General features: G+C 37.1%; 2 protein-coding genes across 5 annotated transcripts; one reads left to right on the forward strand and one right to left on the reverse strand.

Moving 5' to 3' along the window:
* Positions 1-22,636: 22,636 nt before the first annotated feature.
* On the forward strand, positions 22,637-49,101 carry PITRM1 (pitrilysin metallopeptidase 1). Its single transcript, XM_072330223.1, has 27 exons — positions 22,637-22,806; positions 23,662-23,764; positions 24,536-24,642; positions 26,993-27,144; positions 27,505-27,619; positions 27,751-27,847; positions 28,133-28,293; positions 29,948-30,074; positions 30,803-30,891; positions 31,374-31,502; positions 33,181-33,294; positions 33,734-33,830; positions 35,558-35,692; positions 37,519-37,657; positions 38,956-39,072; positions 40,096-40,228; positions 40,839-40,959; positions 41,761-41,837; positions 42,255-42,420; positions 42,541-42,641; positions 43,297-43,417; positions 44,189-44,260; positions 45,011-45,123; positions 45,649-45,774; positions 46,934-47,079; positions 47,639-47,741; positions 48,294-49,101. The coding sequence occupies exons 1-27, from the start codon at positions 22,760-22,762 to the stop codon at positions 48,385-48,387; spliced, it is 3,102 nt and encodes a 1,033-aa protein (XP_072186324.1). The 5' UTR covers positions 22,637-22,759; the 3' UTR covers positions 48,388-49,101.
* On the reverse strand, positions 49,094-89,504 carry PFKP (phosphofructokinase, platelet). Of its 4 annotated transcripts, XM_072330227.1 has the most exons (24): positions 89,372-89,504; positions 88,964-89,177; positions 81,064-81,137; positions 75,865-75,942; positions 75,031-75,220; positions 72,352-72,517; positions 71,598-71,642; positions 71,380-71,488; positions 70,984-71,079; positions 69,269-69,361; positions 68,709-68,834; positions 68,088-68,152; positions 67,478-67,547; positions 64,814-64,960; positions 64,166-64,236; positions 63,627-63,714; positions 62,516-62,668; positions 56,786-56,938; positions 53,510-53,674; positions 52,449-52,510; positions 51,828-51,939; positions 50,874-50,973; positions 50,179-50,284; positions 49,479-49,632 (listed from the first exon to the last, which is right to left on the reverse strand). In XM_072330227.1, the coding sequence occupies exons 2-24, from the start codon at positions 89,046-89,048 to the stop codon at positions 49,479-49,481; spliced, it is 2,508 nt and encodes an 835-aa protein (XP_072186328.1). In that variant the 5' UTR covers positions 89,049-89,177; positions 89,372-89,504. The 4 variants fall into 4 exon arrangements, with proteins under 4 accessions (XP_072186327.1, XP_072186325.1, XP_072186326.1 ...); XM_072330226.1 differs by lacking the exon at positions 62,516-62,668 and having other exon boundaries at positions 49,094-49,632; XM_072330224.1 differs by lacking the exon at positions 56,786-56,938 and having other exon boundaries at positions 49,094-49,632.
* Positions 89,505-144,179: the final 54,675 nt, after the last annotated feature.

Below are 144,179 nucleotides of genomic sequence, written 5' to 3' on the forward strand. Positions count from 1 at the left end.
CAAGAGTTTTTCATTATTGGTTGTTTTGTCATGTTTTTATAGATTGCTTTCTGTCACAGATCTGTCACTCTGTGTCTTACACAAAATACTGGCTTATTTCTGGTGCTGAACGGATAATGAAGTCATCCATTACAGTTTCTGGCCCACTCTGTCATGGAGTTACTCAGTTTATTTAGCAGAAAAGTGGCTCATGGACACAGATATCACACTATTGCAGCACTTCCAGTTGGAGATTCAGTCACAATTGTCTGTATTTTTGACAAGAAAGCGCTCAAGTCTCATTCTTGTTAATGTCTCTGAATGATGCCCGCCCATAGGCTACATGTTGTCTACTTAAGCAAAAAATGACACAACCATTCCAATACACAGGGTTTTTTCTTTTTTCTTTTTCCTAATCTTGTAGCTCACAGTTAAATCTGAAAATAATTCTGTCTGGCAAAAAAAGTCTCCACAGTCTTACAACTGGATCATACATTGCTGGTTTTTAACTGGTTACAAGAATTAAAATAGCTCACAAATTCAAAGTGCTTCAGCACAGAAATTACGTATATCCCTGTAGCAGACAAAGTAAATTCATTTAGAATTACAATTTATGTTCAGAATAAAACAAAATAGACAGACCAAAAACCACTGTCCGTATGAGCTTAGCTTTCCAAGGCAAAAAGCATGAGCTTTAAGTTAAATTTGGTTAATAAGCTTTTCTGGACACAGATAATTTTCTGCATCAGGTTGTTAATGAAAAAATGGTAAATGAAACGTTTTTTTCCTCCTACAAGTACAAATGTATCATGATAATTTCAGACCAGCAAGTAATAAAACTATATTGTGAGAAATACTTTACTAAGAAAATCTTCTATGAAATGTTATATAAAAATAACAGATTGTTCTGCATTTGATTTCTCCAAATGATCTCATTTAAATGTAAATTTTAACTAAGTTATGCTTCCCTTGGTGGTATTACTGTTTAAACTAATTGCTGGCTGTTAGAACTCAAAATCATGTGTGTATGCAGCTGTGAATAATGAATTTCTATCATCTTGCTAAAAAGCTCAGGTTTTTCTCTCTTGATATCTCTTTGTCTTCATAACATCTATCAGAACTTGTTTTTACACAAAATGAAGATTATAAAAAGTGACCTTCAAAAATAACCTAAGAACAGATTTTGGAAGAGATTAGGTGGACCTCTTCTGAGGCAAAATCTTGTAAAATTTGATTCAAGAATCACAACAAAATCATTCATTTCTTTTAGCACAAAATGACCCTTTACCAACCTTTATTGCTTTGCTTTTAATTTGTACCTGTTTTTGTTCTCTCCCACTTATTTTCTGTCCTTCTATCAGAGATAATCAAATTACTTTAGGCATCGCTCACAATATGTATGGGGAGAGGAATTACAAATCAGTGACATTGCCACACTGTATATCTCATACCTATGATTTTTTTTTTATTTTTTTTATTTTTTCTTTCACAGTTTCCTTCAGTTTCCAGCTGGGAAAACCACAGTGCATACCTACAGCTCCACTCACATCTTCAGGTTTGTTTCTTTCTCTCAGATACAGCCATTTGTGAAGACCAAGATTTGCCCCAGACAAAAGCACATGTAAGCCCACTGCCTTTTGTGGCTTGGCAACCATGGAAAGTTGGACAAGCACAGCTGCATTCAGCATCAGATCTAGACTCGCTTGCTCACTGCATAACAGCAGTACCAGGGAAATGGTGAATGCACGTGGTGCAAAATGTTTCCACCAGGAAGTCTGACTAGAACAAAAAGAGATGGATCTAAACATTTTGGAGAATTTCTGGTGTTGTCTACTTTTTCTTTCATACCACAGGGATTTCTTTACAAAGGAGAACTGTATCTAAGAGGATTGCTCCAAAAGTAAAGCATCCTATTTTATGATGGTGGCCCATTACATCTAAGATGAATATTGGTGGTATGGAAGTAGAGACTGAACCTTCCTGAATATATTCCATTATATTTTTGTCGTCACATGATAGATGGCAGCAGAGAGGCACCCTGACAAAAATGACATCTGACATGTGAGTGCAAATGATGCAAAGATTGGAACTGAATTTTCTACTGAAAAATAGACTTCTTGACTGAGAATTTGCTCTATCAACTAGTGTTATTGTGCTCTTTGTATCTTTTGTAGTTTCCATAGATATAAATAGGAGGCATTACTTTTGGAGTGATCTATGTATTACCAGGAAGTAGATTCAACTGCATGGGGAATGTTTTCATAGTAAGTTTAGCCCCACTCTTAGAATCCCTGGTGTAAGCCTTCATCCCACATTTGTCCTTCTGCTGTTCAGGCTGACCTTGAAAGCTCTGCCAAACATCTGGGTATGAGATCAGCTCCCTACATTCTGCCTTCTAGTCGTTTCCTTTATAACATGTATCTGAAACCTACCTTGATCTCCCACTGCTTTGACCTTAGAAAATCTGCCAGCAGTCTTCCTGGCTCTGGTAATTGGTCCTTCTGTTTATAATAGTAAATACAACAGGATAGAGAGACTATTGGTCAATCATTAATTTCTAGAACAATTTTAATGTTGCAGTGGAGAAAGAATAAAAGGATTACAAACAAATTATGTGATGCTGGAATGAGATATGATAAAGAAAGTGAGTGGCAGTGATATAATCTCTTTTGAATTCACAATTTCACAACATGGATGACCTTGGAGATTTTTTACTCTGCATTCCTATAATATGTTTGCAAAATTAAGAAAAAGATTCTTAGTAGAAAATAAATAAATAAATAAAATTAAAAGCTGGTTTACGTGTTTTAAAGTACAGAAAAATAAGCCTTCAACTTTTTCTCTCACCAAGTCTGGTAGAAAAAGCTTGAAATCTGGCTACCTCTGAGAAGCATAAGATATTGCAAAAACCTCATCACGTGAAAAACCAGACGAATGAACTGGAACCCAGTGTACAGTTTACATGCATTTTTTAAAAGCCAGACTACTTAAAAACACAGCTTTCCTTTACAAATCTGCTGCCAGCAAAGTTGAAATATTTCACTCTGTCCAGATTCCATTTTTCTGCCAAGGCTACGAAATGAATTAATTCATTCCTCCTGTGCCACTTTACCTTAAGTTTCAAAATATTCATTTAGATTAAAATACAAGCTGATGACGATAAGTTTAGCTCAGAGGTGGAAGCTTTAATGATATAGGAAACTCATAACTGGGCAGAATCTTTCAACTTGGATTACCAGTTTAAACCCAATGAAATGGTAAACTCTTGTGGATTGGTTATGAAATTCATTGACACCCTGTGCCTCATTCCTTGAACAGCAAACCACTTTGTAACTGGCACTTACTGGCAGACGTGCTGGCAATCTTAGGAGAACAAGTTAAGATTTAAGAGGCTTGGAAACTGAATCTCTTCCAAGTTTAGAAGAGCACAGAAGGTCCCATGGCGGCTGTGATGACGGGCTCAACTCCCACACTGGAGTCACTGGCAGCCCTTCCACTTTCCACATGGGCTTGGGTTCACCAGTGAAAGCTGAACTTCAGCTACCTTCGGCAGCTGCTCTGGGGCTATTAACAGCAGAAAAGTAATTTTGTTTTTAGCTGGCTGTAGGTGTGTTTAAGACACCTTAACATAGTGTTAGAAAAATGCTATGTGCATGGACCCTCCCTCAAATTGTATAACTTCTATGGGAGCCAGACATAACACACTGATAACTACCCAAATTCCACTTCAGTAGTTACCAGGTAAAGACATAGCTCCAGCAAACTTAAAGTACGATTCCCTTTTTTTTATAGAAGTCCATGTTTCTGTATATTTTAATTTAAATAAAGGGTAATATTCTGCAGAAAAATTTGGAAAGCGTAAATTTCTGAAAGTTAATAGTGAAACATGAACTATAATTATTGCCATCTCTGAAGTTATATTTATTAAAAGAGTAAGTGTATGCTCAAAATAGATGAGAACACTCCAATAGTGCTACATTTCTCCCTGTCTTGTAGTCTTCTGAAACAAATGGAAATGACATTGAAAATATATCAGAAATATGTAATAAGAGCATGAAAATGGAACAGGAAACATAAAACTATGGTTCTGACCAAGGCATTATATTTTCCACATTGCATAATGTCATTGCAGTCCTTTAAATCAGGGTTAAGGCGGCTTACACTGAAATTCTGTTAATTTAAAAGATACCTACAGACTTGAGTGACTCAGAATAGACCTAAAAGAGATTTTACTTTTATTTGTTCTTGTTCTTTCAAAGTGAAATTGCAGATTTCTGATTAAAAACAAAAACAAAAACCTTTCTCTGTCAAAAGTGTTTGTCACTTCACATCGTCTCCATTGAATCTCATTTATCAAGAAAGTCAGTTATTGTTACATTACCAAATTAGAAAAAGGATGAAGAAAATCTGTTGAATGGCACTAAGCAGGACCTGCAGCAGGGCAACTGTAAACCTCAGTCCTCCTTTTGGAGAGTTGCTTGAACACCCTCAATAAATTCTCTCTGAATATCTTCTGTGTGTTTTTGTGTATCACCCATTTAGCTGTGGAACATTAATTAAATTGAACCAATATGGACATATCATTTTGTATCATTGAAGGCAGTTTTCTTCAATTAGTATAGTAAGATGAAAATAACGTGTCTTAGTAAGGGTCACTTGTGTCATTTCCCTGTACACAGAGGTTTTTCCAACCAATTGTTTTCAATCAGCTTAGAAAGCACGATGAACAAAGCTGCTGGAGTGTAGCAGTCTTACTTCCAACATTATTCATTTCATACATGACATATTTTCAAACATGGTTTCTGAGATCCAGACCACATGAAAGGATCTCTTTTGACTCTTTCAAAAAGTTTGCGGTCGATCTGTTGCTTACAGTCAGCACGGAAAGACTTATTTAGTGACTGCATGTTTTAGTGTGTTTTTTTGTGTTTTTTTTTTCCTTTTCCGTCTTGTGAGTGAAGATGAAAGAAGAACCTAATTACTGTAGGATTAAACTTCTTTATATAAAGGAAGTTTTGCTGTGACTTTGAACATTAATATTGCCAGAAAACACAGAGACAATAATTTTCATTTACCATACAGGTTCACATGATGCAATGTGTTGAAATAAAGAATGTAAAACTATAATTATATACATACGGCTTGTCAGAAAGTAAAAGGAATGTCATAATAGCTGCTAATTAATTTTTACAGCATGAGCAAAGTTGGTTAGGTAGTTTGAATCAAGAGAACGTAAAACGTTATACCCAATCTGCACTGTTAAAAATAGACATAAGGTGCTTTTCCCTAGATGAAGCTGTATCTGAACATTTATGTATTAGTAACGAAGGTCTTTTGACATTCAAGAGAAAGCATTTTTTATTTTTTTTCTTAAAAATGAGAAAGAGCACAAGTTAAAGGGAAGAAAACAAAAAACAAACATCTCACTTGTTAAAAATCCCAGAAATTGTAAAAATGTAAGCTTTACATGAATATTTTCAGCTTAATGAAAAGCTAGCAATAAAACAAACAAACAAACAAAAATCTGTTGGATTTTATTGGCACTTTCAAATTTCCTTTTTATCTGAGTAGCTGGAAATAAATTGAGCTTCTCATGCAATGTCAGTAGAAAATTCTAACTTATGTGGTTGTGCAGTCACAACTCACAGGCTTACTTACCATAGTGGAAAATGAGGATATGCACCCCAGGACAAGTAGCTATGTAACTCCATAGTTTCCATTGGGTGAAAGTTCTCATGTAGATAAGCCCTAATTACTAACCAAGAGCCTGAATGAGTTTTTTGTCCATAGTGAGGAACCCCCAGTTTCTCCGGAAATATTACACAGACACTGCAGGAATGTTAGCCAAAAACAAACATATAAAAATGTCCCTTGAAAAAGGAATTCAATCAAAATCCATATGTGCTATAGTCTGCTTGCTTTTTGAGGAATCTCTGTCAAAAGATATTGCCCAGTGCTTCAGAGAAAAATATCGATTTTTATTTTACAATGATATTCCTATTAAAATCCAGACTGTCATTAAAAATGTTTTTCCTTCCAGTGAATCTTCCATTTCCAGAAAATTTTTGCAGTTGATTTTTTTTTTTACAAGTTCCCGAATTCTTTTCAGATTTTTGATCCTCCCTGCCTTCACATGAAAGTGATCACTCATTAGGATTGCAGTCATTTCACATTACAAGCAAACTGATTTTCTTGGCATAAGAACGTGCAGAATTGAGCACAGCTTTGCCCTGTACCAGAATAGTCATGACGTAAAGCACAGTACATGCATCAACATATGTGCCCATAATTTATAGATATGCTTACACTGCAGTTCACAGGCCTTTGAGCCAAACCTTCTTGCTGTTTACTACCTGGCTCTCCAGTAGGTGTGCAAGAAGCAAGATTTAGCAACTGAGGTGACATGTTTTTCATTTTTAATAATTGTAGGATGGCTTGTGTATCAACATTCCCTTCCAAGTTACGTCCTTCCCAAATAAGAGACTTGCAAAGAACAAATAAATATCACCTAAGTAAGCATTTGTTTTGCAACGACCACAAGCAAGGTCACAGAGAATTTGAAAGAAGCCACTTTTATAAGCTTACGTAAACACAGTGACCACGCTTATCTGAGCAAATCAAGCCCAAACTGCTTTTGTCTAGAATTTTTGAATGTGAATTACCCACGGAAAGCTGCTCTGGCTTTGATTCTTCATTTGGTTTACCTGCAATTTCTTGCAAGCACTTAGATGCAAATAAGCACCATTTCATTTCAAGATCAAAGATTTATTGGATGTCAGATTTCATCTCTGACAATCAGAACACTATATGCATAAGCCTAATGCTGTATGTTCTTACATTCAGATTCTCATGTTCATTGTGTTAAACAGAAAGTAGGTCATTGCCACATAGTAAGTGAATGAGCATAACAGTATAAGAAATCCATAATTCTCTCTTGAGGGTTCAACAAGGAAAGTAGGGAAAGAGATTGGATTAATTTTCCTGAAACAGTATGGATGGTCATTATTCTTTATGTGGATCAATATGAATTGAGTCTGGGCTATTCTAAAACGTACTGTTACTTTCCAGAAGGCAATGAGCTATTCTGGTGGTGTGCTCAAACATTTGTCAGATTACCCATTATACCTCACATCTCCATAAAAATTCTCAGTGCTCAGATATGCTACTGAAATAGTCTTGTGTAATTCTGGCTGGAGGTGAGATGATATAGTTGGATCTATTTGGAGTGATATTTTAATGATCAACCATACTTTAAAGCAAAACAAAACAAAAAGATACTGAGGGCAATTTGGTCATAATTGTCTCTAGATACTCTGACTATTTTAAAAATTAATTTACCATCTAATCTGAGAAAGAACATCAGAATAGGACAAGATTAGACCTTGAGATATTAACCTTACTATTATTAGCAAGGGTTTTTGTTCCTTCTCTAATTATGCAGCTTGCCTTCTTAGCAATAGAATCCCTGCATACACCCAAGATGTATGAAATCTCAACTTCCTATTGGGAATAGGTGCATAGATGCCATGGTGCTGTGTGTGTCTATTGATCCAATCCTGTAAAGGTCTGAACAACTCCTGGAAGTGTCAGGTTTTGTGTCTAGTTCTGTTGTTTGTTTTTTTTTTTTAAGGACTAGGAATTTGCTGGCTTAAATTTTTACTGGAATAAGAAGAAAGACTATAGTGGATCTATGATAATTTAAACCAGCCCTCACTTCCACGATTTCAGAAGTTCAGGCTTTCAGCACCACATTATAGGTAGGAGCCATGAAGAATAATAGTTAAAAATCCCCTCACAGCCTTTATCATAAGGGCTATGTGCTCAGAATGCACACTGAAGAAAGAGTTTAAACTGCATAATGTATGCTGTGCAAATGTCCTTCCTCCTTTTGACACTGACGCCAATTGTCTCAATCCACTGCAAAATGTTCCCTGCTTATAGTTAACTTCTTCTTTATCTTCAATGAATTAGCAGATTCTAATAGACAGTAGGTGCAATGTACAGTTATTTGGACAAAAGCAGTGTGCTTATAGGCATTGCCAATAAATGGTGTTAGAGAATAAAACAAAGACATCCGGGAGCAAAGGAGAAGGACTGTAAGGAAGACATAGAGGGCATTGAAAAGTCACCGTTTTGAAGGGAATGTTCAAGGAGATTATTGCAATAACCTTTATATGAAGGTAAAGCATTAGACCTTTACTGCAGCATTTAAAGGAGGAGTGAAACATTTTAAGGTGTTTTATTTTTTTAATTCAAAAGATGAAAAACAAAATGTGTAAAAAAACAGCTATTTTCAGTGCTAGCTGTAAAACCTATTTTCTCATGATGTTTAGAGACACTGCTGCTCAGTAGATGTCAGTCAAAATGAGTGAAAAGAGTCGTAACAGTGACTAAAAATCCTTTCTTCTCTCATTTGTTCAGATTTCAGCCTCTTTTCTCTTGAGATGTTATAATTCCATTGTATCTCCAGCTACCACAGAGTCTTTCAGGATGGACAACCAATGAATGCACATAAAAGAACAAATGACTAAATGAATGAAAGAAAAAAAATGATGTGTTTTTTTTTTTTTCTTTTTCCAAGATCACTATTAAATGATATCTCTCTTCCTGAGAAAATAAATACAATGACTTAAATTAAAGCAATGTTGACATTGTGACATGAAAACGCAAGGCCATTATTCATTTATTATACCCTGCTGAGTCACAGAATTCAGAGAAACATGCACTATTTCACAGAATATTTCCTAGGGCCCTTAATCCAGCCAATATGCACTTTAAACGGGGAAGTCACTCTGTGGACCCCAATGGAAAAAACTGACACACTTAAACTCAAGCAGCTGCATAAAGCTACATCCTCTGTGGGATGAAAACCCAGACACATGGCAGCCAATATGAACACAGAAATGAATCGGAATTTCTGTATATTAGCTATGAAGGAATAAATATTAAGTTTACTTCTCCTGGAAATAGCAGTTAAATTTCCCCCTTGTGGGTATCGCTGCACAAGAGGAATACAAGTAGATTAAAACAATATATCAAATTTGCTAACACAAGCCCTTTAAATCATAGAAATTCCAGTAATAATGCTGCCTAAAGCTGATGTTACACGCTTCCTCGGGATAATTGCATTAAATCATAAGTGAGTGCAAACATACAACACCTCTATGAATCAGGTTGGTTAGTTAAGTGACTGAATGTGGATTTGGGATTGGGATTTTCAAATAAAGCTAAAGGAATGAGACCACCCCTCTGCCACACTCTCTTCAAGCCTAAGTGACTAAATGATTTAAATCTTATTGTCCTTTACTTTGACCTACTAAAAATCCTAGCCTTGTGCTGAAAGCCTTGTCCCACTGAAGTCCATTACAAACCAAACAGCTCAGTGTATCTCAGCAATGCCAGGATTTTATCTGGGCCACCATACTTTCCCCAGAACAAAATGAGCATCCTCTAGATGAGGAGCTTGTTTTTGCTCCCACTAATGATTTTATTTAGAGCTAGATTGAGCTATAGAAGATTAGTTCGACTTCAATCCAATTTAAGGTGAGCAATCTTTAAGGGGGTGATTACATGGTGACAATAAAGCCTGAACAAAATAGCCTCAATGAAAAACACAAAATTCTGCAGGAGCTTTTATTAAGTTTCCCATGTGCAGAAGGGAGCATTGCTGATCTGTGCTGCCACCTTGTGTCCATTAGCCTTCTGTCTGCCTCAAGACTGCAGCTACAAGCTGCACTTACAACATCAGCTCCTTTTCCCTTTCTTTAGCATTGAACTTCTCTCACAGTAAGCATCCCATAATAATTTCCATTCAGAATATATATTACAGCAGGATGTGTTTGACATCAGTATGGTTCCAAGCATATGGTTTAATGGTTTAACAAATGGTTTAATGGTTTAACAAAAAGAAAAAAAAAAAAAAAAAAAAAAGCTTTCATTGTGCTAAACTGATATTTCCTTACCACTATGGCAGGCATCATTGCATGCTAACTGTCAAATAGGTTAGGCCCTGATTTAATTGGAAAACTGCAATTGAAAACGATGGATAATGCTTTCATTATGTTTATTTTGAGGCATTGCTTAATCATACTTATAGTTCACAATGGGGAAATATTTTAATTGAATTTCTCTGCGCCAGGCTGGGGACAAAGACTGTCCTTTCATTTTCATGCGAAGTCCTTCAGGCAAGAAGATTCCAATCTTTAATCATGGTGTTTAAGCACAACAACTAAAAAACACATTGTTTACATACATGTATAAATTTTACTGTAAATTATAATTTCAAATTCTTTACATATGTGCAAGGACATGGGAAAACTTAACCAGCTGTTGCCTCACAAGACAACCAAGAATTCCCTCTGCTGTGCCTTCTCCCTTGCCAGATAGGAAGACTTAAATGAAAGTTTGATTTTTGCACTGGGCAATATTCACTGACTAGTGACCAGTCCATAATTTGCTTGCATCTGAAGCTGAGAGCTCTCTGATCACTCCACATTTGTCATGCCCTTCAAACCTGCAGTAGCCAAAACAGGAAGCTTTGCAGAACCGCTGCAGTGCTGCTTTGGACTCTTCAGGTTGTTTGTTCAAAGCTCAGCCATTTTTCTTCTGAATTGCCTTTTCTCCAGACTGCAAAACAGGACATTTCTCATGGGTCCTCTCTGCTTTAGAGAATACTCAACAAGATATCTCTATTTGTATTATGTGTCACAAAACTAAGTTAACAGTTTTTTAACTCACACATAAAACCAAACACACAGAACAGATGAGACTTAATATTGTTAGCCAATTGTTAATTAATGAATACTGTCTTTGATCACTATTATTATTTTTTCCAGTGTTCTTTAGTGCCAAGAAAGGACAGCACTCAGAGAACTGGTATTCCAAGTAATGCTCAGGTCACTCAGTGCTGAATGCCATTTAAGGATATACAAGATTCCCATCTCTTCATAGACTTTTCATCACCATCGTTCAGTTTTTCACAGATGACTATTTGTGTCACTAATTGCAGGCATATTTGCACCAGCCAGTGGAACTACTCACAGAACCAGATGCATATTAAATGCATCAGCACCACATTGCATCTAGCCGTAAGGATTGATTTTATTATATTAAGAGAATCAGACATTTTCTGCAACTCAGACGAGTGTCTCTGAAGGTAATGCACTTCATTGGCAAGCTATGCCAAAACATCTGAAGCTGGTAGAGGAATTTGGATCATAGCACTGTCTTACACCATACAAACACAGCCTTATCTGCAGTATGCTGTGAAAAGGTAGGTATTGTGCAAGGAAAAAGACTATTCCTTTTTGTTCCTATCTGAAGGTAACTGCAGCCTGATTTTTCTGAGCTGTTAGAATTTTTATGGCAGTTTATAACACAGTTCCCTTTAGCTCCATTTACAAACCCACCATATTTTGCTTTAAGTTTCACATAAAGTGATCTCTCAAGTTCTGTCACGTGATTTTTGTTTGTCACGTGAGTTTTGTGGAAAGACAAGCAAGACAAATACTTGATGACGCACTGAAACAGGTTGCCCAAAGAGGCTGTGGATGCCCCATCCCTGGAGACATTAAAGGCCAGGCTGGATGTGGCTATGGGCAGCCTGGTCTGGTGGTTGGAGACCGTGCCCATGGCGGGGGGTTGAAACTCAATGATCTTTGAGGTTTTTTTCAACCCAGGCCATTCTATGATTCTATGAAATGTCAGGGGGAAATCTTCCACTGAGAAGTGAAATGCTGGCATAGGCTTCTCAGAGAAGCTGTGGATGCCACATGCCTGGAGGTGTTCAAGGTCAGATTGGATGCAGCCCTGTGAATGATCGAGTGACTGATTTAGTGGTTATTAACTCTGCCCATGGCAGGGAGTTGAAATTAAAATGATCTTCAAAGTCCTTCCCAACTCAAGCAATTCTATGATTCTATGAATTCTCTGTCTTAACCTAGGTCCTTTAAAAAGCAAATTTTAAACTGCACAGGCAGTAACTGCATTCAGTTTTCAGGGAAGACGGTAAATAGTGAAGGAGGTATTTTATCAGTTTGCAGCAGTGAAAAATTTTCTCTTTAGAATGTAATCCTACCTACCTAATGAGATATAAGTGCACAGATTGTCTTCCTGCCAACTGTGTCAACAGAAGGCTCCTTTCAGCCAGCAGCACAATCAGTAAGGCAATGTGAGAGGTAAAGGGAAGGAAGCAAAAACCAGCAGTGTGACCAACACAAAAGCAAGGGTTAAGCTGAGGCTTTGGCGTAAGACAGGGCGATAAAATTGGTTTTAAAGGAGACAAGGGTAGAAGCTGTGCCGTAAGACAGGACAAAATCCTGCTTCTATGAGGTTTTATGATAAAACAGGGAGCACTCGCCCTCTGGAGGATTAGTGACCAACAACCTCTTTTAGACTCGCAAATCCTTTGTTGCAGATGGAGAATGGTGCAGAAATGCTTCACGTTGCTGACATCGCTTCTCTGCCCTCTGTGCTCCCTGGCTCCAGTCCTGCTGTGCTCCTGTGACTGTGGCGAAGGCAGAGAGGAGGTGACTCATCAGCAGGAGCCTTCCCAGCAGTTGTCATGGAAAATGATTCAGACATTTCTGAAGCTATAAACTCAAATGGAGATCTTCCTGGAACAAATGGGAGCAGTTGGTTGAATAACAACTCTGCCGGTCTACAATCCCATTTAAAGATGATATTATCACCCTTTCCCGTGGCCTTGCCTCAGTTTACCGTCTTGCTCTCCTGCCCCTTCCCAGCACAAGCAAAGCCCTGCCAGGCAATGCTGCCCACAGTGCAGAATGGGTGCAGCAGAGTGCCAAATGGAGAGGCCCTTCTTTATCTGGTACCCAACCAGGGCTTGCTTTGCTGATAGAAATATGACTTCAGTGTCATTCCTGCAGGTGGCAGAAGTCTTCAGCTGCCTTCTGTTGCATTCTATAATTTGCCTTCTGCCTTCTTCACAGTCTCAGAAAGCTTGAAAAATGGGAGATTATGACCCTCTTGCTAATTCAACATCTAACAGCAAGCAGACTTAAAATTCTCCACTGCCAATATCGGTTTCCTAAAAGCCGTGAAGAAAGCAAAATTTGCCATCTGAAAAACAGCCAGATTTCCCAGTAATATCCCTGTATGTGCTGTGTATAATAAAACTTCAGTCTACTCATGTAGGACAAAGCATGTTTTTTTCTGATAGCTCCAGTCAATAATCCAAATTAGTATTCCCAAGATCCTGAAGCAAGGCTAAAGTGATCATTTAAGGGAAAGCGCTTAAAAATGCATGGCATGTAATGGCACTTTGGAACAAGTCACTATTTATACTTTTGTAATAAATGCAAACTCAACCAGGGTTTCTGAAGGCCTAAATTTTAAGGCTCAGTTGAATTCTAATTGCTTACTAACAACATTATGTAATTCTCTTATTAATCTTCTTTCGAAACAAGCTTACCCACGAGATACATTCCAAAGGCTGTATGTGGGGAACACTGATATTTTTGAAAATGGAAACATATTGGATTTTCTAGCTGGAATTAACCTCTTCCATACTGAAGAACATGTTCAGTAGAGTTAGAAAAAGTGACTGCCTCACTCTGCAAATAAATGCAGCCTTGTGATTTCATTGCATCACCTCCCTCTGAAAGTACTGAAAAAGCTTTTAGGGCAACATTAGAAGAGCAGGAGGCACATCTAAAATAGGATATGTTACTTGTATTTTTGATGTTTTATTTTTTTATAATGCATGTATGATATATATACATACATACATACATCATCTGTTTTTCAGGTGGTTTTTTGTTTGTTTGTTTGTTTTAGTTTGGTTTTTTTACATAGGTTTTTTAGTGTTTTTATTTCATAAGTTATTCTTAGTTCAAAATGAGCAAAAGTAGCCTGTAGAGAATTTACTGGTCCTGTGAAAGATCTGCCCTGAATTAGTTTTCTTGCACCCAGGAAAAAAATAACTTGGAAAAAATAAATAAATAAATATGAAATCTGTAAAAGAAGAGGAGATAACTGAGATTTTATTATTATTATTACTATTATTATTAGATTGTATCTATTTGCTCAGGAAATCCATTTATGCAAAACAGATACTTGTGAAAATTAGCTTTTTTGAAATTAATAATGAAGGATTAAGATAAAGATATCTTTGAATTTCAAATAAATTTGTACCAGCATTTGTATCTGTAAAAAGTTTTCCAATTCTACGAGGACTTTGGAGGAAGTTTCATTCATACATGTCAGGGAGGAATTCATCATATAGGCATTACATGATTATGACAAAAAATGTTTTGCTTTTTTCCTGAGTCCTGTTGATCACTTAATGGAAATCCATTAACTTATCTGTAAAATATACCAACTTGTTGTGAAACTGCATAACCGAGACATATTACCAAAGTAGCGATTATAATGACGCAGAAATCACCATTAACCTTAGCAAGACTGGGGTTTCTTTTCATAAGTCGGTGGCAGAGTTAAAAGATTCCTGGAGTCATGGCATGCAGCCTTCAGTTTTAATAACTACTGAAGCCATCAAAAATAATAACTTGATTCTCTTTCATATTATTGGTGCAGGCAGTCTTCCAACATTGAGCTTCTGTACAGGTTGACTTCAATTATTAAGCAGTAAAAGGTGGCAGGTCTTTATCAGAAACAGAGATGAAAGAGAATACTTTGCTTTACTACAAGATGGGAAAGACATATTGCTGAACATAATAAACTGTATACTATGTGGAATACATCATAATGGGCTCTTTATTTGGCTTACATGTGGAAGATGAAACAAATATGTTCATACATTCCAGAGACATCTTTTCAGAACTTCAAACTACCTCATTTCATTCACTTTGGATAATATTTTACATCTGACAAAGAATAAGATCATTCAGCAGATTAGGTCACACAGCCTATTTGAAGCCTTTATGGATTATTCAAAGGAGATAGACTTACATGCCCTGAAAAAAGTAAAGTAAAATAAAACATGCATGATAAAAACCCTGGCTCAGTTCTACAGTAAATCTGTAAGTAAATCTGCCAGTAACACACAGCAGAAAGCCACTGCTGCAGAAATGAAAGCTATTCGTGCTCTTGATGGAATGCAAGGACTGCAAAAGCTGCAGCGGTCTTTAAGCAGGGCTGCTTCTTTGCCTTTCTGTGAGCACGGTGTTGGTAGCAGTATTTGTGTACCACCCTTTCCAGATGGCTATCTGTGCAGCTACAGTTAAGGACAGAGCACCATAAACATCAAAAGCTATGGGGCAATACTTCCCTTTGCTTCATGAAATTCTACTCACTTCAGAGCAATTGAGTATACCATATGTAAGTCAGAAAACATTTTTTTGACCCATGAGACTTAAAAGATTAACTGAAAACAAGCTGACTGAGCAAATGAAAAAATATGCATTACCTTCAACATTTCCGAAGCGTTTCGACTCTGAACCTTCAGAATGGTGACACACACTGTAAAGTTTTGCTTCAATAGTACAAAATGATAGTACAAAATACGGATATTTAGTAAGTCTTAATTTGTGTCTCACGTCTAGAATGTGATTGTAAGTGTTGGCCAACTGCAGCACGATGCAGACACTGACAGTGGAAGATACAGATGGTTTCTGCTTAGCACTTGTTTATAATAATGAAGTGCAAGTCAAGATGCATTTTGTGTTGTATTTTAAACTGCTGTGTAAGGCTGGTCAAAAATCTAAAAAATCAAGTACTGCTTAAGATATAACACCGCTTTCCTTGTCTCATAAAAACAGACAGGGAACTGGAGAATGTTTTGATTATTTTAACTTTATATAATTTGTACATTTGTTTTTATCTAGGTTTTCTAAGACAGTTAGACTTGCAGCTCATGCTTTTCCTGTCTGTCACCAAGTTCCCTTCTCCTCCAACAAATGACTACTTGCAATGGAATCTGGTGAAAGCAGAAGTCTCGGGGACATTAAATTCCATGTTTTGTTAAAAGAGACAGATGAGCAGCAGAACAACTTAAGTGCTCAGATGAGGGAAGAGCAGGAAGAACTCATCCATTTTATACTCAGTTTTCTGAGCAATCTGTTCATGCATCATTCCAATTCAATGGCAGCATATGATTTTACACTGCTGTCATGGGCAATGGAAAATCATTGAAGAGATGAGATGCTCCTGAGAGCACTGAAATATGGGGATAGATAATGGGGAATTGGTTTACTTCTCAGTACAGGATGCAGCTAGCAAGAAATATCTGTTTATATCTGTTGCTCACAGAACAACTTGTCTAAACACCTACCTCTTTGCATAACAAAATTCTGATAGCTAAAGCAGACGGGGATACAGATATGGCATTTTTATCATCGCTGCTATTTAAGCCTGCCAGAATACACCCGGCTGAGTATAGTAAGTGTTCAAACCAGCATTCAAATAAGAGAAGTTGAAGGTTAGCAAAGAGTTGCTTCTCTGGCATTTGGAGTACAGACCCAAACTACAACATTTGAGTGATATTATGGAGACAGTTTGCTCAAAGATCTCATCCAAAAGGCAACCAGACAAACTGAAAATGGTGAGGCTGTCATCATCTTACACAATTCCTCAGCTTACTCATGGCGTTTTGTACCTTCAGACTTGTTCAAGGCCCTTCTTGCACAGACAGTGGTATGCAGTACACTTTCATACTATAAAATCACTTACCCAATACAGCTCTCTCCCTGCCTCAGGTAATTTAATCTAAAAGTCCTCCCCCACAGCTATGCCTTAGGGACTCAGAGGGATCAGAAGAGACCAAGGGACAAGTGTGAACCTTAACTCTTAAGAACCTTTTTTGGCTTTGTAATTAGAGGATGCTTTTTATCATACTGATACCCTGCTAACCCAACACTAGTTGTTGGTTTTTTTTATTATTTATTTTTAAAAATTGAAAGTTTAAATGTGAAGAGCTGAAGAATGATTTTTCAACTGCTTTGAACAAAATCAGATGTGGAACAGGTCCCATCTCTTTGGAAAGCATTTTACTTTCCTAAAGCAAAATACACACTCTTTCCCCCCCCACCCCCGAATATCCACATTACTTTGGTTTTACAGGATCTAACACACAGTTCTGCAAACACGGGCAGATAGTTGCCTTAAATTAAACTCTGCATAAATTCCCTAACTTCTTTATGTAGGAGAGTACTTTGTCCTGTATGTGTGCTATATGTACATCTGCACATATTAAGGTCTTAATAAAGGCTCTCTGTCAGCAGGGTGACAGGATCAGGACTGAGTACTTTGTAAGAGCTATGTGAGAGAGCAGATCTGCACAGCACTCATCTCAATTCTGGCTTGTCTGACTCTGGTGCAACAAAGAAGTTAAGAAATGAAATAAAGCCCAACTAGGGGTAAAAGAAAATTCACAAAATGAAGCCTTGCCACAGTAAGTATCAAAAAATGGAGCAGATGGCAGAGTTTTCTGTTTGTTTAACCTTTTCTTGATGTTATTGATTACAGTTTTTTAATGGGTCTAAGAAGACACTAGTGGAATTTATAAGTAGGGAGGCTTTTGTCTTTCTTCTGTTGGCAAAGATGCACTGATGCAATTCACAGTTACCTATGTTGTTATTTTTCCACAGTAAATGGCATTGTTAATAGAGAAAGTGGATTTATTCTAAACCATAAAGAGATGAATTAAAAGACTGATGAAACTATAAAACTCATGTAGCTGCATATTTCTGTGTATTACTAGCAACCAGAAAAAGGAAGATCTTCCCAAACAGAATCTCCCTTAGAAAGTTGTCTTGTACGTCATAAATTTTTAAGCCAAACTCAATGGCTTAAGATATTGCTACTTTGCTAATTCATTATTTCTCTTTGTTATCTCCGAGGTACATAAACTGTCAGCTGTATCGTTAACAAGTGCCTCTCACAAAGCTTAGAAATAGTACGAAACTGCAATTTGGAAGCAGCACAGGACAGGAAGTGCATGAAGTTCTTCTTAACCCCTGCGATGTGGCAGTTTTGACTAGTTTTCAACTCCTATATTTGTTATTTTCCATACCAAAGTTTTTCAGTTAATGATAATCCTTCATAATATCTTTTATCCTACCCCTATTTCTGCTGCTATTCTAGCTTCCCTTACTGGTGGATATACACAGCGTTACAGAAACATTGTGTTTCCACCTTGACACAACCACTACTTTCCCTCTGTCTTTCACTCCTGTGCCTGAATTCTTTACCATCACGCTATTTGTTAGCAGGGGAAACAATTCAAATATCTATATCCTCTAATAAAGGTGAAAGAAAAGATGCAAATGAGTGTATTGAAATCAATAGAAGTATAAACAGTTAAGCAAGGTTTTTCTCTTGACTGTCACCAGGTTTTTTCACTTGGTTAAGATGATCCTACCTATGATAAGGCATTTTAGCAAGGCACAAGATTTTCCTCTTTTTCTTTCTTTCATACAATTGGTTGGAAATCAATCTTGTCCCAAGCATTGAAGCAACAGGAGGTTTCCTCTACTTTAATAGTACAATACAAGAAGAGTACAAAGAAGAGCCATCAACCTTCCATATCAATCCTTCATAGAGTTCCATAGCCCACTGTAGAGCATATTTCCACCTCAAGAATGTCTTTGAGAAAAAGCATCTAAAAATCATTGTAATGAACATTACTGTACAGTTGGATGAGTAGCACAATTAGGATGGTACTTTACAGGTATTATAGTTGGAAAGGTTACCATGGTGAAATAGAAACAATCAAGAAGAAACGCTCACCTGTATCCAGCAATCTAGGCTCACAGCAGAAAACTCCAAAAAAAGGAAGGATCTCCAGAAAGAGATTCCTCCCTATTCATAGTCAGCCCTTAAATGGAGTCTAGAAGAACTGCCTTTACATGTGCTCCCACAGCTGACCCAGTCCTTGCTTCAGGTGTTCAATTCAGGTGGTTCAGGCTGTGACTCAACAGTTCCCACTGAGTTAGATGTGGTTTTCATTTCATTTTCTCCTATAAAGTTGTTGTGGTGAATATCTACTTCTCTTTCATGCTACAGTATTACACATTTAATAATCTTCTATATGGTTCTGAAAGGCTTCCCACTAACAAGCTGAAAACCTTTGGGTACCCTTAAGTCTTAGCTTCAGGCTAAAGAGGCATTTGGGAAGGTAGGAAAGAAGTGAAAAAAGCAACAGCAGCACGAACATCAAATTCTGTCTCATTTTGTCACTCACTTGTAGTCTTGTCCAGAAGGAAATACAGAGTAAATTAGGAGGCACGCTGAGGCCTGACAAACCTCTCTCCAAACAGCTTTGTGAAATTCTCCAACATGTCACAGAATATTGGCTAACATGTGTGGTAAAAGCTTAATTAATTAATTAACTGTGGAGAATACCTTCAAAAGTAGAAACATGATTAATTTTGGAAAACAAATGGATACACAAGCAAAGGGTGCAGTGATGTCCAAGATAAAGCTGAAGCTACGTTCATGCTCACATCCTCTTAAAGACCTAAACTCATCAGATCCTTTATCAAGAATAAGATGGGTGGTGCACAGAGGGAACCAGGGCTTCTGAGATGCAGTTTATTCTTTTCAGTTTACAGAGTGCCATGCAATTGCCAGGAATTCTTTTCACAGAGCCTTTATTCATTGCCTCCAGAATAGGTCTGACAAGCAGACAGACTCCTCGATATTCTTACTTCTGACAAAGCATAATTTCTGACATACCAACAATATCCTTTTTATATTTCTATTTTTCAGTAGACCTTGAGCTTAGGGTTTTTTTTTACTTTAACTTTTTCTAAACTTTATAAGGAGTTTTATGTTGCTAAAGACAACAGGCAGTAGATGATTACATAGAAAATCACCAGTCTCTTACCTGGGAGGGTAAAGCATTGTCCTCATTTTGGCTTGGAAAAAGATAATTTTCTTCATAGTAGCTGATGAGGTGCTGTTTTTATTTTTTTTTACTTACGGTGAAAATAATGTGGATAATGCACCAATGTTTTAGTTGATGCTAAATAACTTTGTCAAGGACTGTTCAGCTTCTCATGTTCCTCTCCCAACAAGAAGGTTGAGGGTGCATGTGAAGCTGTGAAAGGACAAAATAAGGGCAGCCAACCCGAAATGGTGAAAGGGATATCCCATACCATTGTATGTCAAGCTCTACAATAAAACTGAGGGGAGTTGGCCTGGAGGGTTGCCATTGCTGGGCATGAAGAAACTGGGCTGAATATCACTTGTTTTTTATTATTCTTTCTCTCTTTCTTTCTTTATCCTTCTCTTTCTCACTCATTCTCCTTTCTGAAATCTTTCCTTTTCTTTTTCTACTTTACTTCCTTTCACACAGAGAAAATCATTTGTATTGACTTCAGCCCTGGGAGAACTCTGGAAGAAACCTGCAGATGCAGTATATGCTCTGCAGAAGCAGTAATTCTGAGATCAAAGCATGGCATAAGAGCATTTCATAAAATGCAATTATGCAGTTGCATCAAGCGTCATCTTTCAAGGTTTAAACTTGGTAAAAATGGGGCATATTGTCCATAATAGTAAGAAAAGACACACATAAGCAGAAGGGACCAAAATCTGCTTCAAAAAAACAAAGAATGAAATTTCTTAATTAAACACAGATTAGTGTTTTCATTCCTGAGCAGTTTTAGTTGAGTATTTTGAAATAAAGAGCTAAGCTAGTACAGGCATGGGAATCTTTAACTTAAGTATTTAATTTAGGAGTGCCATCCCTCTATTCAAACAAGAATGAAATTGTCACCTCATTTCCACCAATTAGAAAGCTCTTTGATGTAATTGCAGTTAGTCTGAATTTGCCACTAAATAACAGCAAAATCTGCTCATGGTAATTCAAACCATTTTAAGTGATTTGTCAAGATGAATCAAAAATTATCAATTTGTAGCTGTTACGCTGTTACACAGCTGTGAGATTTTTCCAAATTAGGAATTCTTAAGATAAAAAAGTCATGCTTATGAAATTAAATATGTACATATACATGTGTACCTGTACACTCACAAATAACATAATGTCCTGTTCATATAGGACAATGCAGCAGCAATCTTACACAGCAAGAATATGAAAAGACAAAAAGCATCTGTTTCTGTTCAGTGACCCAGACAAATAAGCTCTGATGTATGAAATACAGATAATACCAGAAAAAAAGAAAAACATCTTAAAGTTTTCTAGGGGGCAGCATAAAAGACCTCAATTTTGTGATTAAATTAAAAGTTAGGAGTGATATTTGATAGATTTTGAAATTCTGCCCAATCATATTCACTTGGTCTGTGAAAGGTTGCTTGTCAAACGCTATGTCAGTGATTCAAAAACAGCCAGTAAATCATCCTTCCAATATAAACATCAACTAAAAATAAATAAATGTCTGCAATAAAATGCCAACTTGATGCTGCATTAAGATGAATGCTATAAACCGTGAAGCAAACTCAATATTGATGACAAGAAATCTGTAAAAAGAGACAGTAGCTCATGGTCAAATTAGGAAACTTAGTAAGACTAAGGAACAAAACAGTAAACAGAAAAAAAAATGAACAACAGTCTTTTAAAATCAAAACTGTTGCACGTTATATTCATTCAGACTGTAAGAAAATAAACTATAAGTGCATGAAAATATTTTAAAATATTTGTGAAAATTGTGTTATGCAGTGTATACTCACTTTGTGTGAATCCTAGAAGTGACTTTTTCCATGTTTTTATTCTATTGAGAACATATTTCATTATATGCATATGTCATTGCTTGCTTCTAGCTTGAAAAACTGTGGAAGTTCACATCAGTACTGTTTTTTCATGGTGTTAACCCCGAGGAGGATGCTTTACACACAGGGTGGTGACGCAATGGAACAGGTTGCCCAAGGTTGTGGATGCCCCATCCCTGGAGGCATTCAAGGCCAGGCTGGATGTGGCTCTGGGCAGCCTGGTCTGTTCGTTAGTGACCCTACACATAGCAGGAGGTTGAAACTCGATGATCATTGTGGTCCTTTTCAACCCAGGCCATTCAAAAATGATCTCTAAGATCACCTAGTCCAACCATCCGCCTACCACCAGTACTGCCCACATAGAATCACAGAATCATTAAATTTGGAAAAGATCAGTAAAATCATCTAGACCTCTAAGATCATCTGATAGAATGGTAGGAAGTAAATCAAGTACAAAGAAAATAGCTGATAAACAAACAACATTCATTAGCACAGAACTCCTAAGCTTCACACATTACTTGATCTTTTAACTGGGCTTTAAAATGAATGAGAAAGAAAAGTAATTAAGACAGATGGCAGGCTGTATAGGTTAACACACAACATTCACACTTGAACTAGAGCAAGTTATTTCCCTTGTTATTTAATCTAAAATTTAATGAAATGGTAAAATTACGTGAAAAACACAAACGAGTAAAACAGGAGGGTGGTGGACAGCGTGCTTCAAGGCAGAGTAACCAAAAGCAGGGCAGAGAACAGAGATGCTGATTTGCTCAATGAAAGGAATTTTATTCATTTTCCTAGGCTTGGCCTTAGAACGCACATTCTCTGTACTGGCGGGTGTAACACTGTGCCGAGGCCCATAACAGGACGTTGGCTGGGGGGCTTCTATGAGCTTCTTATCTACAGCTGACCGCCCCACCACACAGCGCCGCAGGTACCAGATAACCACCACATAACCACCCTGCCGCCTACGCCGCCCTCAGGCGCGCAACGGGGCACAGTGCGGGGCGAGCCAACATGGCAGGCGGGGCTTTCCGCTGCCGCCAATGCAGGTGGAGCTTCGGCGCCTGCGCTGCTGTTGTACGGCCCGGCTCGTCCGCTCTGTTGCTGGCCTGCTGCCGGGTGGTGAGCCATGTGGAGCCGCTACCGGACGGCTGCAGGGCTGCTGAGCCGCGGGCGGTAAGGACGGGGATGAAGCAAGGGAGCGGGTGGGGGGCCCTCCATCATTTCCTCCCCGTCCCCGGGCACTGTCTGCCCGGTTATCAGCCTCTCTGCGGTAGGCGGCCCGACTTTCCCTGCCCCGCGGGCCCCACGACTTCTGTGCCCGGAGAAAAGCTCAGTCCAGGGGCGGGGAATGGCGTGTTGCTCCCCTGGCGTGGATAGAAGGCCCCGTGCTGGCTGCCCCCCAGCACCGGGACTGCAGCAGGGTTTTTTCCTCAGCTGCACCTCTGTTCCCTTCCCTAGTGCCAGCTGGAGGGAACGTGCTTTGCTCCCTTGAGTGCTGTGTTCTGTTTTGGGCTCTTCACTACAAGAAAGACATTGAAGCCTGCATGAAGGGCAACAAAACTTGTGAGGGGTCTGAAGCATAAGTCTTACGAGGAGCGGCTCAGGGAGCTGGGATTGTTTAGCCTGGCGAAGAGGAGGCTCAGAGGAGACCTCATTGCACTTTACAACTTCCTGAAGGGAGGTTGTGATGAGGAGGGGCTTGGCCTCTTCTTCCAGGACTCGAGGAAATGGCCACATGTTGTATCAGATAAGGTTTAGACTGGACATAAGAAGGAACTTTTTTTCTCAGAGAGTGGTCAGGCACTGGAATGACTGCTCAGGGAGGTGGTGGAGTCACCATCCCTGGCAGTGTTCAGGAGGAGTCTGGATAGGGAGCTAGGAGATATGGTTTAGGGGTTTTCTGTAAGTATGGTAAAGGGAGGACAATTGGATTAGATGATCCTGTTGGTCCTTTCTAACCTTGTGGTTCTATGATTCTATGTTGTGGTCTTGAGATGCTCTTTGCCTGAGTGAGATGTGCTGTTTCAGGTCTCTGAATCAGAAGTCATGGAGGTGGAAGAGCATTCCTGCCAACGAACGGGCTCTGCTGTATAGGGTTGGAGAACAAATCCATGGTTTCACAGTAACTCAGGTAGGCATTGCCTCTATCTTGTGTTGCTGGTGCAGATAAAATTTTCCTTGATGGGAGAAATGTCAAAATGAGGCCACTATGCAGATGTTTGCGTAGATGCCACAAGTGGACTGTTAAAAATCATGCGATATTTGCTCGTGTTTATCCTTCTGTGTCTAAATTCTGTAGGTATCATTAGCACATGTTCCTGGGGGGATTTACTGTTCCAGAGTAAATGCTGCACCATGGCAGTATGTGTGTGTTACAGACATTGAGCATTTGGTGTGGCCTGCTGAAAGTTCAGACAGTTGATTGTCTAAACCTCACTGTGTGCTGGTTTATAGGAGACATTTAAGTAATATTTTATCCCCAGAATTATTTTTATTGCTTTATTGAAAACTCCCAATAGGAATAATATGGGAATTTCTTCTTTACTCCTAAGGAAAGATGTTTAAGTAGGAAATGAGGGTATTCTGCAGTCATTAGTAGTAACAGAACCAGTAGCAGAATCGAGTTCTTTTAGTTGTCTTCTGCTGTCCTGACCACTGATATGTGAACATGTGCCTTCTCTTTAAATTTTTGAACATGAGTTCCTAATAGTTACACCAGATGAGTATAGTTCTCTGACTGTAATGTTGTGTATTTTTTAAAATTTATTTTCTATCTAAATACATACAGGACTTTCATAAAATGTAGAAACAAAGGATCAGTGTATAGTGTTGTTATGTCATCCCTAATTTATTTGATCTCTTGGTAGTCAGTTTGTAATACAGGCGTTTTGTTCCAATACAGGTTACAGCTGTTCCTGAGCTGTTCTTGACTGCAGTGAAGCTTAATCATGACAGTACAGGAGCCAGATATTTACACGTTGCTCGAGAGGATTCCAATAATCTCTTCAGGTAAAGTATGTGGACACATCACATCCAACATCAACCTGTGTCTTATACATTGTAATTCAGCTTCATAACTAGATTTTTCTGTGATAGCAAAGACAAGAGTACTTCCTCTGTGGATCTTTCTTAAAATAATTCAGGTCGTAACAGTTGTTATGATGTCTGTTGTTCAGCATGCTGCTTGAAACAGTATCAGCACTTAGCTCAATGAAGTTCCTCAGATATTTGGCTGGACATTAAAAATTTCCAAAGACAGAGATTCTGCAGGTTCTCAGGGCAACTTTTTCCTGGTATTTAACTGTTTATATGTGCATTACTTTTTTTCTTTAATACCATGTTAGAACCTTCCTTATATTATTTATTGGTGTTTCTCCTTCCATCATGGATACCTATGTAAATAACCTGTTTCCATTGTAACCTGCTTGTAGTTATTGGAAGACAGCTATTGGGCAAGTTTCCCTTGTCTCTTGGTGCAGTTAACCTTTTATAGAAGGCCACTAGATTAGTCAGGCACAGTTGGCCATTGGTGGAACCGTGTTTGCTCTCTATAATCACCTCCTTGTCTTCCTTATGCTTCCACATAACTTCCAGGAGGATGTGTTCTCTGATCTTACCAAACACTGAGGTGAGACTGACTGATTGATAGTTCTTGATTTGATCCTTATTACTAGCTTTAAAAATGGCTGCGATATTTCCTTTTCTCAAATCACTCTGGATTTTGCTTGACTGCTGTTATTTTCCGGTATGATGGAGAGTGGCTTAAATACATCTGCCAGTTTCTCTCAGGGTGCTGGGATGTAGTTCATGTCCCATGGTGTCATGGATGCTGAGGTCTCAAACCTGATCTTCTATTATGATGGAAGGAACTTCATTCTCCAAGATGCTGCCCTGAGGTTCAGAGGCACAGTAGATGTGGAAAGAGTGCAAACTGAAGGGAAAAGACTGAACACCACTCCTTGCCTTCTCTACTTTGGTTGTCCCGAGTTCTGTCTCTTCTTCTAGAGAGAAGGGTGTACTTTCTTTAGTCTTCCTGTTCCAACCAATGTATTTGTATTATTTCTTCTCTGTCATTTCCAAATTCATATCCAACTGTGCCTTAGCTTTCCTTATCTCACCTGTTCGTTCTTGGGCAGTATTACTGCATTCTATCCAGGAATGTATGTCTCTGCTTCTATTATTTGTGTGTTTCTGTCTTAAAATTCAGTATTACCCAGAGGTCCGTACACAGCCATGCTGATCTCCTGCCTGATTACCTACATATGGGAATTGAGAGGTCTTGTGCTAGAAGAAAAAATTCCTTAATAAGCAGCTAGTTCTTTTCTACTCCTTTACCCCTGAGAATGGTTTCCCAAGGGGTCCCATTCATTAATTTCTTAAACAACTGAAAATACACTTAAGTTTCAAGGTCATGATTTTACTCTTCTGCCTCATATCCTTCAAGACTGTGAACTCTGATAGGCCTGATCACTATAGCTCAGGCTGTCACCAGTACTGACCCCTCCAATTAGTTAGTTCATCTGTGTTCGTCCATTAATGCTGCTCCTGCCATTAAGCTTTCTATCACCTGGGTTAAGAAGTCATCCTCAACACACTCCATGAGTCTCTTGGACCAGTAGCTTTCTGTGCTATTTTTCCAGGAGATGCCATGGTATTTGATGTCCCCTTAGAATGATCAGAGCCTGCAAATGTGACATTGCCTATTCTTGAAGTAGACTTCATCAGCATCTTCCCCATGATCAGGCAACCTGTAGTAGGCACTCATCACAATGTTTACTATGTTGATTTGGCCTCTGATTTTCATTTATAAGCTCTTAATCTGATTTTCATTGCAATTTTTCAGTGACATCTCTTCACATTCCATTTATTATTATTATTTTTAAAAGAGGACAACCCTGACTCCTCTCCTTTTCTGCCTGTTTGCCTGTCCCTTCTGGCTAGTTTATGACCATCAATTACAAGCACTTCAGTCATAACTGATCTCACCACATTTTAGTAATAGTGATTTTTATCTTAGTTTTCCAACTGTGCGATGGCTTTGAAATCCTTATGTGCCTCTGGACCTGAAACTAGACTTCCTAGTAAACTGAATTGTGGTTACTAGACATAAAACCTTTTTTTTTTTTTTTTTTTTACCATAACCTTCCACAGATTTTTTTTTCAGTGTTTTGACAAAAAAATGTGTATATTTTTCAACTAACTAACTGAACAGTAGAGGAAAAAGATCATATTTCCAAGTAGGATATAAATTTAACTGTTGATATTGGCAACTGTTACTGTTTTGACAACTGCTTTAGTTACATTGATTGACTTCTCATAGCTGATAAATGCATTCTTCTCTTTACTGTCTGTCTTTTAGTTTACAATTCCGAACCACACCAATGGACAGCACTGGGGTCCCACATATCCTTGAGCACACAGTGTTATGTGGTTCTCAACAATATCCTTGCAGAGATCCATTCTTTAAAATGTTAAACAGATCGTTGTCCACTTTCATGAACGCATTCACAGGTGAGCCTGAAGTAAATAAATTTTTGCTTAAAATCTATATTGTATCTTTTTTTTTCTCATTGAGAAGCCGTTATTATTAAGTGTGAATGAGGGACTGAAAACTATCAAGGTAGGGTGACAAAAATAGACCTTGTTTGTTTGGCAGTTACAAAGGCCCAGTAGAGCTAAGTCTTTATGCACACAGTAAGGCAATTGTCTATATGCTTACATATTTGATAAATAATTGCAGTCTTAATATATTAGTCAATTAGTAAGTTTCTTTACCAATTATTTATATTGGTGAGTGATTCAGTATAATTGAGAGCAAAATGCACTTCAGGCTTCCTAAAATTCTTATCTTTTATGTCTGTTTGTATGCAGCTAGTGATTACACACTCTATCCGTTTTCAACACAAAATCCCAAGGATTTCCAGAATCTTTTGTCAGTGTATTTGGATGCAGCTTTCTTTCCATGTTTGCGACAACTAGATTTCTGGTAAGCTTGAGATGAAAATCAAACTTCAAATAAAAATATATATATATTAATTTAAAAACAAAAATACAAAATCAAACAGATAATCTCTTCAGTTTCCTAGCCATGTTTCCTGTTATTAATTTTTTTTTCAGGCAAGAAGGTTGGAGGTTGGAACACGAGAACCCAACTGATCCTCAGACACCTCTAATTTTCAAAGGAGTTGTTTTTAATGAAATGAAAGGGGCATTTGTAAGTTTTGTGGATTACTTTTTTTCTTTTTTCTTCAGTAAAGTCAGCAAACTGTGAAACTTTTATCCAGAGGTTGGACTGTTGAACATTTGCATGTAAAAGGATTTTGTTGTAAAACTTCTAAGTTGACACAATAACATAGTTATTTTTATCAAAGTACATAGGACTGTAGAACAAATGCTTACGTGAGCAGTTCTTATGTAAGTTAGAACTCTGGTCTTACTATAGACCACTTTTTATATTTGAAATGTGCTTTACTAAAATGTGGTATTTTTTTCTCTTAAGACAGATAATGAGAGGGTGTTTGCCCAGCACCTGCAGAATAAACTCCTTCCTGATCATACTTATGGTGTAGTATCCGGTGGACATCCATTAAATATTCCTGATCTTACATGGGAGCAGCTTAAACAGTTCCATGCCTCTCATTATCATCCCAGCAATTCCAGGTATCTGAAATTTGTGTCTTAGTATGTTATATAGTGAGTTAGCATTGTGGTTTTATGAGGGGAAATCAGCTGTACAATGTTTCTATACTTCATGGTCAGCAGCTTAGATAACCTGTATTCTCCAGCAGCTAGCATAGCATCATAAAATCTCAAGGTTGGAAAGAACCTACAAGACCATCGAATTCATCCATCCTTCCATCACCATTACTACCCATTAAGCTACTAAACCATATATCATAGCACCAAAAATGAATTTTCTTCAGGGAAAGAATTGAAGGGTGAATTGGAGACAGTGGCTTCTAAACGAGGGGCAGCTGATGTACACATTGTAGGCTATGTGTGTGTAAGGAGGATTGATACAAAGATGGTAACAGATATTCAAAAGGTTATTTATGAGGAAAAACTCACCGATATGGATGCCTTCACTGGGAAGTGCTGAGGCAGTCTCCAAGAGATGCTGCCTTAGTGGTGGTCAGCCCTTAAATGAGGTCTAGAGGAGGTGGAGTCAAGCTGCACCCCTTCTGGGAGCACAGCTAAATTAGTCTCACCTGTGCTCCCACAGCTGACCTGACACTTGCCTCAGAGGTTCGGGTTATGATTACCAATTTCCCATACAGTGTGCCAGCTTGATTTTGATGGTTTGTATGGAGTTTTATTTACAGATGATTCTCCATTAACTTATATGTGTTGGGAGGAAATGAACGTTGTGTAAGTACTTGGCAGTAATGCATAATTACAGTACAAGTAGCACAGATGAATTGGTATGGAAACCCATAGACTTAAGTCAATGCAGATGAGAAGATAAAAAAGAAGTTGTGAGTGTATGACTGTTCCTTTGCGGTTGAATCACATGTTATTGTATTTTGTTCTAAATATTTGTTATCCATTTGAGTTGGACACTGATTCTGTTGGTATTGCTGAGGTCATTAAGCTAAACATCTTCTTGAACATATGAGGATATTCTTCTGTACTAATTCTGTGGTCAATCCAATTCATTTATGGAACATCAGCTTGTGGCATGACTTTAAATTTACCATCTTTTGATTTTTATTTATTTATTTATTTATTTTTCATCATTCCAAGCATTGCTTGTACCTGAGTTTAGATTTTAATTGAGGGATAACAGTTACCTGATACATATACCATGTCCATATTTAATACAACAGAAGTTAGTAGTGTTTCTTGTAGGTATGGGGGTGTACTTTGATAGACTGACCTGCAGAACTCAGCTGTGCTTCACAGTTCAGTTGAGAAATGTGTAATCGTATTTTACATATTATGAATGAGGATGGTAAAAAATGTGTCTTCCAAAATATTAGAGCGCTGGAGTTATGGTTCCAATTGCTATTATTTTCTTCTTATAATATTGCATAATAGTGCAGCTAACTGAGTTCAAGTTCTTGTGGGCTCTAAAGCATAACACAGAGACTCAGAAGTGCTGTGGAATTTAACAGTGAAGTTTTGGGTTTTTATATATGTGGCAAACTCTGGTACGTCTTAAACTTTACCAGTCGTGTTCCTTGTAGATGTAACAGAATCACTGGAAAACACATGGAATTCATAATGGAAGAAAAACAAACAAAAAACCCAACTGTTACTATGATTTTCCTGTAACAATCTGATTCTTAATTCTAAACTTGTGTTTGAAATGCAGATTCTTCACTTACGGAAATTTTCCACTGGAACAACATCTGAAACAAATTCATGAGGAAGCCCTGGTAAAATTTGAAAGAATTGAATCAAAGACTGACATCCCAAAACAGAAACTCTGGGAAAAGCCTGTAAGCATTGAGATAAAAATGTGTCCATATCTCTGTATGTATAAAATTTAAGAACTGCACATCCAATAGTGGAATTGCAGAAAATTGAGTATAACATGGTAACATTTTAGCCCAGTCTGCTGATGTTATTGTTTATAAGTGTACCTGCATTAAGTGAGCTAAAATTTTTGTTGTTGTTATTAAAGGGGTTAAAAAAGAATGTTTACTTCAGAGTTTCAGCGATGTAATTATTCCATATCTTTGTTCATTTTCATTATTTTCAGTTTTCATGTGCCCTCAGCACTGGAGCATTTATTACTGTAAAGCCTCTAGAACTAGGGATAAGTGTTTTAATACTTCATGTCAGGAGATGCTTCGTTAATGTTACTTAAACTTTGAAAGGTTGGTGTCAAAATAGTCTTTTCCATTTATTTAAAATCTTTTCCTCCCTAGTTTATCTGGAAGCTTAAATTTTAGTTTGAAACCATGATTAGAATGTTATTTATGGACAGATTTTTCTTGATCCTCTTTATTTCTCCACTTGTAAAAAGTGGAGTTACTGCTCTTATCTTTTCAAGGTATAATGGGTAAATATTGTGTGTCTGTATACATGCTCATGAGTGAATATCTGCAAAATTATTTTAGGTTTTTGTGAGGAGAATGTGAAGTCATAAATAATCACATTTAATTTGTAATTCTACTCTGAGTTTAGTCTCCCTTAAATGTACTTTTTTTTTTATACTTTACAGCAAGAGCACCATATAACATGTGGCTTAGATTCATTTGCTACTGATCCTTCCAAGCAGACAACTGTCAGTGTCAGTTACTTGTTGACAGAGTAAGTCTTATTCAAATGAATTTCTTAATCAACCATGTACGGGAGAACTGGACAAATCCTTCTTTAACAAAGGAAAGTTTAGTTTGCTGAGAGTTTTTCTTGCCTTTTCTTTAGCAGGCAAAGTTAAGGAAAATCAGCCATTCTCTTACAGATCTATTCAGTGGGTTAGGTTTTGGGAAAACTGGCTTTTTTAATTTCAGTTGCCTTCCATTTACAAGTTTTTTTGTCTAACCCAGTTACTAACTTCTGTCCTCGTGTACTAACTGAATGTGTAGAGCTTCTGGAATTGTTGGCTGTAATGAGTAAAAAACACAAAGCTCTTTATTTCTTAAGTTTGGTGTGGTGTTCATAAGTCATGGGTATTCTTCCCTTGCCTCTCTTACATGGTTTTGTAAAAGTAATTCTTCTGAAATGAAATCAGAGCTGTTTGGTGTTATATATTCATACTTTGATGGTTTTTAATAGCTGATTATCCTTTTCAGCATTACAGATGTTTTTGAAAATTTCACGCTAAGCCTCTTGTCTTCACTATTGGTTGATGGACCAAATTCTCCATTTTACAAGGCCTTAATTGAGTCTGGTGTTGGTACAGATTTTTCTCCTGATGTTGGGTAAGTCGTGCGATTTAATTTTCATCAATAAAACAATAATAAAAAAAGATTTAAAACAACACTGAGTTTGAAAAAGGGATCTCTCATACAACAGATACTACATCAGAAGAATAAAGCATTGTCAGGTGTAATTTTTGGCTTATCGATATCTTGTTAGAAGCTATGTGAGTTTTTTAAAAGCGGTATTATTTCATATTTATCAGCAAGAAAAATGTGAACATAATAACGTGGTATGCCTTCATTACTCTAATTTACTTGGAGTTTGCATCTTTTGTGTTTGGTGTTACTCAAAAGAATGAGAAAAATGAGTTTGCTTGCTTTTTTGATGCACTGTTACCATTGTTTGTTTTTTTTTTTTTTAACTTTAATTCTGTGATTAATACTAGGTAGTACTAGATCAGTTTGGCACAAATGTGTTTTTATGCAATTAGATACCATCCACTTATCATCTCCACAATAAAAAAAGGGTATGTGTGCTAATGTTAATTTATTTGGAAGCAGTCTGCTAAGCTAGCTAGCTCTGCACTGCAGCCTATAGATGAGTGGGTTCTGTTAACTTCACTCCAGGCTCTGCTGCTCATCATAGCTTGCCTTTTTTGTCAGAGGAAGGAAGCAGTTTCAGGGCATGAACATCTGATATTAGACATGAAGATGACAAAAAATATTCTTTGTTTTCCCCTGTCTCAGATGTTTTGAGTGCGAGTCCTAAACATAATAATCAAGCATGAATGTAATGCCCTGGGATAATCTGCTTGGCTTGAAGTTATCTCTTTTGGTTTTGCTGCAAGTCCTGTGTCATGAATACCAGTGCTGTGCAGATATCTTGATACCACAGGGCATGGCGTCTGTCTTCAAACAATGAAGGAGTGATTCAGTTGTATATTTTGTCAGCTAAGCCTTTTGTGCGTTTAATCTCGAGCCATACAGTGTGTTGTCTTTAGTATGCATCAGTGAATGTGCTGATGAGTGCAGAGATTGGTATTCCTGAATTTGACATCTGAGTCTGCCATTGAATCTATTCTGTTTTTGTTTTAATATGAAATAGTGGATTTTTAGACTTGATTAACAGTAATAGCTTTTTCCATGTTGGCCTTGATCCAAGCTGTTAGATGCTGCGATTTTCTGCAAATAACAGTTTGTAACAAGGAGCTCTCATAGTAAAATGTGCCTGATAGCCTGGGTGAAATTATCTTTTTTCCCCCTCAGGTGCTGTTAAAAGTAATTACAACAAAACCAAAATGCATCACCTTCAACGCTTGCTCTGCAAGTACTTCTTTAGGTGTATTAATTAAAAGTACTGTTCTACTTGCTTGCTTAAAAGTGGAATATATGTGTTTAGCTTTACAGGTAGCTGAATTTTTCACTTAAGAGGTTTTATTACCTGAAGGTACTTACTGATGAACAGGAGGATGAACAGAGAAGATTAACTTTCTTCTGTAACTGCTTTTCTTTCTCTATTATCATCACACACTATATTGTTTCCTAACAACGTGCTGCTGCTGCTTAAATTGAACAAAAAGTGCTTTTAAGTTCAATTTCTTCAATATTTTTAATTTGCTGTCTAGAGTTTAATAGTGTGTGTATGTATGTGAAAAGAATCTTTTCCCCCTGCCTTTGCTGGCAGATTTAATGCTTAAGTTCTACTACTTGTTGCTGAGTTCAGTGTGTTTTATTCTAGGTTTAATGGCTCAACAAGAGAATCTTATTTCAGTGTGGGTCTACAGGGTATTGCTGAGAGAGACATTGAGACTGTGAAACAGATTATTGCTAAAACAGTTGATGAAGTTATTGCGTGAGTAATGATAAATTTTTGAGACTACTGTTCTCTCATCCAGTCTTTTACAATTAGATACATGTCTGTATATATATGAAACTACTACTAATTATACAAGAAAACACACGCACACATAAATGTATTTTGCCTTGAAATTTTAATTAAGTTTCAAAATAAATTTACTGAGGAAGCAGTTATATTGTTCACTAACCTTAAAACTCTTATCTGTTACTTCCTCTACTGTAGCATATTCATCAGCATAAACTGCAGGAGTTTAATGATATTGGTGCTGTTTCACTAAATAACACATCACAATAAGATTTTCCTATTTTAATTCAGTGTGTAAGACATCATGTTGTAATATTTCCTTTATTGACGCTCTAATTCATTTTCATAACTTCAGTAAGAGTGATTAGTGCTGATGGATACGATTTCCTTCTCTCTTCACTCCTCAAAGGAAAGGATTTGAAGAAGATAGGATCGAGGCTCTACTTCACAAAATTGAAATCCAGCTGAAGCACCAGTCTACAAGTTTTGGTCTTGCCCTGACATCAGTAAGTCTGTACATGTGCTTGTGTGTGATGTTTCCTTTAGGAATAGGTTAGAAATTTGTGTGGTACATCTTTATAAAATACGAGGTTGTAAGCTCTCCATACCTAAAACTTTTCATTTTCTGGCTTTTTCTTTGTCACATCATATACATTTCCCTTCTTTTCATGAGCCTTCAAGCTATTGCTGGACTCTGCACTGCATGGTTTAATCAGGCAGTGAACCTATTGTCTTTGTCTGAATAGGAGCTTTGATTACAGTAGGACTGATTGCTTTTGTAAGAGAGGAATGTCATGCTGACTCTTGGTACATTTTGGCCAGTTGCTTATCTATTTGTAGAAATCAAATCAAAGAACCATACTTTTCCTTGGAGTTTAGGGTTGTGCCGTTGTAGTGTAACAAATACAATTGCTAACCCTGCCACTGGAAGGATTTTCCTCTGTGCGATCTCTTTATTTAAAACATAAATTGGAGAATTCAGAAACTGGTAGCTTTCTTCTTAGCCTGTAGGTTTTCTTTTCTTTCCAAAGTGCTTAAAATAGTAGGAATTGTATTCTGAAATGATGGTCTTTTCTGATTTGATTATTTTTTTTATCTGTGCAACTGTTCAAAACAATCGGTCTCCGAATACTTTTTCTTCTTAGGTTCTGTGTGCAAAGTTTGTGGAGAATCAGTTTGTCAGGGAGAGGAGATCAGCACCTTCCTCTCTGCTTCCCCTCCTTTGAGAGCTGCAGAGAGCTGTGAGGGCAGCTCTTAGGTTGTCCAGTTGAGAGAAGAGGAAGCTAAGTGTCTTCAGCTTCCACTGATAGGACATACCTTCCAGCCCTTCGACCGGCTTTTGTTTCCCTGCACGTTTTCAGCTACCTTAACATCCTTCTTGTCTAGTGGTGACCTATATATATATGAACTATATACAGTATATTTGTGGTGAGGCCTCAAATGCTCGATACAGCAGGAGAATTGCCTCTGTCTGGCTAGGCAATGTTTAATGCATGCTAAAATGCAGTTTGTTCTCTTGGGTACTTGGCACACTACTGGCTGCTGCATCTCTGTCTTGGGTCTGTAGTGCTGCTCTCCTACCATTTGCCTTCCTCTGTGCTTGTCTCTGGCATCGCTCCATCCCAGACATGGCGCCTGGCCTTTCTCTTGTTTATCTTCATGCTTTCTCTGTACGTCCAAAGCTCCAGTCTATGTAGATCCCTCAGCAAGGTCACTTGTCCCTGAAGTTAACACTACCTCTCAGTTTATTATCGAGTTGAAAACCTTTATAAAGATGCATTCAACTCCTGCATCCAAATCATTGATGAAAGTGTTGAACAGAACTAGCCTTAGAGTTGAGCTCTGTGGAACACTGCTGGTAGTTAAATCATATAAATGTAATAATCATGAACTGTTTTGTGTCCACCTCCTACTCTGCTTTTCCTTCTTTCTTGGACTTAAAAAGTGCATTTGTTTTAAGAGGGGAAAAGAAAGTAAGTTTATTTGGTACAATAAAATCAGAGGAGAGAATGGAGAGGACAAGGGGCAGATGGTGGTGGTGGTATAGTCCTTTAGTCTGAATAAATATTTTGTCTTTACAGTTCTACTCAATCTATTGAAAGTGTTCATCAGTTTTTACATACCTACTGTTCAGATATAGATGGTAAGGGAGTTCTGGAACATAGGTGCTGCCAGTTAGGGAAATGCAGGACAGTAAGAATATATGCTTATTAAACTATCCTTTTGCTTTCAGTATATAGCTTCCTGCTGGAATCAAGATGGTGATCCGGTGGAGCTTCTGAAGATTGCAGATAAAGTGTCACAGTTCAGGCAATGCCTTAAAGAAAACCCCACATTTCTTCAGGAAAAAGTTAAAATGTACTTTAAGGTAGGAACATGTTCTGAAAAGTAACTGTGGTATTAATTTTTGAATCACAGTTTTGTACTTATAGTTGAACGGAAGGGTACTGAGTTTTTCTTATCTGTTTTTAGATGTAGGTGAACAGCAGCGCTTTTTAGTGAAGCATGTTAAACAGTTTAAGTGGGAACTTGGTAATGCACGTACCAGAACAATGATATGATATTAATGTTCAATTGAACTGTGATGCCTGAAGTATAGAAGGGCATGTGAAAACTAAAGATATGGACAGAGAATTATGGGCCTGCTTGTGTATTGGTTGTAGCAAGAGCTTTTTCTTCTTTCCTGAAGAGACTTTGCCTGTTCAAGTAAGATTGTTTTAGTGCACTTCAGGTTCCTTCAGTTGTTGTCTGAATTTTGCAGTTGGCACCAATTGCTTTCTGCTCTTTTTCTTGTGTACCTGTGTGTCTGTTCTACGAGAGTGCTTGTGGATGCAAGAAGAGCAGAGGCATTATGACATGGAATGGTTTGAAGCCCTCTGATTTAGCTAGTAAAAACCCATTGACAGCAGTGCTGAAGTGTCTTTCCTTATTTTTGTTTTGCTGTGGTGATGTGGGTTTTTTTTGTTGTTTTTTTTCTTTTACTGTTTTGCTTGTTTTGAAGGACTCATCTGTGATACTTAACTGTCAACTCAATTTACCTTTGAGTAAATGCTCATTCACTTATACTCAAAGGTGTAAGGGAACAGTGGCATCTCTTTTTCCTGAAGTCATTATTAGTGTATGGAAGTTGTAAGGAGCTGTCAAGTTTTTGGCTGTTGTGTTAAGAAATAGACAGTGTTTTTGAGCATGTTCTTTACTGTGCAGTTCTGCTGAGGGTTCTGAGATAAACACTGCTCAGTAGAAGTAATGAGAATTGTTGGATTTCCTGATATCAGAAGATGATGCACCTTATGTTGTACATTTGTACATTGTGCATGAAGATTAATAAAGCAGGAAGGCTGGAAGCAATGGAGAGAATGCTGTTCATCTGCCCTTGGTTAATTTTGCATTTTACATTTTAATTCTGTTGTTTCCTTAGTCATTCCAGATAACCACAGGGGAGATAAGCTCATAAAACAGGGAATCCAATTATAGCATCTCAAGTTATTGGCAGTGTGTCTCAGTGACAGATGTTACTGTTTGACTCCTACTTTGAAATGGGCATTTTTGAGGTCATCATCTTTTGAGCGGCCCCCCGTTATTATATAAAATGGAAGCTGCTGTGTAATTTTGTTGTGAAAATTCCACAGTACAGTATAAACAAAGAAATTTGATAGCCATTGTGATGCTTGCATAATGCATGGAGTTGTTTGGCAGCAAGACTGTAAGGCATTTTTGAGCAGGATAAGGCATGCACATTTTACATCATTTGGGATCTCTGTGCATTCAAGCTTGGACAGGTTGAATGAGACATTAGATGAAATTCTGCAGTTAACTGGATTCCCTATCTTAGAATGTTCTCCAGATATATCTTATGGCATGCTGCTCTGTAGTGTTATACACAGTTGTTTCACCTTGATTTAATTACACAAGTACTGTATGCTGCTAGGGGGAGAGGACTCCATACTAAAATTTCACCAAAGGCTGTTCATGCTTGTTCATATGGTAGGCTGTCTCTCTTCTCCTCCCTGGCAGCAGACTGATTCATTAAATGAGTTAAATTGTCTGCTTGTGGTTCTTTTGATAATGTGGCGGAACCAAGTAATGCATGGGCTGTTCTGTGATCTACTTCAGATGAAGCCATAATCTGAGGCAATGCAAGCAAAAGCAGCCCTTAAAATTAATAATTCTCTGTTTTGCGATGTATTTCTGCAGGATAATCCGCATAGATTGACTCTGTCGATGAGCCCGGAGGAAGACTACTATGATAAACAAGCAAAACTGGAATCAGAAAAACTGAAAAAGAAGGTCAATGCTCTTTCTGAAAAAGAGAAAACCCAAATCTTTGAAAAAGGTTAACAAACTTATTCATGTTTTTGCTTGAGTCACTGTTTAAAAATACACCCTGTTTGTTATTTATTTTGTTTTGTTGTTTTTTTTAAGCTGTTGATCTGTAAACTGTCCAAAATTCAATATCAAACACAGTCCAGAATTTGTTCCGAATTGGATAATTTTGTTATTGTTATTGGTATCATAGTATCGTGCGAGTTGGAAGGGACCTTAGAGATCATCGAGTCCAACTCCAGGGATTCGAGCCCTCTAGTGTAGCAGAGCAGCATTTGTACCACTTGCGCCACAAGGGGGATTCGAACCCAGGCCCTCCAGTGTTGCAAGTGGCGGTTCTAATACCGTGCTCCACCGGTACCTTGTGCAATACATGTGTAAGGAAGCTATGGAGTTAATACTAAATTATGTGGTTAGTATATTCCATTTTTTACAGCCCTCAGAAAATGAGTGCTGTAAAAAATGATCAAAGACCACAGTCAGAAGTGGAAAAAATGTTTTAAAATTTGTCTGTTTTTTTTTTTTTCCTGTTAATTTGCTGTCAGCACAAGGTGAATGCCACCATTACAGCTCTTTGTTTCTGAGCATATGAGGTTTGCTCCATGCTTCTATAAAACTTAGATTTGCTAATGTCATTTCTTAGCTAGCTTTTTAAATAGAAAAGATATAGAAATAATATAGTTTGGTTTATTCTGAGGAATAACTTGAACTTGAACTTGAAAACCTTGAGCAGTCATGTCTTTCTGTTAAAACATTGCTGTAGACATAGAAATCCTATAAAAAAATGGAGTTAATGATCAGAAGCGGTGTCACTGGGAGGGGAACAGGGCAAGATAAAATCTTTCAGATGAGTTTGTCTACATACAAAAATAATGCTGAATGTACTTAAAGGCAGCCAGCTAGAATCTGAAAAAGGCTGAAACATAAGATAAAGTGTAATGGTTTAGCTGCATCAGTGTACTGACAGCACTTGAGAAAGATCTCTTATGGGTTAGAACCAAGATTTGTGTTGCCTAATGGCATCTGCAGAGCTGGACAACAGAGCAGACAGGCAGATATCACTTCTTCGGGGTTTGAAATACATGTAAGCAGGGCGTGAAGGAAGGGTGTGTGTTGGAAAGAATTTACAAAGATATGGTGTTCTGTTTGCTGACCCAGTAATGTGTAGAATTTGTCTCAGTGGAATATTTGGAAGAACAGTTGATAGAAAATGCTAAACCAAAACATATGTTTTTTTCTGATCTGCATCACCTCAGTAGATTTAAAAGATAAAAATGATCAACCTTAATATTCTGCTTTCTTTATTAGGTTTGGAATTAATTGATCTTCAAAGCAAACCTCAGGATACCTCTTGTCTCCCAGCTCTAAAAGTGTCTGATATTGAGCCCAAAATCCCATTCACTGTGCTGGAGACAACATTTGCAGGTTGGTGTAACCAGTCCTTTGTCCTGAAAAGGACAACACTATTGGATTGTTATTCAGCTATTAGCCCAACTGTTGCACTTCTTCCATCTTAAAGAAGTAGAGATTAGGAATGACATGTAGAAAATTCTTGGCCTCACCTGTGAGGGGTGATGTTGAGGCGCTTCCAGCTGCAATCCAGTTGCCTGCTCTTTGTCTAGCAGTAGCACTCCTGATGCAAGCTCCCTGCCTCCTGCTTTCTCACTGCCTGCCCTGCCCTGCAGTCAGAGAAGTCGCTAGGTATGCTCAATTATTCTTGAGCAATCCTGTTGCTTTCCAAAGACTTCAGCATTGTCCAGGGTGCAGGAAGCATTTGTTAAGAGCTCTCTTCCTACGTCCTACCTGTTTTTAAAAGTAAGACGGTCAGGGGCCATGGAGAAGCCATCACTCATCATAAATTCATTGAAAAATTGTCTTGCTTTGCCCGTGGCTCTCCTTAAGGATTGATAGAAAGCAAGAAGTCATAGGTCTCAATTTTGTCACGGCTGTGCCAAAATCTTGCAGGTGATATCGCTCTGTAGTATATTTTAACAGAAACTTTTCTATTAAAATTGTCAGCAAGTATCAATTGCTGATTCTAAACCTTGATTCTAAAATGACCTGTTACGTGAGAACTGTGTTTGTTCTAATAGCTGTTGTTAGAGCAGAATGTACAATGTGGGAACCCCAAATTCTCAGTGTTTGAGGTAGAAAGACAAAAAAAATATTAAAGGAGAAAAAACTCCTCAAATTATTCAGAAACAAATTATCATTCCATTACTTGAGAGTTGTTTCTAAAACATGTACTCTGCCAATAGAATTCTCTCTTTAAATTTTCCAGGCATGTCTTATTTTACTATGGACAAAAGTACAAAAAAACAAAAAGAAACAAACACAACCCCCACTCTAGATAATAATAATAGAAAATAACTCTAGATTCTTGTAAGTGGTTTTGCTTTCATGTACTTAAAGAGGAAACTTGTTCTTTTCTTGCTTATTCATCCCTAGCTGATGAAGTTCCTGTCCAGTACTGTACTCAGCCAACCAATGGGGTTGTGTACTTCAGAGCTGTTTCCAGCTTGAACACTCTTCCTGAGGAGCTCAAACCATACGTGCCGCTGTTTTGCAACGTCATTACAAAGTGAGCCATTGACTTTGCTAGAATCCCGAGCAGTACGATATAGTAATGCTTACTGAAATAATGCTGCTTCTAATTTATATGGCTGTTCTTTTAGGAAGGAAACAGTGATAAGTTGGTGTCCTTCTGGTACAGTGATTCTTCCCTCTCCTCACTGAATTGCCAACTCCTTTAGACTTTATCAGTCTCTGCCTTGCTTTGTTCCCCAGTGTCAGCATCAGCATTCCCCAGATAGATGGGGATTTTTTATGTAAATGGAAAGGAGCCTTGCAGAAATTAGAAGTTTTCATGTAGGTTTTTCTTGGTCTGGCTTCACAGTGTGATCAAAGAAACGGTCACAAAGGGGCAAGAGCGGCACCAGGCATATTAAGTGACCTGAGCCAGAAGGAGTTGTTTTTAGTAGCAGTAACAGCTTATGTGATGCTACTACTCTGGTTCCGTGTGTATGTTGTGAGCAGGCCTGTACACTAAACACCTTTTTTAATACCCCATTTTTGAATTCACAGATTGCTTAGTTTCTAAATTGTATTTGCCTGAAAGTTTCTTTCGCATTTGGTCCATAAGCCTTGGTTGTAGACCAAAAAATGGAAATAAATCTGATTATTTTCCTTAGGTTGGGATGTGGAGCGCTTGATTACAGGGAACAAGCCCAGAGGATAGAGCTAAAAACAGGTGGGATGTCTGTCAGCCCACATATCATTCCAGATGATTCACACCTGGATGTGTATGAACAGGTAAATTAATCAGAAACTGACTGTTATTAAATTGCAGTAGCAACTCAATAGTTAAGGTCACTCAGGGCTTCCAGTAGAGCACCCGTTAATGTGCATTGAAAGCAGAGTATAAAAGGGCTTATGTATTTGGGTAAAATATTTATTTGGCAATTATGATATCTTAATATTTTGCATTAAGGGAAGTGTGCGACACAGTCATCAGTTTTAAGGCGGTGCTTTGCTAACATGGCTATATTTTCGAGTGCTGCAAAACTCTGGAAACAAAGAGTAGAGGACAGAATGGAGTAGTGCTGTGCGTAGAGATTGCTGTTAATACGTGTCACTATTAACTGTGATTCTGAAACATTCAGTGTTTTTCAGGTTTGTTAGATCTTAGCACAGGGCATTGTAGTTTTAGCAATAAATAAATCTTCAGATATTTCAGAGTTACTGGCGTCTACTTCTTGTAGTCTGTTCCCCATGGATCATCAAGTTGAGTTAGGGAGACTACTTTACAAAAAGATTCATCCCCAGAACAGTTCATTATTCTTCATATAAAGCAAAGCTAAAACTCTGTTTCTAAACTTCTGCTTACTTTAAGAGTCAGTAATCAGCAGTCTTGCTTTGTGTGAAGGTCAATCACATGTCATGTCTGCTCTGATTTTAGTAATACAGCCTGCATTGAAGTGTTTTTGTTTTGCAAAGTACTAGACTGGCACCACTGCATTGCTTCCATGACAAAAGTTCTTGCATGTTTCTCCATTGCTTTAGTTATTCGTCCAAAGGAGTTTTTTTTGTGTATGTTTTCTTTTTTCCCTTCAGGGTGTGCTCTTTTCATCTCTGTGCTTGGATAGAAATCTGCCAGACATGATGCATTTATGGAGTGAAATATTTAACAAGTACTGTACATTGTTTTTTGGGTTTTGGTTTATTTTTTTGCATGGTTTTTGGGGTTCTCTTTTTCCCTCTTGCCCCAACCACTTCTTACAGATTCTACTTTGAGGTTTATTTTTTCATAGCATTATCCTTGAGTGACTCCCAGACTAAATCATAGAATGATTAAGGTTGGAAGGGACCTCTGGAGGGCCTTTGGGTTGATGTCCCTGGGTTGAGCAGGGCCACGTAGACCAGGTTACCCAGGATAATGTCCAGACAGCAGATTTAAGTACTCCATCCTTTGCATGGCTGTATAATGGATTAAATGGAGAACTGATGGTCTGAAGGCTCTTTCTTGAATGAAAGATGCAGTGTTATTTAAGTCCATTGGTGTGGTTTCTCATGAGATGTGGAGACCTGTTTTTACTCTTTTTTTTCAGCCCTCGATTCGAGGAGGAAGAACACTTTAGAGTGCTGGTTAAGAAGACTGCCCAGGAACTATCAAATGGGATTCCAGATTGTGGGCATTTATATGCTTCTATTAGAGCCAGCAAAAACCTTACGCCTTCTGGAGAACTGCAAGAAATGTTCAGTGGGATGGATCAGGTGAAAAGTTAATGGTGTATTTATGTGAGGCTCAAATCCTCTGCTGTGGAACGACAGTGCTAATTTTTGTTGAATCTTTCTAATGACTTCATCTGTAGTTCTTCTGCCCTTCCATTGCAGGTGAAGCTGATGAAGAGAATAGCAGAAATGCCTGATATTAAACCAATACTACGCAAACTACCACGGATTAAGAAGTATCTGTTAAATAGTGACAACATCAGGTGAGTTTTGGCTTAAATGGAAAGAAACATTGTGGTGAGAGAGAGGCCATGGCCTGTCAACGGATATTTCTCAGTATTGTAGTCCCATGAGACAGAAGACCTGAGGGAAACAGTGCAGAAATGTGCAGTCCGTCTTTTATGTGCTTCAGAACTTGATGGTAGCTGTGGCTTTTGTTGGTTTGTTTTAACAGGTGTGAAATCTACAGCAAATACAAAACTCAGATGTTAGTTATATGTTGGATATTCCATCCATATTCTGCTTTTTTTTTTCCTACTTTAAAGTGCTCTGTAGAAAGAGTTACATTGCATTGTCATAACTAAATATGGTTTGTTTTTGTTTTATTTTTTCTCTTAAATAGAAAATAGGGCTGTTTTGAAACCTCCTCATCTGGGGAGAAGAAAGACACATTAGTTTCAAAACTTGTCCAATTTGATTGGCACTGAATTGTAGTAGATTCTTTTGCAACGAAAATGATGAATAAAATTACTGATGTACATGTGTTGTTTGTAATCATATTAGCTGAAATACAGAGAATACAGAAGAGACACTTGAAATGTTCTGGTGATTTAATAGGAAGTACTTAAGCACAGTGGTGTAAATCATAATGGACTGTGCGAAACCACAAAAAGATACTAAAAAATGTATTTTTGACAGATGTTCCGTGAATGCAGCACCTCAACAGATGTCAGAGGCATCGAAAGAAGTAGAGAAATTCATAAAGGGTATAACTAGAAGTAAAAAGGAGAGAAAACCTGTCCGTCCCCATGTGATTGAGGTAGGAAATCAGTTCATTTCTGACTAATGCATTAAATATATCTAGATTTGATCTTCTGTAACTGGCAACTGTTTGCTCTGAAGACAATTTGAACTCAAACACTGTGTCCATACTGAGATGTCTGACTAAGTTGGCCAGGCAGCTTTGCGATTGACTGGCTTTGTAGCAAAATGTACAGCAGCTTGTTTTCATCCTGTAAAACAGGCAACAGTAATCCTGTAGATCACCTGCTGGATCTTACCCTGAGGTCACTATTTACGCATGGGATGGAGGAAAATTCATTCTTCCTTTCTCTGTCACATTAAACTGTAACTTCTGTTTTACCTGTGCGTTACTTGGCATGCTGGCCAAATGGAAATATGGAGTAATGTGCAGTTCCTTAGTTTTGTGGGAATCTGTTTCATTATTTGGATGGACGTTTGGCACAAATTGTACTTGGTTCAATCCAGTTGACAGAGAATCCACACAGTCTTAATTTCTGGAACTGGAGTAGACTCCTAGTTCTGTACCCAAGAAGGAAGAATTGGCTGGAACTTTTGGGACTCTTTAATATTTCACCTGGTGTGTTTCAGTACAAAATTACTCTTGAAAGGTTTATTTAGCATTTGCTTAGAAATACAAGTATGAAGAAATAATCAAGTAGGTTGCTTATGTTTGTGAAGACACATGGGCTGATGGTGGTTTCAAAAGCTACCACAGGAAACATGAGGGAGTAGGGGTTGCATTTATAATATTCTTAGTTTTTTAATACGATGGCTGGATCTTTTGTAGAAATCTTCAGAAGTCAGACCTGTGGGAAGCAAAATGCTTAATAGCTTGCAGATCACAAGGAAACTAATTAACGTAAGTACATTATTGGCTCAGGATACCCATGTGTGCCCTTTATCCTACACTGTATTTTTTAAACAATTGCTCAAACTTCATCCATCTGTCATCCTTTTTGTTCGTTTTCCTTTTGGTTCTGATTTGAAGATCACATAGCTGACTTCACATCCATGCATGCAGGAAATACACATCATTTAGTGTTGAGACTTGGTCGGTCAGGTTGTTGGTTGGACTCGAAGGTCTTTTCCAACCAAAGTGATTGAATGATTCTAAATAAGCATCAGGTTTACTGCGGGGGATCTGTGAAATTTACGTAGCTGCTGCTTGTTGTAAAACAGCTTTATTTTTGTGGGGAGAAGTGTTGTTTTCAGGACTCAAGACATGTCATTGAATAGATGGACTCAAGTGTGATGGATGCAGAAGTGGAGAGTTAAGAAGAATTCAATCAGAGTAAAGCTGTGGCAGAGAAAGCGTGCATCTCAAAACTCTTTGGTAATGTAATGTGCGGACAGCTGAGAAGCTGGTGAGCAAGGATGAGTAGCTGATGCACAGTTTCTACACACTTTGGTTTCCTAAGGCAATTCTAGTGCTGGATTGCTAATATGGGAGCAAGCTGAATGTATTCCACTGATTGCAGTATAAGGCAGCTGGCAGCTTTAGCATCTGTCTGCCTGTTTGGCAGTTTCATAGTTATCAAAGAAGTCAGAGCTCTCAAAGGAATAAATTGTCTCATTTCTGCTGTGGTTTTAATGCATTCTTTTCTCTTAGGATCCTACATTTAAACCATGCCCAATGAAGACACATTTTGTACTTCCCTTCCCAGTGAACTATATTGGGGAATGCATTCGAACAGTTCCCTACACAGCTACAGACTATGCAAGGTAGGAAGCAGAATCAGCAGGGAGCTTGTATGTGTGTTGCATAACGCAAAACAAAATAGGAAGTTTTAGGCTGACTATTGAAAATGGAGTGTCAATAAAAGCCTTGTGGTGTGTTCTTAACATTTTCTTTACAGAGCATGACCAAGTCCCTGAATGCCCTGTTTTAGTAAGTGCTGAGATGAAGTAACTAGGGGCTACTAACCCCTAACTTCCAAATAACAGCCCTACTTACTTCAGTGTGTCTGAAGCGACAGTCCCTATTGCATGTAACAGAGTTGCAGTTAGGAGGCTGGTTTTGTATTTCATTAAGGTGAAATAAAAGGAATAAAGGATTGTTGGAAAGTAGCAACTCTTAGAAGTATGTCACTTTACTCAGCTGTTATTAAATGTTAATTATTGTTAATGTTGTAGGTTACAAGAAGCAGTGCATTGTAAATTGAGATCTTTTTGAACAGTAGAGGCTATTGAGAATATTACTGTTACCTGATTCATTTAACATCTTTTCTATTATTCCTCTCATTACAGCCTCCGAATTCTTGCACGGTTGATGACTTCTAAGTTCCTACATAGAGAAATTAGAGAGAAAGGAGGGGCTTACGGTGGAGGTGCTAAACTTAGTCACAATGGAATATTCACTTTCTACTCCTACAGGTAAGTTGTATCTTAGGGGACCACTGACTGCACTTGCACGCATCTTTGACTTGGCATCAGCTCTCCTTCAGGATTAAATGTAACAAAAAGAATATTGAATGACAAGATAAGTGATTCAGCACTGAGTATGCAGTTAAGATGAATTGCTTAATGTACATCAGTTTTGTTAACAAACCTCTCCTTGCTTCCTCTGATTTCTATCCCTGGGAAAGTCTACCTTATCTCTGTTGGTGTAGCAACCAGTTTTATCTTTGCACCAGGTTTATGTAAGACAGGTTTTCATTTATTTTGTCATGGGTTGAGGAGACTCTTAAACTTTTGAGATCCCGGAGTAGAGGGGCGCTTTTTCTGCTGGTCTTGCTTTTGTAAATGCACAGCCTCTTTCAGTGACTGGTGGAATCATTAGAGATTCAGCAGAAAGCACTCAAAGCAATGCTAGTAATGAGTGAGAATGGAGAAAGTATATTTTCCACTTTTTGTCAGTCTGTAACAGTTAACCTGCTTTAGTTTTACGAAGGCATTTACAGATGAAGTTTGAATTGAAGGTATTGAAGACTAGTTATAATCCCCACTAGAAGTGTCGTGAGTCTGACAGAGTTCTGTTTTAAATCGTTTTCTTTACTGAAGATAGACTAATACAGTACTTGGGCAAGATTCCGAGCTAAAATCTGAGCAGTGCTGCCTCTCTGCAGTTTTCAACATGGCAGGACTTGTCTTGGTTAGTATTTCACTAGTTGTCAACTTGTTGCACCTGTTTTACGGAGAGCAAAAAGAGGTGTAGCAGGAAAAGCAACTTGAAGATACGGCATATCATAAATAGCACTGTTGTTCTTAATGCAGGCTGTGCCTGCTAAGCTGCTGCAGCAAATTGACAGTGGATTATGAAGTGTTGGTTTGCCATCTCTTTAATACCAATTCTCTGCACACTGCCATGAAGCTGCTTTTAGCAACTGAGCTTGCTGCCCTTGTGTACTCAAAAGTTCAAAACACATTTGGTTCATGCCATTCTAAAAAGTTTGGTTTAATCCCAAAATTTGGTTTAATTTGGTACGCATGTTTTGTGTAATGCACAGCAAAGTGAATGAAGCAAGAACAAAGTAAGTCTTACAAAATGAAGTACAGTACTTAAGTCAGTAATTTCACTTTTTTCCCCACTAAGGGACCCAAATTCATTAGCCACCTTGAAAGCATTTGAAAAAGCAGTCGAATGGGCCAAGTCTGGAGAATTCACGCAAGAAGATATCGATGAAGCTAAGTTGGCAGTGTTTGCTGCTGTAGATGCACCGATAGCTCCTTCAGATAAAGGTACAACCTCACCAGCCTCTCAGCACTGGGGATATTTATTTTCCTTTAAATTTAAAGGAGAGAAGATAGTTTGCTAAACTAAACCATATGGCAAGATTTGTACTTGGTGGATGCTGATTGCCACTGCTCACATTCCTCCAATGCTGAACATGTTCAATATCTCTAGTGAAGTATATATATTGATGCTGCTCCTCGATGTTAGGTGAATGAATACAGTTAGAAGATGAAGGTAGAACAGAGAACAAAATTCTGGCTTGGAGTTAAATACAAGCAACTGTAATAATAAAAAATTCCTTTTTTTTTTTTTTTAATATAAGTTGGAAAGATTATTTTCCAGACATAATTTTAACTATGAATGTCTTAATTTCTTCTGCAACCTGGTTTTGTTTTGTTTTCCAAGAAGTTAAAACATAGAACTAAATCACTTGCCAAAATACAGTGAGTCTTTTCTCCAGTCTGTGACCTTTGGTTTACAATTAGATTTTGTTTCAGAACGATTGTCAAACTGTAGTTGGGGTTCCAGTATGTTATTGCAGTATGTGTCTTTGTTTTGTTTTAGGTATGGACCATTTCTTATATGGGATTTCAGATGAGATGAAGCAGTCACACAGAGAGCGGCTTTTTGCTGTTAACAAAGATAACCTGGTTGATGTAGCAAATGAGTAAGTCTGTGTTCAGAGCATGGGGGGGGGAAAGCTGCTTGTTTGAAAAACTGCACAAATGCTGACCAACTTGAACAAGTTATGTTCTTGTATTTCTTTCATTGGCCTTTTGTCCTACTTTCGCTATTTGCTTTTGTAACCCAGTGAGATTTAATTATATCCTGTATATAGTACTCTGGCAGATGTAACCTCCCTCCTACATTCTGAATCTGCAGGTGATTATTTTACTTTCGAAGAGTCCATAAACTCTCTAAAGAACACGTCTACTCTGCCTTCTGGCTAATTGAGTTGGTTCTTCTGGACTCCTACCACCTTGTGCTTATTTAGACTTGAATTCCACTGCAGAAGTTTAAGCAGATAGCTTAGTTATAGCTAGGCCACAGTGACTGTTGTATTGTGATGGCTGGGGAAAACACTGTAAATTCAAAAAGCTGTTATAAAAGCAAAAAATGGGTGTATATTCAGCAGCCTTTCTTCTCCTGAAATATTTTCAGCTTGTATAGGAGAGTAACAGAAAACTGAATGCAGCAACTTGTTTGTTGTTTCTTGCAGGTATCTTGCAGTTGGGAAGAGCACCCGTGGGCTGGCTGTACTTGGCCCAGAAAACACAGATATCACCAAAGATCCCTCATGGGTCAAACGATGAATAGCTGGCTGAACATCCAAGCTCATACAAAACAAGCTCATCTTTGTGACATTAGCTTTTTATGTTAATTTTTAACTGAGCTGTTGTCCAGCTTAAATGATACTTCAGATGCTGCTTGTAGCAATGTCCAACAAACAGTTAAAACTGTGTTTAAAAAAACAGAATTCTAACCATACAGTATTAGAGAGCAGGAATGATTTGTTGTTATAGTAAAGACAGACTTTAGTATTTTATTCAAGACACTCCTTCCATCACATATAGATACTATATAAATTAAATATTTTTGTATATGTAGAATTTCAGAGTGGAATTGGGTTGCAAACATGTCTGCTATTGGATATATAAAGTGCCATGTCTATTTTATATTGTTTTCATTCTTCTTTTTTTTATGCTAATTCCAGCTTCCTGTCACATGTATGTGCCAGTGCATTCCACCTCAAATCAAGCCAAATGTATGGTGAAGAGCAGCACAGTGGGCAAATACATAATGGATTTAAATTCAGCTTTTCTCTTGACCACTTATGGAACACTTGGTTAAATTTTTTTACAGGGGTAGTACTTATTTTCTTTGTCTACTAGCCTAAGTCCAAAGCAGCAATGAAAGACAGCTGCATTTCTACCGACCCTACTTTGTGAATCCTTCATGAAGCACTGTGTTCCACTTGTGTAGAAGCAGGTGCTAATACACTTCAACACATCACATTCATGATGTTTGCAACAGTACTTTATTTCACTTCAGATACAGTAAGCACATCCTGTAACTTAACACAAAGCTAGCCTTCTACACTTATTTTTGGGTGTAAGTATTCTGGAACAAAGTGCAGTGGGTGAGTAACATTTTACTCTTTAGTTAAGTGCAACACTGATCTATGCACTCTGCATCAGTAAGATGGTGCTTATTCATTCAGAGGCTAGGGCTCATTTCAAACATAACACAAATACAGGACAAGGAATCTGTGTGACATGTGAATGTTGTGTTTCACATAAAGTGCTGGTACAATAACTTAAATGTTACAAAACAAAGCTGTAACGATTCTAAAGCATTGTTACTCACAATGTGCATCTATGATAACAATCTAAAAATAATCTCTTTAGATGGCTCCAGTTTCTGCTTCCTTTGGGCTGTGCATAGCAACATGCTCCAGCTGGCCCGAGTCTGAAACATCATAGCTGGTCTTGTATTTGGCCAGGATTTTCATCAGTGGTCGCAGCTTCAGCCACCATTGCTCCATGGGGATCCTATGTCTGTGTAAGTGGTGGGCAGGAAAGAAAGAAGTGAGTCATGTAGTAGCTAAGACAACCACACATAGCTCATTTGGCAATACCAACAGTAATAATAATCTTTATAAACAGGAGCAAGCATTGTTCTTCGTTAGCCCAAATAAAGAAAGAATAGTAAAGAGGATAGTAGGCTGTACTAAGTGGTGTATTTCACAGGGAAGTAGAACAGCACCTAAGACACACAAATGCTGCTCCATTGAACTGTAGCAGAAGTAAGCCAATTCTATACATTACAGCAAACGTAGTAATGGAAAAGGACTGCGGGCTCCCAGAATTAAATAAGTTAATAACAAAGTGTAGGGAGGAGAAATAGAAAGTATTAAGGGAGTAGTTTGAAAAGACAAGCTAACAATCTAAGTGAATCACTGTCTGAATGTAAGCTGGAGACAGAAGCACAATAAAACAGATGGCAAATGCTGTGTGTCAGCACTGTGGCAAAGGTGTTCATTTGATGTGGGGAAAGGAAGCCTGTTTTCAGATGCTTGAAATGTAAGCAGAGTATATACATACACAAAGTCTGTTTCATTCTTCAGCTCAGCTACTGGCTGGAAAATAAGGTTGCGTCTGCGCATTCCCAGCAAACAGACCGAGTCGTCGGTATTGGCAAATACTTTTCCTAAAAAGAATGAAATAATTCAGTATCTTCCTTATTCACACTTGTATGGGAACAGGCAGCTTATTTGCAGTTACTGTGTATTTAACATAGTAGTAGAACATCAATTAGTACTTTAATAGGGTTAGAAGATCTCTGAAGATCAATTTTGGTGATTAGCCATAAAAATAGTGTCAGTAACAAACAATAAAACTGAATTTGAACATCCAGATTTAAATTGGATTTTAGTAAATAGTGTTTTACAAAAATTCCCAAAGAAGACATATTACCTTCTTCTGTTTCCCATGCAGCCATCATGAAACAAAAAGGAAGAACAGATGTAACTATGTAGTCAGCAATTCCTTCATGCATGATAAACTGCAATCACACTATCATTTTTAAAAGGCAGGTAAGAAAAACAGCTAAAATATCAACCGACTGAGAGGAATCTTACCGCAGGAACCACAGCAAGACATTACTGAATAATAAAAATATAAGATGGAAAGAAGTGCACTGACTAACTAACATACATTCAAATATGTTTGTAGGAAATTAGTCATATACTGATAGCTAACTGAAGGCAGTAACAAGATAGCACTGAGTATTTCTGCACCTTTCCGGTAGGCTTCCTTCAGTTTTTTGGAGATCCACTGCATTGCTTTCGCAGAAATCTTTGTCCCAAAGTTTCTATCAAATGGTGAAGGTGCACCACCCTGCGTGAAAATTTAACTGCATTAATTCAGTGTTCCGTTTTATCAGTCCTCCCTGTTAATGGCCTGCTACACTTCTTACCTCCATCTTCCCCATCTCAAAAAAAAGACACAAACCTATCATAAAAAAATAAGCTGATTCCTTTAAAATTTGTGTTATTCAGGTGTGGAATCCTCAGTGAATCAGTAATACTTTTCACTTAGGTAAGCAGAGGATGCTGTCTGCCCTTTCACCCTCTTTTCCCTCGGCACTGATCATAACGCTCTCACACTTTATAAGGTCACCTCATTTCAGCACAGAATAAAGCAGACAATTTAGAAATTTAGCCCTACACGTACCTTTGACTCTACTACAGTGTTTGTTAGCCTAATTACAAACTCAGTTTGCCCACAAACAAGCAGCGCAGCAAGATAAAGGGGGGGGAAGGCACAGAGATCATAAGGAATAGTTCAGTGTCATCTTTTCTACCAGGATAATCCACCTGCACATAATTTCTTTAACACATTTGATCAGAATTCAGATTATGGATGGGTATAAAATTATGTTCAAAAGACGTGTTACAAGAAAGATAGATAGCTGTAGGATCTGTGAAAAAGAAAATGTGCAGATTTATATAGACAGAAATGAAAATAAGTAACTAAAGCATTTTTTATACATTTTAAAAAAGGAATTACAATCACATTTAATGTTAACAAGCAGCTCTGAGTTACCTACAAACAAAAGCCCATACTTTTTTTTAGTTTAATCCTGAGTCAGATTTACTTGATGTGCTTGAATGGTGTATGCTTTATGCTAATATAGTTAACATTATGCTGATAAAGTTAAGCATGTCTGGAAATGTTAAGCTCAGTTTTACCTGCTGCATGTGGCCCAGCACATTTTTTCGACAGTCAAACACTCCTTTTCCTTCTTCAGAATACAGCTGATAAATGAAGTCAGTTGTATAGTTTTCATTGCAGTTCTCATTTCTGTAACAATTCAGGCCAAATACTATTAGCAAATCAACTATTAGTTGTAAAGACATTCTCTACTTAGCGCACAACAGATACTTTCCCAGTTTCTTTATAACAGTAATCATCACTTGGACATTTACATCCAATCATACAGGTTTGCCTTCACGTTTCATGGATGCGTTATTTTTACTACACCCACAATACCGACAGGTCAGCCAGATTCCATCATTTAATAATGTAATGAGAAGTACTATTTTAATTCCAACAAATTCATTATGCAGGTGGAAATGCATAATCCAAGTAGTTATATATTTTATGCAATTTACCAAAGCATAGATAATGAACAGTACCTGTCTGTTCCTTATTAATACTGTAAATGCCAAGTATTCTTTTTGTACTCTGATCACATTAGCAGTAGAATCGATTCAAGTATAATGGCTTCCTTACACCATTGACTATAGCATTTATTTTTCAACACTTTGCACTGAAATCACAGACTTATCTACTGAAAGTACTTTGCTTACCTCAGCACTAACCCACGCTGGATACTGGTTTTCATCTTTTCAGTCAAGTGTTCCACGTTAGCCTAGGAACAACAAAGGCATTGTCAAGAGCCACGCAGAACCCTTTAAAACAACTTTAATAAGTCTACATATTTGTCTTATCCTTAGAATGTCTATAAAGGATTCTACATCAAGTATGTGCAGATTCAAATCACTTTTGGAGATCTAGGAAAACATACAGTGTGTGGCTATCCATCTTGAGGTAAAAATAACTTCTTTCTCCGTGTCACAAATAACTTATTTTTAAATAGCTACATAAACTTGTTTTTCTGTGTGCTATACAGGCGGAGAAGCTGGATGAACTTGATATACAAAAAGCATGTAGAAATTGTCATAAATGATCAGATGCTGAAGTTACTCCCAGTCCTTGCAACAGAACCCATACTCTGCTGTGTTCTCAGCTTTGTATTGGTCTATGACAGAAGCCAGAACCAACCACCTCAGAAGTATAAAAGCCTCATATTAGATAAGTTCTACATCACCCTACCCCCATGCAGTCACATCCTAATCTGACATCTTTGTTTAAATAACACCTCAAAAAATGCTCTAAATAATTTCATTATCAAAATCAATGTCAACTGCATTATACATCACTTTAAATTTCTGACCTGTATATCATTCTGACAAATGAAAAAGTCCTTCTTTTTATATCTTTTTATATTCTTCTGAAACTACCCAGCATTTTTCATTTCTACCCAACTTGAATTTCTATCAGAGGAATAAAAATGAAACAATTCCCCTAATAACATTTAGTGGTCAGTACAACCGTTTCATCAATTAACCTAATGCCAAAAATAATGGCGTATGTATGGGATGTGACATAAGAACTGGAATTATTTAACAGTGCAACTGACAAGCACAGCTTTCAGCTACAGTATATAGATAAATTTTAGCTATTTACTCCAAACACAGGCAGTAAGCTATGTAAGTACAACAATATCAGAATGTCATGGTAGATTTTAGGGTAACCTGTGACACAGGATCTACTTAAAACTAGGGAAAACATTTCTAATACTGCATACCTGGAGCTCTCGAATGTCAAACTGTTCTTCAAAGATATAAGCAGCATCAGCTCCTGCTGCAAGGGCTCCCATATTGGCCAGGTAACCGCAGTAACCTCCCATGGTCTCGATGATGAATACACGACGTTTGGTACCACTGGCTGACTGTTTGATGCGGTCACACGTCTACTCAAAGACAATGTATTAGAAATTAAGAAGTAGGAATTTTTATACGTTTATGTGTGGCAAGCAGTTTTGTGTCATATATTGATGAAAGACTTCATTTAAAATATATTTTAAATAATGTCCCAGTATAACATAACCCATTTCAACATCGTAACAGCCATCATATAAACTAATTTTTATAAGCCATACATAAGCAATACAGTCAAAATATTTCGCTAGAATCTAAACATTTGTTTCACATCTGAGAAATAAATTTTTGTGCGTGGACATAAAAGGTTGTGATAGCTTTATAAATGAAATACAAATACACATAGGGGAGCTTTTTTTAACTTAAGCATATTCTGCCCTGTGAATCAATAAGGATATTCACACAGATAAAATTATTTCCTCCACTACTGGAATAACTGTCCCTGTTCTTGTTTTTTTCTTTATCTGCATCTTGCTCTGACCACATAAGAGATACTCTCTACTAATAGATATGAGGCTCACATAGCACTGATAACACCAGTATTTGCTACAGTTGCCCAAGAGTCTTGAAGAAGTCATGGAAAAAAATCTCCAGGACCTGAAAAACTTACATAAATACAAATCTCCAGACACTTCAGCAGCACTCAAGAAGCTAGCTGACAAACTCACACTTCCTGGAATGAATGTATTCCTACAGCAATTGTTCAAAGTTATTTTTGAAGCTGTTAGATGATGGTGCTTCCTTTCAGGAAGAGATTATGGAATAAATAAAAGTTATATGGGAGTTGGTGACAAGAAAAAAATGTGTAAACAGAATGTGCTGTCCCAACATTGTGTCTGGTAAAAATACAAAATGAAGGCATCAAATCATAGAACCCTTAGTGTTGGAAGGGATCTTTAAATGCTATTCTAACTCCCCTGCAGTGAATAAGGACATGCACAGCTACATCAGGTTGCCCAGGGCCTGATCCAGCCTTGCCTTCAAGATCTCCAGGGACAGGATATCAACCACATTCTCTGGGCAACCTGTGCCAGGGCCTCACCACCCTCACTATAAAAGACTTCTTCCTTATACGTAACCTAAATCTACCCTCTTTAAGCTCAAAGCCATTTCCCTTTGCTCTCCACAACAGATGCTACTGAAGAGCCTGTCTCCTTATTTCCTGTAGCTCCCTTTTAGATACTGACAGGCTGCTATCAGGTCACCTCACAGCCTTCTCTTCTCCGGTTCTTTCAGCTTGTCCTCTCAGGAGAGCACCTGGTAGTTTCATCATCTTGAAATCTGAATTATGTTAGTTTTAAAAAAATACCCACACCTTAGTAATATTCTGAAAGAGCAATTATAGATCCTCTAACATTTGAGTTTTGTTCTGTTTTTTTACAAAGAGATAACTAAATCAGATACCTAAAAATAGGACTGCAAGTGGAAATTTAGTTTGAGAGCCATATGGGCCTCAAAAATATACCAAGACAACATAACAAATACTGAAATTACAAATGAAGAAACAAATTAATAACGCTTAATACATTCAATAACTAAAACCACTTAGCATTTAAGTCCAGCTACCAAAAGATGCATGTAATATCATATATACATATTTAATTTATATACATGCATACAGCCCCACCCCCTATTCCCCCCATGCACACAAGTGCAGAATCCACACAAATGCATTCAGAACACAGACTGACATTCTGTTACCCTGAACAGAAAATATCTCTGTAAACTAAGAATTTTAGACTGAACTTCAGTCTTTTTTCAAGACGTTCTTTCTTTTACCTGTCTTGGACTTGACAGTATATTCAATCACTTGGCTTTCCTGTTCCAGATGTGGTTTTGTAAGAACTGTTGTACAATGATAATATTTGGTTTATGGGTACAAAAATCCCCATTACTTCTAACAGAGGCAAGCATTAACTCATTAAATCAAACAAAAAAATCTTCCTGGAATCAGACTGATATTTCTTCTAAATTATGATATAAAAATACTAGCATTAGAGACTGGAGAAATAAAAACACATCTGAACATTTCCTTCACTTTAAAAGACATAAAATATTTGTAAGCTCCAATCTTTCCACATAGTTTGCTGGTAACAGAACAGAATTTTCTGCTTTTTGAGAAATTATAATTTTGAGTAAAGAACCTAGACTGTCTTAAGTAATGACAATCATTATTTGCTTTGGGGGTTCATTTTATATTTATTTACAAGGATTTCCATTCCTGACTATACAAAAAACATGCATGTAGAAACTGTTTGCTATTCTTAGAATGACTTGTGACAGAAATACTCAAGTACCAAAATGGCACTGATCAATTTTAAAGAAATTCAGAAGTTACAAATATTATATCCTGTAAAGCTCCTTATTCACCCAGCAGCTCAACTCAAGACTTATAGGATGCGTTACATTAGACTAGATCAAATACATCACAGCTTGGAAAGACGTGTATCACTGTACGTACATGTGTATTTAATGCCAGTGGTGATCTTCACAATCTAGCAGCCATACGCTCCATCCATATGCCTGCTGTAGACCATCTTTAAAAACTGGTTCTGTATTGCTTTCTACAACACCAATCTCCATCATGGCAAGTGTTAGCATTAGCACTGCTATCTCCTTATATCCTAACATTTTCATGGTGAAAATTCTAATTTAACTTACTTCCAGTGATTGTGATAATAAAACAAACAAACAGCTTTTTACACTGAGGTTATATTCCATTAGCATAGAAATATAATTTATTTACGATATCGGATTTCACCATTCAGCTAAATAAAACTGAGTAATAATATAATAAATATATATATATAAAAAAATAATAACTTCAGTGAAATAAAATAACAACAAAATAAATGGAAATTTTAGAAGAGCAAAATCTTATTTTCAGAAAAAAAAAAAAAAAAAAAAAAAAAAACAAAAAAACCCTAATCACTGATGCAGTAGTCTTAGATAACAAAGCAGAATCCACCAAAGGTAAACACCAATTATAATGAGTTATTTTAACCAGTCTTGGTGAAAAAAACTGACACAAAAATGACAGTGACTGAATTAGTTCAGTATGCCAGATATTTAAAGGTATTTAAGTATCTATCCTAACCTTATGCATTTTATCATCTTAACTTTTAAAAGAGACATAGTCTTACCTCCACAATAGCATTCAAGGCAGTGTCAGCACCAATGCTAAAGTCTGTGCCTGGCACATTGTTGCTAATAGTAGCAGGCAACACACAGATAGGTACGCAAAACTCCTCAAAGCGGGAACGTGCCTCATGTAGCTGCAGACAACTTTCATAGGCCTGAAGCAGTGGTACAAGTATGAGTGATGCATTCCTTGTCTGGCTTACTGTGCTAATGACTCCTTGCATGTGATGGTAAATTTGGCTGCCCATTGGCCCAAATACAATTGGTGAGATTACTGAGGGTGCATCCTGTACATATCACAACAGTGCACTGGGCTTGCATTGGCACAATGTTCTTAGAAGAAAAGCAGATTAGTGCAGGTTAATGCAGAGTGAATAAGAAGCGTGTGCAGCATTAGAGGTCTGAAGCGATTTAGCAGAAAAAAAGCAGCATAAAAGTAGATTGGAAATCTTCCTATAAAAAGACATTTAAAGAACAGTTTGAAACGCATTAAGGAGTTCAGAAAGTCAACTAGGAAAATGCTTGCAATTTGAAGGAAGTACTTTAAAAAGCTGGTTTTGTTGTTTTGGTTTTTTTTTCTAACACTGTGTTATCCTATCTAGTCAAGACACACACATCCATTTTCACTGAGAAAAAGAAGAAAAAATTCCTATGCTTTCCAAGATTCTACCAACACATAACATCTACTTCTAGGGACACAGATTAGACAGAGGTCTGAAAATCCAAGAACATGTGCATACGGATGCATTACAGTTTACAAGTATATTTTGAAGATTGTTTGAGAAGCAGCTGTAGGTTCCTGGGAGGATTCCAAACACTACAAAATAAATTAGCATGTGAAAAGGACTAGGTGCTCCTAACAGCAATCAAAATACTTGAAGTTAGAAACTGTTTACATAAAAACAGCTTGAAGTTACATTATTCCAATTCTACCTAATCCAAACTAATTCAGCATTTCTTACGACATATGGCCATTTTTCAAACTGCCTATGTAATGACTCTCAACAAGAAAGCCTAATTACATAGTATGTTCCCACTTTGACAACATCTTCCTCCCAGAAAAGAATGATGCTCACAGAAGTCTCATCTTTTCAACTTCTCGGATCAGTTCAGAAAAGCAAATCAAATTATTAAGACATTAGCTCTACAAATGTCTACGCAGCTGCTAATTTAAGCAATAACTTGGAAGAAAGTGATGGAGAAAAGATTCACCCATGAGAGCTCTGCTTATAGACTCTTTCCTCCAGATGAATCAGATTCCATTCGGTGAGAAGTTATGTCATCTGACAGTACATGAATGAAGTGCAAATTGAGTTTCTAACGTCTATGCCAACTTTAGGCATTATTTTGGAACTGCAACTTTCAACTAAGTTCAGTGCTAGGATGCACTTCCAGAATGATGTCTGAAACAGTCTAAAAAGCTGCTAAAATATATTACTAATTCAGACTTGCAGCTCTGACTCTGAGAAGCAGCACTGGTAGAAAATAAATGGACTTCTATTATCATCACAGTTATTATTTTTCAGTACATATGAATCTGCCTAGACCAATTCAGTCAGTTGGAAATTTAGTCTCTACTGAAACAAAATGGTGATAAGCCATGAGGCTTCCTGAACAAGTGGAAGAAAACACCAATAAGTTTCTCCAAAAAGTTTCATAATGAGACTTTTGGGAAACTGAGTTGAAAGAAAATTTAGAGCAGTAACTAACACAATTGGTTAGTTACGATATGTAAGGATATGTTTTACTTGCATTAAATATTGTAATTTCATTTGATGCAAGTGATTTCAGCAAACATATCCAAAGATTGCACCTCCACCAAGCATAAGCATTAGATTATTATATCTTGCACCACTGCAGAGTATATGAAAAAACTTAATAATAAAAAAAAAGTAACTTAATTATAGAACATAAATAATTGGTGGTTTTCATATTAGCTCTACAATTTCTTTTTTTTTTTTAATTATTTTTATATGAGGATTACAATAAGATCATGGAGGGGTACTGTACCACATTAATAATATGGTTTATTTTTTTCATGTGCTTTTATTATGTTCTTATTATTTAGCAGGGTACAGGCAGAATCAAAGATGCTTTATAAAAATAATACATACAAACAGGCTGCAGTTTGTTTACATTACGTTGAACTAGTGCAAAAAAGGCTATTAAAAGGGATGGATTTACTGCCAGATATCCTCAGCCATGTTTCCAGGATGGATGAAAATTTAATTAGATAGTCAGTTTGGAACTAATTTTCAGCCAGTTCAGCTGCCTGGTTCAGATTAATTCAGTCACAGATGCTAAGTATCAGCACTAGGAAAACACAGAAGAAAAGTCAATCCTCCTCAAGAAAACTGCAAAAAGATTGCATTAGGACAATTTAACAAGCTTTCTTCACTCCTCAACAAATAAGGGTCTTCCTGAGTCTGTCTCTTTTCTCACAACCAGCTGATCACCCTGTATGCTCTTCCCTTTGAATTCAGTTAAAAGCAGACTGTAACCTCTTTGAGCATATCAGAGTTTTAGCCTCTTGCATTTTTAGGCTTCTTTGCCCTCCATCTCTAGTTCACATTGCTTCATTTCATCATTCATTTCTACATGCCTTAAATGAAATATATCATCTACCATTCCATACACTGTTTTGGTTTATTCCTCTTTCCGTTAGTGTCCACTAGCCCATCAGTAGGCTTTCTTTTCAAATTAAAGTTTCATCTTCTCCATGTTTTTCCCCACGTTCTATAACTGAAAAAATTACCTTTGTATTCATTCTTTTACTTACAGAGTAGATTTCTGTTTATTAGTTTCAGCCACAGCCTGTATTAATAATGCGTTTAAAATGGATATTAAATAGCCCAGCAATACACAGCCTTCATATTTGTGTGGAAATAATAGAACACTTCTTTCCTGTCACATTCCAGAAGTCTGCTATCAGAAATAATACTCAATTCATTTCACTGAATTACTAATATGAACGTGTGAACATATATATTTTTATTCAAATAATTACTTTCTTTCTCCTGTTGACAAAACTCCAAATTCATGTTTTTACCCTGCAATTCTAAACAATTTATTATGTCTACTTTGATACAAAAGCCTTAATGATACCCTATTCACATATAGAGACCTCCAGGATTCTCCAGCTATTTGATATTGCTGAGTTCTCACTATTTTTCTCACTGATCTTCTTAAACTAATGAGAAAATAGAGCATACAAGCAAATTTAAAATGCTGTTCAAAAGAATCCATGTTCTACTATTAAACTGATTTAAAGCCTACATTTTAAAATACAAATAGAAAAGAGAATCTGTCATATAATCTGAATTCTAGTTGTTCAGAAATGTACCATCCACTACCCGTGAGTTAAAACAAGTCATGGTCTCATGGTCTCACCAAATCTCTTCTTCAAAAAAAAAAACAACTGTATTTATACATTTTATGCTATCTTTGCTAAATCCACATAGAAAGAAACAGTTAATGCCAAACTGAGGTAAGCTTAAGACCAGCTGATGTCTTTGTCAGTCTGCCTTCCCTTGTAAAGGCAAGTCAATAACATTTAATTTGCAAATGTCTCTAGGTAACACTTACATGCCTAGGTAATTCTGAAGCAACCTAAAACTGTCAAACATCTAGCAATGCCAAACACTACCAAGGCCTCGTTACCGAGCAGAAAAGAATGCACTTACCTTACTGAAAGCTGTCGATAAAGCAGAAACATGAGCAGTACCACAGAAAAACTAAGTGAGATAATATTTAGGTGTGCTAATCTGAAACCTAAGAAATGCTAACCTGAGAGTACTATAAACTGTGACACGTTTATTCATCTAACAGCGGCAATGGGAATGAAAATTTTAAGACTTGTACTGAGCCTATCAATTATATAAGGGACAGCAATACTATTGAGCCTGATCTGAACATGTGACAAAAGAATGAAAAAACACTTTTCGTTATCTGTTTAGAGGATTACATTCAAACAAATGAAGCAACTACAAATATATTAAGCAGAATTCTTTCTCCAACATGAAGGTCTTCTTCCCCTCAAAAAAGAACATAATTTTCTATTGGCTTGAATCTAAATCCTGAAAAGTCATTACATTTCATATTTACTTTAGAGAAAATTCTAGGCAAAATAAAAAACAGGAACAAGACAAAAGCTACTGATAAAAACAAACAGACTGGAAAGTTCTCAACTACTGCATTGAACAGACTGGAAAGTTCTCAACTACTGCATTGAAAATATGGAGTTACTGACAGTTTATTGTCTAATGAAGTCATATGATACCTAGGAATTCAAGCAATAGAGAAAAGGAGAGAGAGATCCTGCTCTACGTGAAATTACCTACAAAAAGAAGGCAGTTAAGTAAACACAAAGATGAAGGAAGAAAAAAAGAGAAAAGTAGGTGTCATGCACAGTTACTTTACTCACCTCAATCATTTTGGAGAGATATTTTTATTTACCAGAACTGGAAAAAGGTCATTCTTTATAAAGAATATATCCTAAACAAATTTTGCTTAGCTTGTAGCCTGTCAAGCTATTGCCTTGAACAAGACTGTAATCTGTTAACTCAAGAGTTTATTTTTCTGAATATAAGAATATTTATGCTGGTATGGTAAAACAAAAACAACAGGTGAAAGTTATATAAGTGCTCTTAAGGCTGAGAGCATTTGAGGAATCCTTGAAGTTTCCTCAAAATAATATCATTTTTAAATTTTACACATACATGTAAGTGATAGAGGACCTGGTGGTTCAGTTTCAAAATGAATCTAAGATGCTATCCCCACTTAAGATGCATTTCACGTTCCTTGTTTTTAACTTTAAAAAACATAGCTCAATATGTACAATCAACAAAAATGTTCGTTACAAAGAAACAGAACTACTTTGTAAGTGATAATGTAAATTCAGTTTTAAAGCAGAATGCTTTTATATTAAAACTTTCCTGTGTTTTAAACGAACTATGGACAATCTGCAAATGCATCTGTGATGCATATGCATCTACAGATTATACTGAAAAGAAAAAAGTAAACTGAAGGAACGGTAACATTCCCATTGTTGTTGCATAGACAAAATTATGTCAGAATATACAGAAGCAGAATTTCTTTCCTTAGTACAGGAACAACAAGGTAATGCTTCTCAAGTGATTCAGGTACTGTAATTATGCTTTACAATGTCCTTTATGAGGTATTTGACAATTCTCATTCTATCTAACTGTGTTTAGTTTTAATTGATGTGTTTTTCATTTACATTATTGGATTTTTTTTTTTTTTTTTACTTTATCACAGAATGACAGAATGTCTCAGCTGTTCATATTATAATCATTTGTTTTATTATTAGAGCACACATAGCTACTATTACTACAGAAATGATTTCATGAATAAGGATTCACCTGGGACTTGTCACAGCTGGCTGTACAGACATTGTGTATATAATAGGAATTTCTTCCTCTACAGTATATCAAATGATCACCGAGAACAAGCTTTAGATTTTTTTTTTTTCTTTCTCCTGTATACGATGAATATACATAATCCTATTTTATATTTTAGAAATTCAAAGGTCACTGTAGTTTCAGAACTACTTCTAAATGAGCATCATAAACACAGCTATATCAAGTAACTACACCATTTTCCTGTTTAGATTTCCAAAGTTCTGGTCTATAAAAATATCCAGTTCTTGCCAATGTAGTCAGTTTTAACCACAACTGCTTTGTTAGTAAGCGCATACACCAGAATAGACTTACATCAGTTATAGTGTTCAGAGCAGTATCTGCACCAATGCTGAAATCTGAACCCGGTACATTGTTGGATACTGTTGCAGGAACCATAACCATTGGAACACAGAATTCATCATATTTCTCTCGGGCAGCTGATAATTCCAAAAGTCCAAGGTACGCCTGTTGGGCACAGGCATTGGGTGAAAAATTAGGATGAAGACAATACAGGCAAGGTTAGAATGATAAAATGGAATGGGCCACAGGGGGAGCCATTTCTACCACAACACACTTAAGGCAAGTCACAACAGTAAGGATCCACTAAAATATGATACACATACACACACACACACACAAACAAACAGAGTTAAAAACAGGTACACACTGAATGATAAACAACAAACAGATCACTCTAGCAAGTATATAAATTTGACATAACAAAGTTGCTTTGTACAACACAAAAATACCGCATAATAGCCCCAATCTTCAGGTACTCCTTATTTGAAATCTTACTATTTCTCAACTATATTAACATCCAGCAGAGTGGGAAAATAATTAGTTAAATTAATAAAGAAGGATTCATTCCTTACGAAGAAGCATTTGAGCATATTCTCTACAAACTAATAAACACACTGCTGAAGTAAGACCACTCCTAAAGGTACCATTTTGGTAAAATGCAACCAACGTGAAATATATGGGCGAAAAAGGGGAAGGAGGGCAAAACATAACTTACAGATTTTGAAATGCATTATGTGGGAAAAATGCCCTACATAAAAGACAATTACTACTACAGCTCAAGAAACTTTTGAGTAATGTTCTAAGTACTGATACAGTACAGATGGGAAAAGAGCTGTTTTTGTTGTTCTTTTTTTATGTAATATAGTATAATTTAATATCACCTAATTTACCCATTTAGTGTATCTTGTTTTGCAGTTACTAGTCATTGCCTTAAATATCAGCTTCCCACAAAAACACTGATAATAAAATTTCTGATCCAAAACATTATTCACGCTTTTTATAAAACAGAGTTAAAAACAAATTCATTTTACATGAAGATTGGGTCAAAATTAGTCTTTTTTGTTGTTGTTGGTTTTGACAGGAAATGCATTCTACGTAGACATTAGTTTAATCTTTAGTGTACCTCAAATCCACCAATAACCATAAGTGCATTAATGTTGTTAGTGCGCATCTGGTCAGCAATCTTCTCCAAATATTTTGCAGGTAGAGTACTGAAAATTATTAAACCAAAAGAATAAATAAAAACACTTCACAAACACTGTAGCAATAAAAACTGGTTATTAAGCAGTAACAGTAAACTTTCAGCAGGAATAAAATATTTTTCATATCACGTATTCTATCCATACAAATACCACTTTTCTGACTAGCTGATGAGTAAGGAATCACAATTGGGAATCATGAGGAGAATACAGGTTGTTAATCCTCCTAAGAGTTAAGTACCTTAATGGATTTTTCAGGTGAGTTCCCAACTCCCATTTTCTGGGAGTCCTATCAGGATACCAAAATTTGAATTTAAAATTCAAAAAGTAATGATTTTTTTTTTTTTTTTTTAAAAAAAAGATTTAAAACGCTCAGTGAAAGAAAAAAAAAAAAGCACTGAATTACACAGAAGTTGTAACATACTAGAATTCAACATAGCAATTGGGAAAATACTGCCATTACCGTTTGGTACCAAGAATTGATCCTCCTTGACCAGTCCAGCCTCCAACATCTCCCCAGCTGATTTCCTTGATCTATAAAAAAAAGTAGACTATGTTAACTGACTATTCAGTTACTTCTGGTATGCAACAAACAATAGGCACTAAGAAGTTGCTGAACCACGCTGTAGGAATGAAACTGGCAATAACAGAAAACAATACCAAGAGGTTAAGTTCCCTTGATTTCTTACCAGTCTCATCCCATTCTATCTGTTTTCTTCTTCACACCATGACAAGCCCTGCCCCTTGTCTCATATGATCCTGTTTTCACATTCTCTTGCAATGAACACGAAACACAAGCATCTAAAGCTAGCTTTTCTGATATTAGTTTTGGGATATATGGCTCCAGCTGGGCAGTAAAAAATGAAAAGAAAAAAAAAAAAAAAAAAAAATCACTGAACTAATTTCAGAGCTCCTTAGGAAGTGAATAGTAGTACTTAATATAAATGAACCTATAGGCTCAAATAGATGACAGAGATACAATCTGGGTTTTAGGAATTTATGAAATAAAAGAACTTCAAGAATCACTTCTCATGAGAGTGCCACAGAAGACAACTTCCAAATATATGATGAAGGTGTTAGAATGGGATGGGATACACAATACTATACTGACCTTCCCTCGAGCAAAACCTTCGAATCCATCAATAACAGCGAACATTTTGTGGCCTTCAGTTATGCCAACTCTCACTGCAGACCTCACTGCAGCATTCATTCCAGCTGCAGGTGCACCAACATTTAAGACTGCCACATTAAAATTACTCTGCAAAGGAAAAACAAGAAATTTGAATAAGAACTTTCACATCTACACCATGTCCTATTTTTCCATCATACACAGATGTTTAGTATTGGAATATATGAAAGGAAATTGCAAATTACCAAAAACCATGGAAAAAGTAAAGTCAGCAAGAACACACATAAACCTACTCTCCCCATCTGCACAATGCCATATAAGACTGTCACATTTCATTTGCAAGTTGTTAATTCAGATTTCTTTAGCCTAGCTAAGCTAAATTCAAGAAAAATAAACTAAATTACCTAAGCTATTCAACCATTTTCATATTACCCACTTAAGTTTTCCCATATACAAACAGAGTATCTCAGAAAAGAACTTATTTTGTTCATTCCAGCACCGTGACCGTTAGGCATATGTAATCACTAAAGACACACAGGAGCAACTTTCAAATTAGAAGTACCAGTCCTGACTTCCAGCTGGAGGTATAGCAGGAAACAGCACTGTTCAGCATCTTGACATGATACAATAAATTTTCAGATTATGACAGATTTTAAAGCATTTCTTAATGATTCCCAATTGACTGTTTACATATAGTGTCACCCACTCCTGCCAAGTTCAATAGGTGCTCCATGTAAATGTCTATTCTGTTCAAATGGAAAAGTATGATACATCAAGTGCATATTTTTAATCTAAGACACAGATAATATAAGAGAGTTCTGCTTAAAAACAAAGGTAATATTTTGCTACATAATGTACATTCCATGAGCACTTAGTCTCCTTTTGCATTTGTTAGTTACCAACTGCATTCCAGATAAAACAACTGTGTAAATGAATGTAAGAATAGCTGACTGTACAATAGAGGTGACTATATTAATGAAACCTAGAGACAAAATAGGGTGTTAAAAATGTGTCTTGTTGCAACAGACACAATTCTCAGCTGTAAGTTTTCAAATTAACAACACTTTCTTTAATGGACTTACATTGCTATGCTAATAAATCCAAAACCACTCATACCACAAATATTCTCCAATGGGGAAAAAAAAATTAATAAATCAGTACTTCCATTAAAAATAAAAATAAGCACACAGAGAATTGCTTTGTAAGGGTAAACAAAGCACGTGTAAACAAACAAGGATACTCTACATGAGTGTAATTCTAGCAAGCATCTTCGGATTTAATTTGAACTGTAAAATGCTAAATGCCATACTTTCTGTACATGAAGCATTACTTGAAATATAAAACATTACCAGATAAATCAGAGACTACCAATTTTGATTAAGAAAAGGTCAGACAGTAAGAATCACTGACACCCAAAATGAATTAGATTTTTACTGTGTATAAATAAGCATCTATTTAAATCTGAGGAAGACACTGTAATTTATCAATGCTGTTTTGTACTTACAACTTTGAAATTAATACTGAGAGCAAAATATAAGTAAGAAATTATAACTTGATATGCCTGACCTTTTAGGAAACATGCTTAGCAAAACAGAACTTAAATGATATCAAACTAGGCAGCAAAAATGCAAGGAAATCTGACAGCCTGTGCTTATATACTGAAATTCATCAAACTACACCAGCTGAACAATGTTAATTTTTTTATAATTACTAACATGGCAAACTTGTAGCAATTTAGCATTGGAGAAGATCTAAAAGTTAATTGGTTTACTCTGGAAAATGGGAATACAAAACAAAAACAAACACAAAACAAACAGACAGCAACTGTTAAACAACAATCAGTCAAACAAAAAGAAATAAAAGAATGTATGCTCTTTGTTTTGTTTATTTTAAACTTCGGTACAACCAAAGGACTAGAAAAAAGGCAAAGGAAGCATAAGAGCAAAACATTTGTACACAGTAACACAGGAAAAGGCAGAGCATACAGCAAGCTCCAGTGATCTGATCAGCTAAGCCTTTTCCTCCACAGTTTATCTCCTTTTTAATTCCCCTCCAACTACTTTTAGTGAAGCGGACAGATTTGGATGGTGAGATCAAATCCAAGTACTTGTTATTTATTCCAAATGACCTACAAACTCCTTCTAGTGTCATCTGTCATTAAAGGACATAGTAAAACTACTGTAAAAAAAAAAACAAAACAGGCTCTTGTTTATCACTGGCAGAAATGCACAGCTAATGGTGGTGACTATGCTGAAAAATGGTATAGCTGAAAATGTGTCATTTTTATGTCATTTTTAAATTTGAAAATTTGTCAATTTTTCTGTAGCTGAAAATTTGCCCTATCAAATAGCATTTCTTGTGCTATACTATTGCTTTATTATTTATTGAGATAAATAAGAGGCATTTTCAGAGTGATCTATGTCTCTCCCTTTTTTAAAAAAAAAAAAAAAGTTATTATTATAATTAAATTGTTTGTTACATCTTTCTGCGGCATTTTTCAGCCAATATAATAACAAACTAATTTATAAAATATCCCACAGCAAAGATTTGAAGACAGTACTAAGGGGGTGGGAGAAAAAAAAAAAGGTTGATTTCTTATAAAAACCCAATTGTAGACAGGTATTGGACACATTAAAAACTCCTCACCTTTGGAAGCTCGGCATCTGGCTTTTTTTGCGACAGTAATTTGTAGGTGTTAAGGTTGTTTTCAAAGCTCCTAAATAATGAATAGATAAAATAAATATTACAAAGTTTTTGAATATATACCTATTTCAAAGGTAATACTGAATTTTTCCTAAGCTGTTCGAAAGTATCCCAACTTACATTTTTAAAATTGTATACCCTATATATAATAATATATATTTATTTACTAACATGTAAGTATACATACTGTAGGAAAACAAACGGCTACTTACTAATATATTCATCTTAAACAGATTTGGTTTCAAAATCCTGAATAAACAGACACATGGTTACAATCAGCCAGCTCATACATGACAGCAGCACGTTTTTTTGGAACTAGTTATCTTAACACCAGTGTTTAGGACTACTGTTATTTGATTTGCGTGGTGCATTTTTGCTCACTTATTTTACACAGTTAAGAGTTCAATTATTGTTTTAAGCAACTCTTCCTTTGTCTTCTAAATACACAAAAACAGATGAAAATTAAGTTATGTAAAATAAAATAAAGTGTCGGCAGAACTGCAGAAAAATGCATCATTTTCTAGAGAAAATAAACTGATATAAGTGGCAATACCTCCCACGAAGCCTCACAGCCTCAACAAATCTTCCTTCATCCATGGCTTTCTGTACTTCTTGAGTCTTGAAAGAACAATTTTATTATTGAACATGTTTGAAAAACACAGAAAGTTATTCATCTAATATTTCTATAAACAGACATTCTAAAATAGCTTTCTAATGGGGAAAAAAAACAAATGAAAATTTGATATTTCAAACATAATATACCAAAACATGCAGGATTGGGGTAGAGGCTAGAAAGCTGTGTGGAAGAATAGGATCTGGGGGCATTGGCCAGCACTTGGGGTGCCAGCAGTGCACCCAGGTGGCAAAGAAGGCCACCACCATCCTGGTTTGTATCAGAAATACTGTATCCAGCAGGAATGGGGAAGTGATCATCCCTTTGTACTCAGTTCTGGTGAGACGGCACCTTGAGTACTGCATTCAGTAGGCCCCTAACTACAGAAAAAACATCAAGGCCCTGGAGAAGCCTGGTGAAGAGGAGGCTCAGGAGAGACATCATCACTCCCTACAAATCCCTGAAAGGATTTTGTGGCAAGGTGAGCATCATCCTCAGAGTATACAGTGCTCTGTTATAGTTAATGAATAACTGTAAAACATATTTTTGCCAGAAACTCACCATCTGCACACACTCCATCAAAGGCAGACGAACAGACTGGTTTCCAGACAGGGACACTACACAGGCAGGAGTATCTGGAGTACCTTCTAAAAGTGCAAGCACAGCTTCCACACCCATTCGGCTTGCCTGAAAATAGAAAATGTTCTACTGCTCAAGCAAACATTTAAAAGCAAAAGGCTTCCAACCACAGAACTGTTCATGATATCTCTGCAGCGCAAGTCGAAACCAAATATTTTTTTCAGGTGAAGTTGCAGCAGCAGAATACCATGTCAGACTATAAAACACGCAAGATCATTCTTGCAGCTTTGCTTTTAAGCCCTACAGCAGATTTTATTTATTTACTTTAAGCAAAGCTCTTCACTATGTTAAATTTGAGTTTTTCAGACCAGTTAATTTGAGATCTCCTTCTCCCCAATTAAAAAAGAAATAAAAAATCCGTGCAGAATGTGTAGTTCAGCTAGTCACTGTGAAACTACAAATGATCAACTGTGAAGAAAGTAAAAGCATGCTATTTACTTCTACCACTTGACACTAGAACAAGTTATTATAGGTTCACTCACCAAAATTCTATCAAAAGCTGAAGGAGTTCCACCTCTTTGCACGTGACCCAAGATAGTTACTCGGGTGTCAAATCCAAGCCGCTGAACCACAAGCTGTAAGCAATTTCAAAACATAAAAGTTTTATTAGCATAACTACTTTATATGTTCATGCATTACTCTGAAGTGTTACTGTAATAACAAAAATCTCACATACTGTACATTATTAATACGTCAACTTTTGTAGCGTTTTCATTACTGTTATGCGAGATTTTATTTTATTTTTTTCCCTAATGTCACGGGGTTCTCTCTAGAGCTCCCTCGTGACAAGGGAACAAACCCAGGGGTGCAGGAACAAAAGTACCACCGTTCCCTAACAGCGCGGTGCGGCGCGGCGCAGCCCGGCCACGTACGCTCCGGGAGAGGGGGACGGGAAGGGAGACCACGAATGGGTCTAGGAGGGAAAAAAAAATGAAGAAAGGATGATCTGAGAACAAACGGCAGTTTAATAAACCCAGTAACACTAAACAACAACGAGAGAGTTTCAACAATGAGAAAACCAAATCCCAATCTCACCGACAGGCTGCGGGAGGCGGGAAGTTCCGACCGCGCCGCCTCCTCGCACGGAGCCGGGAAACCCGTCCCCTTCCCGACCTCCCCTCCGGTGCCGCTCCCCACATGCCCATTTAAGGCAGTCCACAGAAAAAAAAGCTTGTCCCCTTAACTCCCATTATCCTACATGATGTTTTGATGTGGAATTCCAACACCAACCAAATTATAAAACCGTAACACCTAACTAAAATTAAACTCCAGGTTCCCAATCTAAAAGTGCATCTTATTAATGGCAAACCAATTCCTCAAATTGCAGCACTACAACCATATACACCTGTAAGTACTGATTTGAGAAGATTTCCAGCATCCATGTATACAATAATGAAATGTTTTGAACTATTGTCTGATTTTATGAAAAGATCCTAATTAGCAGTCACTGAAATAATTTCTCTTTAAATGTAATCTGGATAAAAAAAAAAGCACAAATATAAAATACAACCAGCAATATGTCTAATAATATGTTTTACATAGACTGCTCTTGCATCAAGAGAATTGGTCAAGGGAAGTGATTCTCTCCCTTTACTCCGCTCTCTTGAGATCAAACCTGGAGTATTGCGTCCAACTTCAGCTCTCAACACAAGAAGGACACTGAGCTGTTGGAGCAGGTCCAGAGGAGGGCCCTGAAGATGATTAGAGGGCTGGAGCACCTCCCCTACAAGGACAGGCTGAGAGAGCTAGGGTTCTTCAGCCTGGAGAAGGCCTAATAGACCCCTTTCAGGTACTGGAAGGCTACTACAGGAATGCTGAGGATGGACTTTCTGTAGGAGGGACTTTCTTTCAGTGACAGGATGATGGGAAATGCATTTAAACTGGAAGAGGGTAGACTTAGATTAGATTTCAGAAAGAAATTATTTACTGTCTCTGGAACAGCCTGCCCAGTGAGGCTGCGAACAGACCCTCTTTGGAAGCATTCAAGGCCAGGATGGATGGGGATTTGAGCAACCTGGACTAGAGGGAGATACCCCCACCTATAGCAGGGGGATGGAACTAGATGATCTTAAAGGTTTCTTCTAATCCAAACCATTCTATGATTCTACGACCAATTTACATTATAGAAATGCTACTGTTAGTAAAAAATTTCTTCTTGTGAACAAACAAAGTGCATCTTAAGGATATTGACACTTACATCTTTAACCTTCTCTGATGTTATAGGTTTGTTGTGGCAATCAATAGCTCCTTCAGCTACGATAATAATATTCAGCCTTTTCTTTCGTGCACGGTTCTACAGTAAAAACAAAACAAAAGCGTATCCATATAAGCAAAAAAAAAAAAAAAAATGAAATCTTCAGCACCATTTTAAAAGCAATTATTATACATTAAGAAATATTCCCTCTCCCTGCAGTTTATACCTGATCACTTCAGAGTTTTCATACATTTCATTTTCATACAGGGCTTTTCATTGATGTATTGAAATATCTTTTATCAAATGAATATGGAAAGGTACTGAAAGTTCTGAACACATTGCTAAATCACTCTTTTTAAACAAGTTTCTGCAAAAAGACAGAACACTATAATACATTACCTCTGAAAGCTTAACACACATTGAATCCTCCCATCCTTCTTCTGGTGGGTATTCAGGAATAAACACCCAGTCTGCTCCACAAGCTAAGGCACTGACAAGAGCTAAATACCTAATAAATATAATAAAAATAATTAGACATTTATTGTTCACATTGATTTTTTTTTTATCTTTCATAATTATATTTGTACAAAACACAAATTACTGAAGACAATACATACCCACAGTGTCTCCCCATAACCTCCAGAACAAATGTCCTCTGATGGCTATTAAAAACAACAACAAAAGAAAAAACGCATGAAAGAATAATTCACTGCAGCTCAGAAATCTAATCCAAATTCTTTGACAGCTGGTATCAAGAAATGGTCTCTGTTTGCCAGGTTAACAAACACAGAATTTATTTGAAAAATAAAATATCATATTGATCTATGTATTTAAATTGCGTATCTTTCATAACCTAATTTGTTCTCATTACACTTCACTCTAAAATAAATAAAAGTAGTTAGGAGACAAGACGCGAACAATCTCTAGAAACATAAGTGATACAAACGTTTAAATAAGAATTTTAGGGATACAATGGTATCTTGTCTGTTTGTTTTTTCAGTGGATAATAATGTAATTTAATTGCTTAAACTTTGCCTGAGCAAAGTTTACATACAAATGGATACTGTCTGAATCTTCTCTAGAATATTCTGTCTAGGAGAGATTTAAAACATAAAGACTGAAGCCTTCTCCTAAAGCTGATATTGCCTCTACAATCAGATGCTTATAGTACTGCCATGATGGGAACGGCAGAAAAGCTGCAAAGAAACCACAGTATGTATTCAAACTCAATAAATACTATGTATACCAGTTACCTAACATCTTAAGATGAACCTCCCTTATACCCTCCATTAGTGTATAACAATAGGAAACAAGATTTGAAGCATAACAACCACACCTGTATAACAGTTTTCTATAATATTCACAATTTACCTTTGTGCAGTGGTCATGATTGCATCCACAACTTCAATGATTCTGTGCAAGGCTGAGTCAGTACCTATGGTCATATCAGTGCCACAAAAGTCATTGTCTATTGATCCAACCATTCCCACAATGTTCAGGTAAGCATATTTCTTAACAGCCTCTTCATCAATCTTTCCTGCAAAAAAATATCCAGAGAAGAATCTGGATTAAGTTAGATTAAACTTAATAAAACTCAACATTATCAGATAATTGCTTAGCTGCTCTACAAATTCAACATATCCAAACATAACTGCCATTTAGATATTTCACATGACAAGGTTAGTCAAAAGCATAAAGGAAAACCAATCAACCAACCAACCAAAAGAATCCTGCATAGAACTCCTTATGATAAGGAGGGAAAAAAGAGCTTTTCAGTTCACATCAAAGTGTCAACGTATTATCATGTCTTAAAATTAATGTCTGGGGTATAATAGCATTTAATTTGGAGTATCAGTGTCTGACATGCAATAAAGAAGCAAAATGATGCAAACTGGATGCAAGAGGGTATATGCAAGCAATCCTAACACATCATTTACACTTTTGAAGACTTTTGCGTCACTGAAAGGCTCTGATTTCAAGATTAATAAGTAAATAGGATAGAAAAGCTCCTATTGACAGTTTTAGTATGTCTCTCCACAGGCATAAGAGAAAATGTTGAATCACCCAAGAGTTCTAAAGGATCTAGAGGACAAATTATCTTAGCTGCTTCAGTCCTTAAAACTACCTTAGTATCTGTGGAGGGGATTGTAGCAAATGTAACAACAAATTTTCAATGACAGATTCTAGACTATGAATTTATATGTTTAATGTCTATACCAAAGAAAATATTAGAAAATATAGCAGAAAATATAACTTGTGTTCTTGCAGATAAATACAGCATTCTGAAGAAGAGTCAAAACGTTTTCTACCGAAGTATTTAATATTACATACAAACTGTTTTATATATATAATTTAATATTATATACAAACTGTTTCTAGAGTTCTGTAAGCAAAGTCACACAAATGAGGGGTATTTGGTTGACATACACTACCTAGATTACCTAAAAGCCAATGACAAGGTCCATCCCCCAGGGATTTTGGAAAAACTGAGAAGTCATTGCATGGGAGAGAAGGTTTTTGCATGGAATAAATTACAGGAAACAGAGGGTGAAAAGTAAAAAACAGAAAGATGTAGTAAATGCAGATTCTCACAACCAAGGAAGGTAACCGATGAAGTATTATAGAGATCTGTACCGTTCAGCATATTAAGCAATAACCTATAATAAGGAATGAGCAGAAAGTTGCCTAAGCTTACTGATCCAACTGAACTATTTCAGTTTTAAAGGCATGGGGTCTGTGAAGAAACAAGGAAGACTAGCAAGAGAAAATGACCAATGAATGATTTCACTGTACATAAATGCAAACTAATCCACATGAAAAACACATTCTAACATCAAAATAAAATAATGCTGTTTTCATTAATGAATCAGCACCAGTGGCCAGTAGCACTCAAAAATAAAATAAAATAAAGGCAAAAAAATATCTAAATATTAGGAAAGATTAGGAAAATAATGGAAAAAAACAAAGATTATTATACTACTGTGCAGATCCATGGTATGCCCTCATCTTGAACACTGGGTGCAGCTCAGGTCCTCCCCACCTCAAAAAGGATATGGTAGAACTGGAAAAGGTTCAGAGAAGGGCAACAAAGATGATCATAGATACAGAGCTTATAATATAAAGAACAACTAAGAAAGGACTCTTTATTCTAGAAAAGAGATGAAAGAAAGTACAACAGCTGTAAAACAGGCAAACAGAGGAATTAGGATTGATCATTCACTGTTCTAAGTCAAAAGCTAGAAGACACCAGATGAAACTAGAAACCAGCAAGTTCAAAATAAATAGGAGATTCTTCACAATCTTCATGAATTCCTTGAAGCTGTAGAACTCAGCGCTATACAATGCATTCAGCAAAAATCCATGTGTTCAAGAAGACTGTACACATTCAGGGAAGAAAAAATTTTAAAGGACTGATAACAGCATCTGGTTCAGTAAGTCTCAAAGACAGAAATTGATGGAACCCAGGAAAAAACTTGAATATTCTGAATAACATATAGCAACAGCACAGCATTATATAAGCTTGCACTGTTGTACTTTTCCTTGAACAATCTCTCGGATGCTATCAAAAACAGCTAATGGTCTGCATACATTTTTACCAAGAGACACAATGTTCTGATTTTAAACAAACAGAAGCACATAGGCAGGAAAACATCATCATTTAACAACAACCAAACATGTAACTTGTAAGTAAAAAATCACCACCTCAGTTTGTATTTGAAGAAAAGAGGCTTCTCAAGTAGAAGGTTTAAAGTTCAGGCCCTGAAAATGGTTCATAATTGAGGGGGAAAAAAAACAACACCAAAACAAACCACATAGACAGCTGTCCAGTAGTTTATTTGGTCTTTCTCAACGTTTACGGTGTACAGGAAAGGATGTACAGAAATCAAGAACTATTATATTATGAAGAAATGTGTAATTATGTAGAACACATACATTTGATTTTTGAACACAAGAAAAATCCTATTAATGTAGTTTGTGAATATGTAGTTACAGTACATTACTTCTCTAAAGATTGAACTGTAAGTCTGGTGGGTCGAAACACAAACTTACCATTCTGCGCCAGTTCTTCTAGAAGTCCACTCCATTCTTCACGGAACAGATTGGCACCAGTTAAGCTACCATCTCCACCAATCACACAAAGATTAGTGATTCCTCTCTGAACCAAGTTGTAGGCTGCCTGCAGGCGACCCACCCGGGTACGAAAGGATTTGCAACGTGCACTACCAATGACTGTACCTCCCTAGAAAAAGGGAACTTAGTTTTAATCTATAACCCAGAATAATTTACAAAAGAATAATTTACAAAAGTAAATGATACAACATCTCTGTGTACATGTAGACATTCTCAAAATGTAACGTGATATAACTGAGAAAAAAATACCAAGCTAGATATTTTCATAATTAAGGAATTTTGTTGTAAATGGAAAAGAGACTGCATTTCAAACAATGTACTACAACTTGTTCTAACAAAAAAGAAATCTGTCAGGATGAGAAGTCTTTTATCAGAACAACTTAATACGTTCTCAGCTTCACTGTTGATGTTATACTTGCAGTATGTATTCCAGCATGCCTACTTTCTGCTCCTGCCTTTGCTCGTCCATCCTTGCCTACACCACCAAAACCTTCTTTTAATAATAAGGCCACAGGTTATATCAGATGGACAGAGAATAAAATATACAAAATACATGCACCTATAACATCTCACAACATTCCAGACGTTTCTTGTTTGTTTTACCAGAAAAATAAAAAGCATGTTTTTCACTGCTGATTTATGTTTATTATATTAGCTTTACATAGGTAACAGAAGCTTCCATAGAAATATCCAGTTCACCTGGAGATCGGAGAAGAGAGACAATAGACTCCATCCCTACCCCCTAATACTTACCACTTGCAGGATACTGGATACACTTTCCCAAGAAACTTCAACAATATTATCACCGCCATCAACCATTCCTTGGTAACCCTAAAAAAGGAAAGTACAGAAGACTTATTTAAAAAGCAGCAACATTTCCTCTGTAGTAGTACTCCCTTTATATATTTTAAGGAAACTGTAAGTAATTAAAAACAGTGAATTAAAAGATACTTAAAGGATATCATGTCCGAGCAAGTATTATGTTAGGAAATACATAGACATATGTATGTTCAGAAGACAGCAAAACTGATGCTGTAAAGTAAAAACACCTAATTTGGAATGATCTGCAACAGATGAAGGTTTTTATCCAATAAGAAGGGTATTGGTCTTACTGGAGTACTGTGTAACACAATAGTATATGAATATTCTATAAAACTGGGAATCCCTCACTAACATAATAGAATGTGAAAATAAAAAAAAAAATGTGGCCTCTGCAAATGTTTAAGTTACTCAAATTAAGCTCACAGGGATTCTAGTACAGATGCCAAAGAGAACAAGTTACAAGCTTCTGCTCAGTGAGACTAACTTACATTTTAGATGACTGAGTAACAGCAAAGAAATAGCTAGATAGAAGACGATTGGTCTCACATTTCTGTCATTCAACAGATCTTTTCAATGCTTTGTGTAATCTCCATATACCTTTAGTATGTGTCTAATGCATACTCATCCAAAATAGGTGTCTTGAAGCCAAGGCATTATCTGCATAATTCCTTCAAAACTGAAGACCAAGCTGGGAAACTAAAGATGTGTAACCTACATAACTTCAGTATACAAATTTTTCTAAGTATGTCCATATACAAGATATGTAACAATACTTTTCTGAGAAAGCACATATCTTTCTGAGAAAGTGTGATTTCTCAGTCCAATTTATTCCAGTGTATAAATTAAGTACAACTACTGAAGAGGCACTAAAAGAAAAACAAACAAGAATACAGAGAGTTCATTATGTCACCCAGTACTGGACAGAAAATCTTTCTTACTTATGTTTATTTTGGCAACTATACATGGACAATAAATCCTGAAAGAGTATGATGATATTACTTGTAACAGATTACAGGAAGCCATGCTGCAAACTGGTGAAAAAACATACAGTCAATATATTTGCTCCAATTACTCAGCTTCCATTCTTACTTGAAAGGAAAAATAATCAGACTGCATTCAAGAAAGTATTACAGGCATATGTAGTAAAGGGATATTGTAGTAAAGGCATGAAAATTGCTAGTTTTTGTTTTATTAACCAACCTAAAACACAGGAAAGAGGGAAGGGACAAACTACCACTTGAAACTGGTTTTATGTTTTGAATCACAACTTCCAAAAAAGATGAGCTCTTACTGACTCAGAATCATAGGATAGCTGAGTTTGGAAGGGTCCACTGAAGTTGCCACTGGAAGTCATTATGTCCATCTACAGACAGTCAAACTTCAACCACCCACTCTGCAATTCTGTGATAGTTTCTCTATGTAGGCATGCAATAACGAGGGCTATATTAATGTTTTCCCCAACTGTAAGGCAAAGACAGGGATCTTTTGGAACAAGCTAGATCCATTTTTCCTTTCTTTGCATTAACTCAGTTTTGCTTCTGCTTGCTAAGTGGTGTATGTAAGCTCACTTTAAACAGTTTGACTACAATTTCAACTCAACTGGCAGATAAAAAAGGCACAGAAGTATTTGGAGAAAGCTTGCTAGAACAACTATAGAGGAAAAAAAAAAAAAAAAAAAAAAAAAAAAAAAAAAAAGACCAAGTATTAATAAAGAGCATGATTTCCATTTACCAGTTCAGCTACTTAAAATGCTGATGACAACTTGAGGTCTGAGCAATTCATTTTAAAGGTGGAATTCAACTTGAAATATTTCATCAGTACAGCAAGCAACATACTTGGATAGGGGAAGGAAACATAAGGGGGTTATTTTCAAGTACATTCAACACCTGAAATTTCAGACATTCACAGGACACATACTGCGTACACCATACCTTCTGGAGAGTGGCTGGCAGTAAACCCTGACTGTCATCTTAAGTCTACAAAAACTTCCAGAAAAGAACGACCTGTCTTCTGATACCTTTCATGCGAGACATTCAGGGCTTCAGCAGTTATATAAATTTGCTTACTGAGCTTTTTATAACATGAAATACTAGTATCACTGAGGGCACAAACTATCATATAAATGACAAATTTTTCCTCACAGAAATCCATGAGTACAGTACCACTACATTTCCAGCACTAGCCACTCGAGAAAAAGACTCCTAAAATCAAGGTGAACAATCTAAAAGTTCCATGCTAAGAGCATGCATCCATGGGGAGCTATGCACTTCAATCCATGAAAAAGAAACATCCATTTCTAAAATGAACTGCCATAGAGGAGAGCTAGAAATTTTACTTCTCATTTGCATTTTAAAAAGGTCATATTTGATTAGTAAAAACCAAAACAAACAAAAACCTTAAACTAGTCTCCCACAGCAGACTGGTAATGCACTTTCACCTCTCCAGCTTTCACAGGATGAGTGAAATAAATCAATAGGTATTAAGGCTTGAATCCAATCTGGAGGAGACTGGAAAATAATGTGATGCTATTGTACAAAGGTAACTACGAACTGTTACAATGCTAACGTTAAGTGCTAAAAGATGTTAACATGACTGAAATGTGAAATCAGGGCAACTGCGTATAATAAGCACTATTCCACAAATGAATAGAATGATTTTCAGATGTGCCCACTTCAATGAAGTAAGATACGTTCAGCTTGTTAGGGTTCTTTCTTAATAATTATTTGCATTCTAAAACTAGTTTTAATATTTGTAATATTTGTGTGTGTTTCTTATTCATTTAACACACACCCCCACACACCTCCTTTTGGGAATCAAAGCCTGCCTAAGTAGCATTAGAATTCCGGTTTCTTTCAGAAGATAAACCGGGGGCTCTACGGGGTGGCTGCCCCCTGTCACAGACACAGGTAAGTCTAGGTAACCCGTGACAACTTAAAAAAATAAATAAATAAATAAATTACATCTATAAAAATGAGTCTTGTTTGACTGCTTATTTGCAATAATAGTCTCTCTCCTACCTCTGAATGAAGCACAGGAAAATGGAGTTTGTTTTTTACTTCAAATACTGACCGGTTTTGGCCACAACTGTAGAAGATGGATGATTTTAGAGTGCAAAAGTTCTTATGAGGGAAGGCAAAATTGACAGTAGAAAAAAAACAAGCATACTACAACAAAGTAAACCTCAAAAGGCTGAGACTTTTACTCTGTTTTTGGCTACAAATCAGAAAACATTTACCAAAGTAAGGCAACAAAGTCGATGAAAGGACTGGAGGGCATGACTTCTTATGAACTGTTGAGGGTATTTTGTTTGTTTCTTACAGAAAACTGAGAGGAGCTCTCACAGCAGTCTACAGGTCCTCGGGAGCGAATTTCTTTCCTCAGATGATCAGTGATCAGACAAAAGCTGAGTCAGGAGAAGTTCACACCAAATATCCAGAAAAAGCTCTTCACTGAGGGGGCGGTCAAACACTGGATCAAGTGGTCACAGCTCCAAGCACATCAGTGCCCAACAATCAAAACTTCAAAGGTAACTTTATTTCTACAACTGACTGATTCCAAAAATTCTGTGATTTTGATACAGGCTGTTTCAGTAATGGGGATCAGCATATTACAGATGACAACTTCACATTAGCAAATTCTAGTAATTATTAGAGAAGTACGCTACTCTGTAATGGAATTTCTGAAGTTCAGAAAAACAGAAGCATTTCTCTGAAAATTTATGACTAAATAAACTCCATTATACAAGACAGCCTTTAAAAGGTAACAAACTCTAAGACGAATAATAAACATAATTCTCAGTTTAGAGTGGGGGGGGGGGGGGGGGAGGGGAGAAAGAAAGAAAGAAAGAAAAAAAACTGTCCTTTAAAGACAACAAAAATCCCTCCTTCCTCAAAAATATTTGACCCATTTCAACAAGCCTTCAGAACAGCTCAACGCTGAAAGAATACTAGAGGTTGGTCACATAATTAGCACACACTAAGTATTCAGAGCTACTTGCTGTAGCAGTGTAGTACAAAAGAATTTCGGAGCACAGCCCTCTACTTATTTGCATTTCAATACAATTCACATCTCTTTAGTAAAGGAAGCCTAGGAACAAGCAGACCAAGAACAGAAGATAGATAAATTGCTGCCTTTTAAAGCTGAATTGTTTATTTTGATGCACAAAAAAGAAAACAAAGTACTTTCCTATCATTTCTATGAACTCTTTGATAAAATCACACTGAAAATAAAGAACACATTTTGTTAGGAACACTGCCTACTAGATCTTACCCCACAGGATTTTATTTATTATTTTTTTTAATGATTTCCACTCACCACATACTTCTAAGTAGGTGTAGAGGAATTCAAGTGTAAATAGAATGACTGTTTTACTAGGACGTATTTACTGAATTGTGCAATCTGCACATTTTAAGTGAGAGTGTATTTCAGTCTACCAGGCTCCGATAATACTGTATTTTATATTAAACTTGTCTTCCACATCTTTGTGTCAAATAACTGTTCAGATCATTATGCGCGTTAACAGTCTTCATGCACAGGCAGTGAAAAGTTTCAACCACAAAATTTTATGTACTGATACAGAAGGCTTTCAGTACTTAAGCTAGGAAAGAAAGCACAAACCCTCTACAGAACTCTTGGTAAAAATGAGTTATTAAAAAGCACTCCATGTTATCCGTGAAATAGGGACAAAAACCCCATTTACCCTGGGGGGGGGGGGGGGGGGGGGAAGACAAAGAATTAAAAATTAGCAGTTTAACTAGGCTTAAGGAGGTTACAATGATAGGAGCCAGAGAAACATCTAACAAGTACACAAATACATCAATGAGAGTTAAAGTCTGAAATTCACCACCGAGCAACAACCACCTATCTTCTCAATATTTTCAGGCTTACAACAGTACATAAAGAATTCAATGCATTATAAAAAGTGGCTCTCAAATGAAACAGATTTATCACATACCATATAAAAAGCAATTTCCACAAATAAGCGTGAAAATAAATGTTAATAAAGATAACGATACATACAATATCTTTTTATTCTATACTACTCGCCCTTTACAGTCTCCACAAGTATAATCAGATTACTCAAGTATAGGCAGAAGATAAACACAGAATAAATAAAAAAAACCTACTAACCTCATAAATGAAATAGACTTTGGCTTTCACATATATTCCCATGCGTACTACTGCACGTACAGCAGCATTCATACCTGTTAATAAAAAGCAAAATGACATTGGTATTGATTATCTTTGAGTGCTTACAGTTTGTTTTCAGTGCCTTTGAAAACAAATTTAAAAAGCAAAAAACGTTAATTCATTCCCAGAGACAGACAACGATCAGCATGTATTAACCAGGAATTTGCTTAATGACAGTGCTATCAGCCCATGAATACAAAAAGCGCAAAACTATTTGCTTTGATGTAATAACTGCCTTAGCTGCAACTGGGATAGAAACAAAGACAATGATATGAATGCCAGTATGCAACATTGATCAGTGGTTAAACTGTTGCTTATTGTAGAACAGCACTGTAGGCGTAAGAGCTACTAAACCAGAAAGAGAACGGAAATTCTTGCCACAATTAAGTTTTCAATATGAAATGTAAAACATTCAACCAATGTAGCTCCTTCAAAGGAGAAATTAAGCTGCAACAGCTTTTCCCAGACCTCTCCAAAATAACGCAAATCTATACAACCGGTATTCTGTTCAGAGCACAACCAAAGCTCCTGACATTGACAGAGGTGTCCACTTAAAGAGAAAGAAAAAAAATAGTAGTAAATCAATACAATAAATGTTGTCAGGTTTTTTTGTTTGTTTGTTTTTACTCATTTCAAAGAAAATAGAAATGCTTACACACTACTTTGCTTCCTTCAAATGCAGTCTCACATGGGAATTCACTGCTCACACATCTAATAAACGATTATTAATATGAAGTCTTACACTCAAGTCGAATATCAAACACTTGATGTCCTGAACACTAATGAAAGTTCTACTGATTCCCCTACATGCATTAAATGAATTTTGACATAATACATCCCTTCAGATATTGTGTCATCTCACTCGTTAAGTTCACACAAAAATATACTACTTGCTCCTTACATGGGCATAAGGAATTACGCAAAGATAAGGTAAAAAAAGGAGCAGCCAGGCTAAAGTGAAAGAAATAAGCTCAACAGGTCCATTAAAAAGGGATGACAGAAACACACACGTGAAGCACCTGCTGCATTCATTAACATCAAAGTAACAAAATATTAGGTGAGCTCCACTGTTACCAGAGGCATTAAACGCTCACTTATCTAGAAATACAAAAACAGGGTGACAGGGATATATAACCTATAACAATATGCCATAAAGATCCACCCCTACCAACTACTACCATCATTGGGAAAGGAAAAAAGAAAGAAGAATGCGGCTGAGGTTTTCTCAAATATTTTGAAAGTTACTGATGATACTTAACATAAAACATAAACTAAAACAAAAAGACTGCCAAAATCAAGATGTCATGCATTGTGATTTGTTGTGTGATTTGTTGTTTATATACAGGCACTAAGCCTTACGTAGAAAATCTTAAGTAACTGTTTTCCCATAAATTCCAAACTAGGAAGTAATAGCAAGAATTCTCTCACTGCCCCTCTGCCTCGTGGCTGAGCACACACACACACACACACACACAAAAAGAGCAGTTTTGGAACAAGATCTGGATAATGCCAAGGAAAAGCTGAGAAATTATTTCAACATGCTGTGCTGAAAAGAAAGTCAGCATGCTAATTTAAGATTAAAACAAATTGCTACACAGGGTGAAACAATTTTCAAGCAAACAATAATGAAATAAAGACAGTAACACACACAGATACACACCAGGTCCTCTGAAAAACACAGAAACCTTTCCCATTTTCAAGTTATAAAATGAACTGTCATTGCACTGCCATTTTCTGCAAACCAAGACAAACACAAGCAACTCCTTTCATTAAAGTCCACTGTGTACTTCAACTCATTAGCTGAACAACTGTTTGTTGTTTTTAGGTTTTTTGTTTAAGAGGTAAGAACAAATTTTTTGAATTATCTGTATCACTGCAAAGTTCAGGAACAGTGGCTAGAAAGTTCATTTTCTGAAGGAAAGACATGCATTGTCAGTCACCAAGGACACTCAGAATTGCCTTTAAGAACTTTCTGTACTCGAGGCTCCTCTCTGACAGCCCTCGTGTTTGGCAAAGTACGGGAAATAGTAAGGCGTGTTCAGCTACAGAGACTGCTGCCTACAAAGACTGCGCTGCCTCGCTCGTTAACTTGTGTTAACTTTTGTCTTTGTTTCCCGAGTATTCAAGTAGAAAAATAAAAAAAGGTGTCTGATCCAAGTAAGCTGAAGTTTTGTCAGCAAAAACAAAAAAACAAACAAACAAAAAAAGTGAAATACGAACATTACAGCGTCTATTAAAGACATACGCTCGTCTTTTTACTACTCATGTTTCTGTATTGTTGGTCATATATCACACACCTTTGTATCCTGAGGATAAATCTCCTAAATAGTCTATTTTAAAGAAGGATAGCTCTTACTCCAAATTCTCTGGCATATCACTTTATCCCTAAAAGTTATCCTGCAAAGGTTGACCAGGCTTACCTTTCACACATGTAAAATAATGTTTATTCCTCAAAATGAGAAATCCATTAATCATTCTCACATAAATATATGCATAATATCATCACATACTTTTAAAGTATTTCTTCATTTCCCTGTGTCTCATATGAAAAACTGGGAAGGCTCATAATTTACCTGTCTGAAAAGAGGGCAAAAGCCCAGGAAAAAGAGTTACAGACAGAAAGCACGTCCTCGGTACCCACACTGGAACTCAGTAAATTTATACAACAGACATTGTTATCATTTGGTGATGTGTATTTTTTTCTTCATACAGGAAGAAGATTCAGACAACTACTAGCAAGCCCCTCCAAAAATGGCTAGCAGCTTGTGAGAACTGAGGACTAAAGCATATTATGATTCACTGTCTTCAAAGTACAGGTGAAACACTGAAGCTTTAGACTTTCATATCTTAGCTATCTAACCTTCAACACTGTGCTGCTTGCAGCAATACATGTAAATACAGAGCATTTCAGAAAGTCTCTGCATAACTTGTCTAACAAAATGCTGCTCTATTTCATTATCTGTGGAGTCTTACAATAGCATTTATGAATTACCATAATATCTACAAAATGTAATTTTATGCTTATTACTGAAAAATTGATTTACCCAGTTAATCATGAATTTAGTTCTGAGTAATAAATACAGCACCAATAAACACATAGGATTAGAACAGCAGCTTCAAAAGTAAGCCACAGACAAAAAGATTATTTTTAATAACATAAGAATTATTCAAATTCTTTCTCAATTATCATTTGCTTTTGCATTAAAGCCTTTGATAGAGGAAATGATTTATTTTGCCCTTTTGGACTCAGCAATGTTTAAACTATTTGCTTAAATCAATTTTAGAGATTATGTAAAACCATCCAGGAATTTATTGTCTATTCAATTGTCTTTGAAATTGCAAGCTTTTCACAGCACAGTTACAAACAGAACTGCTGAAATGTATAAGTTATTTTGAAGACAATCCCTTTCCTCAAAAGAGTATTTCTGCCCCATGGCTGCATCCTATTTCACATGCACATACCAAACTACAACAGAGGAGTTGGAATAAAATTAAGATGCTATTATTGTGTTGAGCTAGAAGAAGATTTTATATGAGTAACTATAATACTAACCAGGGAAAAGTACTACCGATTTTAAAGATAGTACTTAAGTACATGCTTCATGTAATACCTATCTTGAATAAGAAACCTGAGCTAAAAGATTACAGAGCAAAACACACTAACTACAGGAATGTCTTAACACTATCAACCAGAAAGACTTCATTCAGGAACATAAATGGATATGTTTGTAATGAATTAAGAGTCTATAACCATCAAACTGAAAGATGAGAAAAACCAGAAAATCTGAACAAATCATTGAAAAAAAATAATAATAATTGGAGTTTTCTCCATTTGCCTTTAATCATATAGCATTTTATTTCAATCACAGTAATGATTCTAGATACTTGAATACTATATACTTTTTCTAACAATAACACTATATTAGATCAGAGCTTTGTACAGCACAGATATCCATAGCGAATACATACCTCCTTCAAGATTTAAAGCACATCTTCAGAGTCTATTTTCAATCTTAGAATTATAGATGCAGTTCTTCCAAATTATTAAATTTCTTGAAAAAATACACTCATCTATTAGTAACTATGAGCCTTGATTTTACTTATATTTCTGCGCATGTCCAAATGTTAAATGCTTTTTGTACACGCCTATGTGTACAGAAACACGGAAACATATTTCCTGAGAAAGATGCCTCAATGGTTATCTTCAAACTACATAAACATTAGCAAATAAACTCTACAATTTGGACACCATAACAGAGTGCATTTTATTAGTTTATTATTCACCCATCAATCACAATTTATTTTTCCAACGTAAGCTATCATGACAAGAGCAGTACATCTGTCTGCCATATTAAATATGACTTGAAACATTGCTGCTAAGCCTGCAGTGCTTCAGACAGAGAAATGGAAATCTTTATTTCAGCAGCAATGGCCTGTGGTATTCTAGGACATTACCAGGTAATCCATATTCTACATCCCCTTACTTGCTATCTAAATCTAAATCTAAACAACACTATAAAAAAAATAAATCCTGAATGAGTAGATGGGCAACAGCCACAAATTTATTATTTCCAGTGGTGCAAAACTGCCTTCCATTAGCTTTCAGATGACACCGCTCTTCTTGCTGTAGAACCACACCTATCATGATCCTAGAACAGGCAGTCTGACTGGAGGTTGCACAAACGTAAAAGTGACCTACAGCTGCCAAAATTATCCATGGTAGCCACTGGTAGCCAGCATAAAATACTGCCAACATAATTAAAGCAGATCATGGTGAGTGCTGCAGTGTGATGACAGAAGAGTGACTCAAAACCCATTTTCAGTTCACCTTTCTGAGTGGCATTTCATTTAGAAACAGAGCAGAAACTGAATCAGCTCCTCAACTTTGAGAGTAATTGTCAGAAAAAACCTTTTCCTCTCAAGGTACTTGTGATTAAGGGAGAAAGTACTCGCTTTAGTTCACTATTTAGCTGGCTAGGTAAAGTAATGCCTGCTAAGTTTAGTACTTGCACACATTAGTGCATAACAATAAAATAAGTGTAATACTGTAAGTAGTGTATTGATGTAAAATAAACCACTAATACATTCTTTAATACAAGCATATTGTTTATGGTGGGGTTGGAAACGTGATGACTAAATCTTAACTTTAGTACGGAGCTTACATATTATAAAGTGCTTAATATTCCACAGTTAGTCAAAAGAACACGCATAAAACCTTGCAAGAATGTACCACAAAGGTGAGAAAGTAGTTTATGCTTTAAAATATTCTATAAATAGAAAAAGCCTGTGCATTTTACATAATGATACTCCTAAATTATTCAAAGGTACAGCAGCCACAAAGAAAATAACTTGTATTCTAAAATATTATCAAGCTATTTTATTCTAGGCGAAGACTTACTGCCCACCTATCTAAATCAAGGCACCTACTGGGATGAAGATTCATGTTTATTGCAACTATAATTGATGCTCTTTCCACTGCCTTTCCTGCTGAGGTCGGTTTGCATTACAGATCATCTGAATACTTCTGATGTCTATCTAAAAAAGGAAAGAAACAGGAGTCTGGAACTATTCTGTTTTCACTTTTTTGCCTAATTCAGAGTTGGTAGCTTTGCCTGCCCTACAGTTTTGCCTGAACGTGTATTTTCAAAGAGTTCTGCAGCAACAGCACAGTATTTCCTTCTGCTCATAGTTCACAACTTCTCTAGCACATTTGCCCTACACGAGGAAAATGACCTTGACAAGGCATGACTCATCTTGTCCCTTGTCCTACGCCTAGCCTAGCATGCAAACAGACCAGAGGTTGTATTTTACACATCTATGTTGTTCTCAAGATAGTAAGGCTTATAAAACTCAGCTGTGTTGTTTCAGTCCAAAGGACCACATTCTAAAAGTGCATTCTACTTATTCTAAGTTACATCAACAAAGCTGCCTACAAAATATCTTGGAAGCCATCCAGCTTCTTTTCTTCAGTCTTCACAACAACCTCACTCCTCAGACAGCAACTTTCACTGTTGTTAATCTTTACCTCTCCGTGTAAATGCACTGCAACTGCAACCTGGTGGATAATAATCTAGATGCCACTCAGATTCTAAAAGTCCTTTAAGTGCCTTAATTCACACAGTAGCAAGCGGAGATTAATACTTTATAAAAAGAGATGCATCTGCTGATGCATTATATAATCTCCAGACACGCGGAAGCGAGTCAGCCTCTTGCTGAACACGCTACTGCTGCTTGAGGCAATGCCCTGTCACACTTAGAAGTTAAAATGGCGATTTGGCGACCAGACCATCTACACGGAGCTTTGACTCACGGTTCCTTCTGGAATCATTTAGCAGTGGAAGTAATGACTCTGAGAGCAAACTGTAGATAAAACGTGAACCAACGTAACCTGACTGAGGAGCAAGAGAGAAGCCATTTAAGGTCATCGATTTGTTTTTTTTCTCAGGAACCACAACGTTTTCCTCTCTGATCGGTACCAGAGCCCTCGCATCCCCGATCAGAAAGACTCCCGATAATCCCAAGTTAAACCGGGGACTCCCCGTTATTCCTGCGGGGAGAGGGCGGGAGGATGCTTCTCCCAGCCCCGATGACGCAAGGAGGCGGAATCCGCAGCGACTCGCAGCGGATCACGTACACACCGGCGGCGGGGAGGGAGCGCGGAGGCACCGCTCCGTGGTGCTGCCGGCCCGGGGACGCAGCGGGGAGCGGGCACCGGAGAGCGGGGGGTGCTATTCGTACTGCTCACACGCTGGAAGAACCAGGAGGATGCCCCAAACTTGGCTGGACCCCGCACGTGTCCACGTGCAGGGCAACTAGTTCTGGTCTTTAGACTACAGAGCCCATGCGCAAAGGGATTTTTTTTTTTCTTTTAACCCTTCCAAAAGCGTGTTAGAGGAACATTATTTAACTTAAAAGTATTTCCGAAGCACTCTCTGGCAATAGTAGTAATAAAACAGTTGTGACTTCAGCAAAGGAAGCTAAAAGCAATCTCCACTTAACTGGCAAAAGTGGAGAGTCCTGTTATGCCACATGAAAAATAAATAAATAAATAGTAGGAGATTTAGAGCCTTAATCAACCGAAACTTTAAACTTAATTTATGTGAGGTTTTCTGGTAGAAAAGGGGAAATGAAAGTGCGGGAAAACACGACTTCAGATCTAAGTTTGCTGTGATCAAGGCTCTCTTTCCTTCTAACGACTATAGGTCTTTTGTTCCCCTTGTTCCCGTGGCTAGAACACTTCAGGCATTTAAGTGAAACACGTTTCCAATGTGCTCCTGCTGGGCTGGAGAGCAGAGCACCACCCGAGTTCTTAAATCACGAGTAGGAACAGGAAAGTGAGCCCGGTGCCAACACGCTGCGAGAAGCGGATGAAGCGAGGGTTGGCAGCAACCAGGCAGCCTCCTCCTGTTCCAACTAGCCGTCCGCTCCCCCACCATTTCCCGGAGTGAAGACATTTTGATGGTGAAAGTTCACGGAGCGAGTCTATATCCTCTGCCCTGCCAGGCTCGGAGGAGGCCACGCGTTGGGAAACGCGACAAGAACAGGAGGGACGGATGAGAGGGTCTGCCTGCAGCTCGGAGGCCGCGCAAAAACGGTTTTCAACGGCCTTAGTAAGAGAGGCAGCGAGGAAATAAGAGCCCGAGGACCACCGCAGCACCTCCAGCAGCCTCTCCCCAGCCCGAGCTGCCCTCTCTCCCTTCCCCGGCCCCCGCTTCCCGCACTGCCGCATGCCTCCCACATGGGCTCCCGGCGCTCCTCCCTCCCTCACACCATCCCCCGAGGGCTTCCCCCACCTTCCCCGCTTCCCTTTCACCCTCTCCCGGCTCTCCCCCATAGCCACCTTGAGCATCGCCGCCACTGGTCAGTACCCCGATGGCTTTCCCGGTGCCGGAGAGATTCTCGAAGAACTTGGGCTGGTGATCCATGGCTGCGGGGGAGGCGGGGGGCGCGAAGCGAGGTGATGCGGGAGCCCCTGCGGCTCGGCCCTGCTGCCCGGGCAGGCGAAAGCGACTCCGTCAAGTATTTGGCCTCCAATTAGAAAATAAAAATTGAAACTAAAAAAAAAAATTAAAAAAAATAAAAATAACAGGTGTTGGAATGAATTTACAGAACGCGTTTCGATAGGGGGAAAAAAAAAAGGAAAAAAAAAAAACAACACGGAAGCAACACGAAAAACCCAGGGAAAGGAAAAGAGGCGAAGTGAACGCGAGCGAGATCAGCCGTGCAGCACCCGCATCGCACCCCGCACCTCCCGCCACCACCGCCGTTTCCTCCGACCGCTCCCGCTGACAGCACGCCCGGCCCTGCCTTCCAACGCCCCTCCGCGAGCGGCAGTTGACGGCCAGCTCGAGCAGCCAATAGGAGGGCGCGCTGCCATCGCCAGCCGTAAGTGGGCGGTTACGTCTGCGAGGAAGCGGGCAGGTCGGGGGGTGTGCGCGAGGCGGGGGAGCGGCGGGGGAGGGGCTGCAGGTAGGAGCGGGAGGCGCCGTGGCGCCCTTCCCCCCCCCGCCGTCGGCGCCCGGGGTGGGGGTGATGTGGAGAACATGGCTGGCGTCTGGGCAGGGGGGCGGTGCGGAGGGTGGAGGAAGCTCCGTCGGACGGGGTTAGCGCATCCTCCTGGTGCCGGAGTGCTGAGTAACAGCGCGGTGCGTGGAGCTGCTGCTGCTGGGGAGTTCCTCCAGTGAGGAGCTTTCTTTCGGGCCCTCCCGCTGTCAGGGCTTATCTCTGCGGGGGGAAGCCCCTTGTGCGAGAGCTCATCCTTCCCTTCCCAGCCTGTTCCCACTGCTTCAGTTACTGCGGTTCCTCTTAATGCTGCGTCGCTTTCTGTCTGTCTCTGGTTTGACTGCTGATGAGAAGACTCAGCTCTGGCTGAAGGAGCAGAGTGGTGTGGCACAGCTTATGCCACAGGGCCTGGTCGTTGTCTGCCTCGTCCCCGGGTGTGTGTGCAGCATCTGGAAGCACTACAAGCATTCAGGCACACGTAGGAAAAGGAAATCCCAGTCTACAAGTATTCACAGCTTGGAGACACGTGTTGAGTCTAAGGGAGGAGGAGAGGCAAAGCAAATGAGAGAAACTGGATGGAAACCCTGTCCTGCCATACCTTTTGTTCTGCTTCATTGTGCAGTGTGCCCATGGTCATAGCAGAAACAGATCCTTGTTTTATTAAGTTTAATAAATATTAATGTGCTGTTCCAGAAACATTTTATTTATTTATTTATTTATTTATTTATTTGTGGAATAAAGTAAAACATAAGTAAAAGCATTTGCAGAATCAGGAACTAAGTTACTTACCCAAAATTACAAAGTCAGGGAGAGTCAGGAATAGAAGCAACGTGCTGACTCAAGTTTTATACTTTAATTGCTGTAATAATTATTGTTTTGATTCAACAACTACATTGCATTAAACAATTCTTACTCAAAAAAATACATGTTCTCATCCTGTCAACTTTCACACAGTCACAGGCACACGTACAGTCATTTGAGTACTTCAGTCAATATTACTCAGACAGAGATAAATGCTTCTAGAAACTGTACGTGCAAAGAAATGTCTATGCTTATTACGTGGGCAATTCTATATTTGCAAATCTCAGAGGCTAAGATGAGTGTGTTGACAATGGAAAAGACACATTTCCAGATAGCTTGCATACTTGGAGTACTTTTTTTTTTCTCTGTACAAGTAGCTGCGCTAGTGATAGTGTAGAGATTTTTCTGTGTTATTTCCCTATATTTGAAGATATCCGCAAGTAATAAACTGTAATAAAAAAGGTAAACTTATTGTAGAAGTATATAAACACCTATAAAGTCCCACTTTGAATAACTCCAACATGAAATGAAATCACATCAGTTTATTTAAGGGTAGCTCTGGAAAAGCTAAATTAATGCTTATACTCTCCCTCTAAATTCAATTGGAATTAGGCTAATATACACTTTTACAACAGCTTCAAGATAACAAACAGGCAGCTGATAATTTGTCATCTGAGCAATACATTGAGGAAGCTTTGCAATGATTTGCTTTGGTACAGACATTTAGCTCATCTTTAGAACTGACTTATTTTACTCAGTTTTGTTAAACCATTTACATTTGATCTTGAAGTCGACGTGTCTTCAGTGTTATGGAGCTATGTTTTCTGAAAGTATGTTTTGTTTTGTTTGTTTTGTTTTCCATCTGCTCTATGAATTTGATCCTTATAACTGATGTAATTGTTTTCCCACTTGTCTAATTAGGAAGTGGCCTACAATTTCACCGCTTTTAGCATTTATTATAGCTACTCATTGTTCTTTAGGACAGCTCTCGGGAGGGAACTGTATTTTGACAGTGTAAAGTCTAATGACAGAGGTGGGAGGAAGGAAAGGATGTCGTACTGTTTGTTCTGGAGGCAGCCTTGATGTGCTTAAGGATCTTGTAGGCTACAGTTGCCAGGACTGAATTCTTGGCTTGAATATTGAAGACTGTTAGGGCATTTTGTTTAGCCTTGTGTGATACAGTTGCAATGCTGTTAGGTACAGTTGCATCAATCATACTGACACGAAGAAAATAGGCTTTGTGAGATATTCAAACTGATAATAGAGGAACTGCGTATATGAATAAAACCTCAGCAGCCAAGCTGAACAGTGCGTTAGGTGCTCTAATTTTCCTCTTACTATAATACCTTATTCAATCAGTTTACACAGGATAGGAACAGAACAGATGGATTTCAACTGTTCCCTGATACTCGCTACTGCAGATAGTCTACTGCATCCTTTTTTTTATGCCTATATACTCCCCATACTCCATCTAGATCAAAGCTATCTGTCCATCTTTGTTTAGCTACAACTTGTCAATTTAACAGCATTTTTCTACAAGTTATTCCCTCCATAATGGGCTAAGGAGAATCTCCAACCTTTACTGTGTGTGGCAGGGAATGTGGCCACTGAGGATAAGAAAAAGGCTGAGGTTCTCAGTGCCTTCTTTGCATCCGTCTTTAAAAGTCGGAGCAGTTATCCTCAGGGTACTCTACCCTCTGACCTGGAAGTCTGGGATGGGGTGCAGAACAAACACCCCATGATTCAAATGGAAACTTTTGGAGACCTATTACTCCACCTGGACTGCCACAAGTCCATGGGGCCAGATGGAATCCACCTAAGGGTGCTGAGGAAGCTGGCAGAGGTGATGGCCAAGCCACTTTGTATCATCTATCAGTGTTCCTGGACAACTGGAAAGGTCCCAGTGGATTGAAGGTTTATCGATGTGACTCCCATCTACAAGGAGGGTCATAAAGAGGATCTAGAGAATTATAGGCCTGCCAGCTTGATGTCTGTGCCCGGAAAGGTTTCGAAGCAGATTATCTTGAGGGAAATCACACAGCATATGTAAGACAACCAAGGGATCAGGCCTAGCCAGCATGGGTTCTTGAAAGGCAGGTCCTGCTTGACCAACCTCATCTTCTATGATCAGGTGACCCACCTGGTGGATGAGGGAAAAGTTACTGACAGTCTACCTGGACAGTAGACACAGTGTTCTCCTGGAGAAGTTGGCAGCCCGTGGCTTGGACAGGTACACTCTTTGCTGGGTAAAGAAGTGGCTGGATGGCCGTGCCCAGAGAGTGGTAATAAATGGAGTCACATGCAGTTGGCAACTGGTCACATGTGGTTTTCCCTAGAGGTTGATACTGGGGCCTGTTCTGTTCAATATTTTTACTGATGACTTCGATGAGGGTAACAAATGCATCCTTGCAGATGAAAACCAAGTTGGAGAAAGTGTTGATACACTTGTGGATAGGAAGGCCCTACAGAGGGACCTAGACAGGCTGGATAACTGGACTGTGGCCAATGGGATGATGTTCAACAAGTCCCAGTGCCAGGTCCTGCGCTTTGACCACAACAACCCCAGGCAATACTATAAGCTTGGGACAAAGTGCCTGGAAGACTGTGTAGAGGAAACAGACATGGGGTACTGGTTGACTCTCAGCTGAACATGAGACCAATGGCATCCTGGCTTGTATCAGAACTAGTATTGCCAAGAGGAAAAGTAAGCAATTGTCCCTCTGTACTCAGCACTAGTGAGGTACACCTGGAGTACTGTGTTCAGTTTTGGGCCCCTCTCTAAAAGGAAGATGCTGAGGCCCTGGAGTGTGTTCAGAGAAGGTCAAGGAAGCTGGTGAGGGGTCTGGAGCACAAGTCTTATGAGGAGTGGCTGAGTGTCAATGTTTTACAGACTGGTTTGGCCCAGTTCCATGACTAGTGGGGCAGAGGGATTTTGCACTGAGGATGCTGGGGTGGTTCCATCTGGAGAAGAAGAGGCTCAGGGGTGACCTTTCAGCTGTCCACAAATATCTGAAGGGAGGTTGTGGTGAGGTGGGAGTAAGACTCTTTTTCCATGTAACTAGCAATAGGGCTAGAGGGAATGGCCTCAATTCAAGTTGGACTTTAGGAAATACTTCTTCTCCCAGGTGCTGGGATGGGCTGCCCAGGGAGGTGGTGAACTCCTTGTCCCTGTTGAAGAATTGTTTTGATGTTGTACTGAGGGACACAGTCATTAGGAAATATTTATTGGTGATAGGTGGATGGTTGGACTGAATGATCTTAGACGTCTTTTCCAATCTTGTTGATCTTGTGGTTCTATCACAGGTATGTGGAAAATCATAGAATCATAATATGGCATAGGTTGCAAGGAATTTTAAAGATGGTTATCTCCAAGCCCCCTTTCATGGACAGGGCTGACAACCACCAGATCAGGCTGCAAAGGCTCCACCCAGCCTGGCTTTGAATGCTTCCAGGGATGGGGCATCCAGTGCTTCACCACTGTTGAGTAAATAATTTCTTCCTGGTATCTAAACTGAATTTCCCCTCTTTCAGTTTAAAGACATTCCCCCTTCTTTTATCACTACCAGACTGTGTAGAAAGTAACTCCCCTTCCCACTTACAAGCTCCCTTCAGGTACTTGAAGGCCACAGTGAAATTTCCCCAGAACCTTCTCTTCTCCAAGCTAAACAAGCCCAACTCTCTTCCCTTGTAGGAGAGGTGCTCCATCCCTTCCATTTTTATTTTTTTTGTTGTTTTGTTTTGTTTTCTGTTGTAAATTCACGTTTTCTTAAATGACATGTATGTACTACAATTTGTAATCTATTCTCAATGGGTTCATTATTTGATATTGCTTTGTATTGTTTGTACTGTTTCTTCTTCTTTCTGCTTCCAGCTTATAAATTCATTGTTCATTGCCACTATCAAACAAATGTTATTAATATTAGATACATTTCTATGTAATCTAACTTTCAAACTTTGTTTTTTTCAAAAAAAAAGTTTTGTTTGTTTTTTTTTTTTAATGTTTTTCAGTGTTTTGACATGATCCATATGACTCTGGTCTCCACTTCTTAAATTAAAAGTGTGTTTCTCTCCTTTTATTGGGTAGGAAAATTCACCATGGAGTTAAGCACCACTCAAAATAATGCAGATCAAAGAGGATTTGTGTTATGAAAGATGGATTGTGTCAGATATACTAGGCTTGGGATGATTGAGCTGTGCTAGTCATACATGTATCATAATTGCTTCATTTATAAGACCTCAGAAACAGAAAAAACTGCTTCAGTCATTTATTTAAGAGGAAACATACTAATTAAATGGGTAATGAATCATAAAATTGACTGAATTACTTCTTCTTTTTTAGGGGAGAAGAATACGTAAGTCTGTCTTTCTCACCTTGAGAACTTCAGCACTGAGCCATCATTTTGTGCCACAGGATAATTTGTAAGCTTGCAGTACTGTGACCCACAACAGGTGTGTGTGTAGTTGTGAAATTAGTAGGGCCATATATAGAAGTTCAAAGTTCACATGGAAAGATTATAGATTAATAATACTATTCTCAGAATACGGTGCTTTGGATGTTTCATGTTAATTAGTATGAATTGTTGAGGAGAATTCTTACCATTTGTGTGATGTGAATTGCATGTTTATCTAATTTATTGTATAATATAAAAATAAAAAAGATCCTTACAACATTGTCTGGTACGCATAACTTCTTTATTCTAGATGAGTGCCTTAAATAATTCATTATTAGATGGTATTATCCTTTGCACATTATTTCTGAATTAGTGAATCCTTGTAAGATCTTCAACAAGAGAGTTAGAGTGTGCTCATACAAAAATAAAGTATTCTCCCAACTGACAGGACAGATTATGGAAGGGTTCAATGCACTTGGGCAAAAGGGGCTGTTTTTGAGGAGTGCGCTTTTATGTTCATGTGCGGCAATTATTAGACTGTATTATATAAAAAGCAAGAACTGTGGAGGTCACTTCAGATGACGAGATGATACTAAGTTCTCTGAAAATTTATTCTGTGATATAGAATAGAATTCTGAAAATTTGGTTAGAATAATGCTTGGGCTTTAGCTTCTGACACAGCATGAATATGGGAGATATCAGCTAACTGCTTATGTGGAATGAGGCCAAATTGATCATTTGGCATCTTTTCCCTCAGCAGACTTGATGGAAATAACTGTAAGGGGAGAAAAAGTCTGAAAGACCTAGCTATAAATTAGTTTGTCTTTTTTTTTTTTTTTTTTAAAGGGAACGGTAGTCTCTTCCCCATTTTATGACATTGGGTATCATAAAAAACATAGAAGCAAAAACCAGAAAACAAACACAATATGCACTCTCACACACACAAAACAATGACAAAACAATGACAAGAACACAAAAATACCCACAGATAAACACTGAAATGTTATTCTCTGTTATGCTGCTTAAAGCTATGTAGTATTATTATGCTTCAAAAAAAGGATTATAGTAAGTAATGATCTGGACTAAACTAATTCAATTGGTTTGGTAAGTGTAACTTCATTTCTTCCTTAATATAATCTCTGATGCTCTACTAATATTAAAATGACCCATCACAAAGATTTCAATTTTATAATCTTGAATTAACAAGACAGCATAATTAGTATACAACAGTCACTCCAAAAGTAATGCCTCCTATTTATTTCCAAATTCTCAGCTACAAAACACCATTTTTCAACATACCAATATCTATGTATTTTCACCACTTATGAAAAAGAGGTTGAATGCCACACTTGTAAAAATCTGCATGTCTGTCCAGAACTTTGCTTGTCTTTCATGTCACTGTTGCCACTGATAAAACAAAACACTCACATCCACTGGCTGATCTCCATAAACTTTCAGCAAGCATAGCTGAATGTCAATGGATGCTTTTTTTTTTTTTTCTTTTTCCTGCATAGAGGAATTCAGTTCCAGACCTTTCTTCCCATACACACTTTCCTGCTACAACTTTTGCTCTTTGTTCTTTTTAAGTTGCTCCCTATGAAGACAGAGCATCTATCCCCTTTGTAGCTGCTCTTTAAGTACTGGAAAACAGTGAGGAACTCCCTTTTTCTACAGGAAGTTCTACTTAACTCCTTCAGTCTTTCTGACAGCCCTGCATTCATCTTTGTAGCTCTCTTTTGGATCCTCTGTTGAATTGTAGGTACCAGATCCGGATGCTGTAGTCCAGATATAGCCTGACAAGAGATGAATAGAGTAGGATGATCACATCTCAATCTCTACAAGTCATGCCCCTGCATATCCAGCCCAGGGCTGACTTGCTTTTGCTTCTACATCAGTGCACTTCTGACTGGTATTTGTCTTATTGTTCACCAGGACCCTTGGGTCCATTTCTATAAGGCAGCTCCTCATCCGCACAGATCCAAGCCTGTACTGGGCTCTTCAGTTATGTCTTTCTTTGGGGGGACCCTACTTATGACAGGTTGCCAGCCTCAAAAAAAAAACATTTGTCACCACCTTCTGAATTCAGCTGCTAGACAATTTCCTGCTCACCCTTCACCCATTCATTCTGCGTCTTGCAGTGTGTAAAGAAGGAGTCTGTGGAAAACAGTCACAAATGCTTTGCTCGAGTCCAGGTAAATAGCTTCTATTTCTATTTCTAATTTCTATTACATCATAGCTCTCAGACTAGGCTTAGAAGTCCAGTTTCTCCTGTTCGTTGCCCAGACTGTATGCACAGGAGTTTTTGCATTAGAAGAGGGCCAAGGAGTATCTCTCACTACTCTGGTATGTGCACTCGTCCAGCTTGTTGTTTTAGAATATTTGATAGATAGTTCTTGCGAGATTTGTTTTTTCCCTTTCAGGATAGATTTCACTCTTTATATTGAAGGCTATGCATGTTTTACTTGCAGCTTTGTGGACTGCCTGATAGTGGAAGCTCTAGCATTACATATGATAATTTAGGTGACTGTGCAGACTTCAAACAGTCATTAGTGATAGATTGTTGAGAGAAATGAAATTACATATGACTGCTTATTTATTTATTTATTTTTCCCATCATTCCTATGGCTTCAAAGTTTCTTGTTATTCATTATGTAGTCTTACTGCTGGATTGAAGTAGAATTCTGTGTTGAAAATGTTTAAACAGAAACACGAATTTGGGTGTTGACAGGTGGAGGAAGAGCATAGATGGTCAAAATGGAATATATTCCAGTGTCTACAGGAAACTTTTGTGTCCTCCACAAAACACATGTGTAGCAGAATATTGTGAGGTTATCTTTCTGCAGGACTGAGTGGAATAGAAAAGTATTTTTTTTCAGTGAAGCAGATAATAAGGCTCTGCATTACAGCTTGTGTGTTAGCAACCAGCAATTTCTGTGAGAAATTACAAGTGCTTAAAGAAAGCAATAATGTTAAATATTTGCTCAAAACTATTTGCATTCCAAGGAACAGTATTTACCTTTTATTTTTGTTATTTTGCTATGGTGTCATGAATAATGCATAATAGCAGAGATTGATTCTTCAACAGAGCATCATAATTTTGTGTTTACTATCTCCTAGTCAGACAGTACTTCTTGTTCTTAAGCATATGCCTTGTGCCTTGCTCTTTCTCCTCCTTGTTCCAGTTTATCTTCGAGGTTTTTTGTTTATTTGCCTACCTGTTTTTGTTTGTTTTCTTTTTCAACCATCTGTTTTCCTTTGCTTCTCCTCGTTGATTTCTTTACTTGCAACTTCCTTCCCATCTCATTCTTCCTTGCTTCCTAACACTGAAGGTAAAAGTTTTGGGAGATTTCTCTCTGTGGATAGTTTTAGTATAGTACTTAACTGTTATTATTTCTGTATTCTTTCTTCTGAATATTTTTTATGTCACTGATTTGAGATCATAACTGATGATGAAAAACATAATGTTTCCCTCCATGGAAGAAGTATCCTTTAATAACTATCAGAGTCATTTCACTTATAAGATGCCATTCTGGATACCTTCCTTATCCAATATGATCAGTGTTTTTCTTGTGAAAGTTGTTAGTGACATCTCACATTTTCATTGAAATTTAAATAATTAGATTAAATGTATGTAATATTAATTTATTGTAAAATTGGACCTATATGCTACCTTTGAATGCATATATTTAAATTTTGGGACTGAGCTGCAGAAAAGGACAAGTTGTGCTTCCTAATTACAGAGTTAATAATGTTGTAAACTTACTCTCTGAATAGCATTCAAGAGTGTGTGCTCGTCATAAGCACATACTAATGTCTGGCTTTTTACATATTGATTTTATTTATTTATTTATTTATTTATTGCCTGTTATTGAGTGTGATTCCTTGGAATCCCAGAGAAATCTGGTAAGAGAAATTACTCTCTTTGATTATTTATGCAAGTGTACAAAGAATTTTTATTATATGCTTGAGTTATACCATTCGAGTAGGATTGTTACATCAAAGAAATCAGCATGTTGTTAATAAATTGGATGGCAATTTCTGTGATGAGGCATAGATGGAGCATAATTAATGCTTTTGGGAGGAGAGACATCAGAGATATCATGTGTTAGTAAAAGATGTTTCAATATTGTCTATTTACTGCCATCAGTAAAAGTAATTTATCAAGAATCACAATAGGATGAGAAGTATGATGAGGAATATTCACTTTTCTAACAATTTCTGCCTTGGATGTTATCAAGACCTACCTTGACACAGTCGGGAATTCAGTGATGACCTTACTTTGAGCAGGAGTTTGAATTTAGATCTTATAATGTCCATTCCAACTTAAACTGTTCTGTGATTCTATAATTCACAATTATACACAATTTTGTAAAGAACTAAGATAATCAGTTTGTGTAGTAGTTGGATTAGAAGGTAGTAATTATTTTAAGTTCATTTACAAATTAGCAAATGAATGAAGGCATTAATTTCTGACCAGTTCACTTTTGGAAAAGATGTAAATCTTATATGAAAAGTAATCAGAAAATACTGTTCTAGTTTTCAAAATTCATTGCATCTGAGTGCTAGCATGATACATGAGCTATGGGAAAAACAAAAACAAAAACAACATCAACAAAAACAACAACAACAACAAAACAACAGTAGTGTGGAAAATTATTTCCAAGACTATCAATAAACTACTGCTTTGAGTTTTGTTCTTCATGCTTCTTGTTATTTGAAATTTCCTTCTGAGAATAGATTTAATGATTTCACTGCACTTCAGACTTTAGCTACCATTGAACCCAATGGTTTCAAAGCCAAATTTAAACAGAAATTTATCATAAGAAACAAATAAATAAAGATCCCAGTCTAATTAAGAATCACTTTGTCTGTAAAAGATCTAATATCTTTCTTTAACAGTGCTTCAATACCATGTGCTTCAATCCCTGAAATATGGAGAAACCTTCTCTAGAACAGTGAAAATGTTCATCTACCAGTGTCACAGATTTGGTGTGGTAAAGCTTTGGTTCCTTCATTCATCCATTAGAATGATGACACAGATTACAGAACATTGCTTTCATAAGTGGTGTGATACAGCCACTGTTTCTTTTTTCCTCAGGAAGTTAGAAGATCCATGCATGGAAATTATTGACTTATTTGTCTGTGTTCCAGTGTAGCAAGTGACAATACATGTGGTTATGATATAACATCTTGCGTGGAAAGAAATAGTGTCTGTCACAGGATGAAAGTGTCTGAAGGGATTTAGGCATATGATTAGTGTGCCAGCTGAGTAGTAGCTACTCTGAAAATCTTTTTAAGAAGTAACCTGTATGTCTTTAGAAACTTGCAGTCCTCAAAGGATATTTACTGTACATCCAGAGGAATGAATAATGTATCACTGAAAGATTGTGACTAATAAGTACACAGGGAACATTTAATAGTTTGTGTGGAATAAATCCAAGGGACTACCTAGATTTCCAGCATAAAGAATCTTTAGAAGCATGGAGAGGTCAAAATAAGTGAAACTGCAGTCACTTTCTTTTCTCAAGAAGCCATGCTTGCCAGGAAGAGGCCAGACTATGCTGCTGTGGACGGAGAAGTGATATGATGTTTCTATAGAGACAGGTTAGCAATGAAAATGAAACTGAGTAATTACTAGAATATGTCAGACTATTGCAGCCAAGTGTGGAGCAGCAATGCCTTACATGGTATCCTCTAGCACCAGGAACTCAGCAAAAACGTAGACAAGGAGAGTCTTCTTACTGCTGTCCAGCACAAAGACAGCAGTAAGAAGGCATATGGGAAAGATTTGTCGTCTGTTAATTTATAATCAAGCTAATTCAATTTTACTACCATTCCACCCTACCCTTGTTGTGAATTATGTCTGAAGCACAGACTGCCCTTTGATGTGGGTTAGGGCTCCTATTGAAACTTAATTTCAGTAAGATAACAGCCACTTACCTGGAAGTTATAAAGCATTTCTTACTGTTCCTTTTCCCTTTGGCATCTGCAACAGAAGTTTCTAATCAGCCAAAACACTGTTTATTGGTTAGTGCTGATGTACTTCAGAACTTTTTTTTTTTTTTTTTTTTTTTTTTTAATTGAATGTTAGACAATGTTTTGGGATCTCAGTAATTTCATTGATTTCATTCACCATATTTTGAACACTATTTGTAGCTACTAAAAAATCAATCTCTTTAGTATAAAGAAGAAAAAAAAAGATTATAATCAGATAGATAATAAAGCCAATGAATAAGGGAAAATGATCTTATGATTTGCATTTTTATAGGTCATTATTTAATTTAATATGAAATGTGCATAAATTTGGTGAAATAAAGAGCATCTGGATTTGCGTCTAGGAATGGAATCTGAGTACATAAGTATGAATAAGTATTAATTATAATTTCATGAAATGCTAGGATATGAAGGACAATTTTGAATAAGCTTTGTAAGTTTATTTTCTGTGCCTATCTTGAGTATTCATCATTTTGTGATTCATGCAAACAGAAAGATGTAAAACACTTTATTCTTTACTTTTATTATTATTATTATTATTTACTAGTTATCCATTGAATTAAACTTGTATCCATTAAACAAGACTTTTTCCCCTTCAGTTACATCTGAATAATCTACTAAAATAAATTGAAGTGCTTCTCAGAAAGCATTTAGTGCTGATTTCTAGCCAAAACCAAACAGCCTCTGCACCACAAAGCAGATGTTATGTATTGTTGAAAGTATGGAGGTTTTAGCATTCAAAGAGTGTCTACCAACTTGTTTACATAAGGATGGAAAATCCTTATGCATCACTTCAAAAATATTCTCATGTATTAATTGCTGGAGAGAAGCAGGTCAAATCGCAAAATGTGAATGTATTGAGATGTAATGAGGACATTGTGCTGCATTTGTTTAGAATATTGGATGGCATTTTTTCTTTATATTTCTGTGTTGTCAACAGCTTGTGTAAGTTGTGAATGAGTCTTGAGCAAAGCTAGTAAGTACTATGGCCTTTATATTCCTTCCTTTTTAAATTAAATCTTTCTCCTAACTACCTGTTTTATTCTATCAATACCCAATAAGTGTGTTAGAAAACATAGAGTAATTTTTCTCTTTTGAAGAAAAATTTAAATGTTTTAGAAATTCAAATGCTACTTTCCAAGAAAAAAAAGTAAAAGTAAAAAAAAAAAAAAAAAAAAAAAAAAAGTAAACTCTTCATGATAATTACACATAAATACTTTTTAAACTCATATTGCATTTGTGCTGTATAAAATCAAGGTTGTTAATCAGTTCTTCATTACCTAAGTGAAAAGCTGGTATTATTACCTCTGGCCTACACTTTTATCTTCATGTTATTACCAAAAGTTCAAAAGCTACCTTAAGAACAGAACAGGCTTTAACAGAGATCTTATCTTTGCTAGTCCAAAATGTTTGGTACCACCTGGCCCAAATAGTGTATTGCAGCAATCTTTCTGACTGTTTTCCTCCAGATAAGACATATAGACATCTTAGTTTCATATAGTGCTTTGATTTACCAGCATACCTGTAAATTCAAGGAAAAAATATGCTCCCGTGGAGATAATACAAGTTCTTTGTTGAAAATCTAAAGAGGTTAGAATTTGCAAGCTTCTCTAGCAGAAACTAAAATATCTTTCTGTAGCTGCTGCTTGGAACTCATGGCAAGATGCCTAAAAAATCCCTAATCCTGATAAATCTTCCTCAGAGGCACAATGTTTGGATATTTTACTATGAAATATGAAATGATTAATTAGATGAGGATTTAAGTCCAGAGGATCTCTTAACTCCTTTACTATTGCAGACTTGTTTTTCTTCACTTACATTTTCTATATTGAATGTTTTGATTAAAAGGTATCTTTTTTAAGCTGATTAAAATGGGTTCTGACTGTTATTACAATAAATATTCAGCACAATAATTGTACCCTCCTAAGCTAACTCAATTTAGTTACAGTGGCGCACGGTGGAAGAACTGCCGCTTGCAACACCGGAGGCCCGGGTTCGAATCCCCCCTGTGGTGCAAGTGGTAGAAGTGCCGCACTGCTACACAGAGGGCTTGAATCCCGGAGGTTGGACTCGATGATCTCTATGGTCCCTTCCAACTCGCACGATACTATAATACTATGATACTATGAATTTAGAAATGGCTGCTCTTAAGGAATAAAACTTTTCACCAAAGTCACTGGAAAAGTAATGGAAATTCAGTAGTGGAAAGGAAATAGGACAGATATGGAATTATGAATAGATGCACAATAAAACAGCTAGCACAACTATTATACTCAGTTTTTATCCTGAATACAAGGTTTAGAGTGCCATATTGATTGTATCTTTTTCATGAAATGTACTCCATTTTTTTCTTTTAGTAAAATGAGTAAACATCAACACATTTACATGCTTTCTTGCATCCTTTTTATTAAAACTAAAGTTACTGTAAATAGGTTACAAAAAATATCTTGACAAAAAATATCTTGACAACAATAAGTTAAGTAACATATCTTTAAATAGGAACTATGTGTATATTACATCTTTTAATTAAAAAAAAAAAAAGATAATTCATCTTGATGTGACAATATATCCTTAAAACATTTGATTAGAACTGACATTCTTAATGTGTTGATCTTCTCCTGAAAGAGTAGTTTTCAATTCTTTGAAGTAGCTCTCTTGATTGTGCATGAATCTCTTGCCAAGCGCAGTGATCATTTGTCTGTGAAGTAAAGGTTATTTAGAAGTGTTTTTTAGTTCTTTCATAAAAGATAACATAACACATTATGGCAGAAGGAAAATGATTAATTGAGAAATAGTCTACTTACCTTGGACACAAATGTATCCATTTTTTTGAAGCACTCTTTCACTATGGTTTCATGGATGATGTTAAGTTTGGGCTTTAACTGTTATTTTTAATGGAAAATAAAAGAAGCTATTAGTTCAAAAAGTGATAAGTAAATAAAAACCAGACATAACTTGGTAAAACTGATAGACATGCCTTGTAATGTACAAGCCTTGTGAAGGGGTAAATGTGAAAAATAGCATAGTGTGTAGTGCTGAAAGCTATCCAAGAAAGAGATTCCACAATCATTCTGATCAACCTGTGTCAGTGCTCAGTCATCTGCACAGTACAAAAGTACTTTCTGGTTTTCAGACATAACTTTCTGTATTTTATGTTATGTCCATTGCCTCTTATCCTAACTCTGGGGAGCACTGGAAAGAGTTTGGCTCTGTTTTCTTTTCTTTGTACTGTCCAGTCAGGTATTTATAGACATTGAGGAGAGCCCCCCTCAGCTTTCTCTTCTCTGGGCTGAACAGCTCCAACTCTCTCAGCTTTTCCTTGTAGGAGAGATGCTCCAGACCCATCGTCACCATCATGACCCTTCACTGGGCCCTCCACTACATTGATATATCTGATACTGTGGGCCCCAGAACTGGGCATAGTATTCTAGATGAAGTCTCACCATCACTGAGTAAAAGAACCATTATTTAAATATCACGCTGTGGGGTAAGACATTATACTTACACAAGTCTTGAGTTGGGCGTGAGCTTCATATATCTCTCTTAGAAAAATGTTCTTATTTTGAAAAGGAGCATCTGCTCTCTGGAAAAACTCAGCAATTTCATACACTATATGAACAATGGCTGTGTGATCATATTTAACCTACAAAGACAAAAAAAAAAAAAAAAAAAAAAAAAAAAAGAAAATACAGTCTAACTTAGTTTTGAAGTTTGCACTTAAATTTTGGTTATTGGTACCTTTTCCAACTGCTTGAGACCAGATATTAATTCTTGCACAGTTCTTATCAACTGCTTGTATTCTTCAAAAATTTAAGTAGAAAATGTTATAGGAAGTAATATGCATTATACTGATATTATTTGTTTGAAAATCAGAAATAGTACGTGCAATTTCCAAATTTTCTTTTTTATAAACTTGGTCTCTATTTCGTAAAGTAAATAGATTTTGGATTTTCGGTCTGCTTTTATGTACTTGAATACATACAATGTATGAGGAATAATCAATAAGAGAACAAAAGTAAAAAAATAGATTAAGATCCAAGCCAAGGGATAGGAACGCGCAGCTGTTTCCGCACAACTACATATCTGGTGAAGGGAAGCTGTCTTTCTAAGAGAAGGTGAAATACTGAAAGTAGCTATTAATTCATTATATCTTTTTTGTTCTCTACTGAGTTTAGAGACTTCATTAGAGGTGAATTGGAAGTGGGCTGAATTAGCTGCTTTCAGGTGCTCTCAGCCATGCATCCTCTTACTTCACAGCACTGAAGACGTCAGCTGAATGTGGACTGTATGAACAGTGTATGTGCATATGTGAAGTAGAATTTAAAGTTACTTTTGTGCTACTTTGGGATATATTTCTGACAGAAACCAAACCTGACATACTGATCTGGTAGATTCCAGAACACCAGAATAATTACAACTAATTTTCTATTTTAGACATCATAGTAATAAAATAGCATCTTATCTTATTCTTGTACATAGCAACATAATTTAAAAACTAGGAAACACATAAAACAAGAACTTATTGCCTTTCCTTTTTTGTCTTCCTCCTAATTTCAAATATCCTTTATATTTTCAGGAATAGTTTATGAAAACAAATGAGAATTCACTGTAATGGTAATGATAGGACTGCAGAGTTTGAAATTGAGAAGGTAATCATTTAATTTACTTTATGTGTTCTCTGCAGTATTGAGCAAAGGGAAAATTGCAAAAGGAGACAAAATGGGCAAGGAAATGTACCTTTATAATATTTCTGATTTCCAAAAGTGTGTTTTGAGATCATCTGTGACAAAGAAAAGTTTCTTTGTGATGGTGAAATACTTCCTCTTGAGTAGGACTGTTTTCTTGCAAAGTTATGTTTTCAGCTGATGCCAGATAGGAGGGAGTGCTGGTGGATTCCAGCATATGTGACTAGGTATATTTCATTAGCCAGTAAACTCTCAGGGAGAAGAATTTGGAGTGAAAATTCAAGAATCTGATTTACCATTTAAACCTAGAAAATTGTTATGCCATAACTCTAACATGAAGTCTTGTGTCAAGGTACATATCTATGTGAAGCAGAGATGTTACAATGATATACAACCAAGTCCATTTATTTTACTACTTACTGCTTTCAGCATTTTCTCAGGGAAGCACAATTCTTCATTGCTCACTTCACCACACTCCAAAGAATAGCTTCTATCGTTCTTAAAGAAAACATCAGTGTTGTTATTTTAAGTATATTTAAGATTTTTATTACAGAAAAAATAAAAAATCATAGAAGGCTTCATTTAATAATTAATTGATTTCTTATCAGCGAAAGACTACATTCACAGAAAACATTATGAATCTCATGATGTGTGAAGGAGATTTATTTGGCTTATACATTCCCAAAATGGAATAAATATCTGCTTTTATAGCAGGACTCTTCACCTATTTCATTTTTTTTCTAACATTGAATTTGTTTGAGGAGTTGTTCAGGAAAAGGCAGGCCACAAAAATACCACAGATGCCGTCAGAAATCATTTGTTTCAATAACTTTTCTGCATGACTGTGGAAGCTCCTTTCTAGGGGTGGGACTATTTCCTGTGAAATTATGGTGTTATGGCTTCAACTGATGCAAGTTAGTAGAAATCCCTAGAGTCTGTACTCTAAAATGTGTCTTCTGTCACTCCTCTGTGGAGCACATGGAGCTTTTCATAGAAGACACAAAATTGCCAGGTATTGAGATGAATTCGAATGAAAAAAAAAAAAAAATAGATTTTGGGTCTCATAGAAAAAGGGTATTTTGGTACATAACTTCTTTGTAATGTAAAAAAATTGCAAACCCACAATTATTACGCACTTACTAAATAACTTAAAATGTCTTACACCAAAACTGAAGAAAGATTGAAGACTACATATAGACAATGATGGTATTTTACACGTTACTTACAAGTTTCTCGATCTCATTTAAAAGCTCACTCCACTGCACGCTCTCAAAGCATTTGCGGATGTTGCTTTGTCGATTACCGAGGGATGTAGCAATAAGGCAGACAGTTAAGATGAAGAAGCTTCTGGGGCACTGCATTGTCTAGCTCTGAAACAGTGAAGAATTGAACAGTAGGCTGACATAATCAGGATGATTTTACAATTTTGTAAAGTTGTACAAGAATAGTTGGTATCATTTATTCCCAATTGTTCACTTTATAGTATTTCTAATAAAGATTTTAACTATACCTAAACACGGACTAAACTCTAATCAGCGCAATTATATCTACTTTAAGCTGATTAGAATTTCACTCAGCACTTTAGCAATCATAATGTTTCCAGAGGGTAGAAGATAACATTGACAATAATTATGCTGTGGTAGGCCTAATGAGCTAAATTTTTATGGCATAATATTTTGAAGCTAAGTATTTTATTCAATGTATAATCAGAAGAAAAAAAAAAAAAAAAAAAAGAAAAAAAAAAAAAAAGGAGAGAGAACTTTTAGTCTACTATCTATACAATATATGAATGGTCAGATGTGTTTTGTTTTGTTTTTGTTAATTGTATTCCAGTGTCAGACAACATATATTTTCCCACTGTTTCGTTATAGATAGAAAAGGGGTAGTTTATAGAAAAATGGCATTGTTTACTATAGTAAATTTGATATAATGTAAACTATTGCCACGTCTACTAAATAATGATCTTTTTAAAAAAGATTTTTTTAGAGAAGTTTGCTGTATAGTAAATGCCTGTAACTTGTAACATGGTTTAAAGCAATTGCTTCTAAATATAAGGGTTTTTTAAATAAGATGCAATACTGATTTGACACTACAATTGTAAAGGAAAAATGAAATGAGTAAAACAGAATTCAGCAATAAAAGTTAGGGGACCTACCTTGTGGATAATATTAAGCTCCTGACTGTGCAGCTCCTGGAAAGCTCCTGGGGTACCATTCTGTCGGCTATCCCAGCTCCTTTTAAATACTTTTCCCCAACTTTAGAAATATGTGACTGCCTCCTTTTAGCAGATGATGCAGAGTGAAACTTCCTTCTTTCAATATTCCTTTTCTTCAGGTACACCAATTTCCAGGCAAGAAGGTAGTTATATGTAGGTGGCACGGAGGCCACATTTTAAAGTTTTTAGTTAATCTGATAAAGACTAGGTAGCTGAAGAAAAAAACAGTACTGTTTGGTTTACAAGTTTTTACACCATCTTAATAAGTAACAGCAGTTTGTAAATAGTGACACAGTTACTAAAGTATAAAACTTCCTATTCTTCAATATGAATAATATTTTCTGAATTTACATTATGAAATATGTAACGTCATATGATTTTATTTTGTGCTTGTGTAAGTAATATCAAACAGTAAAAAATTCTATGTGAACATCCATTTTACAGTTCTCTAAAAATTATATTTACATATAAATACAACATGCAAACATGTGCACATGTACGTATGCATCACACACATATACATGCACATCTACAGATACATCCATCTAGACAAAATCCTTAGATTACCCCAAGTATGATGAAGTAATCTGCATAAGTCTTTAACTGGATGTAGATTGGAGTATTTAAAGGTACTGAAAAGAATTGATGTCCCAGAGAGCTAATCAAGAAATTAAAAAATGTTTTAATAATAATATATATATATAATATAATAATAATTTAATAATAATAATAATGATTAATTTGTCCCATTCCAGGATGAGTTCTTGTCTTTGCTAATTTTCCTTTACAAATGGTAGAGAATGTCTATTCTACACTTAGTATTGACAACTCTCAGGAATTGCCATAGGACATGTAACATCTGGGCTTAAGAATGACTTTTGTCTCTTTTCTGTGGAAAAGTAAAGTAGCTGGATAGGTATGTAGAGCTGACATCCAAACAGTGAATGATAGCACACTGAGGTGATCTGTGGTGCTTTTCAGCAATGATTACATCTATGTGAGAGACAAGATGTTTTAGAAGATGCTTCACAGCTGTCACACCATGAAATGAAGAGCATCTTGATCCACTCATCCATGCAAGTGGGCTAACAGTGGCAACTATGTTGAAAAATAACATTTTTTAGTGGATATATATATTTTTTTCTGTCATAAAGTTTTTTGTACCTGATATAATTTCAATGGAAATAAATAAAAGGTAGTACTATTGGAGCAACCTACATATATTATTCTCTGTATGATAATATCTGTATGAGCATGCTGGTTAAGTTTCAGGTTCTAACATACACATTATGTTAATTCAAACATCTTTAAACAGTAGCATCCTGAACTTTATATGTGATATTTGACTCAGGTTAGCTTTTTAATTGACATCAATAAACACTGGAAAATATAATATATAGGGAACATATTCCACAGATATTCCATGGGAAAAATTCTGAAAAGTGTTTTGGCAAAGGAGAACTGTATGCAGATTGCCAGTGCTCTTTATCTTTGTCCTCCTTTTCTTCCTTTTCCAATGGAAGATGCAAAACGGTTGCTGTATACTATCTTGTGACTAACTCATAATTATTCTGCCTAAAAAAATTAGTGTACCTATAATAAAAGATGTCTGACAGATGTCTGTGTTTGAAAATTTACTTTTTTTTTTTTTTTTTTTTTTTTTTTTTTTTTTTTTTTTTTTTTTTCCTACCTACTTAACTTTCTATATTGGATTTCCTACTTCAGGGTAATTTTGTCTCTTTTGTGCACTGGAACTCCATTCCTGACTACGACAAGACATCTGAAATTATTTAGCTTTCTTCCTTTTATGCTTTCTCCCTCTATTATGGTTCTCCTTTTTAAAAAATAGCAGTGATATGGTAAAACTTCCATTCTGTTGTGTTTCTAATTAAAATATTTCAAACAAAAAAAGGCTAGAAAAAGAATTAATTGAAGATAAAAAAGCCACAGAAGCTTTACTGAGAATACAAAATGCAGTTTTTGTTGTGTTTTTGGCCCTTTTGTGCTGATTTGACAGGAAAATAAGCTAATTTTCTCAAATGAGGTAATTAAATACAGCCACTATTCGTATGCAAATATAAAAAGTTGTGCTAGAAGATCACATTCTGTTAGGGTCTGAAGTGTGCAGGTTGGATGTTTCCTGCTTAGCCCTTCACTCTTTTTTTTTTTTTTTTTAATCATTTTTCTTTGACATGGGTGTGAACTCTTTTATTATTATTTCTTTTTGAAATGGCATACCTTTCTGTATCAAGTCCATCCACTGAAAGTGAAGTGAAAGCCACACCCAAAAGAAAGTGATTTCCTGCTGATCAGGAAAAGTAATTTGAAAAGACTTATTGAGGTTATAAGGTTAAATATCTAACCACACTTCTTAGAATTTCAAACAGCATCCTGTAGATGAAATGATAGCAACATACCTCTCAAAAATTTTACTTTCACTTGTTTGAGAAGGTGTACATTGTGGAAATTATGAAACCTTGACTTTAATGTCTACTTTAAATCTTTATCCCGATGCAAATTTAGCTTATAATTCATCTTTAAAGCACTAAAATAAAACTTATGTTAAAGACTGGTCATGGAAAATCAGTATTGTATTGATTTGGTGGAATTTAAGGTTTTATGTTTGCTGAGAGTTGTTATAAATCAAAGCAAGAATAACCAAGCTAGAGCTTAGCCAGTAGCACAGGAGACTCAGAAATATGAAATGGGCAGACTCTTTCCTATCACAATTAACTATATGTAGCATTCTTAGTTGAGACATGCAGAAGGATGTATAAACTGTGTAACATTTAAATGGTATACATTGTTCTACTAGATGATCTTTAAATTTGTCATAGTTTATGATAGATAAAGGTAAAATATCTACCAGGAAGTGTAGAAAATATTAACATTTTGTGACAGCTATATGTATCTATTTATTGGGAAATATATTCAAATTGCTTAAAAGCATGTATTATATCACCTCAATTTAACTTAAATGAAGTTTTGTAATGGCATGCAATATTTTTGTGAATATCAGGATGTCAGATATATAATTCTGAGGGTGAGTGGTGAAGACTAATGATGACAATAACTCACCATAAAGAAAATATTTTAACATTATATTATATTAGACCCAGTCCTGGTCCAGCATGCTTCATTTCAGTGTAAAAGAAAGGAGATTTAATGATGATAAAGTATAATTTGTACTGGCATACAAACTTAAAAGGAAGTTTGAGGCAGGAATTGGTGATTTTAGGATTTTTTTTAATAGTTTTTTGAAAAGTGTGATTTAAAGAAAGCATTCTTCAGTACTTATTAACTAAACTAAATTGGGTTGTGGTCTTAAATCCAGAAAAGTCAGTAAAATAAAAAGTAAAACACTTTTTCATGTGTTCTCACAACCATATCTCCCTCAATTAAAATAATTGTACAAGCTATTGGAACAGTTGAATATTCTAAGCTGAGTCTGAGCATGATTCCTCCTTATCACTTTTGCTATCATTTCCTTCCATATATTTTAATTCACATTACTTTCTGTTCCTGAAGGTTAAGTATCTATATTAGAATTCTCATTTCTTTCACCGCAAGATATTTCTTGCAAAGATCCTGCTCTGTCACAGGCATTCCTGAGTTAATGTTTGAAAGCACTTTGTGGTTCATATAATCTATTTAGCAATATTGTATTGTGAAACATTTAGTCATGATTATTTTGGCATCCAGGCTGAGACATTTTCAAAAGATTTCCTGCAAGTGCTGACCACTCAATCTCTGGTAAGATCTGTTGAGGTATGGGTTGTGTGAGCAGAAGTAGAGTTGGACTGAAAACTGAATGGTTGGGCCTTGAGAGTGGTGATTAGTGTCAGAATAATTAACTGGAAGCCAACAAGTGGTGGTGTACCCAAAGTATCAGTTATGGGTCTACTATGGTTTAACATCTTCACTAATCTTATGAATGATGGGGCAGAGTGTATCCACAGCAAGTTTACAAATGACACTAAACTGGGAGAAGAGGCTGATATGTCAAAGGTTCTGCCAACCAGAAGGACTTGGGCAGGCTGGAGAAATGGACTGACAAGAACCTTATATGGTTCATCAAGGAGAAGTGCAAAGTCCTTCACGTGGTTAAGACCAATTCCAGGCACCAAGAACATGCTAGAGGCCACCCAGACACAGAGCAACCTGGAAGAAAAGGATCTGGGAATCCTGGTGCACATCATGTTGAACATGAGCCAGACAGCCAGAGGGCTCATAGTATTCTGGGCTGCACAAGGTAAAATATTGCCAGCAGATCAAAGGAGGTAATCTCTCTGCTTAGGACTGATGAGTCCACACCTGGAGTACTGTGTCTGTTTCTGGACATACTGGTGAGCCCAGTGAAGGCCACAGAATTTCCCATCTCTTCTACCAGGAGAGGCTGAGAGAGTCTATGGATCTATTCAGTCTGGAGAAGAGTAGGCTCAGGGGAGATCTTATCAATGTCTGTAAATACCTTAAGGAAGTGTGCAAAGAGAATGAAGCCAGGCTCTCTTCAGTGATGCTCATTGTGGGACAAGAAGCAAAGAGCACAAATTAGAATGCAAGAGGTTCTGACATTCTATGTTTGTCCAGAAATGCTGTGGAGTCTCCTCCTTGGAGATATTAAAAAACTAAGAGATTGTTCTGGGCAACCTGTTCTAGGTGTCTGCTTGATCAAGGTGTTGTATAGGAAGACCTCTAGAGGTCCCTTTCAAACCCATTTTTTCTATGATTCTTTATTAGAATGTAAATTATTTAGAAAGTTATGGGAAAGAACAATTATTTTGCTTCACGTATCAGTGTTTTCCTCTGCTTAGCAAAGTGGAACTTCATTATCCAGACAGTGGAAGCCTAATTTGTCATAAAATACTTTAGGTTTATGGCACTAGTGCAGGTATGCTTAAATTAGGGAGTGATGCATACAGAGCAAGTATATTAATATGGTATTTAAAATAGATTTTTCAAAATGTGGTAAGTGAACCAAGTTATTGTGGGAAGTGTTAATATGGGGTTTTGGAGTACCTGCACCCACTGATTTTATAATAAGACTGAAAACATTAATGAGATTTTCATATGTATTAATGCTTTTAATTGCTTGCAGATGGCAAAATTATAGAGGATAATTTTTAAATTGCCACATGTATTAAACACTCTGCAATTTCTGTTTCCATGCAGCCATTGTACTTTAGGAAATCTTAGCTGAGATGCAAAATGAATGGGAAACTGAGGTACCAAAGTAAGGAGAATAAAGCCAGTCTTCTTTTTCAGCTCTCAGAAAAAGACACTTGAAAGATACTCATAGTCTACTCAATATTGATGATTGTCACTACTGATTTCTTTTGACTTGCAATAACAATCTTTTTTTCTTTTTTTTCTTTTTTTCTTGTGACAAAATTCACCATCATCAGAAATGCACAATATAAAGACTGCCCTTGGAAATATGCACCTCATTTGACACACAACCTAGAAACTTAGTAGTAAATATATATCTATATGTATATATATATATAATAATTGCATGATATTGTAACATATTGTGTTTAGGTCTAGGAATATATAAATATATAAATTTATACGTATAAATACTAGTTGGACTGAAAAGCCAGTAAGTGTAGTTTAAATAGATGATACTTTTAAAAATATCATAATACTATGCAGAAGATCTGATGCTTATGTAATAAATATTTAGACTTTACTGTGTGCTTTGAAAGCCACAGAACTCCAATGACACTGATAGTTGAATATAATCTCTCTCTAAATATATATCTAAAATATTTTGCATTAGCACAGCTTCTCATTGTTTTTTTATGTTTTAGCTTATTCCAGCTGGCTAAACAATCTCCTTTCACTGTGCAAAATCATAATGTTCTGCTCCTAACTTTCATTTTTCTTACTCTGAGTATCACTGAGTGGTTTCACTTCTCACACTACAGTGTGATTTGCGGAATCAAACTCTATAATCCAGAGATGGGTTATAAAGCAGGTATGTTTATTTCAGCGCTGGGTGCAAGGGGGATAGCTCCTCCAAACTTGCACACCAACTGGTAAAACCGTGATACAGATATAGGTACACCTCATGCATAGTCAATGACTTCTATCATGCAGACCCCCTCTTGTTATCGCCCATCTTGTCAGGGAGATGCAACTCCTCTTTTGATATTTACAACCCCTAATCCCCTCCTCGCCAGATGTCTCAGGGAGTTCTCACTCCTTATCTGCTCTCCCAGACCCACTGCCTCCATTCCTTGTTACTCTACCTAACTAAATCATTTTCTGTCCTTGTTACTCTACCTAACTAAATCATTTTCTGTCCTTGTTATTCTACCTAACTAAATCATTCTCTGAACACTACCTTTAACTATCCCTCTTCTAGCCCCCCTTTATTCTGAATTCCAGCAGAGCATGTTTTCTGCTTCCCTGTTCATTCCCCCCTTTTCTTTAATCTAGCAGGATTTCTCTCCTGCTAGATCATTCCCTTCCTGTGTGTGGCATCTAGATTCACTTATAATTTCTATGTTCTTGTTGATTGTCATCCACCAAAACAGTGACTCAAATCCCGCAGCATTTTGATTTCTTGCCTTAAATTTATCAGGGACACCTCTAGGTACCTGACTGAATCTATATACATTTCTTTTTCAAATGCCAGGGTGAATGGTATAACTAATTGAAGAAGTGCCCAGGTGCCTCCCCAGTTAGATGGTTAAGTTGGACCATAAAATCTTTCTCCCACAGTACCACCAGAGATTTGCCCTGGAGATTCCCAATCTTGTATAATTTCCTGCTGAGTCCTCCGTAACATTCAAGACCTCATTGCATTTCCCATAGGCCTGGTAGCCTTCACACCCTGCCGTGAGAGGCAAGCTGTGTGGTTACCTACTGCTGTAGAGATTGCAGGAGGAATCTTGACACCTGTATCAGGCATTGGAGGAATGAGAGAGAGAGATCTGCAGTCTCTGTTTCCCAGGCAGTTTTCTCTTGGTACAGGGCAATCATGCATTGCATTCTCTTGGGGTCCTTGGTCCACCCCAGCAGAAAGGGCACCACCTGAGCTGTGGGCCGTTCTGATGCACAAGCATAGCAATTGCTACGGTTGAGACTCTGGACAGTACACTTAATCCATTCTACCCAGGCATTAATGTCCCCATATCTTGTTTCGATTTCCAGTGTTTGCCTAAGATCTTTTATCTCCTGAACTGTCCTTACTGCAGGGTTTTTAGGAAGATTTTCTACCCCTTTTTAAGCTCTTCAGTATCCTGGACATTCTGGGTATTTAGTTAGGAGTGTATATGTTCAGCCTCAATAGGCAGTTGTCCACCATACATCATTCCATACACTACAAGAGTCCCTCATTCACATCAAAACTATCAGTTGGCCCCTCCCCTGCATTATTGTCAAATTTTACATTTTCCAGATAATTATCAGGATAACGAATGGGTACAGCAGTAAAAACTTCTTGTTACAACATGGAAGACTTCTTGTGAACATTAGTTCTATATAGGTTATAATACTCTCCCACTTACATATACAATTTATTCACCTATTTGAGGAGAAGTTAAAGGTTAGTTAAAATGATAATAAAAATTTAAAAAACTTTTCATTATTTCCTTCTAATTCTTATCTTTTAAAGGTTTTTCTGTGGCAACAGTTCCCACACCTCAGGGCTAGTGGATGCCTTTAACAGTGTGTAGTGAGTCCATCCTTTCTTGGTTGTCCTCACAGCTATTTCAGTCATTAGAAGTACTTGGAATGGTCCTTCCCAGTCAGGCTGCAGCTTTGTCTCCTTCCCCATCTGGATCAGGATCCAGTCCCCAGCTTGAAATGGGTGAAGTCCTTGGATCCTGGTCAATAGCAGGTACCGCATAAACTGCCTTACAGTCTCCTTGTTTCACAAAACTGCAGCTGTCAGTAAACCAGGAACTTCTACATCTTCTAGGGTTTTGTCCTTTAGGTCTGACTGACCGTCTGAAATGTGCAGCTTCCGTTGTTTCAAAGTAGTCAGGAGATACTGGTTCTCCAGGTGTTTGCTAAGGAAAGATACTGGGTTGACAATATTAGTTACAATTATTTCTACAACATTCTGCTCTATCAGGATGGGCCTGGTATTTCAGGGATCTTTGGGGTGAGAGCCAATGTACCCCTTTTGCCTCCAATACAGTAAACACTGGATGAGATATTAAAACTGGGATCCTTTGGCCCAATGTAGATTTACAGGCTGCTTGAATATTGAGCACCAGTGCAGCCACTGCCCTCAGGCACCCCGGCCATCCCTTACTCGCTTCCTGGGCAATTTGCAGCTCAGGGGTTTGGCAGATGGCTTCTTTCCTGGCATTTCTTAAGGTTCAAAGTCCAGCTGTAATCTCCCAAATATGTCACTTGCTGTTGAGTTAGTTGTGCTTTCTGTAAATCAAGAAACTCAACAGACTCACAGACCATTGCACAGTTCTCTTTTGTTGCTGTGGCATACACGTGCTGCAGTAAAGTTCCACCCTGGGACGGAGGATCCCAGGTCTCAGGCTCACGAGTTGACCAGTTCACAAAAATCATTAAGCTGTTCTCACAACTCTGGGTAACACTGTTCTGGTTAACTGAGTCTCTTCTCCCCATATTGGCCAAACCAGGCAGAAGAGACATGCTTCAAATCCAGAAGGTAAACTCCACCTATTCATTCCTTAACTGGGTTAATAAGGTGCATGGATTTGCCACCACTAAGTGTATCCATTCAACAATTCTATTACTTGTCCTCAAGTCTTGTACCAAACTATTACACTTGCTATCAGAAATTTTTGCAAAATTGGAGTCCAAGCTCCAAAAGGTTATCTATTATTTCTTCTATCCTTCTACAGTTACATATCCTTATAGGGCACCGCTTTACCCTGACCGGGCAATCTCTTGCTTTTAACTTCTATTTAGGGCTTCATGTTTGGCCCTGATGCCCACACCCCTAAGTGCATCATATTTGATATTACTGTGACTCCGGGGGGTACAACATTGTTTTTCCCCATTTGTGTTAAAGCCAGACTTACATCTTTTATTCAGTCAATATTGTTGGACCCTTAGCTTCAGTTTTATTAAATTTCTTGCCAGAGTAACCTGGCAGGTACAAGAATTACTGTATTCCTAAAATGATAATAAAAATTAATCCAAAAATGTAAACCCTTTTCTTGTTGGGCAGTAGCTTCTACTACTGTTACAAAACTATCTATGAGTAGTAAGAAGCACCCATATCCACCAGAAAATAAACCTCTTTATCCTGCTTCCCTAGATGCAGTTTCCTTTGCAGTTTGCACACTGCTTTCCTTCCAGGGGCGGAACCCTCCCTGGGCTCTTCAAGCCCCCGCTCCCTTCACCCCTCTCCCTGAGGGGATCTCTGGATCCTATAGCCCTATTCTAGCACCACAACAGTAACAGCTGTTATTATCACCAATTCCCTTACTATCTGTTTGTCGATCAGTTTGTTTTGTTTTGTTTTCATATCGTTTACCTCTCTTCAGTCCTGATATCCCCGTTATACCTTGCCAGTCCTTGCCTTCTTCAGCCTGTGTCTGTCCCAAACTTTCTCACTTTCCAAACTCTCATCATTACATCAACTACTAACATCCTATTTCAGTTTTATCTCCTTCTCTCCAGAGGTGTCCAATGCTAACACTGGAATTTCAGGTTTCCCAGACCTCTGCACATGAAGGCTGTTCTCACTTCCAGTGCCCTGTCCCCTTCACCTCCCCCTTTCCACCTCCCCCTTTGTAGTTTACAACAGCAGTCTCTGTCTGGCTCTCTCTCTCTCTCCAAGAGTTCTTGCGGGGGGGGGGGGGGGTGGAACAGTGCAGGGGGTTGCTCTCATACAGGCACAGATAACCCACCTTCTCTTTAACTCTTTTTCCTTTGCACACTATTCCACTATTTGTGCCCTCAGTTACATTTCCACATACCCTCAGTTATACTTCTGTATCATTAACAATTACACTTTCTTATACCATCAAAGCAGTTTGTTCCATTCCCTTCAGAACCCACAGAACAAACAATACAGTTTTTCAGTTTCCACAAACACCCTTAGTACCATATAACTTTCCTTTAGCAATCCATAGTGTTCAGTTCCTTGGGCTGTTCCACCCTTATTTTTATGGCCTTATTTCATGTTTTTCTTGATTCCCAATTTCATCTTTATCCCCTAGTTTTAATTCAGTATTCTCAAAAATTGGTACTGTCATCCAGGTTTTCTCTACCCCTGTTGTCCTTAAGGTCTCATTTGTTAATTTGAGTCCTGATACCTTATGGGCCACCAATGAATGAGCTGCCCCTGTATCAACTAAAACCACAACTTCTTCACCCTCAGGTCCCACTTTTATATTTACATGGGCTCCTGGTGTTACCAAAATTTTGAAAGCCCCAGAAATTGATCTCATTGTTCTGCTACTCTTATTTAACTCATTTTTTATTATTTTTTTTTTCTCAATTATAAGATTTCATTTCCTTCCTAAAATTTCTAATTTCTCCACTAGTGAGTGGGAGTTTTCATAGCATATTTGTCCTTGTCCCAGTGGGACCTCCCATAAGGGGTACACTGAGGTGTTGGTACAGCTAGCATCCCTTTCACATTGTTTTAATTCTCTTCAGAGCCCAGCATGCCCCCCTTTTCTGTGAAATGACCCTATGTGCTTTACCATTTTCTCTTACTGGGGCAGTGCCTGTCTCCCCTTTGTGCTACATTGGGGTTACATGGGGGGGAGATTCTCTAGGGGGTCCCACTGATTAGGTTTTTTTTGTTTGTTTGTTTGTTGTTGTTTTTTTTTTTCCTAATTCCTCTCCCTCCTGGTCCCGGTCTTTTTCTTTTTACTAATTACAGGCTGATTTCTTGTATCCAACAGGCAGCATATTCCGATTCCTCCTTTGAAAAGGGGTTTTGTTCTTATATATATATATATAAATTCAAGATCTGACAAACCCAAACTTCATCAGATCCATATTTGGCCAAATATTGATTTTCCCTGTAGTGGCTCTCTAGGCCATATCTGTACACAATATTTAAACAACTTTTCCCTGTCCTTTTTCCTGATTTTGGGATCTTTTTTTTTCTTAGGTATCTCTTTCCCTTGTGTTCCCCCCCCATTACTCTGTACACACACAACGAGGGGGAGCAATGGTTCAAAACAAATTCCGTAAAGTTAACACGTTAAAGCGGAGGTAACACAACCCTATTGTTTCTCTAATCTGAGTCTTTATCACCCTTAAACCGCGGCATTCTCTACAACAAAAGCAACAGGGTCTCGATAATAATTGTGGTTCGCCTTTGAGGGCCTTTTCCACCGCCAGACTTCGTATGCGCTTCGCTAACAATTGCCACAACGCTACCAATAATTAATAAGACAAACACATAGCAACATATAGAACATGAAAGAAACTTTTGCTTCGTCCGTCCCCGGCCGTTTCCCTCGCGGGAGGACGGAACCGCGGGTCGGGACTCCGCACTCGCCCCGCAGCTGTGCTGCGTCTCACTCACACCACACTCACACAGACTGCACAAGACCGGTCTTTACACACTTCAAGGTACAACATTTCTCAGAAAATATCAAAGTTGTTGGTTCAACACTTAGTTCAAATGTACAGTAACAAGCGCTAATAAGAGATGTTAACAATGGCCAAATACACAACAATTCCTGCTAATACAGCTAGGAAAACCCAAGTTAGCGTTGACAGAGTATCCACTATACTTTGTCACCAACCAACCAACCCCTTAAGGGGGAGCAAAATAGCTCTCCTCGTGCACGTACGGTAATCCCGGTGGGACTCGAACCCACAGCTGAAACTGCCTTAGTGGGACCCAAACCCACAATTAGAACAGCTCAGACCGCTTCAGTGGGACTTAAACCCACAATTGAAACGGCTCAGAGACCGCTTCAGTGGGACTCGAACCCACGATCTACACGGCCTCTGATCGTGATTACACAACCAACAACCCGGGCCCTTTACCAAAGGGGAGAGCATGGCAGCTCACAACTCCTGCGTAGGACGTCTCCTCACGACTTACGGATTCCCCTGTACCCATTAAACATACCTTATCCGCCGATAGACGGTCCTTGTCTGCTCCCGCAGTGATCGGATGAGGGAAGGGAGTCCTTCCGAGAAATCTCGGGGCGCGCCAAAGGTGTCCCCTCTCTCAGCCGGTCCTGCAGCCGAACAGAGAGGGTCCCATCTGGGTCGCCAAAATGATTTGCGGAATCAAACTCTATAATCCAGAGATGGGTTATAAAGCAGGTATGTTTATTTCAGCGCTGGGTGCAAGGGGGATAGCTCCTCCAAACTTGCACACCAACTGGTAAAACCGTGATACAGATATAGGTACACCTCATGCATAGTCAATGACTTCTATCATGCAGACCCCCTCTTGTTATCGCCCATCTTGTCAGGGAGATGCAACTCCTCTTTTGATATTTACAACCCCTAATCCCCTCCTCGCCAGATGTCTCAGGGAGTTCTCACTCCTTATCTGCTCTCCCAGACCCACTGCCTCCATTCCTTGTTACTCTACCTAACTAAATCATTTTCTGTCCTTGTTACTCTACCTAACTAAATCATTTTCTGTCCTTGTTATTCTACCTAACTAAATCATTCTCTGAACACTACCTTTAACTATCCCTCTTCTAGCCCCCCTTTATTCTGAATTCCAGCAGAGCATGTTTTCTGCTTCCCTGTTCAAGTGAGCTAAGAGATACTTTCCACCCTTCCTATAACTAAGTTAGACACCTCACTTTACAATAACTAGCAACGGCTTTTTAGTGGCTAGCTCAGTTTTTGTTTTGTTTCTTAGTTTCATTTCAGAAATTAGACAATTATTTGTACATTTCATTGCTGCCAATTTCAGCAATTTTTTTGTTTGTTTGTTTTCTTTTGTTTTTTTTTTTTTTTTGTTCTTGTTGTTTCCTGGCATCAAATGGAACCTCTCTAACAATGACTTTACAAGGAGAACTGAGGATTTTCACAGCTACCTCACACTTCGTGCCTCTCCATTGAGACGCAATCTGACACCCTCTCTTTTCCTTCCTTTTTCAGTACCCCGGGGCCATTTCCTTGTTATGCTGAGTTCAAAAGGAACGAATGAGCTTTGTGTCCTGGCAGGAAGCCTTTTTACCCTTAAACCAGCCGCTTGATTTTGTCTGAGAGTAGATATTCTTAGAATAATCCAGCAGAAGTTTCAGATATAGAAGAGTTGCAATGTGTGGCATACCAAATAAATCTCAGAATTTCTACTAAATTCATCTAAATTCTGGTTTCAAAGCTGCATTTCAAAAGGCTGCTTTTCAAGATGTGTTTGTCGCTGGTTAATCTTGGGGTATGCAATTGAAAGCTACAGTTGATGGCTATTGTTCCTATTCTTGTTCTATAACAGAGTTGGAAACATGTCACTTAGGTTTTACTATACTAAAGCACAGTGTTTTTTTTCTTTTATTAGGATAACAATTCCAGTTTTCACAGTTGCTAGTTACACATTTTGTGCTTCAGTCTCCTAACCATATTCATGACTTGCTGAATTTGCTCTGGTATGGCATTGTCTTTTTTTTTTTTGTGCTGGAAGGTTCAAAAGTGGACTCAGTATATTAGGTGAGTTCTCACAAGTGCTGTATAAGAGAGAATAACAGTTTCCCTGGATCTGCTTGCTGACCACAGATAATAGAGAGAGGCCAGTAAGTCTTTTTCGCTGCAAAGGCTCAATGTTGACTCATTTTCATGTTACCTGGGACCACAGGCCTTTTTGCAAAGCTGCCATTTAGCTGGTAACACCAGCCTGTGCAGCTGAGCAGTGCCATTCCATCCACACTACAGGAGTTTCTCTTTGCTTTTTAGAAGCTCATAAAAGCGTCTATATCTCTAGTCTGTTGAAAATCTTCCAACTGGAGATCCAGTCTCCAGAGTACTTGCCCCAGCCCGCAATTTAATATTCTCTATATTCTCTATATACTTGTTGAGACTATATTATTTTTCATAGTTCAAGCCATTAAAAAAGTCATTAAGCAGACTGACCTCAGCATTGACTCCTGAGGAACGCTGTTTAGAACTCCCTTTCAGGTGCTCTGCATGCTGTTGATTGCAACACTTTGAGCCATCCTAGCCCATTTTCTATACATGTTATAGCCAACATACCCAGACTGTATTTCTGCAATTTCTGCAATGTGACTATTAGAATATGCTAGGAGAAAGAAAAGATAAAGAAGGAAAAAACAAAACAAAACAAACAAACAAACAAAACAACCAAAACACATTATAAATGTGACAGGATTGCTATGTTTAAAGCATCTTGGTCATGAATTTAGATGTGTGATTTTCTGACTTAATTAAGAGGTTAGCCTGTTAAGCTGATGCATTGATTTCTGTAACTCTTTAGAAAGCAGTAATTTCTAGATGCAATTGGCCAAGACAAGAGCCCCAAATAATTTGGTGCCTGGCTACAATAACCAGTATTATAAAAATCTCATGGTTATCATTGGGCTCTACAGTTTTTCCTGTACAGTTTATTTTTAGAATGGGTTGAATGAATTACAAAAGTAGTTCTTAGTCAAATGCTTTGACCTCTGCAAGCTTAACAGTGTAGTCAGACAGAGCTGGATAGGAGTTCAAATGTATTACCTCGAATGTAACTGGACAAATTCTGAAACTAGCACGTGGTCATTGTGATTTCTGCCATTTGAGTGTTCTAGATAAATGAGAATACAACTACAGAGACTCAACAAAGCAATCCTGATGATTCATCTTTAGACTTGTCTCATCATGCATCTCCCAGTGTTTACTGAGTGATTTATCCTTTTGTATAGCAATAGTTTTCCCTTCTTTGAATATGATTAAAGGTGGAATATGCATTCCAGGTGAATAAATAGTAGTTTCCATCAGGAAATCATCAGAACTTGTACTCATGTATATCTTTGGCTGTGTTCAGCTGCCTCAGAGTAATTACTTGCTATTACCTCTTAATGCATGCTTCAGCCATGTTGGAACAAGAAATTAATCTGTACTGGGGTTAAGCAACACCGTTTCCCCTTCTGTTTTTAAACTCTGCTTTCTATTAGAAGAAGTTGCATTCACGAAAACCAAAACTTAAATGCCATCTTTCTATTCAGCATACTTGAAAACTTGATTTGGTTTTCTCCATTGTAATTAAAAAACCCTACGAGAGTGATGGTTTATTAAGGCAGAACATCTCCTGCTGTTACATGCTATTTTAAACCGTAGAAGAATAAGGTATTATTATTATTATTATTATTTTATTATTTTTCCTCTGCTTAGAAAGACATGTCAGTGCCTCCTAGACAGATGTAAAAATCTCATCTCTAACCACTAATCTACAAGGATTATCAGATATGTTCCTCCCTGAAGTAGTACTTAAAACTTATATTTCCCTATCTGTCCAAGTGGATCTAATAAGGAATAAATATTTTTTTTAATGAGTTGGATTGGAGTGGGATATGAAACAATTTTCTTGAATACTGTAAAGCTTGTATTAGTATGTATGTGGGAAAAGAGCTAACTCTTAATAAGTCTCATTAGGTACACTGGTAATAGTCCAGATAAGAACTGAGTAGCAAACATCCAGAACTGTTTCTAGGCTATGTTCCTTGTGAAATGCTCCTGGAAATGAGATTTCTTATTCTTTAAACTAGTCCTATGTTATCCTAGATATAGCATTCAGTGACATAAGACTTCTCTCAGCTCTTTTTTTCCACAAGGAGCCAAACTTAAATATAAATATTTTTTCTAGCTGCTAGAAACTGATAAGGAAAAATGTAAAAGAAGACGTTTTCTTCGCAAATGAGAATCAGGTAAAATGCTTTCAGAAAAAACAAGCTATTCTTGAATGTTATTTACTCATGAACTTTACGAGCTATGGCAGAATACGACTATTCTCTGCGTGGACTATAATTTCTAGAAACAAACATGGCTTAATAAAAGTTAATGTGAAGTTAACAACTCCTAAAAAAAGACATCAAAGCACTATTGAATTATAGTGTTGTTTCCAGTTCTTAAGTGAGGCCTTTTCTGTTGCATCCGGCAAGCTTGCTGCTCATCTCTTCTCTTGACTTTTTTTTTTTTTTTTTTTTTTCTTCTCTTTCATAAGCTGTTCAAGGTGAAATGAATAAAACATTCAGCATCAAACAGGAAATGAGAGCTTAGAAGATATTTCATCATGCTTGTTGCAATATGTAGAATACCACAAATTGTTTCTGAAGGAGAACAGGTTGTCCCTGAAATGATGGGATAAAATGAGGGAAATGAAACTTAAACTGCTGTAAATAGATGGAATGAGCCATATGTTGAAAGGGAAAACCTCAGTCTAGTCTGTTGAAACATGCAGGTGAAATCTGGTGTTCTTTTTACAGTGCTCATTCACTGAGAGTACATGACCTACAACAGATCAGTAGTTTCTTATGGAGAAGTACTTCAGGAACTGTCTGGAAGAACTCAGATATACACAGAACTGTTTAGAGAATTCTACTTGCTACCTTGCTTCAAATATATACTTTTCCATTTTTACATTGATGTATTTTTGAAGGTACTTGTCTGTGATAGTAATCCAACACCCTTGCTACAGAGAGTCACTCGCTTCTACATTGTGCTTGGGTTACTCTTAGACATTTCATGGATTCAAGATTGTGAAATTCTACTACACTTCTGTGTTCCAGTTAAGACTTCTTTTTAACCATTTCTTAATCTCTTAAATTTCTTTTATCTCATTACCAAGACTGTTTGGTTAAGTGTCATAATGGTTAATTCAGTATAACAATGTTGAAATTCCTTTTGGAGTTTAGATTTTGGGTTGTTAGATAGGAGACCTTGTAAATGAGCCTGACTTCCTGTGTGGGCTTTTATATCGTGGCTGAATACTCAGTCTCTGACTGGGGTATCTTAAGTGCTCAGCTAACACCAATTCCTTTAACATGGTGGTTTAGAAGCATTGCAACTTGCATAAATGCTCATAAAGTAGAAATCCAAATATGTCCATTGTAACTGTAATGCACATGAATTTTGATGATAAGTTTGCCTCAAAAATGGCTGCATTATCACAGTATCACAGTATCACAGTATCACAGTATCACAGTATCGTGCGAGTTGGAAGGGACCTTAGAGATCATCGAGTCCAACTCCCGGGATTCGAGCCCTCTGTGTAGCAGAGCAGCATTTTTGCCACTTGCGCCACAGGGGGGATTCAAACCCCAGGCCTCTGGTGTTGCAAGCAGCACCTCATACCACTGCGCCACCAGAGGCACACAATTAGTTTGCTCTCTTCCATTTCAGTGCACATTACAGCAATGCAAGAATGACTATTATGAAACTAGGAAAAATTTTAATTATTTTGATGCTTCAGAAATAGTTTGAATTAAGAAGAGTGAACTTTCATATGCTTTTTATTTCAGGACTGAAATAACATAATATTCCAGCAGAGGGAACTCTCATACTTTATAATATACTGTTAAGGCTTGCTTGAGTATCTTGTTTCTGGATTAATATTTTATTCTCACAGAAATGTTTAGCTTTCTAGTCTTTGTAAAAAACAGAGTGTAAAGTGGTGGACTTCAAGATAACACGTGACATTAAAAAAGCCAACAACAGACAGATAAAAAGGTTTTGTACAATCTATATTATTAAATATTCCCCAAAAAAGCTGTCAGTTCTACATATAAAATATTAAACATACATCTTTACCTACTCTTGAGTAGAATTACTATTCTTAATTTGTTTTGTTTTCTTGTTTGGAATCTAGAACCTACGTTTAAAATGTTGACTCTAAAGAAAGGAAGACTCTAGGAATTTATATTCTTTAGCTTTTTCTTCTACCTATGAGAGATTCAACATTTGGTTTCAGTACTGCAGGTGAGTCAAGTTGTCTAGGTAACAACCCATCCTCATTGCTTTACTGAGCATATAGTAAGTATTTTCTCATACTGATCCAATGCATTTTAATAAAATCAAAGTAGAGCCTAATGGTATTGCTATAAACCTGAAATACGTTATATCTTCCTATTGAATTATGCATAATTTTGGAAGATGCCTACAAGCATGTTTGTATAGTGTGTATTTCAGTTGTTCTGATTCTTATGCTCATTGTAGGCAGAGACTGAAGCAAGGCTTACAGAATGTTCAGAAGCTTCACAGCAGCTTTTTATTCTGTTTGACCTGTATAGTTAACTCTTAAATATACTGAATCCATCCCTGTAAAGTCTTCCATTTATAAAGACAGTGGTGCAGCCCTTGCGTCTGTCCAGACTCTGAAGTTATAACTTCCTATACAGTCCAGCCTGAAGGTTACTAACAGAGCATGCACACACTAGCACATGTGCACACCCATGGAGTAGAGAACATCCTTTCACAGAAAATATGTAGAAATAGAACTTAGTACATAGTTCAGGTTCAGGGCTTGCCTGCAACTTGCCCCTTTGACTGTCTCTCCTCATCACACCTGCTCCTCTCTCACCCACCTTGCTCTCTGCCACTGCCTTTGGATTTTTTCCTAGACATCTTGTAGCGGGTTTTGCAGTTCTGTGCAAAACCTTCAGAACATCCCATAATAAAACTTATGCAGTTCCATAGTCCTTCACAACTACCCAATAACAAATTTTGTCTTTCTTATGAGACCCCTGGTAGTATTTGTTTGACTGATAACTAGTCCTGTTCATAGCCTTTGTCTCTTACACTGGATACAGATTAACTAAATATATTTTTGAATCCAGATATTCTTACATTTCAGCAGAAGAAACTTCCTGATGAACTAACTTCTTTCTCTGTGTCATCTTTACAGAGAGAATATTCACAGACTCAAAAAAGAAAAAATCATGAGAATTCTACACTCATTGGGTACTATCTAAATGAAATGGGGAAACTATACATACAGGAGCAACTTCTTCTTAATTCAGGCATTACAGAAGCATTTTGCTGCTGTTTTTCATTCAGTGAGTTGGATTCCATATCTGTCACTGAGGTTTTCTATATTCTTTATCATAGAATAGAAAACTTCTAGCCTCAGTCCAAGATACAACAAAGGAGAAAAGTATGAACTAGCAAATAAATATTACCGCATCACGTGTAGAATTATCTCAGAAAATAGAGTTGAAAGAGGACTGAAGAGGCCATCAGTTCCATCCCACTGCCCCAAGTCAAGCCTGACTCCATTTGAACTATTCATTTGTTAACTCTGGTTAAATAGTAATAGAAAAGCTCCAATTATTAAGCTTTTCTACAACCATCATATCTAATCTATTCCAATCTTAACTGCTTTCACTAGACAATTTCCCTTAAATTCTTAAGTAAATATCCCTTAATACTTATTAAATAAGTAATAACAACCCACAAGCTTCTCTTTCTAGTGCTGAATTAGTGCTTCTGTTTAGATTGTTGATACTGAAATACCCAAACTGATGCTGTGAAAGGGAGGCTTATCTCTTGTAGTCTTTGACAAAAGACCTAAGTCGCAGAGAGTTGTATTGGGAGTTTAAGAAAATAATGCATTGGAGAGAGTGGATTCCACTCTGTTGATGCAATTATGCTTCATTTCTAAGCCTGGCTTCTAAAGAGTTTATGTGATCATTTCATATGTTTGTCACCCTGTTAAATTAGAAAACTTGTGACATGCAATAAAGAAACATGCTGTATGTTTAAAGCCAAGAATTCATTATTGGCATAAGTGAAACCTCATAAGAAAAATCAAAAGTAAAAAAAAAAATTAAAAAAAAATCAAGCTAAGAAATGCAGAAAAATGAAAGAAAAAGGTATTACTCAACATAGTAAAATAAAATTGAAAATAAAGGGTTAAGTAGTAATTATATGCTTGAAATCATTATACAGACCTGTCCATTGCCCATCTGGGTCTTGGTCCTTTCTCAGAAGGAAGTCAGAATGCATTGCAGAAAGTTTCTGTGTCCCACTGTTCTGTTGCTGTCTGGAGTGATACTGGTGGTGTTTTTTTCTTCCTTTTTTCCCAGAGTAGTATGAGGTTCATGGTTTCTTCTTCACTGTGGGTTCAGTTGAGGTCATTCAGTTTTTCTTTTGCACCATTTTCTTTGTCAGCTGTTCTTCAACATAGTTAATATTGCAACCAAATTTTGCATGTGAGGTATGCAAGGAGCCCCATAACTCCATTTCTTTAACTTAGCATTGGTGAATTGTTTATCTTTCTGGGGGCTTCAGGGCTATCCCAATACCTGTACTTCTCTACATATTCTTCTGTGTGCCCAGTGCTATCATAGTGTGCTTCCCTACCAAGACATGATTACGCTCAGCTCATAAACACTTCACTCTTTACAGAGGAATTACTCACTGCTAGTGTCTATAGAAAATAATTATACTATAGAACAAAAAGTGAAATTGACGCTAATTGGAGGTAAGAAGTTGATCAAGTAGAAGAACTGCTATTACATTCAAATAATCTGAAAGAAGCGAGGTCCTAGAACTTGGGTAAGCCAGTCCAAGGCCTGTGACGAGTAACAAGCATGGGCAGTGATATATTTATGGGGATACAAGGACCCTCCAGGATTGTATTAGCTCTTGAATTTCAACTTACAGGATTAAAAACTCAGAAGCATGGCGAGAGTACCAATAATATGCAGTGGGAATATGATTATGTAGGCGGTACAAAATCACGTGCCCTCCCTTAACCTGCCAGATGATCATTCAGCCCATGTTTGCTTGCCAGAAGTGTGCACAGCTCTGAAACAGCCTCTGGGCATGTAGAAGACAGTGAGATATAGAACAAGTCAGTACTTTGTGGGACAGCTTGGGAAAACCAGAGTTAGGTTGCTTGAGATACTGCAGTGAGAAGGGGACACAGGAATTCAGACACTGAACAACAGGAAACTAAGCCATAAGGCTTTCTTTGCAAGTGTACATACTGTGCCACTAAGCATCAGCAATCTGAATCACAGTCACATACAGATTTGAAAAGAAGATACTAAATACACAAGCATCCATGGAATTATGCACTTTAAAGTTTCTGGGGAAGAACAGGCTCAGATCACTTCCTGCCTGAGGAAACCCAGGATTACATTTAAAGAGAAGTTTTTTTTGTTTTCTTTCCTTTTGTTGAACTGTCAGAATTCTTTGTTTGTCTATGGAATAGTTCCATCAGCCATCTCAAATACAGCTTGAAGGAGCTGACTGCCGCAGCATTTGATTGCTTCATCATCAGCAACACACTTATTTTTACACAATTCCTGTGACGTAGATAAATGATTATTCTGACGTTACGTCTGGGAATCTTAATCACAGCTATTCAAAGACACAGTGGGTGCATAACCAGATGCCATTCTAGAGGAAAGAGATGTATAGATACTATGGACTTGTGCAAGGTTCTATGAGAACTGAATCCATGTTCTACATCCCAAGTTTAGCAACCAGGCACTTATTTCCAGACTGGCAGACCTATCACCTTATGTTCTTTTCATATTCAAAGAACCTGCGTTTTTTGGCTATGTCATGCACTTGATTGCACAGGCACCGCTATGGGAAATTTCACAACTTTAAACAAACAATAATGTGAGTTACGGCTGTGTAATCTGTCCTTAAATGACTGGCTTCTTGAGTCTTAGCATAACACATCTTTCTACTACAAGAATATTCAACTTTTCTTATGTCCTTTTCAAGACAGTATTTATTTATTTATTTATTTTAATTGGAAGCTCTTGGAGGCTCTTTTAGCTCTCTCCTTCCTGCCCCGTGTGTTTGAGATCTGTTGGAAATGATTATCAGCAGACAGCTAGATGGACACATAGTACAACCATATAAGCCTTATCTTCTGAGGTGAGGAAGAAACAAACCTGCAGATATCTCTCACAATCTTCTGTAGATAGACAGATAATGTTTATAAAGGTAATTGAGATTAGTCCCAGTAAAATTCTGTTCTGAATATTCTTAAGCCTACAGTGGTATTTCTAAAGCTCAGTTGAATCAATAAGAAATAAAATCTTTCCTAAAGTTGTAAACTCTCTTTACTCCTGTTTTCCTCCATTTCCTGAAGTATCATAGCCCTGAGCAAATACAAGTTATATACTTGAACAGAGGCTGGAAGTTTCCTTCCTCTTATATTCATTTTTTATTGCTTTTCTCTTGAAATGGCATCTATGTTTTATGAAGATCTGAAACTTCACTATTTCAGCAAGTACAAGAAAATACTGTCTTCATAAAATTCCTGGTCTGATACACAAAGAAACAGGAAAAGCTGGTAACACAGTGGTGTTATTTAATGGCAAGTCAAATTTTCAGATGTATTCTCTCTCACTCTGAAAAGCACACACACTCACACACGTCACAGACTTGATACTTGTATACCGAGTTCTTATATCAAGGGACACCACGATTTAAAGAAACTGAATTCTTTAGATCTGAGTTCTGGGAGCCAAAAGAAGCATTCACATAAGGCAGGTCCTTATGCATACAGCTATTGAGAAGCTTATAGTATTCAAGTGCACAAGTATATTTTGCCAAAAGAAAATGATAATCTTACACAGTTGAAAATTTGTTGAGGAAAAATATAAAATAAAATAAAATAAAATAATTTCCACATACTTATTAGTTTCTAAAGGGAAAATATCAACGTAATAATTTGCTTTGATTCCGATTATTTTTCGTTTTGTTGACCTGAGCTGATGCATGTAATTATGAGTTAATTCATAAAAACAATATAAATTGTTGCTCTGTAAACACACTGCATTTGAACTGCTCTAAGTCATGCTTCTGAAAGGGCCCTGATGATCAGTTTGCCTGGTGAAAAGTATCTGAAGTAACATCTGAAATAATGCACACAAATATCACTCTGAGCTGCATGAATTAGCATTTATTTGTTTGTTTATTGATTTAATTACTGATTTCCTGGAACTGAATAATAGGAATTTCCCTTCCTGTGAGAAGTGAATAGTGGTTAAACTTTGATACAGTAATAAAGGTACTGAAGAAAAAGCAATACTTTTCAACTCGATGAGTGAAGCGTTTAATTGTAAATAAAACGGTTTGTGAAACTGATCCTAGTTATCTTCACCTGGAGCCTCTGTTTGAAGTACTGGGTGTAACCACGGATGAAAATTAAGATAAACTCGGGCCCACAGGTTTGAAAGATCCAATGTATGGGAGGTATTTGAACACTAGAGGGAAGCACTTAACCGGGCTACGGCTACCAGCCTCGAATGGAAACCTGCGACAGCTGCTGTAGTGACAGACTCTTCTGCGTTTAATGGCAACGTTAAAATTTTGCAGGGAGAAAACACGGTTGTTGGAATAAGGAAAAGGATGTAGGTTATAAGTCTTACTCTTTCTATAATAGCTGTAAATGTTCTCTAAAACTTCAGTGACTGATATGGATCATGGATGGCAAAGCATTTAATATATTGAACTAATCGCAAGTTATGCCTGTATGTCACAGCTTCATCTTTTTTTCTTTGGTGGATGTTTCCTAATTTAAACTTGTTCTTCCTTTACTACAAGTAAAAGGGAAAGATCTTAAGGGTCTGAGTCATTACCTTCTGTAGTTTTTATGTATTTCTGGCCTGACACAGTAAAAGAAAGTCTTGTCTCTGAAGAAGCTTTTTTTACCTTATGTTGGAGTTAATGACTATAACATATTGGATCTCATGCACAATTCATGAAAGCTGATTTAACATTAATGCAGGTGCATAGAATGGCTCAAGCTGTTCACCTGCTCTCCCTGATGGAGGCAAAATGCTGTCGTGATTTCTAAAAAGGAGAAGCGAGGAATGAATCAAGGAGATAAAATATATAATATATACAAATGTGGATTAGAGTGCATTGTAAATGATTTTACATAGCTAGTCACATACCTTTCTCTAATGGCAGACAAATTTTCTAGTGGATGCTAAAACACGAGGCTAGATTGTCATCCTGTTGGCAACCCCTGGAAGCAAATTAGGACTTAATCCTTCTGCCAGTGGAATCATTGGCAGGCAATCATATGCACAATATGCTGCTTCAAATGTAATCAGCAGAAATGTGCATTTGATCTGGCTGGATAAAACTCTTCAACTGATAATCACCTACTAAGTTACCATCTTGATAACTTGCCATTTCTCTAATTTTCTCCTAAAATGTAGAAAGAAATTCTATCAAAGTGAGACTTTTCACACTGCCTATTGAAAACAGAATAAAGTTTATGGGTTCCAGTATCTTTCACAGCTACCATGAAAATTGTTTTTCTTTTAAAGTGGTCTCATTATGGAGTTACTACATTTATAGGAATTAAATTATTTTCTTCCAAAATTAATATTGACAACTATTCAGCATTTCTCAATACTGTAAGTGTATATAGAAAGCATTCATTCGCTGTACATTGACTAGAAATTTAGCTTTTTCATGCTAATGTTAAGTAGGATTCATTCAATAATGAATGATCAAGTGGAATCTTATCAATGTATATACATACCCAAAGGGAGAATGCAAAGAGATTGGAGCAAAGCTACTTTCAGTGATACCTTGTGCCAGGACAAAGAATCATGGGCATGAGCTGAAACACAGCAAATTCCAGGTGAACATAAAAAAAACATTATTATTATTATTATTATTATTATTATTATTATTATTATTACTGTAGTAATGACTGAGTAGGGGTGCAAATTGCCAAGGAAAGGCATATCTACATCTTTGAAGGTATTCAAAATGAGCCTGGATGTGGTTCTGAGTAACTTGCTCAGAGGCTCCAATAAGTAACAGGGGTGGACTACACAGACATGAGAGGTCCCTTCCAATATCATTCATACCATGATTCTGAGTTTCTGTGAAATGTACTGTATGCAATAAATTATCACCTACAAATTATTTCCAGATATATTTATATAAGAAAAACATAAGTTATTTGTAATATATGTAAATTAATAAATAATACATTTTTTATATCAAATATCTACTTATACCTTCCAAAATTTCACATAAAGGTGTTTTTCATGGTATTAGAATTTTTAAAAAATATTTTACTTCTATTTGGGATTAATACTAGCTATAAGCTAGTAGCATCTTTTCCCCAGAACAAACTTTTAGAATGTCCTAATGTCAGTGACTATCAGGCAGTCACTCCAACTTTTCTGATAGATAATAATTTAATTAACATATCACTGCTTACAAGGTTACATGCTAGATATTTCATGGAAACTTGCATTTGATGACATCAGTTATTTTAAATGAGCATATACTTCAACTGACATAAGTATTTCAGAAGCTGCAGTACAGGAACTATATTAGAATTATCACATAACTTCTTTATTATCTGGAGCAGGCAGCGATATAGCTCTGCCAACTAACACTTTGTGTTGAATAATAAATGGTGCTGCAGAGAGCACAAGTTTGTACAGGGTACACTGTACATGTGCAGCTATACAGACAGCTGGAGAGGTGCCAGGGCAGATATAGAGAGAAGTTTCTCAAAGACAAGACGTTCTTTCCTGTTGAGAACAGATTTTATTTTTTTTTCTTTTTTTTCCCCCCAGCAATTATTTATTGGAAAATTTTATGCCAACTTCTAGACATGTCCAGTAGAGAAGGCAACGTATATATATAACCTATGGTAAGTTGTGTTCTAACTTGACATTGCTACCTGCAGCAGGACATACTTCCTCATTTTTGATTTGTCTTTTTCATGATGTAAACTAACTGTGAATAGACTGATCTTCATGTGTAAGCTTCCAATATGAGAAGAAAATGGAGAGCTACATCATACATGGCTTTTCTTGCACACTATATTGTAATGAATTAAATGGAATAAAATATCACTACAGAGTAACGTTTAGTATCCCACAGCCTGTAGTTTGCAAGCCTAGATAAGAGAGTAATAGGACAAAAAATAAATCAGGTTCAACTCAATTAAAGGTCTTAAAACTGTTTTGCACATATTAAGCTGGGAACAATTCTGTGGACAATAATGAGAGCTTAGCTTGTTTGTAAACAGATAAACTTAGATGCCTTAATCTGTGAGCTGTACTAATCAGGATGACTGTATTGGAATGAAAGGACACTCAAGATAGCTTTAAACTCCTTGGCTTGGGAAAGTCCAATTTAATTTCACAGAGTTTAGTTCAGAAGTGTATCCTGATATGAGGGATGGCTGTAGTGCAGGCTATTTTGGAGACCTGTAACATGTAATTTACTTTGTTTAAAAAATGTTTTACTGTTGACTTAAATGGATGCTGTCTGGTAATCAAGTTTTTGCCACGCTTTGCTACAGAACTGATACAAAAAGTACTTATTCCTTGGAGACTAGTACTAGGGATATAGAATGAGTTAAGCTCATGAAATCTTGTCCAATTTGATGAAAGTATGATATATTATAATGACTTTATAATACTCCTTATTTCATTTTTATTGTGTAATGTTGCTTCATTTTCCTTCATGGGCGCACTCACTGAGGTCATGCAATGACACATAGCTTATTACCATGGCTGGCTTCGGTTAAAGCATAACTCACAGAGCATTAAAATATTCAGCATTTAAATATTAAATATTAAAGGTTATTCTTGTCTTATATGTTCAACATTAACATTACAGCTACAACATATATATATAGATATAGATATATTGCCATCACTCTTGTTTTCAGTAATCTTTCCAAATACCTTTCTAAAGAACATTTCTTTATAATCTTATCTAGTATTAATTAAGAATATGTTTATAGTTGTATTTTTCAACTACTAATAACAGAAATATTTCTACTAATGGAGCAGTGACCCATTGAATTTTTCCTTTATTTGTGTGAAGTTGTCTTTTCTGGCTTAAATCAGCAAAGAAGAATATATTAACTCTCATGGCCTATTCACATTACCTATAACCTCAGATGATGGCAATGGTATGATTACAATTCCTTATTAACTACCTGTATGTACCGAGAGGTACTTCTGATACTGAGGCTCAGGTATGTTACACACTGACACAAAAAGGGACAATTGCTTTGAAGACTATGCAGTAAACATACAAAACAGATAGGCTGGTAGGCAGAACACATGTACCTAAAGATAAAATTTGTGAGTCACCCTGAATGGATATAGATGTCAGAGAGGTACAGATATTGCCTAATAGATGTCATCAATGGAGTAATAAAGTCTGAAATAGGATTCTTGGTTATTTTATTTTTTTAGATCACTTAGACTTCCAGAGCTATACAGCAGGTTATCAGCAAAGCCAAGAGTAGATTTTAGGAATAAACTCACCTCATCTTCCTTAAACATATGTAGCACTGACAGCTATTGCTGAAGCTCCTTTTATATTCATTGTGGAGATGTAGGGTTTTTTTTAGGATTCAATCCAACTGATGTATTAAAAATGTCTATTTCAAAGTGAGAAGAATTCTATCTTAGACTTCAGAGCCTATAGTAGCTATGTTTCTACGGATTACACATGGAGACTAGAATGACTCACATAAAGAACAGACTTTCACATTTAGAGAGATGAATTCTCCATAAATCCTTTGAGTGAAAGAGTAGTGTCCTCTCTGAACCATGAAATCATCCTGAATAAGATAGTAAAGCATATCCAAGCAACTGCTGAGCAGTTTTGAATAAGTACAAACAAGTGTTTCACTTTCATTTGAATATTGAGAGTCTGGAGATACCAGACTCAGGTGGATATTTTGTACACTCATAATCAATACTGTTCTGGCTTCTATTCCCCACTATTCAGAAGTACAGGATTTCAGAGGATTTCACACAAATGTATTATTTATGATCTAATATGCATACAAACTGCACCAATAAACCATTGTCTAGCGAAGAAGGTCCCAAAAGGTTGGATATTTGCACAGTTTCAGTTACTGACTTATAAAAATCCCTTCAACCAGAAAAGACGTGCAAGAATTCTAACCTGTAACTTGTATTCTCATTTTATCTAACAACTCTGTATACAGTCCATCTAGGTCAGTTTAAATGAATGCCTTATTGCTACTTAGATGATTATGGGTTGCAATTCATTTAATGTGCCCAATGATTCATGTTTACTTTATTGGATTTAATACAGTATCTGAGTAACATATGTATGTGTAGTACTTTAAATGCATACACAATGGCACATAGACCCCTATGCAGTCTTTTGCTTAAGTAATCAGCTTACTGATGTGTTGTTGAGATATCATATTACTTTTTATGTCACTGTTTAATTTAATGCTGCTTGCAGTAGTGAGTCTGTCTGTCACTACAGTGATGTGTTGGGAGCATGACTGTCTATCTCTCAGAAGTTCACCAGTTTTTGTGCAAATAATAATGGTTCAGGATGTGTCTAGTTCTGTGATTTGTTACCTGGGCATCTGTCATGAGCCATTAACTTGTGTATGCATCTTTTTTCGTATTGATGTTTTGAAACTAATTAATGAATGCTCCTTGTTCACAGCGAGAGATTTAAATCTTCCTCCAGTACCAGACAAATCAAAGGACATTTACAAGTAATACTCAGTTTCTTCTGTAGAAATGATTTTCCTGTATGATAAAGCTATGTAGGATATACCTATATATGACTCCTTGAATCTTCTGTACTGAAGCTTCTCATTACTGGGAGGAGAATGGAGACTGCCTCAGGGAAATCTGAGCTTTTTTTAAAATCCAGAAGTTAAGGCCATTACTTCTGGCAAACCTATATTTTTATGCTGCTTATTAGCCTATTCTGTTCCTGATAAAAGACTGTACTTACAGTTCTCATTGTGATACTGAGTCCTTGCAAGACGGGAGGATAAAAAAATCATGTTTAATTTATCTAGTAAAAATGCTCTTGGCTTGATGGAATCCACATTACCAGCAATGCTGTTTTGCTTTAACCATACTCCTTTCTTATCTCTAAAGCACAGTAAACAGTACTGTGCTTGAGATTTGTGATACCAATAAGAAGGAATTCTACTTGGCATTCTTATCACCAAGTTTGAGGTTTTTGCTTTCTTCCCTCTGCATAAATGGACAAACTGTACTTTTCTTATTCACATAATCCTGTGATAAAATTTCATATGCTTTTTCCTGTGTTTTGACAAGTCCTCCTACCAGGATAACTGACAAGGAAGACCTTGCTGTAATCAGTTCGTAACTTTAGTTGAAACAACACAAAAAGAGTTCAGAAGCAGTTACATGTAAGATTTTGTATATTCTACCTGCTTAATATTTGGATCCTAAACAATGAAATATAGTTCAATATAAGTTTTTATTTTCAAATAGTTGTTAAGTAAATATCAGTGTGCACTGTAGTGGCAGATTACTGAAACAAACTTGTTTTAACTTCCTGCTAACAAACTGCAGGTCCTCAGGTAGCAGTGGTAGTTCCATACTCACATTTAGGCAACTTGCATGAAATTATATACTGTAGTAGGTCAGAAGATTTAATGTGCAAGTGTCACAGGTTACCCTAAAATCTACCGGTACCCATGACAGGGGTATAGACGGCCTGCAGGGCTGCTATCCCAAAAGGAAAAGAAAACAGGGAAAGAGAAAATAAATACAGCGGCTCTCCCCCTGGCTGGCAGGATCCAAGAGGGCGAGTCCAGCACTGAAGTGAGATTATATAGTCCTGGTCATATGACTGACCGTGGTGTTCCCTGGGACATTCAGTCTTCTTTCTGTGAGCAGCAAATTCGTCAAAATTATCTATGCTTAACATGATGTTATGATGTGGAATACTGATAGCAAAATTACAAAGTTGGAAAACCATGACAGCAAGGAAATACGGTTGTCTGTCAGTGCATCAAAGATAAATGGAAAAGGCATCTACCAAAGAGATCCTAGATTAGAATGCCTTCTTTAAACAAACAAACAAGCAAACAAAAAAATTACATTTAGAACAAATACCATCCCCAGAAACATTTAAAGCTTCTGAAGTAAGCAGTTAACTTTATAAGAGAAAATTTTGCTGGCGTAACAATTTTTTAATTTCAATTTTATTTTCAGGATCCTTTTAACAGTTGTCTAGCAGAGGTAAACATAGTGCAGTTCTGCCACTGGAGTTATAATTTATGCCAACTGATATGTCAGCCTTTGTCTTGGATTTATTTCCATTGATTTCTATCTGTTCTTTAGAAACATTTCAATTACTTTACACATTCATCTACCTAAAATTAAACTGATGTTACATAAACCCACAACCAAACACCTACACATAAGATCAGCTTAAAGTTATTTCTTTGTCTTTAGCTGTAACAATACTAACCATAATGAATTTGCATCTACTAAATGTAGGCTATCATTCAAAGATCTCAAAATTATAAGAGCATCCTATGTGAAATCTGAATTGTCTGCTTTTCAGTTACAATGATTAGACTTCTTTTTGGCCCTAATCAAAGTTTGGATAGTCCTAGATCATATTCTTCCTCCAAGACTGAGAAACAGAATGGTTTTGTAATGAATTTAGTAATGACTTGCATCCAAATGGTTCACCACTAAGCAAGTAGGGGCTAGAGACAACAACATACACAGCAATTAGAGTTGAATGAAACTATTTGCTATTCTATAGATTTCCTGTAGTGTCTAGGACAAATTCCTTAACCAGCTGGTATACTATGTTACACTTGCAAAGTGAAGACAATAGTTCTATTAGGTTCTGGAAATAAATGCATCACAAATTTTGTATATCTCAGCTATTATGGTAATAGAAGTGATACACTTTCCATAAAGAATCAATTTCTTTGTTTTGAAATATAATTTATGATGAATCCATGACTAGACCTGATCTTTAGAAATGCCTTTGAGGCATATTGTACTATTTCTTTCTGCCAGCTGTTGTGAGAGTTCTGGGCTAGTTGCATTCTGCCTGAATTGCTGCAAATGGAGAGTTTGTTGTCCTAAGTGTGTCTTCACCAGCAACAAGGCTTCCACGCTGAGTTTCTTGGCAATTGGCTGCTGATTTCAGAAATTATATATTTCTATTTTTGGAAGAGATAATCTCTAATTTCCATTCCTGATAATGTCAATATATGTATGTGTAACATATAATGATGTTAAATTGCTCAGCAAATCTTAGCAGTACATATGCTGTGAATAGTCACTTCATGCTACACAGCTTTTCTGCCTTCCTTTAGTTCTCTACAATAGCTTAACTCCCTCTTCTCCTCAGTGGGCTGGAGTTGTGTGATCAGAACAACAGTAGATGCAATCAAAGCCACAATTAGACTGTGATTCACGTTATATAAAAGATTCATCATGCCAGTTGATGTGAAATGACGTGATCTCTAGACACTGATTGCACAAGGCTTTAATCTCTCCACATGCAGAATATTGTACCTACAGTGGTTCAGCAATCCTTGGTTGTAATCATTTTTCAACTATTACTTTTCCATGATTTCATTGTGAAGAGTGTAACAATTAGGTCTTTATCTGCTACCTTTAAATGTCAGAGAATGCTGATTATACAGTTAGCATCCTGAATGTAGTTGACCTTTTGGGTGGAAATGACATAAGAATAGTGTTTTTTACTATTTGAGGGTTTGGTGACAGGTAGCATTTTTTTTTTGTTTTACTTTATCCTAGAATCCCTTTTCACTTCTTGGCCCATGGGGTCAGTCACTCAGAAACTTTTCAAAGACAAGTAAACAGCAATTTTTTTAAGAGCTAAATCCAAAAAGTGAGCATTTTTGTAATTTTTAAGATGAAAGGCATCTTAGATGAGAAGATTCTTCTAAATGGCAATTTGCAGGAAAAAGTAGATCCTAAACATAGACTACATCTTCCTCTAAAATATTATAGCTATCAAACATTAGACTTTACATTGATATCTGTGTAAGACTTCAGGTGTTACACTTTGGTCTGGGCAGTAAGGTGCCATTTTACTAGAGTATACAAAGAGTGAGATGTGGGGAAAAGTGTTAACTATACGTAATAGTTACAGATTAGAAATTGTACAGTGACTGAACAAGCAGGGATATTTCAGTCTTAAATCTTAAGTAGAAGTGGTTTTGTCTTTAATGCCTGCGAATAACAAAGAATACATAGATGTTAATGTGCCTAACTAAACTATCTTTCAAAGAACTGAGTATGACTGAGTGGCACTAATCATAGAATCACGGAATCATAGAATCATAGAATCATAGACTCAGGTTGAAAAAGACCTTAAAGATCATAGAGTCCAACCACAACCAAACCATACAACCCTAACTCTAACAACCCTCCACTAAATCATGTCCCTGATTATGACTCATCCTCCTTTCTGGGGAGGCTATTCCAGTGCTTAACAACCCTTTTTGTAAAGAAGTTTTTCCTGGTATCTAACCCAAACGTACCCTGGTGCAACTTGAGGCCATTTCCCCTCATCCTGTCACCTGTCACCAGTGAGAAGTGACCAACCCTGCTCTTGCCTTTCAGATATTGGAAGAGAGCAATAAGGTCTCCCCTCAACCTCCTTTTCCCCAGACTAAACAGCCCCAGTTCCTTCAGTCTCTCCTCATAGGGCATATTCTCCAAGCCCTTCCCAAGTCTTGTTGCCCTTCTTTGGACCTGCTCCAACACCTCAATGTCCTTTCTGTACCAAGGTGCCCAAAACTGAACACAGTACTCGAGGTGAGGCCTGACCAATGCTGAGTACAGGGGGAGGATTATGTCCCTAGTCCTGCTCACCACACCATTGCTGATACAAGCCAGAATGTCACTGGCCTTCTTGGCCACCTGGGCACATTGCTGGCTCATATTCAGCTGACTGTCCGTGAGGACACAAAGGTCTCTTTCTATCAATCAGCTTTCCAGCCACTCCTCCCCAGGCCTCCATTTTCTTTTCATATCAGGAGCGTACCAGGCTTTCCTGGTATTTGCTAACAATCTGAAGTTTTCAGGTCCTATATTGCTTTGGAAATTATCATGGAATGGATTACCCAACACATTCCACCCTGGAGGTTTACCTGCTCTCAAGAGGTGGACCTTTCACTAAGTCACCTTTGGTAAATGTTCCACATAATCCACCTGAACACTGTTGTCACTCAAACTTCACAGTATTTCGAAGAAATTGAGGAGGTCATGCACAGTCTTGTTATTAAGAGTAGAGCTCAAGAAACTTTCAGGATGCTTACTATTTATGGGTCAAGGTGGCTGACTTGTAATCATAGTATTTGGCATGAATATGTTACCGGTCCTTATTAGGGCTTTGGGTGAGATGGCCAGGCCAAAGGACTGCGAGCAAAGGGGAGAATACCATTACAATGGTACAGTCAGAAAAACACATGGGCACCTGCTCAGCTTAAGCATTAGACACCACTACTGAAGTCTATGAAACTAACCTGTAACTACTATTATTATAATTACCACAGAGAAAATTAGATGATCAGAACTTTAGAATGAATAATTTCAGAGAGGTACACTTGTATTTAGAGTGATCGTATAAAAAGTAGTATTTGTCTGCTGCTTGGATTACTTGACATTGTGCAATGCCATGCAAAAAATCTTTAGTGTTTCCTCTTGTGACCTTGTAGTATAGCTTCAGTGCTTCTAGCCTCACATATTTCCATTTCCAATTCCAGTCTTGAGTAAGGGAGAAAATAGGATAACTGCTGACATAGACATTGGATAAATCAGTCTATTTAACATATGTACATATGTTACTGGTGAAATTAATGGTCAAAATCTATCCCAAAGGCCATTTTCAGGATTTCAGCTGGCCATTCAGTTTTGATAGATGTAATATTTTTTCTAAATGAGCTTGATGTTCATTATAATAGAAACATATGTTGGTATAACAGTGTTGAGGGCCATGTGTTAACACTCTTTTGTTGCTAGTGACTGTACTCTAGAACCCAGACTATGCTCAGTCTGCTTCCAGACAGGGCTGCAGATGTTGATTTTTACTCTTCTATTACTGAGTGATAGACATGTCCAATTATCCCTGAGACTAACAGGAATCTTATACACCTGTAATTTATTTTTTAATCAAAACAAATCTAAAGGTGGAAAATGAGGTTAGAAGACCATGTTTTGTGTATGAACGTATAATATTACTTCTTTCCCATGTCTATCTATTCATGATTTGCCTGTCTTCTCTGTTGATTGCAGCCATCTGTTGCACCATCCCTTTGCAAGGCTCTATTTTTAGATACATAGAATGATAAAGAGAGAAACTTATCTTGGCTTTGAATCAAACAACTTTTTGTTGTTGTATAAGTCAACAAATTTGTACAAGGCAGTTTAGCACAATGATGAAATTCTGTTGATAACCTTGATCACAATCCCATCGTTTTCACGTGACAGTTTAGCTTAGAAATCTACAAAATAAAATGTGTAGTAGATTTCCCTTTAGCAGATAGTAACAGTATTCTCAAAGGTGCAGCAGTCTGACAGTTCGCTGGCCTTGTAATACTTCATGGATGGTGTATCAGTTATAATTGGTGGGTTTTTTTGGACCCAATAGCTGATTAATCAGGAAGTACAATGTACATATAGAGAAAAATTGCCAGATGGGAATGCATAAAGTAGGGCTGGAGCACTGTTACACATTTCTTGAGAAAAATAAATTTTTATTCTTAAAAAAAATAATAATAATCAAAGGCCCCAAATGAAAACTATTGTGATCTGATCAGTTCCCCAGAATTAGGATTTTTTTTTTTTTCTTTTTTTCCTTCTTCTCTGGATAGATGCATTAACAGACAGTAGGAGAGCTGGCTCATCTCCATAATAACATGCAGAACAATTTTACCATGTGACTCATTTTCTTCTTTGATACTAAAAGACTTTTGAAAAAGGAGTGGCATTAATTTAAATAGATTTTCCATAGACAGGATTTACTAAAAAACATAAAACCCTTACTTTAATTTCATCTTTAAAAAGTATAGGAAAGAAAAAGCCTAATATAATTTTAAAATGTTACTGAAAAAAAGTTGAATATTCTCTTAATGAGTAAATGGAACATTTCTTTTGTGGAACATATTTGCAGAAAAGGATTGTTACCACTGCTTACTTCATTGCTTTCCTAGTCAAGGAAAAATAATGCTTCTAACTACCTCTTGTTCTCTTTGAGCTAGACCCTCATCTAACCTTGACCAGGGTCATGGCATGGAATGAATTGATAAGACATACTTCATTTAGGATTAAATAGCAACAAGACTGTCAGAGCCTAGAGGCGCTTTCAGTCCTAATGGAAGGTTTATCAGCACTCTTATGGAGAAAAAACAATATGAGTTGGATTAGTCACTTCCTATGTGTCGGTCACACAAGACAGATGCACCCAGAAGGCTAATCTATTGTGCTCTCCCAACATTTTAAAGAACATCAAAGATGCTAAATTCATGAAATAGAGACATAGTAGTTGGTTGTTACTGCAATATATGTTGCTCCACTTTCTGAGCTACCATCCTTTCTTGTTCTTTTTCTATGTTCTCCTATGACCCAATGAATTCTGATACCTTTGCCTGGGAAATTGCATTCTGTTTCACTTCTGTAGCCTACAATAATTAAAAGACCATAGTAATCTGTCTAATGATTCTACAGGAAACTTCATGCTAAAGAGCTACCCACCTGTGATCTCTCTCTCCTTGCCTTGCTTATCTTTTAACTGAAAATGATATGCCTTTCCAAATATTTATACTCATAGGTTTCAGTGAGTTAGTTCTGCTGAAGTCTTTACAAGCCCTTCCACAGATAATGTATCTCCTTCATTTAATTTTCCAGGCATGTACATTCTATGGTGATGAACTCATAACCAAGATTAAATGACTTGAGCTTGACTTGATGAATTAACTGTTGTACCTTTTCTAGACCTTTTCTAGGAACTCCAAGGCTCCCTGGATTTCTGCACACTTGGTTTTCAGTAATTCAAATATAGCTGTTCATTTTAATGCTGTTTTGCTGACCAGTTCTGAAAGAACTTTATCACTCACCTACTTCCTTATTTTTTGTCACAATATTTCTTTCACAGAACTGTATTTAATAGCATAAAGTAAATCTTCATTCCTTTCCTCTTTTCTACTGACCTTCAAATGGATTAGGTGAGCCTGTAGGATTGATCTCTGCTCTCTTAGATCTTGCACTGTAAACTGTTCAACATAGACATGGTGGTGAATATATGCTGATGGGCAGTTCTCTGTTAGGGTGAATTTAAGAATGCATTTCAGCTGATTTAACGTCTCATTCCTAGAGTATGGATACAAGTCCTACACACTGCTCTTAGGCACAGCCCTCTTCTTCTGTTCTGGTACCTATCCTGGTGCTTGTTAGGTTCCTGGAGGAACTGGCTCTGCTCACTAAGCCAGAAAAAAATAGTAAAAGTAATTATTTTAGTGTATTTACTATTTAAAATTCAGCCAAACTATGAAACAACCGTGAGCTCTTAGGTCATTTCTGTCATCTTATGAGCATCTGTAGAAAATCTTGATGGAGACTTTATTCATTGCTTCTCAGGTAAGAGAAGGAGGGACATCCTGACCAACAGTACATAGGAGTGGCCACAACACCAAAACTGTTATCTTCATTTGTTTGAAATCTTACTCTGAAGCGTGACAACTGATTGCGTGAAAGTTATTGCCCACTATGCCCACTGTGAAGCTGACATATGTGAATATGAATAAAATTCATT

Source organism: Excalfactoria chinensis, chromosome 2, assembly GCF_039878825.1.
Source record: "Excalfactoria chinensis isolate bCotChi1 chromosome 2, bCotChi1.hap2, whole genome shotgun sequence".
NCBI lineage: Eukaryota > Metazoa > Chordata > Aves > Galliformes > Phasianidae > Excalfactoria > Excalfactoria chinensis.

Excerpts from the sequence above, each read along its gene's own strand:
- PITRM1 (XM_072330223.1), top strand. The coding sequence starts at position 22,760 with ATGTGGAGCCGCTACCGGACGGCTGCAGGGCTGCTGAGCCGCGGGCG. Across the intron at positions 30,075-30,802 it reads AGAAACTCTGGGAAAAGCCT|CAAGAGCACCATATAACATG; the intron begins GTAAGCATTGAG and ends TATACTTTACAG. Across the intron at positions 45,775-46,933 it reads TTCACTTTCTACTCCTACAG|GGACCCAAATTCATTAGCCA; the intron begins GTAAGTTGTATC and ends TTCCCCACTAAG.
- PFKP (XM_072330227.1), bottom strand. The coding sequence starts at position 89,048 with ATGGATCACCAGCCCAAGTTCTTCGAGAATCTCTCCGGCACCGGGAAA. Across the intron at positions 71,643-72,351 it reads ATCATGACCACTGCACAAAG|CCATCAGAGGACATTTGTTC; the intron begins GTAAATTGTGAA and ends TGTTTTTAATAG. Across the intron at positions 51,940-52,448 it reads CAGCGTGGGTTAGTGCTGAG|AAATGAGAACTGCAATGAAA; the intron begins GTAAGCAAAGTA and ends GAATTGTTACAG.